The sequence below is a fragment of the Vipera ursinii genome (genome assembly GCF_947247035.1).
Source record: "Vipera ursinii genome assembly, chromosome: 5".
Lineage (NCBI taxonomy): Eukaryota > Metazoa > Chordata > Lepidosauria > Squamata > Viperidae > Vipera > Vipera ursinii.
In genome coordinates this window covers 67246208-67357267 of record NC_139518.1, presented here as the reverse complement: position 1 = coordinate 67357267, position 111060 = coordinate 67246208, and the positions used below count along the sequence as shown (strand labels likewise).

Sequence of the window (111060 nt, the reverse complement as noted above, 5' to 3'; positions counted from 1 at the left end):
TCAGGAATTTCCTTCCTGGGTCACCAAAAAAGCTTGATTTTTAAAAACTAGAAAAAGCACCATTTTTAAGCATGAAATTTAACCCCGAATCTCATTGTGGCCTCCATTTTTTACATTTGGGTAAAAAAAAAAGCCTCCTGGTCACCAAATTTTTTAAAAACCAAGCTTTTTTTGCTTTCCCAGGAGTCAAATTCCTGATGCCGGGGTCGGATTTCGGTGACCCAGAGGCAATTTTTTTTTTCCACCCAAATGTAAAAATGGACACCAGAATGAGATTCAAGGTTAAATTTCATGGTTAAAAATGGTGCTTTTTTTTTACTTTTTAAGAATTGAGCTTTTTTTGGTGTCTGTGGAGGGAAATTCCTGATGCCAGCCAGGGTCAGGGATTTTTGTGCCCAGGAGGCGATTTTTTTTTGACCCAAATATAAAAACGGATGCCAGAATGAGATTCGGGGTTAAATTTCATGCCTAAAAATGGTGCTTTTTCTAGTTTTTTAAAATCGAGCTTTTTTTGGTGTCCATGGAGGGAAATTCCTGATGCTGGGGTCAGGGATTTCAGTGACCTGGAGGCAAAAAATTTTTTTTGACCCAAATGTAAAAATGGATGCCAGAATGAGATTCGGGGTTAGATTTCATTATTAAAAATGGTGCTTTTTCTAGTTTAGACTTTGCTTGTCTGATCTGACTTGCTTTGAGAGATGAGTAAGGTGGATCTTGATGAGATGTAAACCACCACAATATTTTTATTCTTTAGGGAGAAAAAAATACCATAAGGATTCAGGAATAACAGTAACTATGTGCATTATTAATGAACAAGATGCATAGTCCAACTTTACACATATCATTAAAATGTCTGGAGGGTGAAGCCTGAACTTAAAACACAGACTTAAGACATACCTGCCCATTTCCTGTAGGTAAATGAAGGATTGCAGTTTTAACTTTTCTCACTGAAACATTCTCTTTAGTGTTAATGCAGCAGCTATAAACACTCTTACCAGGATAGAAGTCTCTCTGTGTTACAGTTTGCACAAGTGTAAAACAATAAAAGTCACATCCTAGTGAGCAAGTTGAAGTCTAAATATAATTTCTGAGCAAAACTTGCTTTAGGCTTATTCTCTATTTATGATTAAAGTACATTCAATATGAAAAAAGGATTTCTTTGTCATTTAAACTAAGATGATTCAAATACAATATTATCCTTTAGATTTCTTCTATTTGGTCACAGTAAAAATCACTTTAAATGGCAGGCAGGAAGGCTAATATAATATTCGGGTTTTTTCCCCATGATGTCCACTTATTTTCATTTTCAGGTACATAAAATTGTTATAATAATAATATTGACTGAACAAATGGGTAAAAATGCCAAATTCAATCGAAACATTTTACTGACCGTGTGACAAACCAATAATAATGAGTGCCTGTTTAGATACAGAATATTTCCAAACATGGAATTTATTTTATCAATGGTTGGAAAAAAGGGGTAGAAATTAAGAATGTAACTTGTATTGTTAAGCAAACAAATTAATCCAGATAACACAATGTTTATCAAGCACTAATCAAATGTAATAATAGAAAATTAATAAAAAAATTGAAAATAATAAGTGCCTGTTTCTGGAGCAGATTTTAAAATAAAAATAATTCTGTATATATTGTAAAACACTGAACTTATAAGCATTTGAACAGAATGAAGTTAGGAAAAAGATCCTCAAGGGGGGGGGGAGAATCTCGTGTAGCTTTCTATCTAATTGGTCTTCTGATTTCCTGAAATTTGGTGTCACGACGTCCTCTGCGAAGAAGCACAAGCACTCCAAAGGTACGGGTGACCAGGTTTATTGCTCACACAGATCAAACCGCGGTAAAGTCAGCGTTGAGGCATCCGGCCTCAACGCTCCTTTTCATCACGCTGCTCCACCCTAACCCCACCCCTTCAGTGCAAACCGGCATCCGCCCACCTCCCCATAAAGCCTCCACCCATCATCCTGCACGCCCGCCACCCACCACGTGTGTTGCTGCGGCCCGCCGAGCTCGTCCTCAGGTACGGCTTGTCCTTCCGTCTCCATGCGCCTCCCTGTCTGACCTGATGTTGCCACCTCCCCGTTCATGGCTGCCCGTGGCTGGTCGGTTCCCCCGGCTGCCCCCCCATTGTCCATTGTTTGACTCGGCTGCAGCTGCTCTCGTGGCCCAGCAGGGTGCTGGCATCGCTCCCAGGGACCAGGCGTGGCCGCAGCCTGTGGCTCTGGGCCCAACCGCCGGGGCACCGGGGGTCAGCCGGTGCAGGTGTGCCCACCGGCTGACCGATGGGTGTCCAGAGCCGTCCCTGTCGGTGGGGCGAGGGCATGCCCAGCCGCCCGGGTGTGAGTGTTCCGACCAGCTGCAAGGTGGGAACCCGGCGTCGAACACGTTGGCCGGGCGGGGCTGCGCCTACCAGCTGATCGGCGGGAGCCCAGCGCCGCGTCTCCAGGCAAGGCGAGGCTGCGCCTACCAGCTGGTCAGTGGGAGCCCGACGCCGCGTCTCCAGGGCGGTCGCAGCTGGCAGCTTCGGCTGGCGGCTCCGGCGCGTGGCCACCGGGACCCAACGCGGCCAGCACGGTCGGCTGCTGGCCGGTGGCGAGGCGTTGAGGTCCGAGAGTGCAGGTGGGTGCTGGAGACGGCGGTCGTCTGGGGGAGGGAGGGGCCGCCTCCCTGCACCGGCGGAGACGGTGTTGCAGCTCGGCTGCTTGGCAAGCCGGCGGGGCTTGACATTTGGAATACTGTAATAGGTGAATTTCCTTTAAGTTCATGTTTAACTAGAACATGCAGCATCCATTTTGCAAACTGTATCTGAAAGACAATAGAAAAATAAAACTAAATACAATGTGTTTATTAAATGATTTAAGATTTCAAGAGTCATAATCCACCAAAACTATATAGCAAGGTTGTGAAAGGTTTTAAACAAGATGCTTCACAGAGTGTAATTTTCAATAGCAAAGTAGTTGTATTTTTACAAGTTACTGCACAAGAGTACAATACAGATCTTTGTGCTGAGAAGCACTGCACGTGGATATTTTAAAGGTAAAGGTAAAGGTTCCCCCGCACATGCGTGCTAGTTGTTTCCAACTCTAGGGGCCGGTGCTCATCTCCGTTTCAAAGACAAAGAGCCAGCGCTTGTCCGAAGACGTCTCCATGGTCATGTGGCCGGCATGACTAGACGCCAAAGGCACACGGAACGCTGTTACCTTCCCACCGTAGTGGTCCCTATTTTTCTACTTGCATTTTTACGTGCTTTCGAACTGCTAGGTTGGCAGAAGCTGGGACGAGTAACAGGCGCTCACTCTGTTACGCGGCACTCGGGATTCGACCCGCTGAACTGCCAACCTTCTGATCGACAGGTTCAGCGTCCTAACCCACTGAGCCACCGTGTCCCTCTGTGGATATTTTGTACCACCCTAAAAGGTAGTCCTCTACTTACAACCACAACTGAGCTCAATTTTTTTTGTTGCTGAGAACAGTTGTTAAGTGAGTTTTGCCCTATTTGATGACCTTTCTTGCCACAGTTGTTAAGTGAATCACTGCAGTTTTAATATCTTTGTTAAGTGAATCTGGCCTTCCCCATTGACTTTGCTTGTCAGAAGATTGTAAAAGATGAGCACATGATGTTGGGACACGGCAACCATCGTAGATGAGTCAGTTGCCAAGCGTCCGAATTTTGACCACAGGGATGCTGCAATGGTCAGTGTCATTGTAACATTGAACGGTTACTAAGTGAATAGTTGTAAATTGAGGACTACCTGCATATTCATTTTAGGATTTTGGACAATGGTACTATAAGAGTCTTGTCATTATTTTTTCAAATTAAATAATTTTGTCTGTGAAGAACTCTTGCCCCAAGTAGCTGACTTAATAGCATCTCTAAGATATCTCTCTAATATGCTTAATCCCGACTCCGAAAAATAGATGCTTTGGGCTATTTGTCTGCTCAGCAATAGCCACCTGGTGAGGCAGCATGTGTGACTGGTGTGCACAATCTTGTTGAAACACCAACTGCATGCTGAGTCACAGCAGGCAACAATATCTAACCATCCTTGGCTGATTTTGAAAACCCTAAGCAGAATTATTGCCGGTTAATGCTTGGAGGATGGATGGTAGGTAAGTCACTGGAAAAAATCATAGGTTAGTAAGCTAGACCGGGAAGGAGAAAAAAAATCCCAGAAGAAGACAATGGCGAACAATTGTTATCAAGAAAATTTATGGACACGAATCACACTCAAATTGAGACAACCTTTATAACTATGTGTAAATTACTCAGTAAATGGCTCATAGAGTTTTGGGAATGAAATAATTAAAAGTCAACTGAGGTGAAAATTTAATCATGTCCTGGTATACCACCAAATACACCTCTGCACCAATTAAGCACATTGTAACTCTAAATACCGGTAATTATCAACTTACAACGGCTTGTAAGTTATAATGACACTGAAAAAAAGTGACTTATGACTGTCCTCAAACCTATGGTTGTTGTAGCATCCCTATGATCATGTGATCAAAATCTGGGACTTTGACAGCCAACATGTATTTATGATGGCTGCAACGTCTTGGGTCATAGGATCCCAATTTGTGACCTTCCCAGCCAACGTCCAAGAAGCAAAGTCAATGGGAGAAGTCAGATTTGCTTACTGACTGCAAGATTTACTTAACAGTTTCAGTGATTTGCTTAAATGTGGCCAAAAAAACAGATCATAAAACAGGACGCACTTCATTTAACAACTGCCATCACACTTAGCAATGGAAAATCTGGTCCCAATTGCAGTCGTAAGTCGAGAACGATCTTGCGAAGCCACAATGGTTGATCACCTGTAAAGAAGGCCTGACACAGTAATTTGGAATACAAAGAAATCATGCTATGATATGCATAAAACGGCTACAGAGAATACAGTAGTCCTCGGCTTTAAAACAGTTCATTTAGCGACCATTCAAAGTTACAACGGCATTGAAAAAAGTGACCTATGATTGTTTTTCAGACTTATGACCATTGCAGCATCCCCACAGTCACATGATCAAAATTCAGACACTTGGCAACTGGTTCATATTTATGATGGTTGCAGTGTCCTGGGGTCACGTGATTCCCTTTTGCGACCTTCTGACAATCAAAGACAAAGGGGAAACAAGATCCCCTTAACAATCGTGCTACTAACTTAGCAAATGCAAGTGATTCACTTAACAACTGTGGCTAGAAAGGTTGCAAAATGGGGCAAACTGTCTCACTTAGCAACAGAAATTTTGGACTACCTGTAATGTAATTTTAGCTATGGTACTTTAATTAGCTAAATTAGGTGTCTACAGTGATGGGCTATATCTTGATGGATACTTAAGCAATGCAGAAGGCAGAGATCCTCATTCATAGATATATTAAGGATGCTTAATACACATACAGGTGTCCCCCACTTACTATTCTAACCTATTCTGGAGGTTGCAAAAAACAAATCTCAGGAGCTTTAGTCTGTGAGATACCAGTGATACAGTGGAATTGAGGAGGCAGGAAAGTAGCGTTCTTAGCATTTTTATAACCCACTAATTTTTTAAAAGTTATGACACAAGTCAAGGAAGAAAAATAGAGTGGAGACCTTATTTCACTTTGGTTTGGCTTTGATTCTCAAGTCCTTCAAGACTCCTCTAGGGGATAGCATATCTTAAGAGACACTATCAGGTGGTCCCTAAAATCATTCTTTACAAAGGAATCTCCAATATGTTTCTTATCAACCCTTACTACCTATGATATTGGTAGTATAATAAGAACAATGACTTCTACAGGTATGTTGAATTAGTAGTGATATGCTAACCACTTTTCCTCCATAAGGAAAAAAAACCCAATGAATTGTCTGCAGCTGGTATAATAATAATAATAATAATAATAATAATAATAAGAAGAAGAAGAAGAAGAAGAAGAAGAAGAAGAAGAAGAAGAAGAAGAAGTTGGAAGGGACCTTGGAGGTCATCTAGTCCAACCCCCTGCTCAGGCAGGAAACCTTATACCATTTCAGGCAAATGGCTGTCCAGTCTCTTCTTAAAAACCTCCAGTGTTGGAGCATTCACCACCTCTGGAGGCAGGTTGTTCCACTGGTTAATTGTTCTAACTGTCAGAAAGTTTCTCCTTAGTTCTAGGTTGCTTCTCTCCTTGACTAGTTTCCATCCGTTGCTTCTTGTCCTGCTTTCAGGTGCTTTGGAGAATAGCTTGACTCCCTCTTCTTTGTGGCGGCCCCTGAGATATTGGAACACTGCTATCATGTCACCCCTCACCCTTCTCTTCATTAAACTACACATACCCAATTCCAGCAACCGTTCCCTATATGTTTTAGCCTCCAGTCCCCCAATCATCTTTGTTGCTCTTCTCTGTACTCTTTCTGGAGTCTCAACATCTTTTTTACATCGTGGTGACCAAAACTGGATGCAGTATTCCAGGTGTGGCCTTACCAAGGCATTGTAAAGTGGTATTAGTACTTCACATGATCTTGATTCTATCCCTCTGTTAATGCAGCCTAGCACTGTGTTGGCTTTTTTGGCAGCTGCAGCACACTGCTGGCTCATATTGAAGTGATTGTCTACTAGGACTCTGAGATCCCTCTCACAGTTACTACTATTGAGCAAGGTACCACCTATACTATACCTGTGCATTTGATTTTTCCTGCCTAAATGTAGAACTTTACCTTTTTCACCATTCAATTTCATTTTGTTAGATAGTGCCCAGTGTCCGAGTCTGTCCAGATCCTCCTGTATCTTAAGCCTATCTTCTGGAGTATTGGCTATTCCTGCCAGCTTGGTGTAGTCTGCAAATTTGATGAGTTCCCCATCTATCCCCTCATCCAAATGGACCCTAAGACATGTAACTACAGATATTTCTTCTTCCCTCCCTCCCTCCCTCCCTCCCTCCCTCCCTCAGGATGAAATAACTGCTTCCACTCATACCGTCTTTTCAATGGAAAGAGCAAATGGGAAAATCTAAAGAAAAAAAGTACAAGGAGACATTTGGGGGGTGATTTTTGAGGCCTTCTGCAATAACCCGGGTGCTTCAATGTATAGCTGGGATTCCTTTAAAGCTTTTCCATCCTAGTTCTCTGAAATGAGTGGACACTTTATGCCCACATTTGTATCTGAGAATAGATTATAAAGCTAAATTTGAATCACAGTACAGATATTCTAATACGCGAAATTTTTTTTACCAAATATGTTTGAGTAATGTTAATAATTTAATATGAACATTTCTGTCATCAGCTAACAACATTTAGCATCTCAAGAAAAGAGACATTCAATATTATCTGGATTTCTAAAAGCACTAATACTCAAACAACCATTTAAAAATCTTAAACAGTGGTTGTTGAGATTTAGCTGTTCTGGATGTTGTAGAAAATATTCCAAGTATCAGCAGTGAACCTGTTCGTCAAATTAATCAGTGATATGTTTATCATTGATATTGAGAACATAGTTTTAATAAAACATTATTAAAATTCATGATCTGAAGAACAGGGCTTCCCTAGTCTTGTCTTTTTTCTAAAAAGATCTGAGGATAATCATGAATAAATAAGAAAATTCCCATTTGACTCTCAGCAGATGGCCCATTTGACCTTGCAGTCAGTGCTCAACTGGGCATTAGACATAAAAGTCTCCATATGGCTGAGAAAAACAAAGACTATGATCGGTAGAAGGGGGTTATTTTTATCTCTTTATTTTGGAAGAACAGTATAAGAAAGGGTCAAACTTGCTCAAACCTGTGGCCAACTATATTATTTATGAGACACAACCTAATTTGAATTTTTTATTTTTTTCATATTTAAGATATACTGCCCGGAAGAAATGTATTTTCTTCCAACACTTCCTTGCGATGGATTTTTTTTTCCCTTTTGTAAATGACAAACAAGCAAAAGCAATATGATGGGATCAATATTATATTGCAGGGTTATTTTCGAAGTCACTGATGTGGCATGAAACAGCAGTTTATTGATAGAATAATAATAGAAAAACAAGTGACGTGGCTGACCAAACTGAGCGTCACATTTCCTGTAAAAATAAATAAATAAATAAAATAAATAAATAAATAAAAAGAAAATGATACTGACTTAAAAGGTTTATCACCTAAGCATTTTTTTTAAAAGCAAAGCTTCAAGAATTCTCTGTGGACATTCTGCATGAGATAAGTAGGTTAATGTTAGATTTGTTCTTAGGAAGATCTAAAATCATTTTCCCGCTTTGGAAGAAATTTATTATATTTCTGTCAACGATAATGAAAAAGTCAACTATTAGTCAAAATCTTTAATTGGGATTTCTTTAAACTTTATTTTCCAGTTTGGTCCCATAACATTTGGGACTTCTACAAAAGTGAGGAAAACCACAACAAACCTAATTACTTAGCAAGTGTAGGAGCACCCCTATTTATTTTAAAATTTGTTTCTTTATATATTTTACTCTTATTAAATTTAGCTTCAATTCGTTCTGGTTTCTCTGGTATTGGAAAAAAAAACTTGCTAATATAGAAATGTAATCAAAGATGATCAGCTGCCTAGTCAGTTCTGATTAATTTCACCATTATTCACAGGGTACAAACATGGTGCAAGAGATTTGCAGACAGTTTATATTAGACAAGATCTCTTTTAAAACTTAATTTCTGCAGCAGCCTTTCTTCTCAATCAAAAAAATAAGATAATATAAATACAGTCTTATTAGTTAATATTAATGTTTAGATAATAAAAACCAGCCAAAGTAATCCACTAAGAATTTTCTTCAAATGACAGTCAATAGATAGATTCTTTGCTATCAGTAAAGATAATATAATAAATATATAATAAAAATAATTACCTAGAAGTTGTAATCAGGCTCTAGAAGTTAACAGCCATATTCACATGAGACTCACAAATTAGAGTTGATAAATATAACCCAAGCTTTTAGTATGGGATGGAAATGGCTTTTTTCCAGAATTAGTTTCTTGTGTTATCAAAATATCTGGCAGTTAAATTATATCTTATTTCAATTTAATCTTGTAAGGTTGAATGTATTGTAAATGTCTTAGTTGGAAACATGGAATAGTCCTTAAGATTATGACTTGGTGTATCTATTTCTCTCACTGATTCATTCAGGACCAAATCCATTCATGCACAGAAGGCAATGGACATTCTCCTCTAGGAGAAGCCATATCGAGCATCAAAACATAATTATTTTTCTGCTCTTATTCACAGACAGCTGGCTAGTAGTCCAGGATGTTAAGGATGATCTGGGCCCTCCTGGGGAGGGAAGGTCCAAAGGACCATCTGAAAAGCCACTGTGAGGGGCATTCTAGACAGCTGGTAGATAAAGTAGCTCTGAAATGGACTTCAACTGCAGAGCTGACTGGGGCATAGTCACTATATTATTTGGGAGGAGTTTGAACCTGTTGGTTCCAAGGAAATTGACAGAGACTATGAGCTTGGCCACCAGATCTTTCTTGTTGGTCAGGGCTGCCTAGGAGATGATACATGGTTGGGTCCAAGTAGTGGTTAATTCATTCTTCAAGGATGGAATGATTCTGCCATTGCGTAAAAAGGTGGTGGTTCAGACACTTCTCAGAAAACCATCACTCACCTCAGCAATATTGATCTATTTGATGTAGTTTCCTGTCTCCCCTTTTATGGAATGTTGTTGATAAGATTGTTAGGCTGCAGCCTTAGAAGGCTCTGGAGAATATGGATTAGTCAGAAAACAGCCATGGTCATGGATGGAATTGATTGCACTTGTGAATGACCTCTGTAGGGTTTGGAATGGTAGTGGTGTGGTCTTCTTGGCCTTTATGTTGTTGTTGATTTCTCAGTAATTTTCAATTTTATCAATCATGATATCCTTATGTACCAATTTAGTAAGATGCGGGGGCAGAGAGTTGTATGGTGTTACAGTGATTCTTCCTTTTCTTGTGAGGTCAGTTCCAATTGGTGTCGATGGGGGTGGGAGAAGACCAAGCCCTGGATTGCTGCTCTGAGTAATTCCTGAGGATTGTATAATCTCCCTGGCCCTACTTAACATCTACATAAAACTGCTGGGTGAGGCCATCTGCTGACATAGGGTGAGGTATTATCAGTACACTAATAATACTCATTTAGCAAAAGACATCATCAAGGTTCTTTCTCACTTCCCTAGATAAAACAAGTTCTCAATTTGGCAAAAATCATGCTTCACAGCTTCTGGAAAAGCACTTGGAAGATCCTTTGTGTGCCAATTTACCCATTCCTGGAATGGAAGCCCTTGCTTACATTCACTCATGCCTTAATTACTTCCCCTTTGATTGCTGAAATGTGGTATAGATTGGGTTGCCCTTGAAGACCACTTGGACTATGCTATTAGGGCTTCAGACTAGCTGTTCTAAGTCAAGAAGAAATGTTGTCTTTATGATTTATTAAAAAAATAATTGAGTGTATGATCTAGCTCAGCGGCCCCAACCTTGTGGGCTCCAGGGACTAGTTCCATGGAGAGAGGTTTTTCCACAGACTGGGGTGTGTGCGGTTTCACATGCTGCCTGTATCCTGCGCATGGGCAGCTGGGGCCCTTTTTGAGGAAGTCCTACTAGATACAGTATACTTCCCTAATAGGTAGGACCTGCAACATACCTTGCTTTCCCATTCTGGTAACCTGGATAGTTGTAACTGGAGAGAGATGGTCCTTCAAATAACTTGTTGGTTGGGTCTGTAGGCACATCCAATTTTTTGATCTCCCATACCTTTCAGGAAATCAACACATGAAAATAAATGAAATAATAAAATTGATTCTACCATTCCATACCTTCAGGAGGTTGACCGATAGTCATTTTTTCTCTCAGTATTTGATCCCATCCATAGATGGGAGAAGAAAAGATGGCAGGTCATGACTGTCCCAAAGAATTATTAATGGAGAACTGTTTCAAACTTTTGGATTGAAAACCTCTTGAGTGAATATTTTGGTTCTGAAAAGCAACATTTTTTTAAAAAAAACCTGTTTAATAGTGTTGTGTAGTATAATTTACTGAGATAACTGTTCTGTGTTTTTATGCATCCAGTTGCTCCATTCTTAGAAAGGCTAAAAGAGTTGATAGAAATCAGATCTCATTTTTGGCTGTTATCCATTAACATCTTCATAGGCTTGTATAGGAAAATAACACAGATACTGGCAACACATGACAGATTGAAAGTCCGTAGGGATTCCTAAATGAACAATACACTGTTAAACCTCTAGATACAAAATGATGTCAGAGTCTGCATTATCATTAGGTATTACGGAAATAAGTTACAATCAAGTAATAATACTATGGCTCACAAAACAGAATAGGTTTTTGATTAACTAATGTCCAAAGGAAGTGGCTGAGGGTATTTGTTCATCCAGAAAGTAAACCTAATAATGTTTATCTCTATATTCCATCTGTCCTAAAAATAAATATAATAAGTGAAAGACATACTGATCCTTTGAAGAATAGAAGAATGTGCTTACTGGAAGATAAACTCTGAATTGACTAGTTGTTGATCCTTAATTTTTTCATTCTGAATTCATAATTTTTATAACTGTATATGAAAACTGGTGCTCACATGAATGATTTTAATTCATATTTGTATACAAAAATGAATTATATTCTCACATGGCAAGGGAATCAAGCTATTCTCCAAAGGACCTGAAGGCAGGACAAGAAGCAATGGATGGAAACTAATCAAGGAAAGAAGCAACCTAGAACTAAGAAGAAATTTCCTGACAGTGAGAACAATTAAATCAATGGAATGACTTGCCTCCAGAAGTTGTGGGTGTTCCAACAGCAGAGGTTTTTAAGAAGAGATTGGACAACCATTTGTCTGAAGTGGTATAGAGTTTCATGCCTGAGCAGAGAGTTGGACTAGAAGACTTCAAAGATCCCTTCCAACTTTGTTATTCTGTTATTAAGTAAACGTCATCAACTACTTTGAAAGTGGAAAAAAGTAACTGGTGCTTGAAATAAAAGAGAGATAGCTACAGAAAATGGTTGCTATCTTTAGACCAAATCCCTACAGAGATACTGTATACTTTATTTATTGTTTAAATTTAAAAAATGAAATGGTTAGATATTCAGTCATAGATTACTACTGATTAGTGGAATACAATATATATCAGACCCAGAGTTTGTCAATTTACTGAAAGTAAATAAAATTATTTTTACTAGTTTGGTAAGTGTGAAATATTTTAAAAATGTTACGTGCTTTGGAGGCATTTAAGAGTCTTTAACATTAGCCTAAGTGATCTCGCTATTTTTAAATTTATAATATTGTATAATATGTACAATAATATTAATCAGATGATGTCTTATCTCACTTGGAAGAAAATTAAATAGTTTGCTGCAATTAAAATTTATGGAAACATATTTTCAGTGTCTTTTTATTAAACAATATAAAGTATAATCAAATGATGTGCACAACATTTATATTTAAAGTTGGTCCTAAAGGATTATGGATATTCAAATCCTGTAAATATGCAATTTTTATTACTTAAAATGGATTAGACAACAGTGAAGCACCGTGGTTGAATGGTACATATTTACCTTCATAATTAGAGTTGTATAAACACTGATTATATTGGAATATCTGAAGACAGACTGTACCTGCTCTGCAATGCAACTTCATACTGTCGTCCAAGCATCCAAGTATATAATATCAAAAGGTTACAGTTATAATCAAAATACATTTATACTATTCTATATTCTATATTATGCTTCAATTGATAACACACATGTGCAAAATAATTGCAGTGTAACTAGCATTTGTGCTACCTTCTTGCCATATATAGTGGTTTAGAGTATATTAAAATGTATTATCCAGATTTATCCTTTAACAATTCAATAATTTATATTAGGGTTTGGCTGAAAAATAGTTAATTTCTGAAAGCTATGTCATCAGATCTGGTCTATCCTTGCTGTAACTGATTAAATTTTGGCCAGCTTGACAATAATTACTTTTTTGGGTGTGTGTATGTGTAAAGGGAAGGACACTGTGGGACTTATTAGTCAAATGTAATCATCTGTCACTCAATAAAAGTCTCTATCCTCTTCTATTCTGCCTTTTAATCACTATCCTTAAGTTCCTTTAAATATTTTGGAGACGAATTGTAGATCCCTTTGGGATCCTTAAAACCTGTCCTGTTCCATCTTTTAAAAAATCTAGTTAGATTTCTTTATTTTGAAGAACTTGACCTACTGCACTGCATATGCAGAAGTCTCAGTAAAGACTTCTGAACTAGAAGCAAATGTAGGCAATTTGTAGCCCTACAGAAATTGCTCAACTGACATAAACCAAAAAGGTGTTGTTGTGTTTTTTTAAAAAAAACAACCCTAACACATATATACACATAACATCCTCCCTAGCTGAATGCCGATTAGTATAATATGCAATGTTGGTTTCCTATCCCTTGCAAAACAGGCCAAAAGAATTTAAATAATTAAGCTACTAAATTACAAATGGTTAGCCCTTCATCTATAAACTATATTAATAACAAAGTGGTTAACAGAAAAAAAACAATAAAAGTAAAAATATAAAAGTAATAAAAATTGTGACCAGTAATAAGAGAAAGACAAAAGTGAAACTTCAAAAGCTTCTGTTAACAAACTGATATTGTAATCAATTCACAGAAAATTTACCAGGGCTTCAATCCCCAATCTTCTCAAATAACTCTAATTGGTCCCGGATCAAATATCCAGGTTTGTTTCTTTATAGCATCTCTTATCAATTGCTTATCAATTTTGTTGTGCGTGTGTGTGTGGTTTTTAAATATTTTGGCGTTTTGTATTTTAATCGTCTTTGAATAATGTAAACTTTTCAGCAGAAAGAAAAAAGAAAAGAGCTACTGAACTGCAGAGCCCAAGTTCTAAAATATAGTCAAAGATGAAGGTATTTTTGCGACTTGAACCTCACAAAAATCTGGAACGCCATAAGCTTCCTCTCTTTAGTAAGAAAAACTGATCCTCACTCCCTGCCCTGCAACCCTCTTTCAATCTATTGCTTTGGAGAACCCTTCACATTCCCATCTTTCCAGCCTCCAAGGATCCTATTTGGGATCATAGAGGGATGTCCTGAGAAAAGGCGATCAAGAGATACTTCTGTTGGAACTTAATCTGCTTGAATGATGTCTAATGTCATTTCAAAATGACATTCAAATTCAGCAACCCTCTAAACCAGGGCTGGTTATTCATATCAAACCTTCATTCTATATTTTCATTTTTCTAATGTGTGATATAAAAACAATCAACACAATTTACATGAAAATGAAACTGGGATTGCCCAGAAGACAGATGGTTATGCAAGTACCATGGCCTGACCTTATGAAATGTGGGTATCATTTCCACCGGTTATGCTTCTTGGCCTGTAGCCAAGTAATTGAATTTAGTAATTATGATCTGCACCTGAATGCACAGATAGTACAATTTAGACAATTACCACTGAACTCAGAAAGACAAGAAATTCTCAAGGGTTCCTTCTCAAATAATTCCATTGTTTGAATGTTAGAGGATAATGTAAGCATTTTTAGATATGTGTTTATGTACAGTATGTGTTTGCGTATGTGCTTATGTATGATCAGTGCTCTCCTATTGTATAACAAATGCATATGTTTTAGGATTCCTACATCTCTTTATTAAATAAATCATAATTGCTTCATGCTAAAACTAATTCAGTAATAATAATATCGGCAACGGATGAGTCATTTGAAAATTTAGTCTGGTTTTGAAATAATCTTATGTGTTATGTGCTGTTATTATATATTCATTAACAATAAATATAATTAAAAAGAACAACTGCTTAATTCCATGTTTATGTCCAGAGCTACAAAGAAACAAAAATTAAACAGTAGCAATTGGATTGTAAATGGCTTTTCAAGATTATTTTTAACCTGTGATGAGAATCAGGAGAAATAAATATTTGACTTATTTCAGTACAGTGGTACCTCAGTACTTATCATTAATTCCGGTTGCCCTCCGGGTGAGATTCAAGGTGCTGGTGATGACCTATAAAGCCCTGAATGGCTTGGGTCCGGGATATCTGAGGGAACACCTGCTGCCGGCATCAAGCTCCCTTCGTCCAGTGCGCTCCCACAGGGAGGGTCTTCTCAGGGTGCCGCCGATAAAAGATTGTCGGCGGATAACACCCAGGGGAAGGGCCTTCTCTGTGGGTGCGCCTGCCCTCTGGAACCAGCTGCCCGTGGAGCTTAGGACTGCCCCCGACCTCCGCACATTTCGCCGGGACCTGAAAACCTGGCTCTTCGAGCTCTCCGGCCCAGGCTGAGAATTTTTAACTGGGGTTTTTAATTCTAGGGATGATTTAATCTTTTTAAATTTGTTTTTAACTTTTGTATTGGTTGTTTTAAATGCCCTGTAAACCGCCCTGAGTCCTTCGGGAAAGGGCGGTATATAAATTTAATAAAATAAATAAATAAATAAATAGATTCCGGGAGGTGCGATGAGTACCAAAAACAATGAGCACCAAGCAAATTTTCCCATAAGAAATAATGCTGTGAGTCTCAAGGAACTGACATCGACAAGTTCCAGCTTGTGTGTTGAGTACCAAACAAATGATGAATACTGGGACAAAATTTTCATGTCAAAATGCATTGAGTTCTAAATTCAGTAAGTTCCAAAGCAGTTGAATATCAAGGTACCACTGTAAAGTACTTTTTTCCATGTGGGTTTAACAAAAATTAAGTCTGGTGTATATATAGTGCATTTGTTCTAATAGGACAGCATTATTTATTTATTTATTTATTTATTTATTTATTTATTTATTTATTTATTTATCATTCATTCATTTGATTCATATCTTTCCAACAAGAACTCAAGGCATAATACATAGCATGTTCTTTCTCCAATTCCCCCCCCCCCGCTTAACAACACTACGCTATGCTGGGTGCATAGTCATCCAGTGAACTGTGAAGTCTGAGGGTAGGTTTGAACCTGGGTTTCCTGGCCTTATTCTCTTAACCACTTAACCATCCTAATCACTGTACTACACTGTGCTGTAATTAATGCATTCCAAATAGTTTTCAGCTGACATAGAGAAATTCAAATTGCTATGATCACTTGTGAATCTGGAAACTGAAAAATGGGGATTAGGAGAGACCATAGGACTGTTAAATTTCCTAGCTTTATAAAGTAATCAAATATTCCAAGTCTGTTCAGAGAGTTTTTTTTGTTTTGTTCTAGGCACATTCAGTTTGTACAATGACAGTAATGAAATCTTAGAGCAAGCTACATATCTACATCTCTATCCCCTTGGTCTACCTTCTTCCCTTATGAAAAAGGCCAAAATATAAAGTGGGGAACATTTTAAAGTATAATTGAAATGTTCTAAAAATAGGGTCATGGAAGGCAAAAACAATTAATTAAAGAAGATGTGCTACATTTACCTGACGCTTAAGTCCATTTCTCTATTCTTTCGTCAGTACAACAGTACAATATTTACTGAAATAATGAGATTTCCCCACAGGCCTGCTAGAAAAAAAAACAGTTCTATTTTCTTTGCCCAGTTTGCAAACTTCAAAGTGAGGTGCTCTACGTGTGATAGAGAGGGAGAATCGAGCTATTTCAAGACTGAAACCCACCAGCCATATGGAGGCAAAGAAATCTGCAACAGTGAGCTAAGACAGTATTTATCAATGTTGACAATTTGAAGAGAGTTGGATTAGTCAGCAAAGGTGGGTGGAAACTTCTGGGAATTGAAGTCCACCCCTCTTCAAGTTGTGGTGGTTGAGAAACACTGAGTGAGGGCATCAGTGGGCAACCTGACACCTCTAAGGAATCTCATGCTTTTGGCCATGGTGTAATGAAGTACTGTGCTGTCCTACTGTTTGGTTAGCTGTAAAAAGAGCCCAATGCTCTAGAGAGGAGTGATATCACTCCACTGTCCTCATAGCATGTTTACAGAATAGGATGGAATGGGGAACTGGATATGGCTAAGCAGTAGACTGAGCTCATCAGCTGATTCAGTGGGATGCATGATATCAAGGGATGGAACTCAACTGAAGTTACTGTATGTTTTCAGTTAAACTTCCGCTGCTGACATCACCCAGTTGTCTCTGCAGAAGGACATGAAGTGACATTTTGCCCCGTGTTTTCTTGCAAGGGAAGGTCTTGGACATCTGCCAAGGAATACTATCAACGTAGGGAAGAAGATGCACTTGGACCTTCTTCCCCAGTGCAAGATAGAGAAAGGTGTGCATGGGTGTATTCAAGCATGCATGTCTGTGCACAAGCACATCTCCCCAGCCAAGGGAATTTGGACCAACGTGTCCTCCATTCTTCTACAGGGAGCACTAGTAAGCTCCATGCTTCTACAGGGAACACTAGTAAGCCTCCCCACAGATCTTTTCTCCCTGGTCCATCAAATGCAAATAAAGGGAGACATACTGTACTCAACCAACAACTCCCCAAAGTTACTGTGGTTATTGTATGTCTTTCAATAAAGTATTCACAGTATCTCTTCCTGGTGGACCATGACATAGCTCAGTCTTGAAGGACCAATATGCATTAAACCTTTGTGAAACACGGTAGATTTTTTTTCAGTGAAGCAATCCCGACTATGGAGGTGATTGGATATGGGGCTCAATAAAAAAGGAGCATTGATTCAGGTGGCCTTGATCTGATCTGGAACAAAGCTACAAGAAAATACCTATCTAGATGTTCTTCTCTAGACTGAGCAACATTTGAATTGCCTGCAGCCCATGGCAAATCTGCTTAGCCGCGAAATCATTTAGAGGGACTCTAGGTTGTCCGTTTCTAGCACATCTGTACTTTGGCCAAGAACTTTAGTGAGTGTAGGAGAAAAGGTATTAACCATAACTTTGGAGAGCATGGCAGAAGTTCGGCCTTTCTCAAAACCTCTTGCCAACTTCATGCTCCAGACAATTGGTAGTCTCCTAAACACCATAATTAAACCTAGAAGCCTGGAAGAGATTTGGTGCATGCTCATGCTTCTCAAAGTGATTTGTCTGCAATATTCCCACATCAACATAACCTGGAAGACCTTTGGAAGTGGCTCTGAAGCAGCTGCTACAGGCTCATCCCATATTAGTGACAACTTTCCAGCTTTTGCCAAAGCTGTCCAGCAGGAAGAACTTAAACAGGGAGGACCAGCAGGGTCCTCTCAACCTTTGACCACAATGCTTGCTAAAGAAAGCTCCTCCCAGTCTTTCTCTGTAGTATACATTCTAGGAAGGAAGTCTGAGGGGGTCTCCAAAGTAGAATGAGATGAAAGAACTACCTTGCTATGAAATAAGGAGACCTTACTTCTCCATGAACCAAGGAGAAGCAATTTATTTAAAACTTTATTCAAATGAAGCACTCTTTGAAACCTCACACAGCCCTAATCTGTATAACTCAGAATAATCTGGGCTAACAGGTTTGACTATATTTTTGCTTTCTGTTCCTGGTTTATGTAATTTCCAAGGAGAATACCAGCACAGGGTATATCATTTTTCTGAAGAACTGTGATTAAATTATTGTTATCAACAAGCCCTAATGATGATCAAGATACTAGCTGTGGACAATTACCCTCATGTATCAGGATGAAATAATAACAGCACAGAAGACTGAGTGGATGTATGATGTCATTTGTTGGATGCCAGTAACACCAATAATTGTCGTCATCCCATTACTGTAAATAATGACTCTCAAGTGGATGGAAACTAGAGTAATCAAGGAGACAAGCAACCTAGAACTAAGGAGAAATTTCTTGGCAGTCAGAACAATTAAATTAGTGGAATGACTTGCCTCCAGAAGTTCTGAATGCTCCAACACTGGAGGTTTTAAAGAAGAGATTGGACAAGCACATGTCTGAAATTGTATAGGCTTTCCTGCCTGAACAGGGGGTTGGACTAGAAGACCTCCAAGGTCCCTTCCAACTATTCTATTCTATTCTATTCTATTCTATTCTATTCTATTCTATTCTATTCTATTCTATTCTATTCTATTCTATTCTATTCTATTCTATTCTTCTATTCTATTCTATTCACTAGGTGATAAAAAGTAAAGATATGAAAGGCACAAGATTTTTAAAAAACTATTTACTAAGAAAAATGTACATGATTATAGTACTAATATTATTACAACTAGTAAATAATGCCCATAACTACTACTAGAAATATTAATTCTCCAAGAGGAACAAACTATGGAAAGGATTCCAGATATCTCTAGGGGATCTGAATCAATGAAAATGAAAATGTTATTGACCTAAGCCATATTGATTGTAATTTGGCATAACCCACTGAAAATGTGACTGAGAAACTCAAGTTGCAGCTACGCTGATCAACACACTACACCCATTGTCTAGTTCCCCAAAGCAATTATGGATATTTCTCCTCTTCCTACAACTTGTTCAAATTTGGAAGCTATTTTCCATAACATCAGAGTAGTCTAATCAAAGAGCTGAAATGTCACAAGTTAGACAGGTTTATGGAACAATATGGGGCTACAGGCTTGTGCCTGAAGTTTTTTTTCCCCAATCAGAAATTGAAAGCTGATGAAACAATGGACTCCTTGTGGCCTGCCTTGATTGACAAGGGTCTCCCACTGAATCACTGGCAGATGGAAGCAATCAATTCTTTACCAATAAATGGATTTGCTGCCTCAAATGTAACAGCTGTGAAGAACTTTAACAGATGTAAAGGCCTTTAAAATGGAAATTAAGGCAGTTAGCTCTTATAGTTGATGAATACCACAGATCGAAAACCGAGTAAGCCCTGATAGAATATTGCGACTTGAAAAATGCTCTGTATGAGTTGCTGCTCAAGTGTATAAGCACATCATACTGAGACAACTCTAGTAAGCTGGTAAGTATAAATCTACCATTTGTTAAGATTCTGCTATGCATACTAAGTATTTCAACAGTCTTGCAAATGAGACTGTGTGTTTCAATAGTAATGTATTTCCACCTTTTGAACAGGCACAACCAATAACTTGCCACCAACTGCTAGTTTATCTTTGGAGTTTTTTAAGGTTAAAAAATGTTCTGGGAGTCTCAATGTTTGCATGTAAATATCAATAGCCATCTCATTTTGGAAATAACTGGAATGAAATACACCAAGCTGATGCTGTATGAATATAGTTACAGTGAAGAGAGAAGTAACTAAGATGTTATTTATAAATTATTGTAATACATTTTCCTATATTCTCCAATTATCTAAAGATTTTATCTTTTCATATCATGAATGCTTATGTGAAAATGTACAAATCTTGTGAGATCTCATAAGAGTGCAATATTTTAATGCAAAAACTCATTCAGGTGTAGTACAGTGACATCATTGAAACCTTGAGATTTAAGACTCTCCCAAGGTTAAAATAAATGTTATTTAAAATATGTTATGTTTCAGTTTCAGAAAGTGACACTCAGATGCCAGTAGGACCATGTTATTAACCAGGGTCCTAAGATACAGTGAGAAGTCCACATATATTAGGTAAAGGTAAAGGTTCCCCTGCACATGCGTGCTAGTCGTTTCCAACTCTAGGGGCTGGTGCTCATCTCCGTTTCAAAGCCGAAGAGCCAGCGCTTGTCCGAGGACATCTCCGTGGTCATGTGGCCGGCATGACTAGATGCCAAAGGTGCACAGAGCGCTGTTACCTTCCAACCGTAGTGGTCCCTATTTTTCTACTTGCATTTTTACGTGCTTTCGAACTGCTAGGTTGGCAGAAGCTGGGACGAGTAACAGGCGCTCACTCTGTTACGCGGCACTCAGGATTCGACCCGCCAAACTGCCGACCTTCTGATCGACAAGCTCAGCGTCCTAACCCACTGAGCCACCGCGTCCCTCCACATATATTACTGTAACTCAAAGATAAACAAACTAAAATGCATCTGTTGAGCTGACTTACATATTATGTGTGTTAAGCTATGTATGTAAATCAGGCCAGCAAATGCTCTTTGGTTTTATTCCTCTTCATTCTTTTAATGTATATCTACTTGCCAATGATACTTAGCTGATCACTGTAATAAAGCAAAGTCCAGTAGGTACATTTTCACAGCTTTTTTCAGTGGGGAAGGATTGACATAGTCTTCTTGAGGAACATAGCTGTCACTATAGCCAACTAGATTTCTCAGCTCTGCTATAAAAGTAACCTTAGGCTTAGGCACCAACCACAATGTAATTATTCTGCCTAAGAACATCAACTAATCTCATCATAGAAGGTTATAAATTCAGCCTGGCAGCATCACTTCAGTCCATTTCAATTTGTCTTAATAGCTGAAGCAGTGAAACAGAAATATCTGACTGCTTCCCCTGTTGTAAATATTCAGGTGTTTTCTTTCTTTTAAGTTCAAGGTAATTTTCCACTCTTATTTTACTCTAATTTGCATATTTTATGCATATTTTTAAAAGGAACCTGGCAAAGAAAATATTTTGTATCTGAGAACAAAAACCATTATGTTTTTAAACTGAAGATCGTGCTTAATTGACTGAAACCAGTGAGACAGAACCCGTTTATTTCCCTGGCCCCTTCTAAGTCTAGAAAATCACATTATCATTACGTCTTTGAAACAGCCACAATAGCTGATAAATGTTGTTTTAAGTGGCAAACACTTCAATTTTCAAGTTCCCAAATTATTCAATTGTAACTAGAAAATGTAATAATCACAAATAGTTTTATATATTAAATGGGAAGCTATCCATTTCATAAATACAAAATTGTGCTTGAGAAAATATCAAGCCATTTCAGGCTGGGTAACATGTCCATTGATTTAAATTAAGGCTGCAAGGCTTAATTTAAAACTGTATGGTCCTGTACCAGGGGTAGACAACCTTGGCTCTTTTATGACTCGTGGACTTCAACTCCCAGAATTCCTGAGCCAGCATGGCTGGCTCAGGAATTCTGGGAGTTGAAGTCCACGAGTCATAAAAGCCAAGGTTGGCCACCCCTGTCTTATATTGTACAGGTAGTTCTTCACTTACAATCATTTGTTTAGCCATCATCCAAAGTTACAACAGCATTGAAAAAAGTGACTTATGACTGGTCCTCACACTTATGACTGTCATACTACACCACAGTCAAGTGATCAAAGTTTCAGCACTTGGCAACTGCCGTGTATTCACAAAGGTTGCTGTGTCCTGGGGTCATGTGATTGCAATTTAGTTATTTAATGGTATTATAATAATTATAATGTAGAATAAATCATTAGCTCCTCTCAGGTGAACTGAATATTGTGTTGAAATCTTGTCCAAACCTGTGCTGGTTTGCACAGCATTGTTATAAGCATTTTCAGCAAATGGCAAGAGGTCTGTCCAGTTATCTTGTTGATAATTAAACAACGCAGGTATTGCTTCAGTACTGAATTTGACTGTTCTGTCTTGGCATTTGTCTCCGGATGATGACTAGAACTGCGACCTTGATTGGTACCTAGAAAGTCCAGAAAAGCTCTCTACAACTTTGAAGTGAACTGGACCCCTCTGTCTGAAATAATGTGTTTTGGTGCTCCATGTAAGTAGTAAATGTGATGCAGGAACATCTTGGCCAGTGCTTTAGCTGTGGGAATTTTCTGGCAAGGGATGAAATGGACTTGCTTAGAAAATAAGTTGGTCACGGCCTAAATTACAGTGTTTCCTGAGCTTTTGGGGAGTTCTACAATGAAATTCATAGAAGTCTGTCTCCAGGGTACTGAAGGTCCTGGCATTTTTCCCTGCCTCTGTTTTGCAGAAGGACATATGGGTCAACCGAAAACATAACTTTTTAAAATGCATATTTTATTAATTTTTCACATTAACAATCTTTAGTATTTAGCAAGCAACATGTTGTCTTGGTTTATTGATTGCCAGCATCAATCTCCCATTGTCCTGTGCGCTCCCACAGGGAGGGCCTCCTTAGGGTGCTGCCGGTCAGTGAGTGCCGGCGGGTTATCCCTAGGGGGAGGGCGTTCTCTGTGGGCGCGCCTGCCCTGTGGAACGACCTGCCTGTGGAACTCTGGACCGCCGCCAACCTACGTTTGTTTCGCCGGGACCTAAAAACCTGGTTGTTTGATTTAGCTGGCCTGGACTGAGGGGTTTTAAATTTTTAAATTTTAAATTAAATTTTAAATTTGGGCTAACGTTATTTAATTCTATTTTAATTTCTACTGTATTCTAACTTTTGTACTGTTTTAACTGTTTTTAACTTTGCCCTGTAAATCGCCCTGAGTCCTTCGGGAATAGGGCGGTATAGAAATCTAATAAATAAATAAATAAATAATTTCTCTGTACTACTTCAAAGCTCCACCTCCTACTTATTTGGTACATAGTAACATTATGGACTCCAGAAGATGGTAGAGGATAGGAAGGCCTGGAGGAACGTTGTCCATAGGGTCGCGATGGGTCGGACACGACTTTGCAGCTAACAACAACAAACATTATTTATCTTTGGTTTGCAAATATATTCTCCACCTTTATGGAAAAAAGGGGCTCTGGTCATTACACATATATGTCAAGAATTCAAAGTAATGAAGTAACCTAAACATATAAACATCACTGTCAAAAATTAAATCCAGTCGATTTGACATGTAGTTTAAGTTTCATTAGGACAGTGTTTTTCAACTTCATCAGTTTTAAGATGTGTAGATTTTAGCTCCCAGACACCTTTAGTCAGCATGCTGGCTGGGAAATTCTGGGCGTTGAAATCCACACATCTTAATATTGCGGAGGTTGAGAAACACTAAATTAGGGGAACAAGGATTACTAAACAAATACATCATCTGGAGTAGGATGGACAACTCTGGCCACCTAACATCCCCTTCAGCCTGCTGAAGCCATTGGGTGTGTATTTTTTGAAGATCTGATGGTCAGGCAGAGAGGTGGACCTCCCATTGAAAACGGAGCAGAAAAAATGGGATGATGACAGGGAAGGGTATCTAAGGAAGATGATCGCTACAGTTATGTCAGGTAAGCCCTGCAGTTTTTTACATGGACCATGTCACAATTCATGTAAAAAGTGTGTGTTGCTTTGATGACATGCTTCCGGCTGCCCTATTGTCTTTTTTTTTTACTTTATTCAACGCAGACAAAAAGGTTTCAAGTTGTACTCCAGAAACAACAGAAGGTGACTTAATCCTGAAGGTAAGTGAAGTCTAATACAATGAATTTAGGGGTCTTAACAACCTTCCTCTCATTTCTGGGCTGAGTGGAACTCAGATTCAGCACAAATTCAGCCAGTTTAATATTGGGCTCAGCTGTCTTGGTCCTTTTGGAGAGATAGAATTGGGCTGCCTCTTAATCAATGTGTCAAAGCAAAGCCCTGTTTGATTATCCCATGTGACTATCAGGATTTATTGCACCCTGTATTTGCCTCTTGGGAGCCCCAATGTGGAGTCACATCACTACTAGCTGGAAAATGTATGAACAGAGCACAGAAGAATGAAATGCAGCAATTTACTATTCAAAGAGCAGCTGGGTGAGAAAAATGTTTACATGAATATTACTAGTCTGCTTAATTGTAATCTGTTTTGTACTTGGCACAATAGCAAATACAAAAAAAAAACATTTATGCTTTTTGATATGCCATGACAGAACTGCATCTGACAAAGCAGACCACAGGGCAAAATAAATGTGTTAATTTACCATAGGACTGTTCTTTTTACACCTGTACAGGGACATGCAGTGATAACCACAATGTGAGATGTTTTAAAAGCAGAATTGATTTGTATGTCTTAAGATAAGGGGGGCAAACTGCTGGCCTGTGGGGTGGACGCATCATGTGGAAGCTGTGCCCACCCCATTGCCGGCAATGGCAAAACTGTCCCGAAATGTTGCATCACGTGACGTCGCGAGTTTAACATGTCAGCCTTAAGAGATGCTCTAATTCTCTAAAAAGTGTCCCTAAGCCTGTTGTAAACACTCATTCACAGCACGTGGGAATAATTGGAACAATATGAAAGAATGTAAATCTCAAACGGATTTAGTTAGGAAAAAGAGTATGGAGGAATACTGCAGGGAATAAATAATGATTTTTGATGGCCCTGCAGTTCTGCTGGAATTAAGATGATAGCAGTTGATAGCATTAACAAGGAGTTCTTTATGGAACACAATTGGTTGAAATGGGTGTGAATCCCCCCAGGTTGTCAAGATGAATGAGGACATGATGGGGATGTTTCCACTTAATCAACATTGGGTTGTTGAGGTCAGTTAGAGGAAGTGGCCATTTATAACCCTCAAAGTCAGCTTTTCTTTAATGTACAGGTAGTTCTTCTCTTACAACAGTTCGTTTAGTGACTGTTCAAAGTTACAATGGCATTGAAAAAAGTGACTTATGAACATTTTTCACACTTATGACCGTGGTAGCATCCCTGAGGTCAGGTGATCAAAATCCATACACTTGGCAACCAGTTCATATTTACGACGGTTGCAGTATCCTGGGGTCATGTGGTCACCTTTTGCCATCTTTTGACGAGCAAAAGTCAATGGGGAAGCCAGATTCACTTAACAACTATGCCACTAACTTAACAACTGCAATGATTTACTTAATGACTGGGGCAGGAAGGATTGTAAAATAGGGCAAAATTAACAAAATGGAGGTAGTGACAGATTTTATTTTCCTGGGCTCCAAGATCACTGCAGATGGGGACTGTAGCCAAGAAATTAAAAGACGCTTGCTCCTCGGGAGGAAAGCCATGACAAATCTAGACAGCACACTAAAAAGCAGAGACATCACCCTGTCAACAAAAGTGTGTATAGTCAAGGCTATGGTCTTCCCAGTTGCAATGTATGGCAGTGAAAGCTGGACCATAAGAAAGGCTGAGCGCCAAAGAATTGAGGCCTTTGAACTATGGTGCTGGAGAAGACTCCTGCGAGTTCCTTGGACTGCAAGGCGATCAAACTGGTCCGTCCTAGAGGAGATCAACCCTGACTGCTCTTTAGAAGGCCAGATCCTGAAGCTAAAACTCAAATACTTTGGCCACCAAATGAGAAGCAAGGACTCACTGGAGAAGTGCCTAATGCTGGGAAAGGTTGAGGGCAAGAGGAGAAGGGGATGACAGAGAATGAGGTGGCTGGATGGAGTCACTGAAGCAGTAGGCATGAGCTTAAATGGACTCCAGAAGATGGTAGAGGACAGGAAGGCCTGGAGGAACGTTGTCCATAGGGTCGCGATGGGTCGGACACGACTTCGCAGCTAACAACAACAACTTAACAAATATCTCACTTAAAAACAGAAATTTTGGGCTCAATTGTTGTAAGTCGAGGACTACCTGTATTTATGTTCTCATACAATTGCCTCTATAGATGGTTTACAATAGGGCTGAGCAATGCTTGGCAAACCGCCCTGAGTCCTCCAGGAAAGGGCGGTATATAAATGTAATAAAATAAATAATAAAAATAAAATACACTGGGATTAAGGAAAGATGACTCCTTGAAATGTTTAGGCAGATTTGCTGCAGCTGCTACAAAGGTTTCCCCCATGTCATCTCCCCATCCACAGCCAACCTGGGAAAGCTTTGAAGTGGCTGACCTGAGCTTTTGGAGAAACAGTTAACGCATTGGTTTTGAGGAGGGTTCTTGGTTCACACTACAGCTGAATGCTTTGTGACAGTTCTAGTTTAATTATTTAAGGAATGTTAATACATTTTAAAATACAATTATAAAATACATTAAAGAAGAGAAAGAAAACACATTAATCCAGCATTCATGGAGAGAAGGGAGATAGTTGCTTGAATGTTATAACAGTAGATACCTCATTATTTTTCAGGAAGGGAGAGGGAGAATATTCTCAATATGTAGGCACCATCACACCTAGGAACAGGTAATTGCACAAGATACTTTGAGTGTTGGGGGATTCATCAGTTATATTTTTTGTTTATTGTATTATCCATCATGGGTGGGGTGGGGTGGGGTGGAGAGGAATCCACAATTTGGCTTTTATCTAATCACACCTGGCAGATAGTATGTGGCAGTATATTCTGGTCAACCTCCTAATTATAGTGAAATTGGAAGATTTCTTGCTTAGCCCTTCCCTTATTGCTGAATGTAGAAGATAGAGCTCAACCTTTGAGCCTTGGAAACCAATGCAGTGAAGGATCGGGGCCCTCTTGGAAGGAAGATGATGACATGCACACTACTTTGAATTGGGATAGTGTTATTTTCCAGTGTGAATCTGTTGGAACAAGGAACCTCCCACTTAGGCCATTTAATAGTTCTTAATCCATTCATTAGCAAGATGGAGATAACAGCACCCACATACCATAGGACCAGGTTGTTTGAGGACTACCTCTTCCCAATCACTTCTACCTATTCCTTCAGGTTACGCAGGAGAGGTATGCTCCAGGTCCCATCTGTCAAGGAGCTACTTCTGGTGGGACCCAGATACTGTGCCTTTGCCGAGACCCCTGCCCTCTGGAATACCATTCCAGCTGAGGTGAGGTTGGCCCCATCCCTGCTTACCATCCAGAAAATCCTTAAAATATGGTTTCTCTGTCAGCCTTGGGGATCCAATGGTGAGTCTGCCAGATGGCTATGTGAAGTCAAGTGATACTGTGTTTCTCCAAAAAATAAGACCCACCCAGAAAATAAGTTCTAGCCTGATTTTTTAGGGTGTGCCTAATATAAGCCCGACCCCAAAAATAAGCCTAGGGAGTAGGCATGGCCAGCACAGGAGGAGGTGACGAGTGCATGGGGGCTGACGTGTCCGGTAGCAGCCACAGCCTGCACAGCACAGGTAAGTCCGAGAGCAGAGGCGGGGGGAAGGCAGGTGATCCGGATGCACTGCGCAGAGCATCTGGATCACCTGCTGGACCATACTATGTGGAAGACCCCCTTGTGTTATGCATACACACGTTTATGGCAGCCAGAATAATATTTCTGAATCACCCTCACTCGCCAGAACTTCCTCAGTCAACAGAGGCAGGTTCTGAAAGAGAAGCAGCCCAGGGAGAAGAGAAATCAGGATGCAACCACTGACTTTCACAGACATATTCTCCACTCCACCTCAATCTCTCACCGCTCCGCACTGAGTGTTGAGGAAAGGTGAAAGCAGAGCTCAAAGACCGTGACCCCCGTTGACGAGTTGCTGGTAGAGGCCTCTCTGAGGCAGGGAAAATGGCGGTGCCATAGGCTGTGTGGTCTCACCGCCCTCCCCACCGTATTTAGTAAAAGAGTGTTCAAGTCTTACTGCCTCTCCCTCCTTTCACGGTGTGATTCTATGGGCGTTAATCCCTATTTCCATTTACTTACTTAAGGCTTATTTCTCAGTAGATTCGTACACATACACATACTCACACACACTCAAAAGTCAGCTCTGAATGTAAGGGACTTATTTCTGAGTTAGGGTGTATCAGAGCTTGCAGGAGGCTCACGCAGCAGCACTAACAGCACACGGGGGGGGGGAGGGAGGCAAGCAATCCCGACACGCCACCCACCCTGTCCCACTGTCTCTTGGCTTGCACGTCAGGATTGCCTGTTTTAGTGCAGCCACGGGCAAGCCAAGAGACCATGGGATGGAGTGGGTGGTGCATGGGATCACCCTGTGCCTCTGCTTCTGCCTGCTGCCTCCGTGCTTTGGCTTACCTGCGCTGATCCAAGAATCCTGTGGGATGCGGCTGCTGCAGGACACCGTTGGCCCCCGTGCGCTTGCCTGCTCTTGTGTTCATGCCAGGGGGTGGGGCACCCGGTCAGGGTGATCATCCCGATACCATGTTTCCCTGAAAATAAGCCCTAATGCATCTTTTGGTGTAATAATAATAATAATAATAATAATAATAATAATAATAATAATAATAATAATAAAATAAGTAAGACCAGGTCTTATTTTGGGGAAACACGGTAGTTGTTCCACTGAAATTTTTGGATTTTCTGTTCTTCTCTTTCATTTCTTCTCATGTTTTATGTGCCATCCAGAGCCACCTTTGGTGAGATGGGTGGCTATGTTAATATGCTAAATAAAATAAATGGCCCATGAGCTAATCATGGGTCATACGCCATAATCCAATGTTGTATTACACACAATGTGTGTGAAAATTCTAAGGTTTACAGAAATACTTCTACAAATAAGCTACTGTAGCATTAGCATCCAGAAAGCAAGACTGATGAAGATTCACCAGGCCTCAGAAGGTTAAAGTTTAAGTTGGGGAAAAAGAAAAGGGAAAAATGAAAAGAAAAACTGGAATCTTGAGGGAGAACAGAATAAAAAACCATAGAAGAAAGGATGACCCAGTTAGTATTTTGAGCTGCTGCTGCTTCCAGCAATCTTCCTAAATTGTAGAAAATGGAGATGATAATGCAGATATGAACAATGATAGTTCCTCTGCATTTTTGATTGGAGCTCCCCCAAGTGGATGTTAAAATTATGAACAAACCAATGAAATTAAATTCATAATATGTTTGACTAACTATAGTCACTTGGAAATAAAACTATTGTCAGTAGAATTTTCTTCCATGTCAATGTATTTAGGATTATAGATGAAATGAAGAATTTAGGCGCCTATTAATATTCAAATTCTCTCAAGAAATTTCTATGGGTTCTGAGGTTGTGAATAATGCAAACCATAGTCTGAATCAACATATTATTTCTTGACCTTTTTCAACCCAATAGAAGTGTAGTGGTATTTTTATACAAACAATACTACATTACTCTGTCCCTACAGTTCTTTAGTTAAGATCTTCTAGAGGGAGTGTGTTCTGTGAAATCAGCCGAACATTTATAAATAGAGGGAATTAGATTGCATACCATTAAATTTATATTACGTTAGTAGCAAATTCTACTGAATTGTGGTGAGTCACAAATATAAAATGTAGGTCTAGGTCTAGGGCTTAAGCTTACCTGATTTTTATTTGAATTTAGTTGAGTTAGAAGTTTGGTTTTTCCATGAATTAGTGTATCTGTACCAATATAAAGTATTTTACATCTTCAAATGATAATCTGATGTTTTCTATGTGTGTCTTTAATATACGTATATTGAATTTGTATATGGATAAATATATAAAATAATAAAAAGGCCAATAATAAACAGTAACTGTTTAGAATTCAAAGCAAAGCAAAGCGGTTTATCATATTTAAAACTTTTTAATAGAAGAAACAGATCATTAAAAAGTTTTGTTATTAATTTGGTGAATAATAAAAACTACCTTCTCACCTTTTGATAATTCCTGAATATCAAGATCACTTTCTGGAAAGCTGATGTTTTCTCCCTGTACTCCTCCATCTTTCCATCTTAAAATAACAGCTGGGGAAGATAGATATATATATATATAGGTATGTCTCTTATATATCCCTGTATAATCTTTATTTACTGCTTACACAACAATTTTGTTATGTACGGTAAGTTTCTCTGCTTCTTAATTTACAAGCAACTCTTCTCAAACCATTTAATGCAAGAGATCCATTTCCATCTGCTGCTTGTGCTTTCTTAATATATTTCTCACATTTTTTTCAAGTTTCCATTACAGTTTTAATAGTTTTAAATAATTTTGTTTCCTTTTTCAATTACGGTAGCTTTTGCTTTGGTTCTCCTTTAGGCTGATAATACTGACTTCCCTTCATCCAGGAATCGAAGTGCATTAAATTTTAAGTATTGTGCCTTTTATGTTTTCCTGGCCATGCTGTAGACAAGCTTCACCGAAATTTCAGAATGGAGTGAAAGTTTGGGAAATGATACGAATTTTTTTTTGTCTCATGTTCTTCATGGTTAGCGAACAAGTCAATTTAATATATATTATGGAAAGACGCAATCTAACTGCAACTAATTCCTCACTTTCATGAGTGAAACATTATTCCCATTCATTCATTCATAGTTTCACCAATGATTAGCCTGGAACTGTTTCCAATCTTCTTTCAAGACATGTATTTAAGCATTTACAAATAACAGTACAAGGACTGAATTACAAAACAGGATGGGTTCACTTCTTTACAGAAGCAGTTTACTGCCTGCTTAGCAGGGAACTAAAATATTTTCACTTCATCTGAACAGTTTACTGCTTTTCATGTAAAACTGAAGTCGTTTTGGGCAGCACAGATGGAGCTTCCTTCAGAGAAGCCAGCTAATTACTAATATTTCTTTTTTTTTTTTTTGGCTTTCTTCTTTGACAATTTTAATACTAGTTCATAAAAAGTTAGAGAGCTATACTTGTCCGAAGATCAAGCTTAACTTCAAAATAAAATTCACGCAAGTTCTTCTTTATAAAAATGGTCAAAAGATTAGAACCTCGGTCTTCAGTGACAAAATAAAGTATGCAGTCCGCGTTCTTGTAATGAAATTGTTTTTTTCCTCCAAACTTTGTTATATACACCGTTACATTGTTCTAAAAGATAAACATTTCTAGTCTTCTCTCTGGGCTGAAAAAAGAAAACATAATACAGAAGAAGAAGAAGCTAAAGTTAGGAGCTTTATTTTTATTTTATTAATCAAATTTCTCTACCACCCATCCTGCTTGCATGCCTCTGGGTAGTTGAGATAAAGGCTCTCTTGTACAGACACAGATACGTAAATTTGACTTCCTTTTCTAATATTCTCTTACCTTTTTAGGTATTACTATTAAAACATAGGAGAGGGAAGCACAGATAGAACTCTTGTTTCTCCTCACTCACTCTTTGTCTTTTTTGACATGCGAGGGCAGTGATGGCGAACCTTTCAGAGACCGAGTGTCCAAACTGCAACCCAAAACCCACTTATGTATTGTCGGGTGCTGGGTGGGCATGGCTGTGGTGGTAACGGCAGACTGGGTGGGACTAAAAAGTTCAATCAATCATTTCCAACTTTGCGAGATTTTTTTTCCCCACAAGAAGTTGAAATTGATTGATTGATTGTACCTTCTTTTTTTTTTTTTGCAAACAGTGGTGGAGGCCTAAAGTGAAAAGGTTTTATAAAACCCACCTGAAGGCCTAGGACTGGGCTGACGGCGTGTCTGCCCACATAGAGGGCTCTGCGTGCCATCTGTGGCACCCGTGCCATAGGTTCGCCACCACCGTGCTAGGGCTAGGCCCTCCATTGGTGCTAACGGATGACCTTTCTAAAGAACTTCTAAGTCTGATCTGGAAGGAGATGTTTTCAGCCATGGAGGCGTACAGGTTTATGTATGCTCCATGTGAATGTGTTTTATGTGCACCCAAATGTGTGTGCCTGAATAGATGCAGATATTGAGGAGTGTTACAATGGTCCAAAATGGAGTTCCACACATGTCCTGTGGGAACAACATGAGCCAATCATTTCTGGCTCCAAGCTCAGTTGCAGTATCTCTCTGCTATTATGTGGAATGGCTGTATCACAGACATTATAGCGGGCTGGCTTGTGGTGGACACAAGCCCTGAATTTTCTTTGTGTGAAAAATAAAATATTCAGTGGGATGAGAACAAGAACACCTAGGTGATAACTAGTAATTTTGCTCTGTTTGAAAGACTATGACAGCCGGTTTGGTGTAATGGTTAAGGCTAGAAATCAAGAGGCTGTGAGTTCGAGTAGGAAGCTAACTTGGGCTAGTCATTTCCTCTCAGCACTAGGAAGGAGACAACGCCAAATTGCTTCCAAAATCTTGCCAAGAAAACTGAAGGAAGCTGTCCAGGCAGTTCCCAGAAGTCAAGGCTGATTTGAAGGCACACATACACTCACAAAAGACTATTGTTGATAAGAATTAGATCAGACATATTATGCATGCTTACTCAAAAGATCTCATTTTGATAAACAGGACTTATTCCCAAGTCATTATGCATAAGACTCTAGCATTTCCCATTTCTTTTGGTAAGAAAATTTGATTTCAATCCTTAATGAATTCAGATAATATCTATTTGCCTTTTCATAAAACAGCATTAACGTACTTTGGTGCCTTTGTGATACGTTAGTGAAAACTTTGAAGCAGGGATGACTTTAGTGAGTGGCCCCCGCAAAAAATAAAATAAAGGGGGTGGCTTATGTTCCTTTTAATGTGCATGTGTGTGCACTAACGCACAAACATACATAGTAAAAGGTCGGGTGCACATAAAATTAGGTACGCCAAAAGAACAACAAATTTAGAAACTCTAAAATTCCAGACTTGTGATTTGCAAGAAAGTCTGCATCGGTTTGCCAGCTCAGTTTAAGGGCAGCAATGAGAGTCACTTTGGGCCGGCAGAGCATGGACTGAGTCAGCATTCCTGGGGGAAGATGCTCTTTCCACTGGCAGAAGGCAGGCTCCCAGCCTGGCGATTGCAGCCAATCTTCTCTGGATCAGGCCCAGCTAGAGACATGCCGGGCATGGTCCCAGAACTGAAGGAACTTTCCTATTCTTCTTTTTTAAAAAATTAAAATCTTTAATACCTGTTGAGTTGCAAAGGCCCATAACTTGATTAAAAAATCATTTTTAAATTACTAATAATGAAAGTTTAAATAGGTTCAGACTACATCCAGAGAAGTAATGGGGGAGGGGGGGAAATGAGAGAGGAGGCTATCTAAATCCTTTCTGTGTAATGCTTTCCTTCCAAAAAAATATTTCACTACAATATAACAAATCCCCCCTAAAACAAGAAGAAATAATTTTAATGCTTACAAAATATCAGTTGTAATTATAAGTTACTAGTGATTAGCAGGTTTATATTATAATCTGTAAGCACATATATGTAGAGTCAATTTAGTCTGATTTAGTGGTTAAGGCACCAGTCTAGAAACCAGGATACTATAAGTTCTAGTCCTATGTTAGGCAAAATACAGCCATGGGTATCTTTGGGCTAGTCCCTCTCTCAGGAGAAGGATGTGGCAAGCTGCTTGTGAAAACTACAGGAGACAGATGTAAGGAATTAAAAAAATGATTTGAAAGCATGATTTTTAAGCATCTTTGTGACATGCTGTTATACTATATAGTTTCTATATTTTAAGAAATATACTGTACATTTTAACCTATTATCTGCAATTTACATTACTGTGCACAAATACCTGGTTTGGGAAAAGCTGCAGAAAACATCCCCCACCCCAAATATGTTAGAAATTAGAAGGAAAATTGATAGTGGCCACAACAGTGCGGTCAAAACATTGCCTGTTTTTTATATGTATTGCCTGGGCATCTGTCATCTTGTCTTTTTAAAAAATAAAAAATAAAAAATCCGCTTTTCAGCTAAGCATTTACAGTATTGTACCCCAAGCCACCCGGTTCATAAGACATCACTGGGCTCAATGAAAAGAGTGCAGAAAGAATGAATAAGCAAGAAGAACGCTTACCTCTTGTAGCTGGATAGACACATTATGACCAAAGAATGAAAGCTAGAGAAAAAAATAAAAACAAAAATAAAAACTAAAAAAAGAGAGGAAAGGAAAATGGAAAGAAAAAAAAGAGAAAGATTTTAAAGCACGCCTAGTAAGAAACCAGCAATGAGTCTGAGTAAGGGGCCGTAGTCTGTTGTAAAGTTGTGAAATAGGCTAGGATAGCACATTTTCCAAAATAATCTGCCCCCTAACAGATGTCATGTCTATTGACATGAACACAACATATAAGAAGGACAGAGAATGCTGGATGGCTCCGATTCCCATTTATTTTTGCTCTGTCCCTATCCATTTCCAGCACACAATTCCCCTGGGCCCATTGATAGGATAGAAATTTAACAGAAAAACAGAATAACAGAATTGGAAGGGTATGTGGAGGTCTTCTAGTCCAACCCCTGCTCAAGCAAGAGACCCTATACATATAAATATTGGCAAGGAATTCTGGGAGTTTGATGGTCCTCTAACTTCTTGCAAAAAATAATGGCCTAGTCGTGCATCACACCACTTTATTTACATAGACAGAACTTGAATTGCTGCCATTTCATTCACTTCCATGAATCATTCACCAATCATTGTGTTATGATTACTGCGATCAGATATTTGCAGTATGCTTCGTCTTAAATGCAGTTATGCATTTTCATGGGACTTATTTTTAGTGAAAAGACACCATTTCAGGCGGCTTCTATGCAATTGGAACTTTCCTAAGTAAAATTTACTAGCTAATGAACCTATTCAAAAGTACAACTGTAACATTTTCTTTTTGAAATCTTTTCTACGTGATGCTTCATAGTCTATTACGTTTACTTTTGTAATTATTAATTTTATGGCTCTAGGAAGCTGGCAACACTAACTGTAATGCTGAAAACATACAAGAATTCAAGTCTTCTCATTGTCTTTAGGAACATAAAAACAGGCTAGAGCAGCAATCTGCTTTTCGTTGTATTCTGGACAGGGAAAAGGAAAGAAAAACTTGGGGAATTATTGCACTTTGCCGCAGAAAGATAGTTTAGAAAAAAAAATATCTGCAAATATCTTGCAAACCAAATGCAAAATCCCGAAGAAAATAATATTCTTTTTCCTTCATGTTATCAGAAACAGCTTTTGCATTTTGACATTACATGCATTTTTAAAATGTTGTGCCCATACATGTATCTATACATGACTGCATTATTGACACTAGGCCATGAAAAGCATAGATGAAATGGTGTTGTTTTTATAGTTGGGAAGAAGATAGAAAGAGCAGTATTGAGTTACAATGAAGTAAATGATAATATCAGTTAGACTTCATGGATAACTCTTTAATACGATCAGCATTCAAATTTATGCTCCAACTGTTGACGCTGAAGAATATCATAAATCCAATTTTAAATTGACAGAGCATACCGTACAAGCAAGATGTGCCGTTTGTGATTGGAGGCTGAAATGCCAAAGTTGGAAACAAAAAAAGAAGAAAATGCAGTTGGATTATAAGGCTTAGGAAATTTAAACAGGAAACGGACTTTTGTCACTCCAACGATTTCTTCATAGCTAATGCTGTCTTCAAATAGCCAAAATGATGCATCTCTCCCTGATGGGGTATATAGAAATCAAATTGACTATATTATTGTTAGAAGAATGTGGAGGAGCTCAGCTAAATCATCAAAGACATGGCCAAGTGCTGACTGTGGAACAGATCATGAATTGTTTGTGTGAATGGTCAAAGTTAAAGTAAGGAAGAAGAAAGCCACCCAGTTTCCATGATATGATCTTGAATATACACCCACAATTTTCAAGGAGAACCAAAGAAATCACTTTAAAGCGAACTTCATTGATAGAGAACCAGCTGGATTACGGAACGAACTTAAAAGGATGAATGTGAAAAGAGGCTGCTAAAAATGAATACAGAGAAAAAAGCAAACTGCACGTCAGACAAAACCATGAAAATTCCCAAGAAGAGATAAAAAAGGTAAAGGTTCCCCCGCACACGCGTGCTAGTCGTTTCCGACTCTAGGGGCCGGTGCTCATCTCTGTTTCAAAGCCAAAGAGCCAGCGCTTGTCCGAGGACGTCTCCGTGGTCATGTGGCCGGCATGACTAGACGCCAAAGGCGCACAGAACGCTGTTACCTTCCCACCGTAGTGGTCCCTATTTTTCTACTTGCATTTTTACGTGCTTTCGAACTGCTAGGTTGGCAGAAGCTGGGATGAGTAACAGGCGCTCACTCTGCTACGCGGCACTCGGGATTCGACCCGCCAAACTGCCGACCTTCTGATCGACAAGCTCAGCGTCCTAACCCACTGAGCCACCGCGTCCCTATTCCAAGAAGAGAAGCCAAAGATTTTTTAAAAAAGGCAAAAGTCTCAGAAAGGAATTTAACAAAAAAAAAGTTTCAGAGAAGAGCTGTTAGAAGAGACGAGAAGCAGTATTGCAAGAATTACCTAAAAAATGCTGAAGGTGGAAAAAGACATGGAAAAACAAGAAAAATCTTTCAAAAGATCTCTAAGCCCAGAAGGAGGTTCCAACCTCAAATTGGTATAGTAAAGGACACCAACGGACGGACAGTAACTGATTCAAAGGAGATCAAAGGACGATGGAAGGAATATATACCAAGACATCTTAGAAGATATTCCTGGCTTACAAGAGCTTCCTGTGCTAGAAGATGACGTTGGATCAGCACTCCGGTTATTACCAAATCGGAAGGCTACAGAAACTCATCGGAATACTCACTGAAATACGGCAAGCATTAGAAGAAGAACAAGCCAAATGTATATCCGTGCTATGCTTGCAAATCTAGAGAACAAGTGAAGAGTGGCCAAGTGACTGGAAAAGTTTAATCTACAGTGTAATAACAAGGAAACTTGGACAGAATGTGCAGGCTATTGTACAATATTTTTAATTTCACATGCTAGCAAAATCATGCTTAAGACCATCCAATGCAGATTAGGGCCCTACGTGGAAAAAGAGATGCCAGATGTTCAGGTTTACTATAGAAACTTCTGAAAATTACAAGACATTATTCTGGCTGCATGCTGGCAAAATTGAGAAAGGCAAAGAACACCAAAACGAAGTCAGTAAGTACTTCGTTGATTATAGAAAAGCCTTTGATTGTGCCAGTCAGGGCTTTTTTTCTCATAGAACGCTCAGAACGGAGTTCCGGCACCTTTTTTGGATGGAACCTTGTAGGGTAGGCAAGGCGGGTTTGTATGACATGTGTGAGTTCCGGCACCTTTTTCTTTGACAAAAAAAGCACTGGTCCCAGTCATGTCAAGTTGTGGAAAGTGCCCAGACAATGAGAATCCCAGATCATCTCATTGTCTTCATGAGAAACCTATACAGGTCAGGAAGTCACAATAAGGACCGAACTTGGGGAAGCGGGCTGGTTGTAGGTTGGCAAAGGAGTGCAATAAGGATGCATACTCTCCACTTATTTATTTAACTTATGTGCTGAAATAAGGGATTGGAAGAAGAATGTGAAGAAAATGAGCAAAACTGGAGGAAGAAACATCCATAACCTGTGCTATGCTGATGATACTACCCTGATAGCTGAAAATGCAAAGGATCTGCAAGCCCTAGTATTAAAATTCAAAGAACACGGTGAAAAAAATGGGATGAAAATTAAAGAAAAACAAACTAATGACAACAGGTAGAACAACCAGCCTTAGAACTGGCAATAAAAATATTAAAGTGATGGATAGCTTCTCCCTTTTAGGATCAGCCATCCACAGTCAAGGGGAAAGCAGTCAAGTAATACAGCACTGACTAGCACTTAGTAGAGGAGCCATGAAGACCTTGGAAAAGATATTCAACGTGTCTATATCTACAAAGATCAGAATTGTGCAAGCCACTGAATTCCCTGTGATGCGCTATGGAAATGAAAGTTGACCTTAAAGAAGTAAGACTGAGAAAGTATTGAGACCTTTAAACTCAGGAGAAGATCGCCAAGAAATAGGATTGAGAAAGTTTTGAGACCTATAAATTCAGGAGAAGACCACCAAAGATACTATGGACAGCCAAGAAAACAAACTGATGGATCATCATACTTCTCACCCTAGGCACAAATGACCAAGCTTAAGTTATTCTATTTCAGACACAGGATGCAAAGACCCAGCTCTTTGTAAAAGGGTCTAATGGTAGGAAAAGGTGGAAGGAAAGTGAAGAAGAGGATGACCAGCAGCAAGGTGGCTGGATTCAGTAACTGTGGCTTGGAGAATTGAAAGAACAAGTTGGGGACAGAAAGTCATGGAGAAGATTGTGATTGCTAGAAGACAAAAGTCGAAAAGGGCACTTGTTGGCACATAATCAATTATTGTCAAAAGAATCTTCTGGATTTTGTTTCAGAACATTTGTATAGTCTGTTGCATTGTACTGTATGATCTTGTTTTAAAGAGTTGCTGGCAGCTGCTATGTTCAAAATATATGGAATGTAATCTAAAAAAATGCAGCAGTGTTGGACATCCAAGGCAAATGTTGTCTAGTCAAGTTCATAGGAAGAATATCCTGCATTCAAGAAAATTTCTCATACCTGGGATCTTGTTATTTACAGGCAGTCATTGACAAAATTTCTGTTGCTAAGTGAGACAGTCGTTAAGTGAATTTTGTCCCATTTTATGACCTTTCTTGCCACAGTTGTTAAGTGAATCACCACAGTTGTTAAGTTAGTAGTAACACAGTTGTCAAGTGAATCTGGCTTCCCCATTGACTTTGCTTGTCAGAAGGTCACAAAAGGTGACCTTCTGCATGGCAACCATCATAAATATGAGTCAACTGTCAAGCATTCGAATTTGATCATGTGACCATGGAGATCTGCAACAGCAATAAGTGTGAAAAAAGGTCATAAGTCATCTTTTTCAGGGCTGATGTAACTTTGAACTGCCACTAAATGAAGTGCTGTAAATCAAGGACTACCTGTACAACTTTTTTTGAATATCGCTTCATGTCATCGTTCAAAGCTTTTCAGTGTTTTAACCATACCTTTTCTTCCAATTCTTTTATTTGTCTTTTTTGAGCTTCAATTCTTTCTTCTAGCTCCTTAATTCTCTGTGAAAATTAGAATTATGTAGGATTACTACATTTTTAAGGCTTTCAATTAAGTCCACTTTTGACTCTTGGGTATGCTATGTTTTCGTGGAGAGAAATTGTGAGCCACGATATGCTCAAAGTTAATACAGTAACTCATGTAGCAACTTTCCTTTGCACAGATACAATTGTTAACTTCATAAAATGAGCTCCCTGCTTCAAGACTAGCCTCACGGTTTATAGCAGCCTGTTTGCAAATGTTTTCCCACTGTGATCGTTACAGGATCTGCAACTATTAAAGCTGTGAAAGTGACTCTGTATAATGGAGTGATGTGGCTGAGGACATCTGGGATCTCTAGGGCTCCTTGTTGCTGCAGCAGCCCCTTCCTTAAATGAGATTTTTAAATCAAATTTAAATTGATTTTAATGTGCGTGTTTTTACATTTTTAATTGCTGTTCTGTTTATCTTTTTCTGTTTTCTAAGCTACCCAGAGTTGCCGTATTAGGGAAATGGGCAACATATACATTTAATAAATAAATGAATGAACCTTTATTGTCAAAGTACAACCATGTATACATTGAGATTAGCTGAGCCTCCCTTTGTGCTCCCACCCCCCAACTCACAGTGACAACAAACCTCCATCTTATTACACCATGTGAACTGATTGCACCACACACCAGCCTCGTCAGTCAATTCTGCATAAAGTTTATAAAAATTATTTCCCATTCAAAAGCCTTATTTAAGGTAAATTAATAATGTAGCGGGTTAGAAGCTACTGCTAAGCTTGTAAGCCGCCCTGAGTCTTCGGAGAATAAATGGAATTAAAATAAAAATAAAAAAATAAAAAAAAATAATGTGGGTTCCAATCTACCCAGAGGTCACCAGGACCAGGTGTTTAGACTTCTGAGCTTTCAGACCTATGCTGGAGCGCATCGTCAGGGAACTTCTCTCTACCAGTGTGTTCTTTGGGCTATTCTGTGTGTGGTATTTATATGGTGCGTGTTGTGTGAGGCTTTTTAGTTGTTGATTGGCGTGTTGATGGCTGGCTATTAAGTCTTTGGCTGTTGTTTCCTTGTGCTGCCAAGCCCTCACCTCCTAAGTATTTGATAAGCTGGTGGTAAATCAGCACTCCTGTTGACTTACGAGGGACTTCAATCACTTCCCTGGCTGTTTTTGTGCCTGCTCGTCCAACAATCTTAGTAGTTGTAAAATTGAATGTATGTCCTTGTTCATTGCAATGTGAGGCTACCAATGAGTTTGGGTCTCCTCAACTGACCAGTCACTTGTGTTCTTGCACTCTGGTGGTTAAGCTTCCTCCTCTGAAAGCTTGGAAGACTAAATGTCCTGGTGATCAACCCAAATTGGATCCTGCAATATTATCCTGGGACATGTATATTCACTTTCATTTGTGAAAATTATTAATGGCATAAGCAAAACAAAAGTGACAGTCATTGTTCTTCTTGCAGGAGGCATTCTTAGTGGCACAATATCCTATTTTGTCATACCTGTTGTGCATGTTGAATATGCTCCATCCTTTCTCGGAGAATCTGAGTGTCCCTTTCCCGGAGTTCACTCATAACCTGCCGTTTCCATTGTTCCACAGCATTTTTCAACTTCTCTCTCTCTTCTTCTGAAAGTATTTCTGACATTTTGGCTCCTGCTTCCTGCTGTAGTGCCTCATAGAGCATGGCTTCCAATTCCAAAATGTGCTAAATGAATGAAAAATCAAGCTACTTTATTCCTATTAAGTTTGGGTGATGATGATGGGGGTTTAATATATTTTGTGACTATTTGTTCCATTGCTTCTTGTCTTTCATTGAAAACATGGCAACAGACCTCTTCTCTTGCCTCCCTCTTTAATGCTGTACTAAAGTTATTCTTACAGAGCTCATCTATTTAAAGCTCAATCACAGCCAACAGATCTTTTTTAGATGACTCAGTTGTCACTCCATATTTCAAGATCTTAGAAAAGGAATCACTTTCAAGTCATTACTCAAATCACCCAACTTGCGGTCCATTTTCCAAACTTAAATGTAGAGTACTGTAGAGAGATGTGAAATATATTGCTTATTGATAGCACCACTAGATGGTACTCACAAACTCACTCTCAAGTATACATATCATTATATAGTCTAAAGATTTACACAACTTCTAAATCTCGCAATATTTCTATTCTCTCTCACACAAACTCATTAGCTTTGGCACAATTAATATTTTTAATGGTTCAATGACCACAACACTATGTATAATAATATGATCATGTCTGCTGCTCAAAAGGGTTGTGGAAGAATTCTGGTATAGAGGTAGATCTCTTATGGCCAGGCAGAACATGGGTTATACCAGAACAGCTGCCAATTGAAGTTAATTTTTACCATACTATGTAACCATCTCTGCCCAATGCCCTTTGCAAAATGATGAAATATTATTGAACAAGCATTACAGTATAACTGCTGTATTTAAAAATACAGCTAATCCTGTTGAACTAGCCCATCATTTCCTTTTTAACCATTTCTCTTTTTAAATCATTGTTTTTTTCTGATAAGGCAATAATTCTGCATGCATGTTCAATATGAATAGAATGTACAAAGAAATCTCTATCCTAGTCAGAATCAATAATAATAATTTTCACATTGTTTTGAACAAATACTACTAATAAAATAATGGTCCTTAGGATAAATAGATGGACAGAAATCCTGAATCCAGTCTAAACTGTGTTACCAACCATAAAAATTAAAAAGTTGTGGAATGAATATTTTGTCTCCAAGTCCAGAAATGGCACAGAAAACTTTTATTGATGAGCTAAGCAAAAACTGAGATATTTCCATATCTCTGCAATGTTTCAAAGGGAATGCTAATCACAGCATGGGTTTGCCTATGATAACACAACACGCCATTCCATGTGAATTATTTAAAGTCTCTAGGGGACTTCAAACTCCATTTTGTAATCTGTAATATATGATTAGGTGCTGAGTGGAGCATAACAACAAATTTTCAATGGATTAAAAATTGAATTTGAGAGAGTGAGTGAGTGTGCAAAAATTCTCAAGAGAGCACAAAGTGTTAATCAGCTATGGCTACGTACAGTCAGTCGTTGAATTGTGGCTTTTTCCAGCTCATAGTGATAGAAATCGGACTTGCCAATATTTTGACCAAACGAGTCCCAGTTATCTTAATCTGATTCATCTGAACCATTCTCCTTACAGCTTTATGCCCCATTATGTAATTTTATATAAAGTAAATATACTTTACTATACTTTTCTACTAGTGTATAGGGCTACTTGGGTAAGAGTCCATGGGATAGATGAGCTGTAGTCCTGATCAAACTCTCTTTCAGAATGTACTGTTAGTTTCACAGAGGGAAAAAACATCAACAGATACTTGGAAATTGCATCTGGAAATTTTGCCTTGAGGTTGAAAAAGGAGAGACCACCTTTTTACCTACTCTGATCCAATCACATTACATTAAAAAAAATCAAAACCAGTTTTTAGGAATTAAGTCTGTGTGCGCCAAATCCCAAATTTAATGCAGGTTCACTTTAATTAATGAATCTTTTACACTACTTCTCTGCAATAGAAAGTCTTTCAAGCTATGTGACCCAAAGATTTCAGGATTGGTTCTCAGAACCATTTGAATTTAAGGCAGTGTTTCTCAGCTTTGGAAACTTTAAGATATGGGGATTACACCTCCCAGAATTCCCCAACTTGGGGAAAATGAACCAAAGTAAATTTTGTCCATAGACTTTCATACCTCGGCTCATACCAGGCTCGGATCCGAACCGGCCTGGACTCCAACTGGGCTGAGTTGGAAGAACAAGGCATGGACAGTCTTGTCAACGTCACCTGGGAGGAATTTGATCCTGTGACTCCCAAGGAAGTGGACAGGATTATGAGGAGGTTGAGCTCCTCCACATGCTTACTGGACCCGTGCCCTTCCTGGCTGGCATATGCAGCTCGAGAGGGGACACGAGGCTGGTTCCTGGCGGTCATCTCCGCTTCTCTGAGTGAGGGTCACTTCCCCACCGCCTTGAAGGAGGCGGTGGTGAGACCTCTCCTCAAGAAGCCCACCTTGGACCCATCCTCATTGAATAACTTTCGTCCAGTCTCCAATCTTCGCTTCCTTGCGAAGGTTGTTGAGAGCGTGGTGGCGCACCAACTCCCTCAGATCCTGGACGAAGCGGTTTATCTAGACCCGTACCAATCGGGCTTCAGGCCGGGGTACAGCACGGAGACGGCATTGGTCGCTCTGATAAATGATCTCTGGAGAGCCCGGGACAGGGGCCATTCCTCTGTCCTAGTCTTATTAGACCTCTCGGCGGCTTTCGATACCATCGACCATGGTATCTTGCTGCGACGCCTCAGGGGACTGGGAGTGGGAGGCACGGTTCTGCGCTGGTTCTCCTCCTTTCTCCAGGGTCGCTCGCAGTCGGTGTTGGCAGGAGGACAGAGGTCAACCCCGAGGCCTCTCGCTTGCGGAGTACCTCAGGGGTCGGTCCTCTCGCCTCTCCTGTTCAACATCTACATGAAACCGCTGGGCGAGATCATTCGCAGCTTTGGAGTAGGGTACCATCAGTATGCTGATGACACCCAGCTTTTCATCTCAACTCCAAACAACATCAGTGATGCCCTCGACGTGATGTCCCGCTGCCTGAAAGCGGTCCGGGAATGGATGGGGAGGAACAGGCTTCAACTGAACCCGGACAAGACTGAATGGCTGTACGTACCGGCTAGCCAGGATACTCAGAACATCCCATCCCTTAACATCGGGGACGAGTTACTACCCCCTGTTGATAGGGCCCGCAACCTGGGTGTCCTCCTTGACTCGCAGCTCTCCCTGGAAGATCACATAGGAGCTGTGACCAAGGGGGCCTTCTCCCGGGTTCGACTAGTTCGCCAATTACGGCCTTATCTGGACCTGGATGCCTTACGTACAGTCACCCATGCTCTTGTGACCTCTCGCCTAGACTACTGTAACGCTCTCTACTTGGGGCTGCCCTTGAGATCCACTCGGAAGCTTCAACTGGTGCAAAGTGCAGCGGCGCGGACACTCTTGGGAGCCTCCCGATACTCCCATATCACACCTCTCCTCCGTGCGCTGCACTGGCTTCCAGTTGCCTTCTGTGTGAAGTTCAAGGTGCTGACAATGACATACAAAGCCCTACATGGCATGGGTCCGGACTACCTGCGGGAGCACCTTCTGCCAATGTCAGCGCCCCACCGTCCTGTGCGCTCCCACAGAGAGGGCCTCCTCAGGGTGCCACCGCTCAAGGAATGTCGGCTGGTGGCCCCCAGGGGGAGGGCATTCTCAGTGGGTGCGCCAGCCCTCTGGAACAGCTTGCCAACCAAAATCCGGATGGCCCCCGACCTCCGCACCTTCCGGCGCGAATTAAAAACTTACCTGTTCCAGCAGTCCGGCCTGGCCTGATAGCTCTTATTGGGGTCCCAGTTTGTATTTTACTATTGTTTGTTTTCACTACGGTTCATTCTGTATGCCTATCTTATTCTGTACACCGCCCTGAGTCCCTCGGGAGAAGGGCGGTTTATAAAAACAAATAAATAAATAAATAAATAATAAATACCTACCTTATGTGCTTGATCTAAAGACTGCTTCCTGTAATCCAACTCATCATCCAGATACCCCTTTTGTTTACTAAATAGGTCCTAAAAACAAGGAGATTTGGGTTATACTGATTTTTCCCAGGAAATACAGTACACAGTCACTGATTTTAAGTGTTTGATGAATCTGTGCACTACCTTTTCATTTTCTAGGTCTATCATCTTTTGTTGGAGTGCTGATTCTGTAACGTCTATCTGTTGTAGCCACTGCAGAGAAATGAAGAAAGATCAGATTTGATAGGCCTATGTAGGGTTTGTTGACCTTGGCAACTTTAAGCAGTATGGACTTCAACAAAGGAGAATATTTGTAGCTCAGGGTTGAAATGAGGGGTCCTTGGTGATCCCTGAGCTTTGCTATTTTCTTGTAGACATTTCATTACCCAAACTAGGTAACCTAAATCAGTGCTAGTAAGGTGTGAAGTAATGAAACATCTGCAAGAACACAACCAAGCTCAAAGAAGTCATATACAGACTTCAGCTCCCAGAATTCCTCTGCTAGCATGCTGGCTGGGAAATTCTGGGAGCTGAAATCCACACAGCTTAAGGCAGGAGTGTCAAACTGCTGGCCCGCAGGCCAGACATGTCACACAGAAGCCATGCCCACCCCATTGCCGGCAATGGCAAAACAGTCCCAATACATTGCGCAACATCACATGACATGGCAAGTTTGACATGTCTGGCTTAAGGTTTCCAAGGCTGACGAACACTGAGCATATCAGACAAAAGACTAGGCTTCACTGCATGTGACTGTTGGTTTTATAAAAAAAAAAAAAATCTCAGTATGCTCAAGATCTTTAAGTTTGACAATTCAGTTATAATAATCCTATTTAAGCATTGTGATTTAGCACAGATAATCTGATCTTTGGACTCAATCTCTCACATGAAGGAGCTGAACATAATGCCCGCATAGTTATATTGTCAGATACTAACTGTAAGCCTAAAGTATAGTATGATATTTCTGTACCCAAATCTAAGGCACCTCCATTTTACAAACATGAAAAAAAAAATATTTAGGTAATGTAACTGAATCAAACCAGGCACTGATCAGCAAACAATATTCTTAAAAATGTTTTGTAAGAGAGAATAGAAAATTAGGGATAGAGGGAACAGCTTGAATTATTTTAAAGATACTAGCTATGAACATACATACCACTTTGCTTCATTTTGTTGCTTATCCCACTCATATCAATTTAATAGCTATAGATATTTATAAGGAACTGGCTTGGAAATGGTATTTATAGCTTTAGTTACTCTAAATTTTGGTTACTTCATCCAAGCATCCCAGCAACCATACAGACAGACAGAATTGTTTCTGTATGAAGCAGAATATGACCTGACAGCCCCCCTATCAGTTATACTGGTGACATGGAGCTCTGAATGTCATTTTCAGGCAATGATAAAAGTAATTTGTACTCTGTTTCCCTGAAAGTAAGACCTACCCCAAAAATAAGCCCTATCTTGATGGTTTTTTGGGGGGGCGGCCCTAGTATAAGACCTACCCCCAAAATAAGCCCTAGCTTGATGTTTGGGGGGGGGTTGGCCCTAATATAAGACCTACCTCAAAAATAAGCCCTAGTTTTGGGGTGAGGCACACACCTAAAAATCAAGTTGGGGTGGGGGTGTGGAGCTGCCCCACGTCTCCCGCACCCACTTACCTCGCAGCCAGGCCTCTCTTAGCCGGCACACTTCTTCTGCTGCGTCTTCTGCAGCAAGGCCTGCATTTCTCAGTCACAGGCCTTTCCAGAAGGCCACTGCAGCCGAGAGCTATGGATTGAATCCGTAGCTTGGTACTTGGCTGCATAGGCCTTCCAGAAAAGCCTGATTGCTAAATGAAGGTCAGAATGCAGCTGCAGAATGAAGCTGCTCCTTCGGCTGCAGAAGAAGTGGACCGTCTGGATGGGATTGTGGGTGCCAAAGGTGAGTATAAAAAACACCCACCCACCCCCGCAAATAAGACCTGGTGCCTCTTTTGGAGGCAAAAAAAAAAAAAAAAGACCCGGTTCTTATTTTCAGGGAAACATGGTAAGATCAAATCTTAGATATGTTTTTGAAGGAAAGGTTAAAGAGGATGTCAAACCTGTTATATTTGCTCTACTTTTATAAATCATTATACAGTCGTGTTGCATCAGAGAATAAGTTATGCTAATGTAACTGGACACTAAATGCCTCTCGGCAAAAGAAACGACATCCCCATTACCTTTTCTGCCAGTGTCAAAACTGTTCTTGCTTGTATGACTACAACTTGCTCCTCATTCGTTAAGTTCTAAATTAAGAGCAGAATAAAAGTATTATCACAGCCTACATCTCCTCATGGTTTCCCCGTTGCCGAGGCTGCTCTTGTCCTGAATATTTAAACATTTCTTAAAACTGTAAATCAAAAGTAGTACTTTCTTAGGATAGTACATGTTGTAATTTCAAGATAACATTCCACCATCAGGAGGTGTTGAAATGGGTTGATCTCTACAAGCCACTTCAGATAAATACACAGATGTTGGCTTATTCCATCTCTGAAGTATCAATTATGAATTCTCAATAAATATGAGAAGAAGCATGATGATGTAGATAAATAACATTATTTATTTAGGTCTATTCACTTCCAGATGTTAGAACTTGGAAATCTGGAGCAGCAACAGTAAATCACATCTCTGACTTTATGAAACAATAAAAGGTAAAGGTAAAGGTTCCCCCGCACATGCGTGCTAGTCGTTTCCAACTCTAGGGGCCAGTGCTCATCTCCGTTTCAAAGCTGAAGAGCCAGCGCTTGTCCGAGGATGTCTCCGTGGTCATGTGGCCGGCATGACTAGATGCCAAAGGCACACGGAACGCTGTTACCTTCCCACCGTAGTGGTCCCTATTTTTCTACTTGCATTTTTACGTGTTTTTGAACTGCTAGGTTGGCAGAAGCTGGGACGAGTAACAGGCGCTCACTCTGCTACGCGGCACTCGGGATTCGACCTGCCAAACTGCCGAGCTTCTGATTGACAAGCTCAGCATCCTAACCCACTGAGCCACCGTGTCCCTTATGAAACAATACAGGGAACAAATCCTGAAGTCATTTGAAGGTATCCTGAAAAAACAGCTTTTTTATTTGTTTATAAGAAGCCCATTTGCACTTTATTTCCCCCCCTGACTTTAATCCTCTTCTCCGAAAATAATTGCCTATTGGTTGCATTGAACATCTGCCCATAATCCCTCAGTATTTGCAAATTAATCAATGGAAAGAAATGAGAAGCCTAATTTATGACCCACTCCGCTTCCCTCTCATCAGTGTAAATCTGCTAACTGCTGAGGCCTAGATCAATCTTGGCAAAATGGAAAATCTGCCCTTAGGTATGGTCTCTCTCATTCCCAACATTCAGTTGGCCACAGCCTTGCTGGTATTTAGGAAAACATAGAAATATGACTATTCCCACCAGGGTTGGGGCTGGGGTGAATAAATTCACGAGAGAGGGTGTGAATGTGGGCCAGTTTGCCTTTTTCTGATTTTTATGGCTGATTGTGTTTTTTTAAAATCTTGATAAGTTTCCTGTAAGCTGCCAGAGCCACCTTGTTCAAGTTGGACAGACCTATAAATTCTTTGTATAATGTTTTTAAAACATCTGGAAAGGGAAGAGTATATGATTAAGGCTCAGACAAACATAACTTCTCTTAAATGAAGGCAAAGGCTACCCTGCTTTTCTTTGCTTCCAATTAGATGTTGCGGTGACATATTGGGAAAATTAAATGGTGCCATAAGCAGTAAATTTAATAAACAAACATTCGCTGAAGCATGCACAATTAATTAAAGGAACATACACTTACGGCGTTATCCCCTAAAATATCCAGCTTTTTCATCAACTCTGCTACTAGTATATCCTAACGGGAAAGAAATAGTCATGTGAAAAGAACACAATATTAGACCAAATGAGAAACAAAAATTAAAAAGTGCAGCAAGAGCAACTGGGAATTACTTACTGTTACACCTTCTGCCTCGCAATAGACTTGGAGGGGACTTTTCCCTTCCGTAAAAGGAATGTGATGAAAATTAATTGCTGGTGATCTTCTTTCTCTCTCCTACAATCAAATTATTTGTGCAAAAAAAAAGGTGTGGCTTAAACATGAGCTTAGACGACAATACAATGTCATTAGTTAATTTTCCAACGTAAGCTACAAGAAAAAAAATCAAATATTTAAGTTGATAAATGAGAAAGTTTGTTTAAGGATTGGTTTTGGCCGCTTTGACTGGTGGAAATTCATTAGCTGCACAGCTGCTCCTGAAGAAATGCAAAAGAGAGAGAGAGAGAGAGAGAGAGAGAGAGAGAGAGAGAGAGAGAGAGAGAGAGAGAGAGAATAAGAGAGAGAGAATAAGAGAGAGAGAGAGAGAATAAGAGAGAGAGAATAAGAGAGAGAGAGAATAAGAGAGAGAGCATAAGAGAGAGAATAAGAGAGAGAATAAGAGAGAGAGAATAAGAGAGAGAGAGAGAATAAGAGAGAGAGAGAGAGAGAGAATAAGAGAGAGAGAGAATAAGAGAGAGAGAATGAGAGAGAGAGAGAATGAGAGAGAGAGAGAGAATGAGAGAGAGAGAGAGAATAAGAGAGAGAGAGAGAGAGAGAGAGAGAGAGAGAGAGAGAGAGAGAGAGAGAGAGAGAGAGAGAGAGAGAGAATTTCTGAGGAGATTTTCCCCTCATGATTCTTGGAGTTTTCCTTTTCCACTGTAGGTGAAGATGGCGCTTTGCCTTCAGCTCTAGGTGGCTTTGCTGCATCCCTTCTTAGTGGCTGGTTTCTTGGCGCTGCTTTTCTTTTCTTTCCTTTCCTTTTCCTCATCACGAAAAGCAAACTTGATGAAGAGTGAAGAAAGGAGAGGGCGGCCCAGGGCAAGCTGCTATTTTAAGCCCCTTCCCACTGGCCAGAGGGAAACTGTCAGAACATTAAAGTGCTATGATGAAGCATCACAAAAATGCTCCTGACAATAGGTGGCTGTCTGGAAAGGACTAAGGCCAAAAGCTACAATGTCCCTCCCCCACCCCAAAATAAGTAATGTCATGTTTATGTTTCTAATATGCTGGGAATATAAACTCTGAGAAGTTTAGGTTTCCCTCACTTTCACTGTAAAAGCTCATCATACTGGATTGTGCACCTCGGGCTGCAGCAGAACGCTAGGAAAGACATATGAAAAGAAACCGGACAAAATGATGAACTCCTCATGAACCCACCAGAGGGCATCAGTTTTGATTCTGCGGCAGCCTTCAGTCTTACCAAAGAGAAGGTCAGATTTACAGAAGTAGGAACGAGATAGAAATCTGCCATTTATTTAGCAGATCGGTACAAATTGCTCTCAGCTAGTACAAGTAGAGCCTTGGTGGAGCAGTGGGCTAATGCCTCCTTAAGTAACACCAGCTGCCTGCAATTAGTGCAGGTTCGCGTCCCACCAGGCTCAAGGTTGACTCGGCCTTCCATCCTTCCGAGGTAGGTAAAATGAGGACCCAGATTGTTGGGGGCAATTAAACTGACTTTGTAATAATGCCGCTTGGGGGGAGGGGCGAAAAGCCCTAATAAGCAGGCATATACATAGAATGAAGGCTACTGCTAAGCACATTGGTTTGTGCTTAAAATTGTAAGCCACCCTGAGTCTTCAGAGAAGGGCGGGATATAAATGGGATTTAAAAAAAAAGTAGCCCTCGACTTAGGACCACAATTGAGCCCAAAATTTCTCTCGCTAAGCGAGACATTTGTTACGTGACTTTCATCCTGTCTTATGACCTTTCTCGGCACCGTTGCTAAGTGAATCACTGCAGTTGTTCAGTTAGTAATATGGTTGTTAAGGGAATCTGGTTTCCCTTAAACTTTGCTTGTCAGAAGGTCGCAGAAGGGGATCACATGACCTTGGGGCACTGCAACCGTCATAAATCTGAGTTGGTTGCCAAGTGTCTGAATTTTGATCACATGACCGTGGGGATGCGGCAACAGTCACAGGTGTGAAAAATGGTCATAGGTCATTTTTTTCAGTGCCGTTGTAACTTTGAACGATCACTAAATGAACTGAGGACTACTTGTGGAGACATTGTGAAATTCCATTGTACATCAAGTGCAGGAAAGGTGTCCAATTTTACTAATACAGATATATGTCCTGGATCAGGAGTTATATTTGCTTTCATTTAAGCTGGGTCTCAATCTTAGTGCACAGGGACTTCTCTGAGACAATGCAAATTGCTATGCCAAGTAGACGTTAATACCTATTGACTTTTTATCAATGATTTTTCCTCATTTTTCTTTTGCTACCTGTTCAGGAAAAAGACTCAATGCTTCCAATACCGGAAGCATTCACAGAAGATGCAGCTTTAGTAAGCAACACATTTAAGAGAAAACTGCAGGAGTTATTGGGGTGGGGGCAAATGTATGGCAGGCCAAGGTAGCCAAAAAGGCAAGGGATTGTGCATGACATTACTGTGGACCATACCCCAGCCCAGAACACAATAGTGTGGCAGAGAAGAAAAATGATTTCCTGCTTGCAACAATGAGGTGCTTGCTTGCTACAAAGATGAAGAAGTTGCTGAAAAATCCTGGCTAAGGGAAACTACTTGTAAAACTAGCTCCCAATAAAAGCTACAGATGCAAAAATATGAAAACTATAGTACTGAAAGAAGCCCACTCTAGGGTACATAAACATAACCGGTTCTAAAGTGGGTGCATGGTGCCAAAAGAAAAGACAACCAAGTCAAACTGCAGAAATGTTACCAAAATAAGGATAGGCAAGTGATTTTAAAGAAGCTTAATAATGAAGTAGAGGAGGAAGAACTGGGAAGCATCATATTATCTTGGTAGCCAGACCAGAAGTTATTTCATCAACCCAAAGACAAAAGATACAAGTTTTTTAGGCTTATACCTGTTATTAAAGGTAAAGGTGGAGCAGTGGGCTAATGCCTTGGTGGAGCAGTGGGCTAATGCCTCCTTAAGTAACACCAGCTGCCTGCAATTAGTGCAGGTTCGAGTCCCACCAGGCTCAAGGTTGACTCAGCCTTCCATCCTTCCGAGGTAGGTAAAATGAGGACCCAGATTGTTGGGGGCAATTAAGCTGACTTTGTAATAATGCTGCTTGGGGTGTGTGGGAAAAGCCCTAATAAGCAGGCATATACATAGAATGAAGGCTACTGCTAAGCTTGTAAGCCGCCCTGAGACTTCGGAGAAGGGCGGGATACAAATGGGAAAAAAAAAAGGTTCCCCCGCACATGCGTCCTAGTCGTTTCCGACTGTAGGAGCCAGTGCTCATCTCCATTTCAAAGCCGAACAGCCAGCGCTTGTCCAAGGACGTCTCTGTGGTCATGTGGCCGGTATGACTAGATGCCAAAGGCATCCGGAACGCTGTTACCTCCCACCGTAGTGGTCCCTATTTTTCTACTTGCATTTTTACATGCTTTCGAACTGCTAGGTTGGCAGAAGCTGGGACGAGTAACAGGCGCTCACTCTGCTACGCGGCACTCAGGATTCGACCTGCCAAACTGCCGACCTTCTGATCGACAAGCTCAGCGTCCTAACCCACTGAGCCACCGCATCCCTTATTACCTGTTATTACCTTCCTTTTATTTTTACCAAGTCTTAAAAAATCTTGAACTCTAGTTTTTAACGACATAAATCAAATTAGGAACCGTGATTGACTTGGAGGAGGAGACAGCAATTGCTTAATTTCAGCCCTTAATGTAGTCTTGGGGAAGCAGGGAGAGTGATGGGTTGGGTTGGCATGATGTACAGACTCACGCTACTCATTCATAATGTTTCTTCAAAGGCAAAACTTCCACAAACAGACAAAGGGGTGGGTCAAAGGACAAGATGGGATATGTACAGATAGTCCTCAACTTACAACACTTCGTTTAGTGACCATTCACAGCGAATGAGGGACACATGACAAAACTTGGAAACGTGATAGAACTCAAAACTTCTGGTACTTACTTACCTCAAGTTCTAATATTCTAAATTCCAACAGTTCATTTTGATCTTTAACATCCTGAACGTCATGCTTTAGCCGGGCCTCTTCTACTTCCATTTGTTTTATCTAGAAAAGCAGAAGGATTTCCCTCTTTTTTTTTTGGTCAACAACTTGTTTTTATTACACAGTGACTATCAAACCACCACTGCTCATCCTCACACTTCTATATGTAGATAATAGTATTAACCAATTTTTAAAACAAATTTCAGAGCTAAGGTATATGTGTTCTGAGAAAACTGGGAAGCCTAAATGTTGTTGTTATTCTACAAAAAATGAAAGTCACAATTTTGTAGCGTATGTTATTTTAATCTTCAGAATGAAGATGCCTAAACAACATTGAGAATACAAAAAAAAAACAACACCATTTCTGACTGGTGACAATTCTTCTCTAAGTTTGGACTCAATTAAATAATACACCTTTTTAATGACAGAGGACTTCACCAAACAAATACATTTCATTAAGTGGTCTTTTGCCTTAGGATTTTTCTTTACCGATACATTTACACTTATTTTTATGTTTCTTGTGAAGGCGGAAGTTACCTTTTCCACAAGCTCTTGGTTTCTTTTGTATAAAGCCTGCTTTTCTTCAATCCACTTCATGTCCTTAAAAATAAAAAAAAATTAGCATTAGAGAAAAGAGATGGGGAAACATCACGAATCTTTAAAAAAGGCAAAACATTTGAAGAGAGCATATATGCGCATAAGAAACTAGGAAAGCACAGCTGAAATTTGTCTTCCTGATTTGGCTTCAGTAGTTTCCATCTAGAGAAAAATACATTTTGACTTTACAACAGTCTTTTGAAGACCACTGAAATGAAACACACTATCTTCTTCTTCTTCTTCTTCTTCTTCTTCTTCTTCTTCTTCTTCTTCTTCTTCTTCTTCTTCTTCTTCTTCTTCTTCTTCTTCTTCTTCTTCTTTGGGTTGAATGTATGGTTTTGTTTCATTTCGTTTTGTTTGTTTTACTGTTTTGTGTTTTATTTTCTATGATAGAATAACTAAGGAAATAAATAAGAAAAATAGAGGGAACAAAGCAAGAACAAAGCATCTGTTCAAGAGAAGAAGCTAACCCAAAGGATTATGTTCTGGATTATGCACCAATAATATATACCAATAAAGGAAAATATCTGTAGCTCAGAGTTGAAATGAGTGGTCTTTGGTGCCCTCTGAGCTTAGTTGGAATGAATCAAAACATCTCAGAAACCACCAACAGACTATACAGGAGTCTTCAAACTTGGCCCTTTTATGATTTGTGGACTTCAACTCCCAGAATTCCTCAGCCAGGCACACTGGCTGAGGAATTCTGGGAGTTGAAGTCCACAAGTCATAAAATGGCCAAGTTTGAAGACTCCTGGACTACTACATCTGCATGGAATCAGTGTAGAACCCAAGCCAACTAAAGCCCTTCAAAACATTCTAAGTAAGCCAGAAAAAAAAACGGGAGTCATCTAACAACATACAGTGTAATGACTGCAACAGCGACTTTGTAGGACAACCAGGCAGAAGACTAGCAGAATGCATCCATGAACACCAACCAGCAATCAGAAGACATGATGAAAACTCTTCGATTTCACAACATATGGACAGACTTAACCATAGTTTCAATTGGGAAACTGTAACCATCCTAGACTAAGCCAAGTCCAAAATGCTAGGGAATTTCTAGAAACATTGGCATTCTGACAAATTAGTCATCAATAGACACATAGACATAAACACATGGACATAAACAATATCTCCATACTATGCAAAAGAGGCAATCAACAAGCAAAAAAGGGAATAAAAAGACCAAAACACCTCCCCATCAATCAGCACCCAGATGAACACAAAGATTAACATCAGACCAACAATAAATAAACAACATCAGACCCCAATACCCCAAACACAGAATGACCAAACAAGCCAACAGTAAACAGCCCAAACAAAGATCTATAAGACAACACGCCTCCACCCCCCACCCCCCAACACTGACAGGGAAAGCCACACGAATATAAACTGATGATGTTACCTAGTTTGGATAATGAAACATCTGCAAGAAAACAACCAAACTCAGACAGCACCCAGGAACCCTCAATAATATATACATCCAAGCTAGCTTCCAAAAACTCAGTTTTATAGCCAAAACTGAGCTTAAAACTAAATGAAGTCAAGAACTAAGCTATGGATTTAGTAAGTGCATTTCTGGGAGGGAAAAAATATCTTTTTTCTCTAGAACTCTAATGTAAATTTCTCCTACAAAAGAAAATAAATAGAGGTCAAATAAGAATCAAATCAACCTCCCCCTGGAAATGAGATTGGCAGCAGCTTTAGGTAGAGGCAGTGCTTGAAAAGGGGAAAAAGAATGTCAAAGGACTTTTAAGTGTGCAGCAAGGAAGGATGAGCATGAACACAGACAACAGGTGTTTGGACGTTCCTAGATTGTCCAACAAAGGCTGCCGAATCTCAACAATTCTAGGGTGATGGTAAGGATAGGAGTGTTGTGATTCAGGGTAAGCCTGTGGGTTCGGCAGTTGGGTCGGACGACTCAGAGGAGGAGGAGGGGGGTGTTGAAGAGCTTGCTGATGATGGCTTTGAGGCTCTGCAGAGCCCTCAGCCAGGCCCCTCCCACCTGGTCACGACGGAGACCCAGCTGTGTGAGCCTGACAGCGTGGATGAAGATGACCCACAGCTGGCCCTGTTCAAGGACGCCCGATGCAGGAGGCAGTCAATCAGGAGTAAACAGAGGAAGGCAATGGGGCACCTCGGAAGGAGGCAGAGAGAGGCCACGCCCTGAACTGTATTTAAGGGGAATGTGTGGGAGGGCTGGTTTGCTGAAGGCAACCGCTTGGATAGTTCCTGTTTCATAGCTCCTGTTTCATGGTTGGTGTCTTGTCTTGCTCTGTTTTATGTTAATAAATTTGGCAGGCTTTATTCCAGCCTCTTGCCGTTTGTACAGGGGTTGTCCCTGCTTTTGCTGCAGGGCCGGTAGCAGGCTGGTACAGAACAAGGAGAGAAAATGAGAGGTTCACCCTGAGCAATGAAAAGAAATCACAAAGAATCTAAGTAGCCTGACTCCTACGACGATGCGACGAAAGACTGGCTGTTAAAGACAAAATCACACCAGAGGTGGCTACTGGATTGATAGCAAACCCCACCTCTCCCCTGGTTGCTTGCTTCCCTACCCATCCATATTTTATTCTTACATCATTGTAGTCTTGTTGTTTTCTTTCTTACTGTTTATTCTATCGTTCCATTGCTTTGTTACTATTATATTTACACCTCTTTAACATTTCTCCATTGTTACTGTTGTAAGCCACTTAGTGTAGCCCCACGGCGAGGTAGGTGGCAAATAAATTTAACAAATAAATGAATAAAATAAAAGGGGTGAGGCATTCTGGTGCTATTTGACCAATTAGGAGGGTGAGAAATGTTAATGGAATATTTTTCCTGCCACCGCTCCATATTAATCACTTAAAGTTTCTTCGGTTAGGTAAGTGGGTTTTACAAGTCTTATAAGAATCAGCTAAGCTCTGGTATTTTTTAAAAGAATTTCTCTTCAGGTTAATTAGCGCACACCGCTCCACACTTCAGTTGTAATACATATATATTTGAACATTCGAAAATCAATTTTCTGACATTTCTTCTAAATTTCGGCTCACCTTTTCCAGAAAAAAAAATGGAAACAATTGAATCGGGAAAAACAAAATATGTAAACATACATTAAACAGAGAGCCAACCTCTCTCAACCTTTATATAATACCTATCATTATGGCACTTTCCATTCTGGCTAGGGATATTAAAAGGTTAGTAGTAAAGGTCCAACTCATCTGGCAAGTACTAGATTTAAGTAACAAAATGGTTAAAGCAAAAAAATAAATAAATTGTGAGTATACTTGATTTAGAGGGAAACAACTGGAAACGGGGCCTAGAGAGCTGCTGGAGGTCTAGCCGATCCGAACCCGACCGGTTGCGGTTAAGAACCTATATTAGGTCTTATCTCGCAGCGATGAGGGTGGCGAGGTGTAATTACTTCTCCACCCTCATCGCGTCCGCAGATAATCGCCCGGCCGCCTTGTTTAGGGTGACTCGCTCACTTCTCAATCAGGAGGTGAGGGAGGATCCCTTGCAAGGTCGTGCCGAGGAATTTAGTCATCATCTGTCGGATAAAATCGCTCGGATTCGGACCGGTTTGGACTCCAGCTGGGCAGAGTCAGGCGATCAGGACACGGGCGGTCTTGTCAATGTTATCTGGGAAGAGTTTGATTCTGTGACCCCTGATGAAGTGGACAGGATTATGGGGAGGCTGAGCTCCTCCACATGTTTGTTGGACCCGTGCCCTTCCTGGCTGGTTTATGCAGCTAGGGAGAGGACACGAGGCTGGCTCCAGGCGGTTATATCTGCTTCTTTGAGTGAGGGTTATTTCCCCACCGTCTTGAAGGAGGCGGTGGTGAGACCTCTCCTCAAGAAGCCTGCCCTGGACCCAGCCGTTTTGAACAACTTTCGTCCAGTCTCCAACCTTCGCTTTCTTGCGAAGGTTGTTGAGAGTGTGGTGGCGCATCAGCTCCCTCTGGTCCTGGATGAAGCGGATTATCTGGACCCCTACCAATCGGGTTTCAGGCCCGGGTACAGCACGGAGACGGCATTGGTCGCTCTGGTGAATGATCTCTGGAGGGCGCGGGATAGGGGACATTCCTCTGTCCTAGTCCTATTAGACCTCTCAGCGGCTTTCGATACCATCGACCATGGTATCTTGCTGCGGCGTCTCAGGGGATTGGGAGTGGGAGGCACAGTTCTTCAGTGGTTCTCCTCCTATCTCCTGGGACGCTCGGAGTCGGTGTTGGCAGGGGGGCAGAGATCGGCCCCTAGGTCTCTCGTTTGTGGAGTTCCTCAGGGGTCGGTTCTCTCGCCTCTCCTGTTCAACATCTATATGAAACCGCTGGGTGAGATCATTCGTGGTTTTGGAGTTGGGTATCATCAGTATGCCGATGATACCCAACTTTTCTTTTCGACCCCAAACCACCCCAGTGATGCCCTCGCCGTGATGTCCCGTTGCCTGGAGGCGGTTCGGGTCTGGATGGGGAGGAACAGACTTCAGCTCAACCCTGACAAGACTGAGTGGCTGTGCATTCCGGCATCCCGGGACATTCCAAATGTTCCATCTCTTTCTATGGGGGGTGAGCTCTTACCCCCCGTGGATAGGGCTCGCAACTTGGGAGTCCTTCTAGATTCACGGCTTACTTTGGAAGAGCATATAGTGGCCGTGACTAGGGGGGCTTTCGCCCAGGTTCGCCTGGTGCGCCAGTTGCGGCCCTATCTGAACCGGGATGCCCTGTGTACAGTCACTCATGCGCTCGTGACCTCTCGCCTTGACTACTGTAATGCTCTCTACATGGGGCTTCCCTTGAAGACCACTCGGAGGCTCCAACTGGTACAGAATGCGGCCGCGAGAGTTGTCTTGGGAGTTTCCCGGTACTCCCATGTTACACCTTTGCTCCGCGAGCTGCATTGGTTACCAGTTGTCTTTCGGGTGAGGTTCAAGGTGTTGGTTACGATCTTTAAGGCCCTACATGGCATGGGTCCGGGTTACCTCAGGGACCACCTGCTGCCGGCATCGACTCCCCTCCGCCCTGTGCGTTCCCACAGAGAGGGCCTCCTCAGGGTGCCGCCAGTCAGGGAATGTCGACTGGTGGCCCCCAGGGGGAGGGCCTTCTCTGTGGGGGCTCCGGCTTTATGGAATCAATTGCCGGTGGAGCTCCGGATGGCACCAGACCTTCGAACTTTCCGTCGGGGCCTGAAGACCCATCTGTTCGAATTAGCTGGTCTGGCCTGATGGGGGATTATGGGCTTTTAATTGTTTTTAATCTGTACTTCTGTTTTTAATTGGGCATGGATTTAATTCTTTTTAATTTTTGTATAGTGTTTCTTATGTATGCCCTGTGAACCGCCCTGAGTCCCACCAAGGAGAAGGGCGGTATATAAATCAAATAAACTATAAACTATAAACTATAAACTATATTGAGCAGCCTATGCAATATAAACTCCCCAAAGAGATCATGATATGAATGGAAATCACAAAGTTCTGTTTTTTAAGGACAATAAATCAAATGAAAAGCATACATAACTGATAAAATATTGATTTATATTGATATAAAAATGTTGATGTCAGAACTGCATAAAATGCATTAAATATAGAAGCTTATTATGTCTTTTTATACAGTGTTTATTCTGGTAGATTGAAACACAGAATTCAGTGAATTTTAAAGACAGAACCCATTCAGAACATTCTACACTAATTTTTTGTTGATTTTCAAGTATAATTCAATTTGCTGGATTTGATTTTGAGCCATTTTGAGCTATTTGATGGACAGTTCTCGTTTTCTGGCATTTGTCTTTTTTCTGAGACCATCTTTCTCTCTCTGCCTGCTCTGCTTTGAATTTTAATAGTCATTGCTCCATTCACACAAAATAAAGCATTGTTTAATGGATAGAAAAGGAGCATAAATAAAAATGGACTGCAGGATTGCAGCACATTGCAAATATTAATAGCAATAGCACTTAGACTTACATACCACTTCATAGTGTTTTACAGCCCTTTTTAAGCAATTTACAGAATCAGCATAGTGCCCCCAACAATCTGGTTCTCATTTTCCTGATCTCGGAAGAATGGAAGACCTTGGTCAGGATCAAACTCCTGGCAGTGGGCAGAGTTAGCCTGCAATATTGCATTCTAACCACTGTACCACCATGGCTCATTATGTGTTATAATATGGAAGGTTCTGGACTTGAATCAACCTTCAGCTCACTAGAGGATTTTGATCCACTAGCTTTCTCACCAAACTTATCTCACAGATTTGTTTCTATGGGGAAAATTCAAGGATACAATGCTGTGCATGCTGCCTTGGGTTCTTGGAATAAAGGCAGGATATAAATCTAATAAATAAACTTACTTGTTTATTGTTTATTTAAATAAACAATAAATAAAACCAGGAAATATGGTTTATAGTAAACTAAGATCTACATCTGTCCAGAATTTGGAACTGGTGTATTTAAATATAATTTAAATTATAACTTGCAGGTTAGTGGAATGAAGGAATCAGAAAATGTGGAACTGAATTCTATTTCTGTTTCCAATAAAGAGATTTTACTTGGGCTATTTTATACATATAAACTGATTTAGCTTAGGAAATTTAGAAATATAGAAATATTTCAGACTTACTGTATGTCCCATGAATGGAATTATCAGGAAAATTAATTCAGAATTAAATCCACTCTTCCTCTAGATCATTCAGTGATTTTCCAGAAATTGATCCCGTGAAATGGAAAAGGGATATAAGATTACATGGTTCAACCCCAAAACAAGCCTGCTTCATCCCAAACACAATGTTCAGAACCATTTTCAATTCAGCAAATTATTTTTGGAAAACCTGGACAATCTCCAGAAGAGCTTGGAATACACAAGAGATTGGGTTTTGCTCATACTTCCACGTGAACTGTCCTATTGTTAGTTATCGTATAATGATAACTTTTGATAAATTTGTTACAATAATGTGAACTAGCACAAAGCACTTTTTTCTCCAATGTATATTACCTGTCCTTGTTCAGCAAGTGCCTTTTCTAGATCCTCTATTTGAGCTTGGGATCTCTGGATTTCTGCCTGAAGCTGCTCACGAGTCTGTAGGATGGGATTGAAGAAATGTCAAACTTACTCTGATTGCTGCTATGCTAAATTACAATGCAATCCTACCAAGCTGAATGGTCTAAGTCAGGGGTAGGCAACCTTGGCTCTTTTATGACTCGTGGACTTCAACTCCCAGAATTCCTGAGCCAGCTTGGCTGGCTCAGGAATTCTAGGAGTTGAAGTCCACGAGTCCTAAAGGAGCCAAGGTTGCCTACCCCTGGTCTAAGCCAATACAGCAGACACTTAAATATTTAGTCACACATTCAAATAAATCAATTGTACATTCATTTTATGCCTAGGACATGTTTTCATGGAAGGATATGAAATTGGGACTGATACATGCTAAAGACAGCCATAGCTCTCTTACACGAATTCCAATACTTCAGGAGCACATTTTCATGTTCATCATCCTGTATCACCTATTATTAAAAACTGATTTCATGTAATAACCATCAGTAACCATAGGATATTGGTTACAAAATGGTGAAAAATTATGTGCCTGTACAACTTTACTAATAACCCTTCATTTACTTTTTTATTTTCTAGCATTTCTGTCTACAATGCCATTGAATTCCAATTTCATCCAAGAAATTTGTTAAAAGTAAAACATGTCTTCGTTAGGGATGTTTACTTCTTAGCTGGGGATAAGTTGATTAGTATTTTCCACTTTACGGCAATTTCATTTAATGTTTAATTGTATACTTAATTATATATTCAAGTATGCATGTATAAACACATTGATCTTCAAGACATATCTCAGAAAAAAAATCATATGTTTTTCAACTGGGAATTGTACTGGAACGCTGGAAAATATGGAAGCAGATCGATAATTATGTGATTAGATTTCCATTTCTGCAGTACTGAAATCCACAAAGATCATCTTCCAAAAGGTTTGTTCCTCTTGTTTAAAAGCTCAGGCTTTCATATTCATTCATTCAATTTATATGCTGTCCAATAGTTGTCTTATCAGTGAGAGAGACAACATATAAAGTTATAAACAAATAAATAAGGTTATATATGCAAATTGCTTACTTTCAGAGACCTCAGATTTATTGCATCTGATATTCCATGAGATATTATTCCATAGATACAGGGCTTTTTTTCTCATAGAACGTTCAGAACGGAGTTCCGGCACCTTTTTTGGATAGAACGTTATAGGGCAGGCAAGGCGGGTTGTATGACACGTGTGAGTTCTGGCACCTTTTTCTTTTACAAAAAAAGCACTGCATAGATAAATCCTATATCGTGGAGGCAGAGGAAAAGTACTAGTTGGTGTCGTCACATGTCCAGAAGAGAGAGGAAACAGGTCTTGCTCTGCCACCATACAACATGGCTAGAATACATATTCATCAAATTTAAATATCTAGTTTACTCCCTGAATTTTTATGTTTAAACAAAAGAGATGTGTATAAGGTACTTTTCTGAAAAAGGTGACCCACAAGGAAGAGAAAACAGAAATCCACATGCTCAAATTATTCAATTTAGAATATATTTTTATGAAATGTGTATGGGCATTTAATATTCAAGAACATGGATTAGAATTTCCATAGACTTTAATGTCAAGGGTTTTCCTTTAAGCACTGTTTCCAAGCTAAGGAGGGCTATTCTTGGTGTGTGCTTATATGTAAATTTTTAATAATTTCCTTCATCATTAGACAGACAATTGTAATTTTATTCCAAATTTAAATCAACAAAAAATGTTGTAGTATGCCAGGAAAAGAAAAAAAGAGACTGAAAGCCATGATTTAGATGCTCTGGTTTTGCTGGTGGGGTGCTGGAAATATGTGGCCTGCAATGCAATAATCAAAGGATTTCTTAATAAGTGTAGTTTTTAATTTATTGGTGGGAGAAGCAAAGCAAGTCTGCTAAATGTCGAGCATTCCTATAATTTCACACAACTCCCTCTCACAATTTATTTATTTGTTTTTTATTTAAAATGTTTACATAGCTTCCCAGCTTATAACACACATGGAGTGGTTCCCAGTAAAGCATAAATCTATACTGTGTATCTTTAATGCCCCATTCTCAGCATACCTTTTTAAATAGGTCCCTCTAAAGAAGGGGAGGGGGGGTTCCAACCTTGGCCATTTTAAGACTTGGCTGGCTGGGGAATTCTGGGAATTGAAGTCCACAAGTCTTAAAGTTGCCAAGGATTAACACACCTGTTCTAAAGGTGAGAGGGAGGGGAACTGAAAAATGTGTAGAAAGTTTAAGAACAACATGATATGGTTACAAGCCTTTACTTTCATGTAATATAAGCCATTTAGACCTTAACTTCTCGTTCAGCATCCAACGTCCCTCCAACTTGTTCTTGCAACAGTGCATATGCCCTCTGTAAAGCTTGATATTCCATTGTCAGTTGCCTGAATCTTAATTCTGTTTCTTCTTTTGCCATACCCTAGTATGAGAAGGAATGCAAAACTGAATTGGAGATGCAATGACCCCGATAAAGCAGATCAATACCATTCATCAGTGTGTTTATGAACAGTATAAACTCTTCTATGAAATCACACTGTGAGAGAATTATAAAAAAAGGTTATGCCTTTATTAATGGATTAACAGAAAATATTTTTAATGCAAAATCTGTGCTAGTCTCCCAGTTACATGACCAAACTAGGAACCACAGCTTAAAGTCTACCGACGATTTTTCTTGGACCAGAGTGCGACTTAACAGATACTTTGGAGCTAATCTATCTATGTGGTCCCCAAGAGTCAACAATGATCACATATAATCTATTTAAATTAACATTTTCTCTAAACATAATTTATTATTATTATTAGCATATGGCATTGTTATAGTAGCCAGGAGACCACAATGCTATTGCAGAATAGTAGCTTGGCTTACCAAGGTACTAGCCCTATTACAGGAAACACTTGTGTGCTTCCCAAGGTGCACCACAGGAGGGTCAGCTGGCTTCACACCAGAGAGATGAGTGGCTCTTCTTCCAGCATCACCCAAGGCCCCTTCCCTTCCCGGGGTTGCCTTGCAAACAGGAGCTTCAACTGGGAAGGTTCAGAGCTGCCAGGAATCTGCCTAATGCACACCGTACCAGCTCATCTCCCCACAGAAATGGTACCTATCTATCTACTTGCATCAAACATGCTTTTGAACTGTCAGGTGGAAAGAAGCCGAGGTGAGTGACAGAAGCTCACCGTGCTATGCAGTGCTAGCTGGAGCTGAGACTATCTCAGTGTCATTAAGCCACTGAGTCACCACACCTCACTCTAAATATAAGATAGAAATATTCTCCATTTTGAAGTCAGCTCTAGAAGAGACCTTGTGGCTCATGGTCAATGGTATACTGCAATGATCTCCCTGCAAAGTTTATATTATTACTACTAGAACAAGAATACATTTAATTACATTCCATATAGTATCTCTTTAAGCATAAGTTCCTTTTTGAACATTATACATATCATAAATTACCTCTTCCAAGTCATCTTCTGGTGTGCAGGGAGTTTGATCTGTTCGATCCGTTTGATATGAGATTGAAGAGCCGTCAGATTCAAGAGAGGCTTCTTCATCATACCCAAAAAATGTTTCCACCACTGGCTTCTGACCAAATGACAATGTGTAAGTACAAACAAGCCATAGTTGCAAAGATGTTAAGCATAACAGACATAAGGAATGATTAGATTTCCTTCTTCTGGACTGCAGGGCTATTTATGAATTTCAGCACTTTTCTCATTATATAGTAGTTTATCAGATCTGTCATACAAAGGGGCAGCAGAGTAAGTAATAATTATCCATCAAGTGCACTTCATGGTTTCCTAATCATAATGAATACTGAGGCAGCTTTTGAACCAGCATAAATCTTCTATAATTTCACTAGAGAATCATCACAAATGAGAGTAAACTTGATATTTAATCTATCGTGGGATAAAAAAATTGGCACTATCATCTATAAGTATCCTCTCAGTGCATAAAAATGGGATTGTGAACTGGAAGAAAAATCTTTAAATGGACTTTTGTGGAGATAAAGATGTTTAGGAAGAACAGCTTAAAAAGAGGGATAAGAAGAGGGGGTATAAATTGAGAAGGAATGGATGGGGGAAGGAGAGCGTCAGAATGGAAGGTTTTGCAAAATAATTGATTTAGGGATTGGTAGAGATGAAAAAGCTCTATGGTAGGACTTATATTGTCTTTAAAAAGATAATAAGAGAACAGATTGGCACCCTTTCATATATACTGATTGAAAATAAAGGTTATAGTTTACCAAGAATATCCCACTTTTCCAGTATTCTAAAGAGTTTGGGCTATTTTACTCATGGAGGAGGGAAATATCTTTCCATTAAATAGCTCCAAATAAGCAAAGAACAAGTGTTTATTTTAGTCAAGAATCAAGATAAGAAAGCAAGTAGAAATTTCTTGGAATTCACTTTGCTGCAATTCACTACGGGGAGATGTTTAAGCTTCTGAAATTTAGGGAGAAATGTTGAGGAAATAGCCGAGATTTGCTTAGCTCTTCTGGCTTCTAAGAAGCTGTTGCCAGATGTTCAGGAATAAAGACTGACAGACTCATATGCAGAGATCAGTTTGTTTTTTTAATAGATATTTTTTGGTTTTTAATTATAACAATCTCCAGTGCCTGGTGTACAGCGTGTTGTCTTGGTTTATATTTTAGCAAGAAAAAAAAGGACAGTAATAATTAATTAACAGTGAAGAATGATTAAATTTGATAATTCCATAATTAATCTACCACTTGATAATACATTTCTTTGACCTTCCCTTCTCCCATTTGTATTTTCCTTCTTCAACCTTAGCCAAAATATAATTCTTAATATTTTCAATATATAAATGATTAGGTATAGGCATTTTTTATATTTATACAAATAATAATAATCTCTCTAAATAACATTTTTTTCAGCTTATATTATTCTCATAACCATCATCTCATTAATTCAGCATGCATCCTATTTTTTTAATTTTTGTTTGCTTAGATTCTCTTATATTCAGTCCAATTCTTATCAGTCATAATTTCTTCATATTAGTCATCTCACTGTCTAAATTTTCCCATTTAGGTATATCGTCCCAATATTTTATGTCATACATTATAAAAATACTATACTTTTTATCTGTCTTATAGTATCTAGATCAGGGGTGTCAAACTCAATTTCATTGAGGGCCGCATCAGCATTGCGGTTGCCCTCAGGGGGCCGGGTGGATGTGGCCAGGGTGGGCGTGGCCTACTGGGTGGGCGTGGCTAGAGTGCATATGGCCTACTGGGTGGGCGTGGCCAGCCCTACATAGTTTGCATCAAGGGTGCCTATGGGGGCCTGGGCAGGAGTGGGACAGATCTGAGGGTCTCTGGGCCAGGGCCAAGGCAGTGGGGGCCGTTCCCTCACTGTTTCCAGGATTGCTTCGTGGGCCACATGAAACCACTTCGCGGGCCGGATGTGGCCACCGGGCCTTGTGTTTGACATGTCTGATCTAGATATAACATCCTTTTAAATCAGTTTATATTTTACTTATATATTAATAAAAGTTACATCAACCTACTATTTTAACACTTAATATATTATAAAATATACTATATTACTTAAATCTCATTATCCTTCTTGTTATAAGGCCCCCTTATGTTCAAAATTCTCTGTTCTTTTAGCCATATTCAAACAAATGTTTATTCACGTAATAGTCCATCTGGTAGGGCGAGTCAAATCTCTTATATCTGTCTCTGATCGTCTTCTTTTGCCAAGTAATTTTCCAAGTTGATGTAATCCACTTACCCAACAGTTCCTGTATTTTTACAAATGTTGGGAATACAAAAGATGAAGTAAGTAAGATAAATTCTTTCTGTCCCCCAAACTTTAATAGTTCTCCTAATAATTACATTTTTCTTGTATCCGAACCTTGTAGATTTTTTTCCTGTTTGTGTCAAATTGTAATTATTTTCCTTTGTTATTTCATCAATTTGATCATACTCTCCTAGTTTGTAATCTGCTGTCTGATTTGTTTGTTCCTTTGTTGTTATTTCCTGGGTATTTTTTAATTCTAGATTTAGATTGGAAATATGCTTATTTAAATCCTCAAAGTTGTTTCGAATTTTGTCATGGTTTGAATCTGTTGTCATTTGTATTTGTCCTAACATTACAAATATTTCTTCTTCAAGTATTTATCTTGTCTTGAAGTATTGCTTCTGGAGGCCCTTGACTTTCTGGGCTAAGTCCTTCAGGAGAAAATATTGAATGTGGCATCCTGTCATGTTTTGATACATATTTGATATCCATGTTTTCTCCCCCCCTTCAAATAATCTGTCATCAATGTTTTAATTCAAAAGTCAATTTATCAGTCAGTCAAAATTACAGATTCAGTATATCAAGCCACTTTAAATACTTCCTGCAAATTCTCCTCTAAAAGATTATTCAAAAAGCCATGGTTTTTTTCCCCCATAAACAGTTCTTAGCTTTAAGCAACAGTCCAGGTGTTTCCTTCTTCTTTTTTTTCTTTCAAACACTTTTTAATTTTATAGCTGGCTCTTCCTTTGTTCCCAGCTGTCTTCAAGGTTATTTGCAATTCAAAGGAACAACTTTGTTTCTGGGCATTCTGCCAATTTCTGAGTCCTTATTGTTAGTGTTCTATTCTTTGATTCTCCACTAGATGTCAGCAGTTGTTTCTTTTTTCAGTTTTTCTTTCAATCAAAAAGTTATTTTTGTTATATATTTTTATAGTTCCATCAGAATTTTTTAAGGGTATAAACTTGACAGTTTTTTAGTTCCTAGATTTGTCCAGACGGAAGTATTTTAAATCAAATTTTAGTATATCTATTTCCACCTTTTATTAATTTGCTGCTTCCATCTGTAAGGGAATGGGGATGTAGTCCCCTAACCTTCACTTCTGGAGGTTTTCTTTCTTTGGGGATCTTTCCAAGGATTTAAATAGTAGATAGAAGAAAGAAGACCAGTACTCTCACCAATTCCAAGCACGCTGTTCACCAATGTTTAGGTTCGTGCTCTGGGACTTCGGCTGCAAGCAGCTTGAGCTAGACGCTGATCGCACGCTAGCCTTTCTCCTGACAGGTTCAGAGGGCTTTCCCCAGATCAAATGAAGCAATTGCCATCACTTTGTGATTGATGGGGTGCCGCTCCTTCACAGTCACCTCTCCAGGTCAACTTCAGATCCATCTAGTGAACAGGAACACTAAACAGGAAGAAACTAGCTGTGGAGAGCGGAGGTCCGCTCTTGCGCGGCCATGTGCTGCAGATGCCCAGAGATCAGTTTAGATCAGTGACATTTTAATTCAAAAAGTATTTTTTTTATAGGTCGTGGACAGATTTTGAACATCTGAAAACCAATTTGAGTTCACCGTTCAACTGAGCTTTTAACATTTCAGTTAAAGTATCTGCCTCTCTGTAAAATTTATCCAGAAGATTTTAGAGAAAGCACAATTTGAATTAATTTAAATATTGGAACAAGTTATCAGTAAATTTTTGACATTCTTAATGGTATTTGTCTGCATAATTTTATATTAGAGCTGCAGCTGACTGGAGTGACTTTGATTATGCTATTTTAATAAAAGTCTTCATGCTTAGATTGAGTTATGTAGTTTTGAAAGGCAAGTGAAGCTGTGAATTAATAGGGGGAAAGATCTACATTCCCACTGTTTATAAATTTCTCGAAAGCGTCTGGTTAAATCTGTGTGAATCCAGATGCTCGGCCAGATGGAATCTTTCACTATTCCATCAAATCTCTCATAATACATGCCTGAAAATAAGCTTTTTTACATTATTCACTTACCTTGGGAAATTTTGCAAATTTCTTCCTTTGTTTCTTGTATCTTAAAAGCTTGTCACGCTCCTGTCCAAGAGAAATGAACAAACAATAGTTTGAGCTCTGTACATGAAACAATCAAATTGTACAGATAAGCTATGGTGAAAATCAGAATACAGTAAAACAAAAAACAAAACAAAACGCCTTGAAGGTAAAAATGTGACACTTAGGCTTTAGGAGCACAATTTGTCCTTGGTTTTTACTTTTAATTTTCTACCATCTTAGAGAGAATTCTGCAGTTCATATCTGTGTTAGTAATTTGAATAAATTGTTTTGTTATTAATACATAATATCACTAAATATCTACAGCTAGTCCTTGACTTATGACCACAATTGAATCCAACATTTCTGTTGCTAAGTGAGACACTGGGAAGCATATATGAAAATCAAAGTCAAATGGGAATTTTACTTACTCTTACACTCTTCACGTAGCCAGCAGTTTCTAGAGTCTTGTTTAAAAGAATTAAAAGACAATGTCAAGGTGTTACAATTGCAATAAAGATTTTGCATATGCTCATTTTGTTTCCTTCCACACACATTTTGTGGCACGTAGTTATTGTACAAATGGCTCTGTCTGGATGATCAACAAGAATGCTAGGTGGGAATCCTAGTTTCCAAATGCCTAAAATATCTAAGATTTAATAGTAGGGATTTTTTTTCCTGCCCAGTGGTAACTCTGGGCTTAAAGAACTGTAATCCTAAAGTTCCATGGCTTTTACCAGGCCATGATTTTCTTTGAAGAAATTTGTGGAAGTTTCGTTCTGACAACAGATAAATTCTTGCTGTGTTGGATCACAGTTCCCATGATCTCTTGAACCCAGCATTTAAGAATTGTGATCAAATATATCTGGACAACATCAGATTGGGTAGGACATGGCAATGTACTGATACACTGTAAATTTCATCTTAATGGGACTGAAACAGACAAGAGATTGGTAAGTTAATTGACTACATACCCTCCAAATTTTGGAAAAATCTCTTCTTCTAACTCTAGTAGGATAAAGTTGTCTACTATGATGTCACAAGGGAGGAAAATAATTTTTATCTCACTGTGCAAATCCCCAAATGTAGAAACATGAGTTAAGTGTTTAGTTTTTATCATGCCCTTTATTTTTACAGCGTGAAGTGAGATACAACAGAACTTTCTTATTACTGAACCTGAAAGGTAGATTTTTGCCAAAAGAAAACAATGATCACATTTGGCTTCAATAAATTACACAGTTAATAGCTCAGAAATTTAGTCTTGTTCATCTGTCTAGATATTATAGCAATTATCAGATGATTTTCAATATTTCTGCTTAGTGCTGCTTAATAACTTTCATCTTATACTGTGTACATTAAGTTAAGGTCTTATTTCCCCCCCTCCAAACCCAACCCTACACAAGAAGGAGAGAGTCTAACCAATGTCATGCCAACAAGAGAAAAATGTGGGTTACCTTTGAAAGTTCATCTATGATATTCTGCTGCTCCATGATCTGTAGCCGCAAAATGTCAACTTCCCTTTCATCTTGATTCTGATCAAGATCATTTAAAGAACTTGGTCTTCTTATTGTCCTCACTCTTTGTCTCTAAAAGAACAGAACAAACACGGAGAAATTGCTAGAATGCTTATTTATTTATTGGAGGAATTTATTTATCTATTGCCATGCTTGGTGAAGACTGTATATGAGTTCCACTACCTTAAAATTGGCCCTTATATGCTACAGCAACAGTTCCTGCGTCCTTAACTAAACGTGTCAGTGCAATGAGTTATGTATTATATACTTTTAGAAAACAATCCTAGAAACACTGGAGAATTTCATTGGTTCTGGCTCTTTCTCTTTTGGTTCCATCCACCTTCTCTCCGGAAAGCATTATTCATTTTAATCAAACTGAATAGTCTGTAATGTGCTCAGAATCATTTTGGAACAGTGCTCACCTCATTTTTTCACATTTAAAAACTGAAGTTGTTCTGTTTCAGTTCAGAGTTGAAAACTGAATTGGTTTGAGGAATTCAGATTGCTAACAAAATTTTAGATGACAATAACATTTTGCTCAAAGTTTTTTTTAAAATTTAAAACTCACAACTTATTACTAATGAACCGTGTAGTGATCTCATATTCTTTTGCACAAGAACTTACCATTTCTAAGTTCTCTTGTGTTACAAATTTGAGTTTGTTTTCCATACGACGTAAGGCATGGGATAAGTCCTCATTTTTCCTACTTAGACGTTTATTTTTGTCAAGCAGTGGTTTGTACTGGCTCTCAGCTTCTCTTACACGTTTCAGCTGAAAAGTAGAGGAACAAAAAAAATATTTACATGGTTGTGTATGTGTGGCTGCCGTACACAAAGGCCGATGTGAGGTTGCATCATTACTGTAATCTGACTGCTAATGATTCAGTGGTCACCTTTGTTGTGATTTTTAGAATATTTCTGTTAAAAAAAGCTTCAAAAGAGTATAGAAGCTTTTCCTCATGAACCAATATGTTCAGGTACACACAATGGAAGTGCCAGGATCAGCGCCAGGCTCCAGCTGGAGCTCAGCGCTGATCCTGGAGCTTCTGCTGAGCCCTGAAGAAGCACCGATCAGCTGGAATGTTGCAGCATCTCCAGGGTCTTGTGATTTACATTCAGATGCTTGACAACTGATTCATATTTATGACAGTCACAGTGTCCCAGGGTCATGTGAAGTGACCAAAACCTGCTGCAACCACCCACCCGACCCCCGCTGCCAATCCTCAACAGAAATGCTCACAACAATGAAAACCTCGGACAGGAGGAAGAGCGCCGCCGGGCAAGCAGGCAAGTGTCTTGCTCAGCTGTGCCACTGTAACTTCCAACAGTCACTAAGCGAACTGTTGTAAGTCGAGGACTACCTGTACTTATCACTTTTTTCCTTTTTGGGGGGTCAAGTTTTTGACACCTTGCTAGGCGACTGGTGGTACTCGGATGTTGCCATATCCTAAAAGTGGTACAATGGGTGAAAAGGTTGAAAAGCCCTGCTCTACTACACAAATCCCATACATAGTCCCAGATCCAAGTACAGATCTGCTGCTTTAATGATCTCTATAAATTTATTCTGTCTCCCACCTCCATATGCCATTATGGTTTATTGCATTAGCTCTGTGAAAGATAAGCTTTACCCCCACAGATGCCATTAACTAGCTTTTAAATGGAATTTTATTCAGACATGGGAAGAAAACGTCAACAGTGTAAGTTGTCAGCTGGAAGAGAGTTGCATAAAGGAATGGTTGGCTGGATGAAAATGTATTTAACTAGCTCTAAGTTGTGGCTGCACATTGAAAAAGTCAATGAAACAAACCACAGCAATTGAGATTATATCTCAACAACATCATTATTCCTCTCCTCTGCTGGATGATTAAAAAGTAAAAATCTTTCCTGTGACCACTCACTCCCAACTTTGAAGTTGCTATATAAAATAAGTATGAATTTACTATCCCCAAATATGGGTTTTTGAAGAGTTATTTAATTCTGTCTCAGTGAGTAATTGGTTAATGTAATTCAAGTGTCAATTTATTGCAAAGTTTAGTTTTTAACCTCTTTTTATAGGCAGCTGGCAACTCATGATTAAATCATATATAGTAATACTAAATGAATGATACAGATACAATATATTACATTAAAAAAGCGATGAACCATAAATTAGAAGATAATTTCTTTTTTTTAAAAAATTACCAATTTAAATAACAAAGGATGAATGATGGCATCCAAATCAGATCCAGCATAGAGTCTGGCAGCCTTGCCTCACCTAATGGAATATTTAAATATTTTAAATAAAATATTTATTTGACTAAATATCTGATTGCCTTTATTTAAATAAATGTAAATAATTCATTTATTAGCAAAGCTAATTCATATGGACAAATATTAACAACTACAAATGCACAAGATGATACATTCTGGGCCAAATGTAATTCCTGGGTTGTCTCCAACAGAAGCTCCAGGCAGAGCACATTGCAAATCAAACAGGAAGTGAACAAGGTGTGAGTCACAGGAAAATCTGCAACTGGTGCACAACATGAATCAGTACAAGGACCTCCTAGCTATCACTGCTACTTGTTCTTTAAGCAAGAGCTGAGAGTCCAACTGTGATTCCCAAACTCCATGCAATTGACTCAACTGTGTATTAATGTCCCTCATTAGTGGCCTCTCTCAATGGCTTCATGATTGATGATATAAAAGTCCACTGAGAGATCAAGCCAGATCAGAAGGGTCATATTTTCCCATCCCATCCTTCTATAGGTCAACATGAAATGCACAGAGATGGCAGAAGTATAGTCCATAATATGCAGAAGCTTGCTTTTTCAGGCCATTTTTCTCTTCATCTCTTTTCTTGGAGGACAAAGTATATACAACACCTTAAATGGGACACAGTTTTTTCCTCCCCCCCCCACCCAACTGATTCAGTAGAGTTATTTTAATCCTAGGAATGTTTGTTTAAATTTACCCTTCCTGGGCTTAGGACACTTGGTCAATTGTCACCTTGTTGTGCTTCCACAGTGTATTAACCCCTTCATTAACTTAGTCAAAAGGAAACCAGAAGCCTGGAAGCTCCTTTTCAGACTAAAAATTTTTATTGAAAGACATAAGCACAAAAAGCGTATACTTTTTCATCAAATTCATTAATCCAAAAAGATGCTACCCAAATCCTCCTAATTTTTGACTTCCAGAGCCAAGAGACTAACTTGGCTCCTCTCCTACAGATCTACTATTAGCCAATCAAGATTTTCTTTTAAAAAAAATAGAAACACATGATTTCTTACAAGTTCATTTCGTTCTTCTGATAACAGTGCATTCCGATCTTCAAGTTTTCTGATGATGGAGCTTAATTCGGCTATTTTAAGTTGGAAACGCCGAGCATCCCTTTCGTCCAACTGCTGTTCCTAAAACAAAAAAAACCTGCAAATAACTGTTCAGCAAGAAGCCGCCTTTTAGAACTTTCTACCAACTCCCATCGTCTTGTCAGATTCCATCCATTACTAATTCTAAAAAATCTGTACCTTAACACTGAAAAGATGAGGCTAACAGAAATTAAGAAAGAACTATTGTGCAAGAGAAGAGGCAAATGAAAACAAAATATGTAAACAAATACAGATTCACAAGTGTTGCTTTGGAAATGTGAAATAAATGATTGAGAATTGCTACAATGTTTCATATTTGTGCCACTGTTGAATTGAGAACTTTAAATGAGCAATGTATGATTTCCCTATGGTAATATATTTATTGATACTGACATATAACTTGTATTAAGTGTGTGCAAGAAACCAACATATCCATTTGGCTCCCATGGAACTGTGAATTTAACAGAGCACTGACATGGGTCATTTTAATATAGATATAAGAATAGTCAGTTTCGAACTTAATTACGGCAGCAAGACTTTTAGTAGGTCAATATTGGAAGAAGGAGGAACTGCCGACTATAGAAGAATGGACTTTAAAAGTTTCGGACCTGGCGGAAATGGCAAAGATCTCGGCTTATTTGAAAGACCATTCGCAACAACGTTATATTATGGAGTGGAAAAAGTGGATTGATTATATCCAGAACAAATATGGGACTAAAAGGTTTCATTTAGCATTTGTATAAGTTTTTTATGTGATATTAGTACTGCTTGTAGTCATTTTATATGAGCTAGAGTGCGATAGACTTAATAGTTTATTGTTGTTAACATATGGTTGTTTATGATTGTTTTTACCTTTATACCTTGTATTTAGCTCTGGGAAGTCGGGGAAGGGGCAGGGGGGAAGGGGTGGGGGGAGGGTTAGGGAGGGTTAGGAAGGGTTGGGTGGAGGGAGGGGGGGAGGGATTGTTAAAGATAAAATGTATTGTAAAACTTTTCAATAAAAAAAAGAATAGTCAGTTTCATTTGTTTTGAGCAAAAAAGGCAATTTAGTTATAATAACATTTCCATTTCCCCTGTTTTTCTATTTAGTAGAAACTTTAATTTACTTGGAAAGTTTTATGTAACGACCCTTTACTTCAAGCAAACATGAGCATCTAGGGACCAAAGTAACTCAACAGGGCTAGGATTCTTCATTCAACAGGTGCAGGAGAGGCTTGGAACGAAGGGGAGACAATGTTTACGTTTATGTTTTTGAACAAAAAAAATTCTATAGGTCATATTAAGCAGCAGTACAAAGGAAACCTTGATGAGATTCAACAAAGGAAAGTATAACAAATGTCACGAAAAAAATCTGCAGTTAGCAAATTAAGACAGAAGCTGGAAGAGGTGGCACAGTTACGCAAAAAGCTAAGATAAAAAGGTGAATTTAGACTGAATGGTGTAAGAAATTGTAAAGTATGGAAGAAAAAGCGTATTAGTTGGCACCTCATTTATTCTCTAGAGTCTAGAGCACTGACTAACATCAAAAGCACAATCAGTCCATCGGGATTAGTCATGAGACTTAGGATATCATTCTTTTTCACAGGAATTTGTTGGCTTCCTTGAAAACTAGCAGACAGCTATTAATAGGTTAACTTATATGTTTGCGTTGTGAGTCTCACAATGTCAAAACTAGGCACACATTCAAGGTAAGGTACAGTTGCTTAAAAAAAAAAAAGCTAAGCAGTTGTTGTTGTTTTTTAACAGCTGGCAAAATAAAAGCAAACCAGAAACTCAGGGTGTCATCCAAGTACATCTGAGCTGAAATCATCACGGTTTCCTCAACCTGACTTGCTTTTTAAAAACAAGCAAGCAAGCAAAGCAATCAAAACCAACCTTGCTGGTCGGGGCATTCACTTATCAAGATTTTGGCACAATTTGTGGTTTTAGGGAAAACTACTAGAAAGTGCTTACAGGACTTCCTGAGTGATCTGAAGTGTCTCCTGCACCACTTGGATGAGGAACTTCCCGCCTGGGACTACTCAGATGTCGGTCAGCCTCTTTCAGCTGGGACAGCTGTTCATCTAAAGCCTCCTTTTGGAGTTGAAGTCTCTGAGTATGCCCAGCTTGAACCCCTAACTCTTTTTCCAGCACGTAGACTGCTCTGTCTTTAAATTTGATCTCCTCCATCTACAAGGAGAACAAAATACAATCACATACAGTACAGTTCTTCAGTTGCCATGGAAACTGGCATCATCCTAGCTTGGGGAACATGTTAGATTACAGACAGCGGTGAACAAACACTGGATCCAATTCTATAGATTTCAAACCCACTATTAAAGGTAAAGGTAAAGGTTCCCCCGCACATGCGTGCTAGTCGTTTCCGACTCTAGGGGCCGGTGCTGATCTCCGTTTCAAAGCCGAAGAGCCAGCGCTTGTCCGAGGATGTCTCCGTGGTCATGTGGCCGGCATGACTAGACGCCAAAGGCGCACGGAACGCTGTTACCTTCCCACCGTAGTGGTCCCTATTTTTCTACTTGCATTTTTACATGCTTTCGAACTGCTAGGTTGGCAGAAGCTGGGACGAGTAGCAGGCGCTCACTCTGCTACACGGCACTCGGGATTCGACCCGCCAAACTGCCGACCTTCCGATCGACAAGCTCAGCGTCCTAACCCACTGAGCCACCACATCCCATAAACCCACTATTACTGGTCAGCAAATCAGGTCTGAGAATGCTGCAATAAAATTCTTTTGACATAGATATAATTCTTTATCATCATCATCATCACCATCATCAATATAACACAGTGATAAGTGATTCACTGGAACATCTGTAAAAATGAACATATGCCGGTAATGAAACACAGAACGGTAATGAAACATGTGGTAATACAGAGTTGAAAAAGTAGTCAAGAAAGAGCAGATTGTGGGATTTCTGAATAGAAACTGGGAAAGCTTTGGGTTATAGCACACCAAATTTAACTGTGGTTGAAAAGAAAGTGTAGCTGATTGATGTGGCAATTCCAGGAGAAAGTAGAAAGAAGACATAGAGGTCATAAAGTATCAAGATCTGAAAAACCAAAATTGAAAGATTATGGCATAAGCCTGCCATGGTGGCCACTATTGTTATTGTCACACCAGGTGACATACCCAAAACATTTTGGTTATGCATTTGGTGCATTGACAAAATTTTCATGTGTCAATTAGAAAAGACCACGTGGCTTGAATCTGCACATATACTACACCAATATATTATGATATCCTAGCTTCTTGGGAAAAAATTGATGCATATGAAGGCCAACATTAGTTACAGAAGTGGAAACTATGATTTCACATTGTTGTGTAAATAATAATAACAATAATATCTGGCTGTGTGACCTACAGTAATACATGCATACAATGCCTTCCATTTGGAATTTAAGTAAGGAAAATAATTTATGCTTTAAACATTTCCACTTCTGTGGAGGAATTCTAATTTGCTTTGCTGCCTAAGAAAAATCTGAAGCATGAGTTAAAATTCATCCTGAATTCGCAAGAAATTTTTAGCCATGCCTTATTTTTTTTCTGTATAAATAGTGTTACTCAATCTGGTATCTTCCTGTTGTATTGGACCAATTCTTAAAATCTTCACTAATATGAGTGTGGCTGGACACTAATGTGGACTGTAGTTCAACCTATCTGTTGTATACCAGATTTAGGAAGGCTGATACCAAATGTTAGAATGATAGTTAGAAGAAGACGTAAACCCCGATTACTTTGAGGACAGCAACAATTTAGAGGTCAAAGGATGAACGTGGTCTTTGACTGGCATGTTATAGGGAATTCTTAAAAAAGGAGGCAGGACCATAGCAAAAACATCATTTTGCTTAAACCAATGTGAAATTAAGTTACTAAAATTTAATGCAGATACAGTAATATTTTTAGTCATACATTTAATGGTTTATTTCCTATCACATTAAACATAAAAACAGAAAGTTCTGAATGAATTGTGTCTAAGCTTTGAAGGCACATTTTCAGTTTGTGTTCCTTGATCTAATTCAATCCCACACTTGATGCAAAACTTCATCAGCTACAACATATGCAACAGATTCCAGTCCCTTTTGGAAGTTCTTCAAGGTTCTCATAAATTCTAATATAAAACTATTTTCACTTGTCAGTATCTTAAATTCAGCAGATTCGAACCTTATTCTCTGAACAGCAAAACAGAACTTTTTTCAAAGAGGGACTGTGGTGTACATAGTTTGGTATATATAGCAGATACTGGAAAGGCATTTGTTTATGGAAATTGAACTTAGGCAGCCAACTGTGGGCTTCAATATAGTGAGACAACATACATGATATTTTTTCCTAGGACTAATTAGTTAGCAACAGCCTTCAAATCTAGTTTTTCTAGGGTTGGATAAAAGGGATTACAAACTAAAGAGGCAGTAGGAAAAAAAAGCTAAATTTAAAACAAATTAAGTTGGTTTGAACACTGTAATGACAGTTTGATACTTTTATGAATGCTGGTGAAGCCCATGCAAACTGTCTGTTGATGGAAAAGTACAGATTAATGGGTCAAGATGTAAGGCCAATTCATCCTTTGTAGAATCTGAAAGTTGGGAAGCCATTCAACATGGAAATTTTCACTTAGACAAATTTCAGTTTTCTGCTTATGCTGTCTCAAGCAGATGGGATTGTTGGTTCTACGTGAGACAGCCAGAATAAAACTCAAATGGATGGGATAAGCAAATTACTTTATTCACAGGTATCCTCAGTCAATAACTCACAGTTAGAGCAGATGTCCTTCTGGAATGTAGATTGTAATCTGGACCCATCTCATTAGGTAAAAGAATAATAGACTTTTCCATCTTGTGCAAATATTACATGTTGATGCAGAGCTTGTTGTCCCCCTGCTGCATGGCTAGGGTTCATGCAGAGAGATGATACCAAGGCACAAAGCCAGGAAGTCCTGCAATGAACTTTGAAGCTCCTTCCACTTAACTAATTCACTAAACAACTAGACTGTATTTCCCAGAAGCCATCTCTTAAGGAAATGGCTTTAACCCTTTAAATGCTAAGTGTTCTAACATACAGTTCTCTCAATGAAACAACATTAACCCCGTAAATGCTAAATACACTAACACAGTTCTTAATTCCTAAACTAGATATAAAATGGAGCAGCTGAATATATACTGGTCCAGCACACTGCTAGTTCCTTTTCCCGTCATGTGTAACATGCTGTACAGGTGAAATGCAAACAAAACATGATATTTTTTTAAGTAGGGGTCTTTGGCAGATTTTATTTTGGGGGTGGGGGGGGTAGCAGTAATAGTGGTGGAAATTGCATGCATGCACTATGAAAAGCTTCTAGGGTATGCTGTCTTTGTTTTCCCTTTGTTGTTTTGTTTGAACATACCTGTTGGCCTTCCCAGGTAGAACAAACAGGAAACACAATAAAATGAGCTAATTCCACTTTATTGTAATGTTACACTAACAGAACCTTGCAAGTCTGAATGTACAAATATCCCATTATCTCCTTTACAGCCTGAGAACATGGGGATGGAGTCCGTTCTGAGTCTCTTTCTCCATCCATTATGTAGCTGTGGATTATGGTCTCTCATATCAGACTGTTCCCTAACCAATATCTCTTCCCCACCTCTCTGGCTCATTCCCACATACCATTATATCACCCTAGAGAAAACATTAGCCACAAAATATCATTTAGTCACTACATTCCAAGGAAATACACACAAGAATAGAGGAGGATAATTTATTTGCACATCTGTAATGAAACTAAACTCTAATTGCACTAGTCCACCAAGCACACATTTCTTAGATCACATTATAATTCTCTCTCTATAAATATACATTTAGGTTGTCATACTACATACTCTGCCTTTTGTCATTTTCCTTTATGTGTATTAGAAAGCTCTATCATAGCTATACTTATAAAGGAGGGATTTTTTTCTTTAAAAAAAGAAGACTGCTAAATTTCCATTCCTCTCACAATGCCTTCCCTTTTAATAGAAATGCATACCCAAAATTTAAAAGGACAAAAAGAATGTCAATAACATTGCTTCATAACAATATTTTCATTTCTGCAAAGAAAGAAGGAGTGTGTATTTTTGTGCATTTAAAAAAACCACACACAGCAAATCAACACAAAGCACATTTTCTGTGGTTACTATAGGATGACTATTAAGAGGATTATTTAAAACAATGATAGCACAAATTTAAAAAGTTAGCTTATATAGAGAGCACATTAGAAAAATGACATAAAGATATGTATACGAATACAAAAACACATTCAAGCAAGCACTTTCTTGCAACATATTTTGCTCCATACAAGCAGCAAGACAAAGAAGACGTAGGATGAAAAACAACTCACTGGGAGGGCTGCATCAGCGTTCAGGTGTGTCTCCAACCCAAAACTATCCCATGCCTTTCATTCATCGCTCTAGAAAGCAATGCTCTCCATGTCTCGCCATGCTTGGAATTTTTACCACCTATTTTCAATAACCAGCCTACTTGTGAAATAGACTCAATGAATATACATGAGAGTAATAACCAATCATCTTTAAGGAAATGCCTTGCTTAACAGCATGGCTACTTCCAGTTTGCATTTAGCAGCTTGCCTCTACCAAGACTGTATTTTAATTAATAAACAGCTTGCCAGCCCTACTGCTGTCAATTATGGAAACATTGTGCTATGAAATATGGGGTATTTTTCTGCTCTCTCTTTTTCTCTCTCCAGTCTCTGCAATCTTTACGACTATTTTTTTAAAAAAAATTCAACTGGCTTTCAGAGTTATGGCTATTATTTATCAGGCTGCATTAAAACCAACATGTATTTTGTAATACTGTGTCGATTGCTTATAGCATGGTGGTCTTCATTAGCATTGTTAATAGCATACACCAGCAGAAGCTGCAGAAAAGAAAAGGCTATATTTTTAATGTGAAACATCTCTGTACAAAACAAAAGATCACCCAGACTTTTCCTGGGCACAGTTATTGGTTGCCAGTAAGAAAATGAATCCCTGGTTGTTGACTAATATATAGCTTCCTTCTTTTCTGCAGGAAAATTTTTAATGGAGCATTTCAGGAATGTAGCATCAGAAGTCTGTCTTTCAAAGACCTTGTCATATATTTTAGTTGGTTATTAATAAAGGAGTGACTAAGATTCTGAGAAGAGTAGAAAATAAATAACTATGTTAGTCCGTGTGTCTCTGGTTTGAAATGATAGAAGCTATAGTCCATCCCATCTAGAAGTGATCAGGTGGGGAAAACCGGCAATATGTCATTTAGAAGGCAGCTTATCCCGTGAGACGAGGCCAAAATAATAACTGATTCATCTAGCTGTCTATTTATTGAAAGAGCCCTCAAATAATTCTTATTTTGTAGCAATGGCTTGAAATCGCTTGCAAATGCTGAAGATGGAACTGGGGTACTTCGACACATTAAAACTGTGCCCTACAGGTTTTTCCGTTTTCTAAGCATACCTATGGAAAAATCATGTAACCCTTTTTTATTATTATGGTCTCTCTGTGGGTTTTTGCCTTTAGATTATTTTTCCATGTTATATATTATAAGTAATAAATTCAGTCTACCAGTATAGATCCCTCTTGGTAAATTGGGCGATACTATAATTTAAAGACAGAGCTGCACATCTGGAAAAGTGCCTTAGTTGCTCGGTTCATTGTGACCCAGGTTCCCATGCAAGTTTGTATGTCTGTGTGAAAGAGGATGGGTGATAATATTCCAGGTTGTGGCAGCACTGAGAGATTGTACCCAGTGCTCCCTAAACCCTGACCTTAGCATTGTATGGACACTAAGCCGTGGTAGTGCAGTGGTTAGAATGCAGTAAAGGTAAAGGTAAAGGTTCCCCTGCACATGCGTGCTAATCGTTTCCGACTCTAGGGGCCGGTGCTCATCTCCGTTTCAAAGCCAAAGAGCCAGCACTGGTCCGAGGACGTCTCTGTGGTCATGTGGCCAGCATGACTACACGCCAAAGGCACACGGAACACTGTTACCTTCCCACCGGAGTGGTCCCTATTTTTCTACTTGCATTTTTATGTGCTTTTGAGCTGCTAGGTTGGCAGAAGCTGGGACGAGTAACAGGTGCTCACTCTGTTACATGGCACTCGGGATTTGACCCGCCAAACTGCCGACCTTCTGATCGACAAGCTCAGCATCCTAATCCACTGAGACACCGCGTCCCTCTGTACTACAGGCTAATTCACTGCTCACTCCAGGAGTTTGCTTCTGAGCAGCTCAAGACTGACTCAGCCTTCCATCCTTCCAAGGACGGTAAAATGAGGGCCCAGATTGTTGGGGGCAATATGCTGACTCTATAAACTGCTTAGAGAGGGCTGTAAAATACTATGAAGCAGTATATATAGGTCAAGTGCTATTGCTCTTATAATAACCATTCATTGGTATGAGAATCTGATGTAACAGCCCCATTCCTTATTAAGATGTTTGAAATAAGTTACTGTCTCGTGTTAAACATTTTGGGCTACCTGACATATCAAATTTTTCTCCTGATGTTGAAGCACCAAATGATATTATACAATCTTCCCATGCTCCCAATAAAGTTTAATCATATGGGACTCAAATTGCACAGTTCAATCAAACCTGTCATTTCACACATTCCCTCTGGTGATTTTCTTGCACGGCAGATTCCTTAGTGGACATAGGTGAATTTTGCTCTTTAAATTTTTGACCTAGTGCCCTAGAATAATGGCAGATCAGTCTAATGCTGCTTTTGATCAGGAAAAAGAAAATTAAGGAGACAATAGGGTGGCTTCAGCAGTGGCCTGTGAAATAATAAATAAAAAGTATTGTGTGAAAAATCAGAAATACAAGCCATTTACCTAATGCTTCACTTAATATTTGCAGTAAATAACTGAAAATAAATGGATCTCTTGTGAAGGACAAGTGTTTTGTTTTGTGATTTTTATTTTTTTATTTTTTGCTTTAATCAATTCCTCGTTTGTGTCTAGGTGTTGTGTAGATGAAAGAAGCAATAGAAATAGGATGAATCATGTGATATGACTGTTTGTGGTACTAAATGAAGAGGAAATATCTTTTGTTTCCCCCCCCCCCTAAATATATTATGCATGGTATGAACTTTTATCCAGAATATGCAAACTAGAATGCGCTCAAGAGTTTTGATAAATTACCACATATTTGACAACTGCATTAAAGTGTGATCAAAAATATGTATTCATTGCAAATGCACATATTAGGTACTAAACAGAATGTAAAGAAACTGTTTTAAATTATGCTAAATCCAGCAGAAAAAAATGTTTTGATCAATTATAGTTAGATAGAAAATTTCTGGTGTTCCCCTAGCTCAGGGGTAGGCAACCTCGGCTCTTTTATGACTCATGGACTTCAACTATGCTGACTCAGCAATTCTGGGAGTTGAAGTCCATCAGTCATAAAAGAGCCGAGGTTGCCTAACCCTGCCCTAGCTCTTTAATATATTGTTCAATCATATGTTTTATGATTTAATGAATTAAATCTATAATTCAGTAGCAAGCTGATTAATATGTGGTCTCTGGATGACATGAGAAAGAGAAAACTTTATAAATGATTACTGCATTATATGATTTGCTTATCTGATATTTTTCTGTGGTATTATCTAAAATGCCAAAATATATCAGCATACAATCAAACTATTTTCTCTGTACAATTTTCATAGATGCAAGCAATTCAAGATTTATGACTGAATGGGGTCATTAATATAAACACTGAAATGTCATCCACTTGCCTGATTAGTAAACTGATATTTTATCTAACATTTTAGATAAAATAACTGCATTTTTCCAGGAGAATATTAGTTGTTACACTTTTTGTTGGCCCTTACCATTTTCCCTAAATTTGCCTGAAGGGAATATCTATAGCCACAAAAAACTGATGGGACCTTATCAGGTTCCTTATCAGTTCTCATTTAATTCGATTAAAGAGAATTGTCTTTTAAATTCTTTTTCCAGAAAAAAGTATTGGTGAATTTCCTCTGAGTGCAGAGGCTTGCGCTTGCCTAGTTACAAGATGGCCAAGAATAAAAGAACTGAACAGCATTTATGCTTTCCTGGGCTTGAAGTCAAGGGGTTCTTCCCATTGTACTATTTTCAGATAGGAAGTATTGTGTAGTGGGTTGTGGACCACATGGCAATGAAGGAACAGATGAGTACCGGATGTCAGCTCTTTATTAGTGGTAGGCGCATACTGAACAAAGGGGGTTACCTGGACCCCTTATATACCTAGCCAGGTATCACTCTGGCCAATCCATCCATCTGTATCTCCTGCCGAAAACCCTTCAGCCAATCCGGCCACAGCACAGCGCCACCTGGTGGTACCTGCAGAGCTGCCGCTTATACCCCATACATAACACCCCTTCCCCCTTAAAAGAAAAAAAACATATAGAATACAATTGGCATGCATAATACATTACAACACAATATCCAGAATATTCTGTGAACAGCTCTGTGCCTGTTCAATATTGCACATAATCTGCAAGATATGACGGTGGTCTGTGAGTCTTGATAGACCGTCTCAGTCCTTGCTGGTCTTCCAAATCATCCTCGGTGATGGTTGAGCCCTGGTCCCAATTTTCTGTTTGACCCAGTCCCTGGTTCCCTATTTGGTTCAAATGTTTTTCGTTGTGATTGGTCACCCTGAGACCCTTCAGGAACCCGCTTCCTGATTTGATCTACATGATGCCTGATCTGGCGATTCCCCTCCACCCCTACAATGTAGGTTCTGTCAACCACCACCCCCGGAATCCAAAATTGACCTGGCTCGTAGTTCCTTGCCCAAACCAAGTCGTTATTGAGAAATTCTCTGGAGATTCTGGGATGCTCAGTCTCAGCAGCCACTCTATCACGGTGCGGCCTGTCCAATTTGGTGATGAGTCTCCGGCCCCAACAAAGTTCCGCTGGACTCTTGCCTGTGGCAGTGCAGGGTGTGGTGTGTTGAGCTAACAGGAACTGTGCCAACCGTTGATGCCAGTTGCCATTGATGATGCGCCGCAATGCGTCCTTGGTTGTTCTTACCATGCATTCTGCTAATCCATTAGTTGACGGGTGGAAGGGCGCCATTGTAACATGCCTAATCAAGTTGGCCCTGGTGAATGCCTGGAATTCAGCAGAGGTGAATTGAGGCCCATTGTCTGAGACTAATACGTCTGGAAGGCCATGTGTGACAAAGAGCCCCCTGAGCACTTGGATGGTTTTGGCTGAGGTCATGCTAGTGACTAGTATCACTTCCAGCCACTTAGAGTGGCTGTCTACCACCACCAAGAACAACTGCCCCTGGAAAGGGCCTGCGTAATCAATGTGTACTCTGGACCATGGAGTGTGTGTCTCTTCCCATTTGAATACTGGTGCATGGGGCATCTCAGGTCTGGACCTTTGGCAATCATAACAATTATTAACCTGTTCCTCAATAGCCTTATCGAGACCGGGCCACCACAGATAACTTCTTGCTAATGCTTTCATTCTGACTATTCCTGGATGTCCTTCATGTAATGATTTAATGACCGTGTTTCTCAGTGTTTTGGGAATGATTACCCTACTTCCCCATAACAGGCAGCCCTTGTGTGCTGACAACTCGTGCCTCCTATTGAAGTAAGCCTGAAATTCAGTTCCTGGAGACTTTTCTTGCCACCCCGTGACTACCCAAGATTGAACTCTGCTTAGGACTCTGTCTGCTGCTGTTTCCACAGCTATGTCTTTTGCCTGCAGGGGGCACTCTGGGAGATCCTGAATGTACAGTATCTGGGCTGCTGGTGCTGGATCAGGTTCAGCCCTGTCTAAGGGCAACCTGCTTGATCCGTCTGCATGACCCATCTCTTTTCCCGGTTTGTGCACTAACTTGCAAGAGGTGATAATATTTGAGGTGTCTGTTTATTCGTTGTGAACAAACCCAATAGAGGCTTATGATCTGTGAATATGGTGAATTCCCTGCCGTAGAGGTAATCATGGAATTTCTTGACCCCAGCTACTATGGCCAAGGCTTCCTTGTCTATTTAAGTGTAGTTCCTTTCCACCCTAGACAATGTGCGTGAGTAGTAGGCAATGGGCACTTGGTCCCCATTGTCTTCGAGATGGCTCAGTACAGCACCCACTCCATATGGGGATGCATCACATGCGATGCATATGGGTTTTGACTCTATGAAGTGGGTGACAGTGGAGTTACTAGACAGTAGTTCTTTCAATTTCCTAAAACTTTTTTCATGACTCTTTGTCCACTTCCAAACAGCTTGCTTGTCTAGGAGCCTGTGCAGAGGCTCAGCTATGGCAGCTTTGTGTGGAAGAAATGAATGATAAAAATTTAAGAGCCCCAGGAATGCCTGTAATTCCCCCTTGTTTTTTGGAGTGGGGGCCTTTTTTATTGCCCTCACCTTGGATTCAGCAGGATGAACCCCCTTGGCATGTATCCTGAAGCCTAGGAACTCAGTAGATGTCACCCCTATGCTGCACTTGTCTTTTTTAAGTTTGAGCCCTGCAGAGCAAAATCTGTTTAAGACAGCCTGCAGTCTTTCAGCCAATACCTCCTCAGAGCTTCCAGCAATGAGGACATCATCAAAGTAAGGGTATGCTCCTCGAATGCCCTTCAGTGTTTTCTCCATCACTTCTTGAAAGATCCCTGGAGCTACAGAGATACCGAACTGTAAACGGTTAACTCTGAAAGCTCCTCTGTGCGTTACTATGGTCTGCACATCAGCAGTCTCCGGGGAAACTAGGAGCTGCTGATATGCTTGCACCAAATCTAGCTTTGCAAAAATGGCGCCACCCTGAAGAGAGGCGAGGATGTGGCTGACCGTCGGAACCGGGTAAGCATGCGAATTTAGGGCCCGGTTCACAGTGCATTTGTAGTCAGTGCAGATCCTCACCTCCCCATTAGCTTTTAGTGGAGTAACTATAGGGGTCTCCCATTCACCCCCTTCTACGGGTTCTAACACCCCCTGGTCCACTAGCCTGTCCAACTCCCTCTCTATTTTATCTTTAAGGGCAAAGGGAACCCTTCGGGGTTTGATTCTAATGGGCATGATGTTGGGGTTTAGCTTAAACTTGATGGGTGGCCCTGTGTATATGCCTAGCTTGTCCTCGAATACGTCTGCAAACGCTTCGCAGATGGATTTGAGGCTCGTGGCCTGGACCCTATGGATCTCTGAGATCCCTATGCCCAGAGCCTTGAACCAGTCCTGCTCCACTAGGCTAGTCCTTCCACCATCAACTACCAACACATCCAAGTTCCCATGGAACCCACTGAACCCCACTGACACTGTGGCCTCCCCCTTGATTTTCACGGGAGCATGCTGGAAGTCAGTTTTAGGTTAGTTGGTCTTAAAGTAGCCCACCGGTTGCTCCGGCCGCATACTTGTTTAAAAGTCTCCTCAGATATTATTGAGAGAGCGGCTCCGGAGTCTAGCTCCATCTTACAGGGTATTCCCTGCAAGTGGACTTCTAGCATAATTTTGGGGGTGAGTAACTGATGGACCCCCAAATGGGAAACAGCCTTAAGGTTCACTATGGCGTTGGAGGTCACGTTTTGGGGTGTTCCAGTACCTTTTGATGATGCGCCCTCGTTCGTCTGATGGCTCCGGCAGACCACAGCGATGTGGCCTGTTTTTCCGCAGATTTGGCACTTAGCCGAGCAAAATCTGCAGGTCACTCTTGCGTGGTTCCCCCCGCAGCTGGCACACTTGGGACTGGTCGCTCCGGCTCCCGGAATAGTGTCAGTACTGTCCCCCCAGCAGCTCTCCGCGATGCCATCGGTCTCCACTGAGCCCCTTGGTCTACCCGCGGTCACGTTGGTTGTTGTTGCGCTGACCTCCGGTCTACTACGTCGACCTCTGCCACCTCGTTGTTGTCCGTTCCACCGTACGCAGTGCTCTCCTGGTGCACTGATCCCCTGGAGCTGCTGCTGGGTCAGTGGGTTGTTTGACCATTGCCGCTGGCCGCCTCATACGCTTTGACCTCATCCAAGACCTCCTGGAGGCTCATTTTTGGCTTCGCAAGCAGTTTCTGCCGCAGCCGCTTGTCGCTCAGCCCAAATGTGATATGATCTTGCAGGCTGTCCTCTAAGTCAGGAAACTTGGAAAGACGAGTGGCTTGTCGCACGTCCACAATGAAATCAGTTGTTGACTCGACCAGCCTCTGAATCTGCTGGACAAACTGGAATCTCCAAGACATCTCAGACCTCTTAGGCATAAAATGCCCATTTAGCTTGCTTATGAGGTCGCGGTAGGGAACAGTTGCGATAGGCATGGGTGCAAACAACCCCACAGCCACATCGTAGACAGCAGACCCGGTGATGTACAGTAGCGCTGCCGCCTTCATGCGATCCTCCGTGTTCCGGTAGACGAGGAGGTAGCCTTCGACCTGGCCCATCGCTCAGGCCGGTGAATGTCAAACTCACGGATCTGAGTTATTTTTGCCATGGTCTGACCAGTCCTAGGATGCTGCTTCGGCAAGGATCGGGGGAAAAAGAATTCTTTTCCTACGATCCAGTGATTTCAGCTAGTGACTTCAGCTAGTGATTTAGCTCTGCACGAAACAGCAATCCCACTTTCGTCGCCACTATTGTGTAGTGGGTTGTGGACCGCATGGCAATGAAGGAACAGATGAGTACCGCATGTCAGATCTTTATTAGTGGTAGGTGCGTACTGAACAAAGGGGGTTACCTGGACCCCTTATATACCTAGCCAGGTATCACTCTGGCCAATCCATCCATCTGTATCTCCCGCCGAAAACCCTTCAGCCAATCCGGCCACAGCACAGCGCCACCTGGTGGTACCTGCAGAGCTGCTGCTTATACCCCATACATAACAGGAAGGATGGACTCTCAGAGAAGTTTCTGAATTATGGAAGTCTCTATAAAGAAAAGAGCAAAGTTGTCAGGAGACCCCAGGATAAGATGTTACCAAGATGTATTGTGGAAATTTCTTGGACATCCTCCCTACTTTATCCTGATAATAATGATTATGAAGAGAAGGGGTGAAAAAACAGTAATAGGATAGAGCATAGCTTTTTCTTTGTTTTCTTCCTTGTACATTGCTTTTTCTACATTTCAGGCTGCCTAGAGTCATGCTAAAGAATACACTATGAAAGACAGAGACAGTATACTATACCAGTAATAGAATCCCTTTTACTTTTGCATTTCACAAATTGGACTTGATTTGATTGTCAATGGTCAGTGTTAGTCCTTTATAAACTCCCTTTATAGAAACTGTAGTATTTTATCCTAGCTAGTGCATTAAAAGTCAAATTGTTTCCTAAAATATAAATCTTATGGTTAAATGTTTTTTAAATCTTATGGTTAAATGTTTTTTAAATCTTACGTTAAACGTTTTTTAAATCTTATGGTTAAATGTTTTTTAACAACTTCAATATACTATAATTGTGATAACAATTACAATCCCAAAATCTGATAATCAAACACCTGTTGGGGAGGGGGGGAAAAAGAAACACAAAACATGCACATATTATCTAAAGATATTATTTTAAATCTTTCAAAAGTATTTTGAATGATTTATGCAAATTTGTATAATGCAAATATGTTAGTCTGGAAACTGAAAGAAAGTAAAAATAGTTATAAGTTACTTATTTTTCTATGTCAAAAGCATTGTGCAATTTAAAATGCAGATGTGGATTCAGCTGCATAAAAATATAACTACATGTTCTATGTAAGTGTTTTATAGTTTTAGAAAATACCACATATGAAACCACCCAGCTTGAATTCAGTGACCATCGAATGACGCTTTAACAAGTAAGTTTCACTGAATTCCATGAGAATTACATCTTTTACATTAGCTTGCAGAATGATTTTGAAACTCTTGAACCAAATATACTTAAACATTGGATCTAGAGACAACTCTGTGATTTTGCCAACTTAATCAACCCGCTGGGTGATAGAACACAAAATTCCAAAGATAGTAATAGATATAGCTTTGTAGCCTTTCAGCAGTGGTTAAAAAGTCTTTAGTGCCTTATAAAATAATTTATTTCCAGATCTACTCTCCGCAATGCTCCTTTTAGAAGTCTCTGACAATAAAGCAAATATGCCCAAGCCAGAGTTGAAACACTTCCCCCATCATATATATTCAGATACTTCACTCCACTTCTATTACTCCATGATAAGAACAGTAAAGCAACCTATAATTTACCCAGGTAAATTTAAAATCTGCACACCCAAGAGACTGAAAAGGAAATGTCCTCATTTACATAATCAATACACAATACAAGAGCTGCAAAAAATATATATATAACCTTACGATAATATCACATGCCTGTTTTTCAAGTTTGGAAAGTTAGAAAGTCCAACTCCTGCAGAATACTAGCCCATTTTTGTGTGAAGGTCATAATCCAGATGAAATAAATTATATTTGGAACAGATGACATGGCAACAAAACAATCGACAACCAGAATTAAATCTTTCAGCCAGCTACAGCTTGTGACAAAAGGTCACAGAGCATCTATTGCAGAGATAACCTCATTTAATGAGCTTTTCATTAGTATTGGATAAAGATCTGAAGAATCTGTCTATATTAACTGTCCAAAAGGAGGATGCTTGGCCATCTGTATTAAATTATTTTTAGGGTAAACAACATGGAAAGAACATTCACTTCCCCCCTTATTAAAATCATCAAAATGATGGAAAACTGCATACCAGCCTGCGAATTTCCCGATCACAGTCTTTCTTTATTCGGGCGATTTCTTCTTGATGTAGGTGATAAACGCTCCGTATCTCTGCCGCTTTTATTTTGTCAGCTTGAATGACTACAGATAAAGCTTCCTCCACTTGTTTCTTAGCCCCCTTCAGTTCTGAAATTTCCTGCTGCATTTTAATTTTCTCCGCTTCAAATCCTTTCTTGGCTTCTTCTTTTGCTTCGGAGTAGAGCACTGTCTTAACCTTGTCAGGGGTCCCGTCTCGTACAGCGTTAAGCAACGTTTGGAGTCTTTGAATTTCATTATCTTTAATTTTGATAACTCTAAGAAGCTCAGCCTCGTGCTGTCTTAAAAGTCCTTCGCGAACACCCTGGAGCTCTTTCATTTTTTCTTCATGAAGTTTAGCCTTGAGTTCCGTTACAATGACGGTGTTTTTATGCTGTTCGTGTTCTTTAATCTGCCGAGCTTCTTGATTTTTCTCCCTCTCCAATTTGCTGGCCTAAAAGAAAAGAACCTTCAGCATGTTATAACAGCATCTTACCACAGAATTTGTATATGTATTATTCCCTGTATTATAGAAAATTCTTATGAATAAATTGGCTGAGTGATAATTCCTCGGTTCAAAAAAGATCTAAAGAAACTTGCGTTGGTGGGCCACCCTAAGTCTTTTTTTCAGAGCTTTGACATCAAAGCCTCCTATTTCTTTTCTATAGTGAATTCCTCCAAAGGCAAGATGTTAGAGGAAAAAAAAGTGTGTGTGAATTCTGTATATGATAAACTTCCGTAAAATTTACTCAAGCTCAAAATCTAAGAGAGAACTTTTACAAAATGTTTTATAGATGGCATTTAGATCCTAAAAAGCTTGCAAGTATGTATCCGAAATACCAGCCTAAATGTTGGAGGTGTGGCGATGAAGATGCAACATATTTTCATATATGGTGGACATGTAAGAAGGTTAAGGCTTTTTGGATAAAAGTCTGGTGGAATATGCAGAAGATTTTTAAACGGAGGATAAAGTTTTGTCCGCAATTTTTTTTGTTGGGAATAATTGTTGACGCTACAGTTGTGGACTCTAAGTTGATGTTGAACTTAGTTACGGCAGCAAGACTTTTGATAGGTCAATATTGGAAGAAAGAGGAACTGCCGACTATAGAAGAATGGACTTTAAAGGTTTCCGACCTGGCAGAGATGGCGAAGATTTCAGCCTATTTGAAAGATCATTCGCAAGAACGTTATATTATGGAATGGAGAAAATGGATTGAGTTTATCCAGAACAAGTATAGGGTCAAAAAGTTTCATGTAGCATTCGAATGAGTCTTCTTTCGTTTCTCCTTCTTTTCTATTCTGGTTTTTTTTATATATATTTATTATGGTTAAGGTGTGTTTTATCCTATATAAGCTAGAGAGTGATGGATTTTAGAATCTATAGTTTTTAGTATATGGTTGTTTATGATTGCTTTTTTATATACATATACCTTGTATTTAGCTCTGGGAAGTCGGGGGGGGAGGGGGGGTGGAGGGAGGAGGGGAGGGAGGGAGGTTGGGGGGAGGTAGGGGGGGTATAGGGAGGGGGAAGGGGGGTTTTTCTAATGGAAAACTGTACTTTAAAACTTTTCAATAAAAAAAAAAGATAAACTTCCAAATCAATGTAGCAGTGTATAACTGGACTGGTGTATCTTGTGGACTCTTGCCCTTCCTGGAAGATCCCATAACCAGCCGATTGTGGATTCCTCCAATATCAGAAATTCAAGCACTTTTCTATTTTCCAATATCAGAAATGGATTTCATTTTCATGTGGAACAATCCTAAGCTTTCTCACCAGTTAGTAAACAGTGCCAGAGGTGAAAATATGACTTGCTTGGACCACACTTTTAAATAACATACAAATGATCTTTCAGTAGTGTCCTGTTAGAAATGAAACTGTTGCAAGCAGGAGTTTAATATTACAATACTGCTGAGTTATTCAAAATCTAATTTGCACAAGAATTTGGAGTAACATTAAATCTCCTAGTTAGAAGTTAGAAAGAGATGCTTAATTGCAGAACACTGGTCTATAAGTGCTTGTCTGCAGCTGGTATTAACAACATGCAAGATACCCTAACAGATGGCTTATTTTTCATTAGTGACAACTTGGTTTGCTATGCAAGCTGATTATGTTGCCAGCTATAGCAATGTCCAATACAATCAATACTGTAGACTGAAATAGCTTTTATTTAATCCACATCACTGTTACAGCTGGACAGGATAATGCTTTAAATTTTAAGATGAACTTGCACAGGAATGGTTGGAAATAGTGGGATAATATATGTGAATTGCAAAGCACCTAGACGCTTTTAACTCTACAGGGTTCTTCCCTCAAGAAGTAGTATCTAATTCTTAAATATGAATTGGGTTGTTTAGGTGGTAGCTCAAGTATGTTCTTCACTAAAATATTTAGGATTTCTTTCAGGTATAGTTAAAGATGGTGACTAATAGTGGCTTTTCTTGATCGCACATTCTCTGGATGGATTGGATTACAATTTCAAAAAAATTCTGGGAAATGTCCTCCTACCTTTGTGAAAGTTTGATTTAGATCATGGGTGTCAAACGTGCGACATCACGTGACGTGTCACAACGTATTGTGACTTTTTCCCCATTGCCGGCAATGAGGTGGGCGCAGTTTTTGCGTGACGCATCCAGCCCACGGGCTGGCAGTTTGACGCCCCTGATTTAGATTATCTGGGATCCAAAACATTATTTTAAGCATGTTAGGGTTCTTGGCCATGTCTTCCCCTTATAGGAAGGTTTGTGTCTCAATTTTTGAGCAGCAGATAGCACTTTTATTACAAACCTCATCCAAAGAAAGGTTACTATAGGACAGATGACAACTTGCTGTGTTAAAAAGTTTTCTCCAGTAGAAATATATAATCCAGATTTTCTGGAACCTTGCCATCAACTTTATTATCACAAGCACAATTACCCCAACAGGTTGAAGGATTTAAAATTTAAAAAAAGATTTCTCATAAAATAAATCAGGTTTATTTAATTTATTTGCTGCCCATCTTACCACAAGGTGACTCTGTGCGGTACATCTATATGTAGCTCACTGCTGAAGTGTGGAGTTCTTGGTGCTCTCTATTTGCTTGCAGATATTTCATTATAGGATTTGCTCCCTGTTCATATACTGTAGAGTAGCTTGCCTGGCAAGTGTTGGTGGGGATGTAGTTTTCTCCTTGGAAATCCTGTGGATATTGTTTTCTGCTTGGTTGTTTACCTAGTGTTAATCCCTGCTTATTTGGATGTTGGTTGCTGGGCAGGATGTATTCTGGTCTTTTCATTTCCTTCATACCTTTTTTATTCTCTTTGGAAAGGTATGTAAATGTGGTTTATCTCTATATGTCTATTGATGGCTGATTCGTCTGATTGTCAAGCTTCTGGGAATTCTCTAGCATTTTTGGATTTAGTTTAGTCTAGGATGGTCTAAATCAGGCTTAGCTTTCTTCTGTGTAACAAGGGGCCATTCCTACAGTCCAAACCCTACCAAGCAGTCTAAGTATAATGGTCAAGTTCAGAAAAGTCAGCTGTGGTTGTCAAGTTCATCCCAAAGACCAGGAATTTGTATTGCATGCATGACCCCAAGTTTCAAAGTAGACTGTTGAAGAAGTTATTCTAGCAGAGAATCCATTATTTCCCACTCAGAGTTAATTGAAGCTCAACTGCCCTGATTTACTAGTATTAGACCCCCACAGAACTACAGCTCAGTTTCTTTGGATTCAATGTACCATACTTCCATGGTTTATGGAAACTGGAAATCAACTCCTAGTCATTGGTATTCCTGACAGGATCTTCTGTCAACCGTCCTATTTGGCACATCCCCCTCTTGGCACATAGGAAGTGGAACTACATGTATCTCCCAATCAATGTAGTACTATATGTATGCATGAACTCTTCAGATTTGGTTGACTAGTCTAAAAGCAAATGCATACTTCATGCTTCACCTTGCCCCATAACCATAGCTTGATTTTTTCCTATAGAAATTGCCAAATTAGCAAATCAGATGTCTTCTGTGAATGGATTTATCTCATTGCCCCCCTTTCCAAGATCATCCTGGCAGTTCTACTCCTTGATGTACAGTACAATGCTGACAATGCAGCTACTTTTGCCTCCAAAGGGGACCAATTAGAGAATGCTCTGAATAATTGATCAAAATGCATATTCTATAAAGAATGGCTCCAAATCAATCTTCAGACTTCATTCCTCCAGAATAATATTGAAGAATAAGACTTTGTTTAAAGTTCACCACATCTTTCTGCAATTAGACTCTTATGCTATATCCTATTACAAAACAATGTCTATTTGGTGGGCCTTATTCGGGTTGCTAATAAGAGTGATCGCTGGGAGGAGGCAGAGGGTTTGATGAACTGGTATAATAAAAACAGCCTGGTTTTAAATGTAGGAAGAACAAAAGAAATCATTGTCAACTTCAAAAAAGGCAACCACAGCCATACACCTCTGTGCAGTGGTGGGATTCAAATATGTGAATAACTGGTTCTCTGTGTGGATGCCGCTTCTGGAAGTCCATTCTGGGCCTGGGCAACAAAAAATTAGCTACCGGTTCTGCCAAAGTGGTGTGAACTGGCTGCATCCCAACACTGCCTGTGTATTCATCTGTGGCGATGGTTAGTAGTATCAAGTATCTGGATGTGGAGCTGATGAGCAGGTTAGCTTGGTCACTCAGCAGTGAGACACTGGTGAAGTGGGCACAGCAGTGTCTCATTTTCTGCATCATATGGGAAGAGAACATCTTCCTTCTCCTATTCTTGCCACTTTAAATAGAGGGACAATTGAAAGCATCCTGTCATATTGTATTACGATTTGTTTGGGAAGTATTACTGCTTTGGACAGGAAGCCTATGCAGAGAGTGGTGAGGACAGCAGAAAAGATTATTGGAAGTTCATTTCCTTCTATCCAGGACATAGCATTTAAGTGGTGCTTGACTAGAGTGTGCAGTATTGTCAAGATGCTACACATCCTCTCTATGATCAGTTTTTTTTGTTGCCTTTTCTCTCTCTGTGTGTGTATGTATACATATAGCATATGTATATGTATAGCATGTGTGTGTGTGTGTATTCTTTTGAGAATGGGCGTCAGAATTTCATTTTTTAATGTGTGCCGGTGTGTTCACAGAAAAAGTGACAATAAAGTTATCTGTCTGTCTATCTATCTATCTATCTATCTATCTATCTATCTATCTATCTATCTATATATCATCTATCTATCTATCTATCATCTATCTATCTATCTATCTATCTATCTATCTATCTATCTATCTATCTCTTATCTTATTTTTCACATGCAGAGTTTACTTATGAGAGCAAGAAGTAAGTATCTGGAGAACTTTCATTTTTCTGGCAATGGGAAAGATGCACACCTTACTCTTTTCTTGCTGAAGTTCAATTTGAATATCTGTGAGCTTTGCCCTGAGCTCTTCATTAGCAGCTTGCAAGGCGGCTAAAGCATCGGGTTTTTCTCCTTTAGCTCGAAAGCTGGCGCCCTTCTTTGACATCGTGAGACGGTCTGGCGAGAGGGGTATAAGCCCAGGCAGAAAGAACTTTCCGTTCTCATCTAGTCCTTGATTCTCTTCCACGACATGGTTTGACTTCCCTGCATGAAGAGAAATAACCATTGTGGTGAATCCAAGAAAGATTGTCACTAGCATACATTGAGCTTAAAGGGTAGAAAAGTGTTGAGGGGAAGGGATCAAACATCTTACATTCGCTATTTATTAAAAAGGCCATGTGGCCTCTCAACAAAGTTTGGCAAATTTTAAAAGGTTATGGCTAAAAGCTATAATTGAAGAACATTTTGCTTGTCTTGTGGCCAGTCTTTTTTTTTAAGTAAACTTTATTTCTGTATGATTTATATTAGGGCTGTTCAGGGCATCAGATCCAAGGGGAGAATATAAGGGTTCAGAGCATGCAGGAGTGTTTATGAAGCACCCACCAAAAACTCTTTCCCACAATTTTATTTTCCTGGAAGAGTTCAATTGCCCTCCATAGCTGCCCTGCGATACTAAGAAACAATGTGTTGGATTTCAGGAACTGTTGGTCAGTGCTATAGGCACATTATCCCTTCAGATCCAATCTGCCCATCTTAATTTATAATGAATTAGGCTCCAATAAACAAACCAATATAACTTTGAAACCTGTTATCACATTTTTTTAAATATCTACTAAGCCATTTTATTCTGAGTCTCATAGTGATTTGAGCTCAGGATGCAACAGAAGCATTCTCCTATACACAGTTAGAAATTGGGAAGAGGAAGAGGAGGGGGAGGGGGGAAGAGGAAGAGGAAGGAGAAAAGGAAGGAGAAGAAAAGGGACAGGGAGGAGGAGAGGGAGAGGGGAGAGGGAGAAAGAAAAGGAGAAGGAGAGTGTCAGGTCCCACCCCAATCCACGTCTTAGGAAAGAAGAACTCTTGGAGACAGAATTATCCAAAAAGGAACTTTTACTAAAACATAATTGTCAGTGGGAAATCTAGACAGGATCTGGAAACTGTTTTACAGGTTGGTACTTTTAAAGTGTCCCCGAGTGAAACCCCCTCCCCTCAGTCCATTTGGTCAGTCCCGGATTAATTAAGGTTCAGGTGTCAAAACCTTCCAAGGGAAGAGGGATCTCCCATGCCTTTACGACATTTCCTTCCTCCCTTTCAGATTCTAATGGGAGATACAAACCAGATCTCCCCCTCCCTCCATTTCTTTGTTCTTCTCAGTTCAAAGGTTCTTCCCCTGGTCTAATGACGGCCTCCAGGCAGGCTGAAATAAACACCCTTGCAACAAATGGATAAGGCTGGCCAATTAACATCTTCTCTTCTCCTCCTTGGGAATGGCAGAATCCAGTGCGGGATGTAACATTTTAAAACATACAGATAGGGATTAATGCATGGGATATAAATGGATTCTGACAGAGAGGGAGAGGGGAGAGGAGAGAGGGAAAGGGAGAAGGAGAGAGAGAAGGAGAAGGAGAGAGAGAAGGAGTATTCATAAAGATTAAGCATAGGTTTTTTTTTTAGCCCCACAAGGTTTGATAGTAATGTCTGATTTAGGCATTTCTGAAGCTGAATGTCCCATTGCCCCAAACTGCAGATCTCAGTAAATGTTGTAATTATAAACATGGCCAGTAGAGGGCAAAAGACAAATAATATTTATCCTTTAACGAAGGAAAAGATTAAAAACTGCTATCATTCAACAATTGACCGAATATGAAAATCACAGCATCCATCCAAATCTTCTATAAACAAGTTTTAAAGATGGGTTTCAAGGTTTGGATGACCCTTTAACGTCAATGCGTGAAGAAGCAAGCACCAAGAAAGAATCAAAATACAAACAGAAATAGCAGAACACAATATTAATATCAATTTAACAGATATAATTGAAATTTGCTTCCTCCTTGTCTTCCATGATCTTCAGTGAAGTTGCCTTCATGTTGCAGGGGATGGATTTGGGTTGGGTCTGGATGTGTATTCTTTTCCTTCCTTCTTGGTTGTTCTGCTTGTTTAGGGAATATTTTTGAGCTGAAAATATTTTAACTGTATATTGAAATTTTCCAGTAAGTAATTTGGCTTTTTCTGAACAATCATGAAATAATATGCCTTACTAAAGGGCAGAAAAGAAACCTGCAGGAAAATTAACACAGAACTTTTGAATTAAGGTTTTTTTTTTAAAAAAAGAAGAAAATACTGCCATTAACAAAACAAAACCGGAAGATTAGGCTGATTCATAAAAACGTTAAGAATTTGATTAAAATCCACATTTATTTTCTTTCTACTATTTTTTCCTGTTTTAACTAATTAACACCAAGCAAATCTGTAATGCTGCAATATCCTAAGCTAGGATTAAGATAGGGGGTTTTTTTGACAGACATTTTTATGTTTACTGCCATTTGTCCTAAGGGATATTGATAGGTTAAAATTAAATGTTAATAATTTAAGGCTGAATATGATGGAGGAAGAAGCACAGGGACAGCGAGGAATGGTATCATGGACAGGATTTTAAAGAATGTAGTTTTTCTCTGGATATATTTGCTTCCCCTTTCCCACAACCACTAGGAGTCACCAACATATTCCCAAAATTTGACCTGCTGTTATCAACCCCCAACATGTTGCACATCTCTGATGAATTGGTTATAGCAATATTTTTATTTATTTTATTTATTTTAATTCCATTTATATCCCGCCCTTCTCCGAAGACTCAGGGCGGCTTACAAGCTTAGCAGTAGCCTTCATTCTATGTATATGCCTGCTTATTAGGGCTTTCACACACACACACCCCCAAGCGGCATTATTACAAAGTCAGCTTAATTGCCCCCAACAATCTGGGTCCTCATTTTACCTACCTCGGAAGGATGGAAGGCTGAGTCAACCTTGAGCCTGGTGGGATGCGAACCTGCACTAATTGCAGGCAGCTGGTGTTACTTAAGGAGGCATTAGCCCACTGCTCCACCAAGGCTCTTTATAACTTCTTCATAATGGCTTAAGGAGAAGCATCCATGATGGACAGCTGAAAGTAGGTGAGAGAATCTTAGAGATCTGACAAGAACTATCAAAGCTATTTTGACATAGTGACAGGCTTAGTTCCAGCAGGTTATCCAGAAGTGAGAGGTCCAGGAGAATTAAAATGGTTATATTTCCCCTGCCTAGTTTCCAGCACAGATCATCCATCAAGTTGACAAAACAGTTTCAAAGCCATTTTCAGGTTGAAACTCCAGAGGGAATCAGAAAACCAGTATCATTCTATATGCCTGGAGCTATCAGGCTACTGCCTGCTCAATCACCCTTCCCAAAGATGAAAGATCTGAGATTCTAGAGGTCACTCAGGTCAAGGGAAGTCTTCTTTGATAAAGATCCTATTATCACCTCCTTTAGGATTTCCCTTGAGAAAAACTTCCTTTCTAAAAAGAGGCATTATTTATCCTCCTTAGCCATGGGGTCAAAAAAGGTGTTTGCTTTAATCAGCATCAAGAGGTAAGGGTCAAGTACACAGGTTGTGATATTCATTTCCTCAGATACCCAACCCATGGCATCAAGATCTATTAGTTGAAAGAAATCCGCCTCCCCCCCCAAAAAAAGCATGTTAATCGATTGGTGAGGTTAAGCTCCTTTGACATAAAGGTAAGGTCTCCAACCTTTCTGATTTAGCAAACACTTCACATAACTAACATTGTTTTTAAAAAACTAAAACTAAAACAACAACGACAAAGGAATTAATGCATAAGGTAAAGGTAAAGGTTCTCCCGCACATGCGTGCTAGTCGTTTCCGACTCCAGGGGCCGGTGCTCATCTTCGTTTCAAAGCCGAAGAGCCAGCGCTTGTCCGAGGATGTCTCTGTGGTCATGTGGCCGGCATGACGACGCCAAAGGCGCACGGAACGCTGTTACCTTCCCACCGTAGTGGTCCCTATTTTACTACTTCCGTTGTTACGTGCTTTCGAACTGCTAGGTTGGCAGAAGCTGGGACAAGTAACAGGCACTCACTCTGTTACGCGGCACTCGGGATTCGACCCACCAAACTGCCGACCTTCCGATCGACAAGCTCAGCGTCCTAACCACCTAACCACTGAGCCACCGTGTCCCTTTCTCCTTTGACATACCAAAGCTCTAAAGCCCACCCTGAGACTGGTCTGATTAACTGTTTGCAAATTGTTCCCGTTACGGATAGTCCTTGACTTACGGCCACAATTGAGCCCAAAATTTGCGATGCTAAGTAAGACATCAGTTCATTAAATGTTGCCCCGTTTTACGACCATTCTTGCCACATTCGCTAAGTGAATCGTGGCCGTTGCTAAGTTAGGAAAATGGTTGTTAAGTGAATCTGGCTTCCCCACTGACTTTGCTTGTCAGAAGGTCACAAAAGTGGATTTTACCTGACCCCAGGACACCGCAACGGTCATAAATAGGAACCGGTTGCCAAGCATCCGAACTTTGTTCACGTGACCATGGGGATGTTGCAATGATCTTAAGTGTAAAAAAACTATCAATAAGTCTCTTTTTACAGTGCCGTTGCAATTTTGAACAGTCACTAAATGCAGTCTTTTAAAGTCAAGGACTCTCTGTATATCCTAATCTAGAGTCAGTGTCCTGGTTCTAAAACAGGGGTGTCAAACTCAATTTCATTGAGGGCCGCATCAGCATTGCGGTTGCCCTCAGGGGGCCGGGTGGGTATGGCCAGGGTGGGCGTGGCCTACTGGGTGGGCGTGGCTAGAGTGAGTATGGCCTACTGGGTGGGCGTGGCCAGCTCTACATCGTTCGCATCAAGGGTGCCTATGGGGGCCTGGGCAGGAGTGGGACAGATCTGAGGGTCTCTGGCAGAAGGAGGGTCTCTGGGCCAGGGCCAAGGCAGTGGGGACGTTCCCTCACTGTTTCCAGGATGGCTTCGCGGGCCACATGAAACCACTTCACGGGCTGGATCTGGCCCCCGGGCCTTGTGTTTGACATGTCTGTTCTAAAACCTTGGGGAAGGAAATAGCTCATAGTATGGCCTCTTCCCTGCAGATGTGATGGAGGAAGGCAAGTCAGTAATGCCTCTTAGGCACGGGTGTCAAACTCGATCGTGTCACATGACGTATCGTGATGTTTTTTTGCCTTGGCGAAGCCGGGGTAGGTGTGGCCTGCACGTGACGCATCCAACTCGCAAGCCGCTAGTTTGACACCCATGCTCCTAGGTCTACTAATGCTGAATAGAATTACAAATGAGTCCCTTTTCTGTATGCAATCTGATCAGGATTCCTTTTAAGTTTTCCCAATGTCAGAATTTTTCAGTGCCCGAAAAACCCATTTTTGGAGGCTAGCAAGAAAAGGAAAAGGAAAAGGAAAAGGAAAAGGAAAAGGAAAAAAAGAAAAGAAAAGAAAAAAAGAAGAGTAGAAGAAAAATAATAATCCCATTATGGATTTCTGCTCTGATACGTAGGATCTTTTCTCCAAAGAAAGTGCAGTGAATACGATTACATGGCCTCCAGAGATACCATTTCAAAGATTGTAACGTTGTAACGTTGATTAACAAGAAGATTGAAAAAAAAAGGTGGAAGAGATACTATTTTCACATTCTTATTATTGGGATATTATGATAATGTTATCTTTTATTGTGCCTATATAAGGACATTAAAAAAAATAGAAATATCAACATTAATTGAAAAATTATCTTGTTTGGCTGTGTGTTGGAATTAATATTCCTATAATATTAATCCACATTCAACATTCAAACTAAGCTCTAGAGAGAGCAGGAAGGATTAAATACCAGTGCTCGTTAAAATTACCCAGCTGTCAAACTCAAGATATAATTCAGAATCAGACGAGAAGAAAAGCCTCAGATTAAATAATTTGAGATTGATGATAAAACGAACACGGTACCAAAACATGCGATCAAATTATACAGAGAGATGTTAACTGTTTCTTTGGAATATGTAAAAAAAAAAGGAACAAAATGGAAATTATCCTGAAAGCAGCTTTCTCATGGGGGGCATGTAGTCTTTCTATCTCTCTACAGGGTGAAGCATTGTTGAAAACAATGAAAGAATTGGTGCTTGATTGTACACTGTTTCAGAATTTATGTCTTCTTTAAGCCTTCTTTGTTATGTGTGAAGAAAGAGAATCATTTGTGCATGTCTGTATGCCTGGATGATTAATCAAGGCCATCTGGCCACTGGTGGACTTTGCCAGTGTGAAATGAGTATCACTCCCTCATATCACAGGGACAAGATTGGCCATGTGGACGAACTGCAGAAACTGACAGAACATCTGGCTGCAAATGTCACAGGGTTTGACTGAGGCTCCTCTGTCGTGCCAGTGAAATGTCAACACTCATTGAAAGTCACATGAAAAAGATCTGATTCTGCAAATTTAGTCTTCTCCAATTTGAAATCCTCCAATAGGTTGAGGGTGCTGTTCACCATGTAAGGGGGAAATTTTGGGATATACAATCCTAATGTATCTGCAAAGCTAGGATTGGACACTAAGATAAAATAATACCACATTAAAGGGAAAAAAGTGAATAACATGTGAGAAAAATCCCTGCTTTTCAAACCTATTTTTTATTTTTTGCAAGTAATTATTTATGTTTTAGTTCTAGCCCACAACAGACTTGCAGCAAGTTTACTGAACTCTGCAGAATTTGCTTTTATAGACATGTATTGCTGACTTGTTTCTGTTTATGCACACCTTTTAAGAGTGCCCTTGTGTTACATGTATAATAGGTAAAATAATTAGGAACTGTGACTCTAAGTACACTCACCTACCTGAAACATCTTAATCTCATAATTGGAAAATTCAAAACAATGGTCTGAAACCCATTTTCCTGTCAAGGAAATAAATTTATGTAAGAGGGTTGTGATCTGATGAAAATCAAAATAGGATAGAAAAATGTATCAAATGCGTTAACATTGGGCATCAAAGTAGTAGGCAGTTGAAGCCCATTTCTTTTGAATAAGAAGTCTCAACAACATCACACCCATGTAAAAGGCAGGGCTTGAAATTGACACAATTGTATCCACCATTTTGACAGTGTTAATCTCCCTCTCTTGTGGATTTTCATATATGTTTATTTTCCCTCTCAAATATACTTTAAAAAAAGAAAAACAACTTTAGATTTTCTCTTTGATTTTAAACTGAACTTAGAATATCAATTCAAGAACGTAACTTTTTCCTGCATATGAAATAAACTTCCTGCCATGAATGAAATCCCTTTGTGTGGTTATTGTAGTGCAAATATCTCTCTTAAAAATTACTTAGTGACTTTGTTGGCATTTGAATTGGAAATTAGATTTCTCTGGCTCCAGCTGAGTAGAAAATCTATACACATTTGATTAATGGGCTTGGACATCAGGAAGTTGCGGTGCATCAGCAAGGCTGTTACATGGGAATTGTGAGGCTATGTGATGCTACTAATGGCCTGGGGAGGACAGCAGAGTAGAAATGAAAGAAATAAGATACTTGATTATGACATCTGAAATAGGTGAAGTCTTGGTTTTCATAATAAAAATGTAAGTTATTTATAGATAATACTATAGGCTATGCATGCTTTGAAAATGATTCAAAGAAAATACTTCGGAACTTTCATAAACACAACACCTCTCTGTTGTTGTCAACCAACATTTTTTCAGGCAACTTCAACAGTCTGTAAAAGGAGACCTAGTGCTCTAAGAGTTGTATTGATTGCAATGAGTTCATGTGAAAACTGAAAAATATTGGCCTGCTTTAATGAAAAGCAGAGAGCTGTTGCATCTGTGAAGTCCAAAATACTTGTTCCTAATAATTTTTGAAGTGTTCACTGAGCTGATAGAGCAGACAGACAAAGGGATAAATTTATGTGCAGTACGTGAACAGATCTCATTATACCATCTGTCTTAATATGTGGATCAATAATGGAACAATGAACTGTTAATAATGAACTTTCCATGAAATTATAGTAGTATAGTAACCAATAAATCATTGTCATTTACATACATACCTAAGAATAAGCACCACTGCACTTTTTTCTGGAATGGGTGGCTATAGTAAATCATCATCATCATCGTAGTGATATATGATTTTCTTGTGATCAGTGATAGTAAAAAAGGGATTTGAAAAGCAACATAATAGTAGTTTCTATTCAAGGTCTCTTTCCCATTATTTTGCCAAACTATCCTCTGTCTGTCACTGGAATTCAGCAATAACCTAGTCTTGTTCTGAGGAATGCTATTTGAAATTGCTATGGTTGTTTTTAATTATTACAGTTAATAATATACAGTTATCACATTGTTTTGTAATAACTGTTTTTTATTCTCAAATGTTTCCTGGCCCACCCCCTTTTCTTCCAAGTTCTTTACCTGTCTCCCCTTAAAAATAAAAGTTAGCATCTTTACACTATGAAAAACAATGTGAAGGCTTTATTTAATGAAAACTTAAAAAATACTAATAGTCATATTCATCTTTTAGAATCGACAGTGGAGCTATTGCAGTCAAGAAATATGCCACAGACCAGTACTTGGTAGAGAAGCCACGAAAGTCTTGGAAAAGATATTCAGCTGCTGTCAAGTATCTATACCTACAAAGATCAGTATTATGCAGGCCGTGGTATTCCCTTTGGCACTCTTTGGAAGTGAAAGTTGAACTTTGAAGAAGCAGAATATGAAGACTATTGTGGCTTTTGAGCTTTGGTCTTTGAGAAGACTCCCCAGAATACTATGAAAAACAAACAAGTGGATCATCAATCAAATACTGTTTTGGACACATTATCCAAAGAATCAGCTATCTGAAGAAGGCTGTAATTCTGGGATAGGTAGAAGGTAAGAAAAGTACATAGTGGAAGAGTACATTGCTGGATTATGGACAGATTGGCATAAAGAAGAAGAGTCAACACTTACTTTATGGCACATGATCCAATCAATACTCACAGGGCTGGCTTTAGGCTGAAGCTGAGTAGGTAAGGGAAGATAAAGACTCCCCATGGATTTTACTCCGCTAATCATTGCCATCTATAGGGGATGGTGCTCATTTCCATTTCAAGGCCATTGAACCAGTGCTGTCTGAAGACATTTCCGCAGTCATGTGGCCAGCATGACATCACAGAGTGCTATTACTTTACCACCAAAGTGATACCTGTTTATCTACTTGCATTTGCATGCTTTCAAACTGCTAGGTTGGCAGGAGCTGGGGCAAGGACATGGTTGTAGCTAGCTGGTTTTCTGAAAACGCTTTTTCTAAATTCAGTTTGATGTTCTACTCCATGCGGCACTGGAGAAAGGACTGGGGCCTCATGGATCTTTTTCAACATTTGCATCATTTGTCCTTTTCCCAACAATTAGGATTTCATCTGTAGTTATCTTCACATAGGCAAAGAGTCTATTTTTATCTAAGAGTCTGTTGAATTTCCCCTGAAATAGTTCAAGTCCACGCCCATCATTAGGCATAGCAATTTATATCTAATAAGAGGGATAAACGATTCAAACAAATTCATATGGCAGAAACCAGTACTGATATTGCAGGTGGAATACTTGAGTTTTGCGAAGATCAGATCAGATGTCATCACAGATAGACACTGGATAATGGCCATAAAAGAAGATTGGTAACTTTTGTTGTTTGGGGATTTGTAAGCGTAAGGCTACATTTCCCTGCTGAAGTGTTTCTCAGCCTTGGCAACTTTAAGACATGTGAACTTCAACTCCCAGAATTCCTGAGTGAGCATGCTGGCTGAGGAATTCTTGGAGCCTAACTCCATGCATCTTAAAGTTGTCAAGGTTGAGAAAGACTGTCCCTACTATTTTCAGTGACAAACTGGATTGAATGTGGCAAGGGTTCAGAGTGATAATCTTATCTTCTATATCAGGGGTCTTCAAACTTGGCCCTTTTATGACTTGTGGACTTCAACTCCCAGAATTCCTCAGCCAGCGTGCTGAGGTCCACAAGTCACAAAAGGGCCAAGATCCCTGTTCTATATTCTCATAAGAGTCTGTAGTGTCCCCACACTGCTTTCACTTATCTGTTCTTCTATTCACTTAATGCAGTCCATTTGGACTTGCAGCTTTCCTGCAGACTACCTTAATCTATGGAAATGTCCAATTTCTTTGCCCTATTTTGATTTTTCTGACCTGCTATTTAAATCTGGATTTAGCCCTCTTTTGAAAAACTGAAAGCCCTGTGTGTGAAAAATGGTCTAATGACAGGCCACAGGTTTGTTCCACTTTATACTTCTTGGGTTTGTATCCTATCAATCAGGCAGGAGCAGAGGATAAATTTGCACTGATGGGAATGGGTAGATGGGAGTGAATGACTAATTGAACCTAGATTTATTCTGTGGTTTGCTGAAAATGGATGGTAATTCCTCCAGCAAGTGACAGTTCTGACCTTGTAGAGGATAGCACTCAGAAGTAACCTGTGGAATAAGCAAAATGTCATAAGAGTAGGAAACAGTGTCTCTCCTCAAAGGAGTAAAAGGTATGGATGTATTGATTGACAAAGCAGCAAGGAAGCTGCAATGCGCTCATGTGGGACCAAATATCAACATGTAGCTAGCAGAAGCCAGTTCTCTTTTCTGATTTAAATCAATGTTCTGTTCAATACAGGACTAATGCCTTCTCATTTAAAAGTACAGGTGTATCTTTCTTTCAAAAGTGTGCTATACAATGTATATAAGGCTCCATGCAATGTCTAATGCTTTTTTTTGGCATTAGGTAGACTGATCCCTCTGCAGAAGTTACATATCTGATCTCTCCTGCAGCCCAAGCCACAACATTGCTCGGTGCTGGAAAGGAGAGGGTATACCTGAAGCAGTCTTCGACAGCATGAAGTAGCCAATAGGAACTGGCCAGGTATCAATACTGACTAGAATCACACCACATTTCCCACTCTAAATCCCCTAGACCAGTGATGATCAATGATCATTTTAGTCAGCAACAGTAAGAATAATGGAATCACAGAACAAGAGAGCTGGGAGGGATCTTGGAGGTCTTCTAGTCCAACCCCTTGCAGAAGCAGGAAACCCTATATCATTTCAGACAAATGGTTGTCCAATCTCTTTTTAAAAACCACCACTGTCAGTGTACCCAGAACTTCTGGAGACAAGTTGTTCCACTGATTAATTGTTCTAAGGGTGAACAGATTCCACTGTTCTAAGATGGAACTTGAACTATGGTGCTGGAGAAGACTCCTGCGAGTCCCTTGGACGGCAAGGCGATCAAACCGGTCAGTCCTAGAGGAGATCAACCCTGATTGCTCTTTAGAAGGCCAGATCCTGAAGTTGAAACTCAAATATTTTGGCCACCTAATGAGAAGGAAGGACTCACTGGAGAAGAGCCTAATGCTGGGAAAGATTGAGGGCAAGAGAAGAAGGGGACGACAGAGAATGAGGTGGCTGGATGCAGTCACTGCAGCAGTAGGCGTGAGCTTAAATGGACTCCAGAAGATGGTAGAGGACAGGAAGGCCTGGAGGAACGTTGTCCATGGGGTCGCGATGGGTCGGGCACGACTTCGCAGCTAACAACAACAAAGAAGGAACTGAGTTAAGAAGAATAGACATTCTATCAGACCCACTAAAAAAACTAATAAGAATTACAGTGGGTAACTTGGGATTTGAATAAGGGAAGCCCAGTTGCAAGTCCTGGCTTGATACCAGATTTCTCTGGATGAATGTGGGCCAAATTTGGGCCAGTTGTCCTCCCATTGGAACCTATCTCGTAGAATTGCTGTTTTGGGGTAAAGCAAGAGAAACAGTTATGTAGGCCACTTTGAGCTCTAAGCAGTTTTGTTCACTAATTGAGTCCTTCCCAAGGATCTGTTGTTGTTCAATAATATTAAAGGTATGATCGCAGGATATAAGCTGTTCCAGGTAAAGCTGCCTTTTACAATAGACTGATGGTGGTTTTATCAATGCCGATGGGATTCAAGTGGTATTCCAGTTGGATTGGGACAGCACCCAAGACACCTATTACTATTGGTATTATCTTTGCATCATCATCATCATCATCATCATCCATCTACTGCTACTGCTACTACTACTACTATTAATGCACTATGCTCATCCTCTCTCAGAGTTGTCATGAAAAACATGTACCATTTTAAACCTGGTACATGAACTCTGGTTTCTCTTCCCTTCCCTTATATTTCATCCTTTCTAGATTTTTAAGCTTTTGAACAAAGGCCTTCTTTTTGTTCGCTGCTTTTTTTTCAAACAGAGCATACTACTCCTTCCCCCCCCCCCAAACAGCCTAGTGTTCTTCCTGCATCAACTCAGAAAGCTCAGATTGCCCAAGGACAATCTGATACAGTTCTATAGTACCTCAATAACTGGGCACACCAAATAGGACAGTACAGTCTTCAATGGATAGTTAGGACTGCAGGAAAAACAATTGCAACCAGTTTGCCTTCCATTGAGGATCTACGGTATATATTGCACAAGTCAGGAAGAGGGCTGAGAAAATATCTACAGACCCCTCACATCCTGGACACAATCTGTTTCATCTTCTCCCTTCAGAACGCTGCTATAGGCAGTGGTAGCATTCAGCCAGTTTGCACCACTTTGGTGGAACCGGTACCTAATTTTTTGTTGCCCAGGCCCAGTATGGACTTCTGGAAGCGGCATCCACACACAGAATCATTTGTTCACATATTTGAATCCACCACTGGCTATAGGACTTTTAGATACAGTAAAAATTGAAGGGTTTGTTTTTTTTCAACTACAAAGGTAAACCTTGTAGGGTAGGCAAGGCGGGTTGTATGACAGGTGTGAATTCTGGCACTTTTTTTTTTTTTTTTACAAAAAAAGCACTGCTACGATGTATCACTCTGTGGTTTGTATGCACACCAAGAGCTTATGCCTGGAGACAAATTCCTTGTGTGTCCAATCACACTTGGCCAATAAAGAATTCTACCCTGTTCTGTTCCGTTTTATTTTGAGTTGGGTTGAGAGAGGGTGGTTGGCCAAAAATCACTCAGCTGGCTTTCATGCCTAAGTCAGGACTAGAATTTCTAGGCCAACAACTTAACCACCACACCAAACTGGCTTGTACTTATTTTGCTTGTAAGTGATGTGCTCTGAGACCCTTTCTATCTGAACAGCAGGATAAACATGCTTAAGATCAAAAGGCAAATAATAATTATCTGTGAAAATAGCCATTGAATTTAGCTCAATTTTGCCTTTTTTAACAGCCTCTGACAAGATCCAATTATCTTAAGCACAGTTCCATTGGAAAGCTTTCCCAGTATAATTAACTCTAATCAGTATAAACAAAGACAACATCAGTAGACACTACAGACATTTATGAATTTGTTTTTTTTACCAAATCAAGAGTAAGCCTAAATTACTCTTAGCTTCCTAATTCCATAAATTATTTCTGTTGAAATATAAAACACAGCTGGATTTTAGAAAACACATGTCAGTATCGAGCTAAGGCACCGTGCGCAAGATTTCTATAAATTAACTGTATTTATATTAGGAAACCAACTTTCTAGCCGAGAATTTGGCCAAAGGCCATGATAAGTCTGGGAAGAAAAAGCAATGGGCAGCTCAGATGTCAGACTCTAAGCCGGAATGTTTCCCATTAAAAATACTATTTATATATTAATGTACAAAGTGTTTTTACAGATTAAAACCCCCTTAAACCTGCCAATAATAGGGAGATATTAGAAGGAGGGGAAGATCATGAGATAGGAACAGATAAGGAAGAATAGGTTTCCTTTTAAGGCTGGCTTGTAGCAAGGGGTTGAAGACCATGTGCTAAATGCTAAGTTTTGAAGAGGGAATTGAGGCAAAGAAGAGTGGTAGCATCACACAAGTTGTGTGTCCCCCCCCCCCCCCCGCAGAGACTAAGCCAAGAAACAAGGGTGAAGGATGAAACCATGACGATCATTTTGAACTCAATGGTTGGGCAGAACTTATAAATCTTATAAATAAATTAATAAATTGCAACTTGGTTTGCTGAAAGAGATACAGTGAGTACGAGGCACACAAGAGAGAAACTCTAACCAGATTGGCTTCATTGCCTTGAGTTACCTGTAAAATAATAGAGGTGGGAAAAATATTTAATGAATAAATATGGCTATGACCCATTTCATAAAAAGTGACTCTGGATGGCATACTGTACTATGTAACAATCCAAACAGACAGTTGGAACATAAAACAGCCATTATCTAAAGCCATTATTATAATAATTATTTTAAAAGAATTAAGAACAATGATTCAATAACTCACAACTTTGCCAGGACAGGATAGTATATATGTTCTCAATATGTTTAATCAGGCTTCCCAAAAGAATAAAGGGAAAAAAAGATGACAGATATGTATCTTAAAAAAAAAGAAATTGTCTCCATTAAATGGGAAACAGTACAACTTACCCATTTCCCTTATAAGATAAGGAGACTAAGATAAGAGAGTTTCACATTCAAGTGACAGCTTTACATTTTACAACTTGTAGACTTATGCATCTTGGTAATTCTTCCTTTAATTTCATTTACAAGAGATAAAAGAAACAATTTATGAACCAAAAAGAAGAACCTCCAGTCGCACAAACCTGATAATATGAGATCCATAAATATTAAATATCATAGTTCTAACCATAGTCCAGTGAATGCTTTGTTGATATACTGTATATCCTTTGCTATGCATAATGGTACTCTATATATGACAAAAATAAAAAGTGAAATTAGGACATCCTGTGGAATGGATGCATGGAGAAAGTCCTCATAGGTATATTTAAATATTTATATATTTAAATAGTCAGCACTGTAGATCACAGAAGTAATGTATATGGATATTAAGATCAATTATCTTTCAGTCACTCCTTAATTCTCCCGCATTTTTTAAACTGAATGCATGTTACCAGATCACTTAATAAAAATATAAATTGGTTCCATATTCTGTTTAAGGACATTAACAGATTCTGAGAATGACCCATAGTCATTCAACTAGTGTCATGGCTAAAGAGAAATTCCCATGCTGGTTATTGCATTCATTGATTAAGAGAGATTACCATGCTGATTATTTGATTTATAGTCTAACAATTTGGTTTACACTTCTGTAATTTGAAGTCATCTATGTTCTGAACTACAGTTCTCATCATTTTCAATCAGCTAGGATAAGCTAGCTTCTATTTTCCCAGCTTATCTCTTATAAACATTTTATTATTCTGATCTGTATTAATAACTGTGGACTTTCTAGATGTAAGGTTACCTATCTATCTATATACATAAATACATAGGCATGTTATATATAAAAATAGCCATACACAAAAAATACTTTTGTTGCAAAAAAGGAGACTTCATGCTTGTTTAAAAACTGCCCTTCTCACTCAAAATTTCTTAATACATGTTTATAGTGAAAATAGAAAATAGAGAATTAGACTAAAATTATTGTGTTATAAAACAAATATAATAAAATATATGAATTATTTTGCTATGAATTACTTTGCTATTTCAAAAGGTGGGACAAAGAATGACTGCTTTATAAAGGTGAATCTGAGGTTGCTGAAAGTAGACATAAACTGTCAATACATATCCCTAAAAAGAACGCTTGAAGCAATTGATGTATGCACGTAGATCTGAAAACAGAATAAGCAATGTTCTGTGTTGCCTTGATATACAGACTTTCTCTGTCTACTGGAAGACATTAAGTATTTTAGGAAAATACTGGAAAAATGTGGTGGTTGCACTATTGTCGATATATGCCACATTCTGATGGAGTGATAGTTCAGGATGTCTATTGTTTTTGTTAATTTTGATTTATGTTTATCCCACCTTTATTATTTTTATAAATAACTCAAGGTGGAAAAGCTACCTATAATACTCCTTCCTCCTCCAAAAAGTCACCCAGTCTCCCAGTCAGCTTTCATGACTAGAACTCACAGTCTCCTGGTTTCTAGTCTGGTATCTTAGCCACTGGAGCAAACTGGCTATATTTTTATTTTATTATAATTTTATTTTTATTTTGGCTGGTCACACAGGCAGCCCCGATGTTTAACTGAATT

At 39.6% G+C, this 111060-nt stretch overlaps 1 protein-coding gene across 16 annotated transcripts; it reads right to left on the bottom strand.

Moving 5' to 3' along the window:
* Nucleotides 1–33563: 33563 nt before the first annotated feature.
* Nucleotides 33564–95142, bottom strand: JAKMIP3 (Janus kinase and microtubule interacting protein 3; the record flags this gene model as incomplete). 16 transcript variants are annotated; one of them, XM_083364752.1, is made up of 21 exons in its annotated part: nt 33564–34155; nt 39073–39138; nt 40624–40827; nt 44699–44776; nt 44870–44938; nt 46929–46994; nt 48527–48586; nt 48686–48784; nt 52660–52758; nt 53233–53295; nt 60257–60340; nt 62616–62744; nt 63774–63902; nt 68082–68141; nt 68528–68563; nt 69551–69682; nt 70235–70381; nt 72879–72998; nt 74910–75125; nt 89599–90096; nt 95008–95142. In XM_083364752.1, 21 exons carry the CDS (start codon nt 95140–95142, stop codon nt 34105–34107), a joined length of 2541 nt encoding a protein of 846 aa, XP_083220878.1. In that variant the 3' UTR covers nt 33564–34104. The 16 variants fall into 16 exon arrangements, with proteins under 16 accessions (XP_083220878.1, XP_083220870.1, XP_083220879.1 ...); XM_083364744.1 differs by having other exon boundaries at nt 33564–34124; XM_083364753.1 differs by having other exon boundaries at nt 48533–48586.
* Between the last annotated feature and the right edge of the window lie 15918 nt (nt 95143–111060).